The sequence below is a fragment of the Barbus barbus genome, assembly GCF_936440315.1.
Source record: "Barbus barbus genome assembly, chromosome: 7".
In the NCBI taxonomy this organism is placed as follows: domain Eukaryota; kingdom Metazoa; phylum Chordata; class Actinopteri; order Cypriniformes; family Cyprinidae; genus Barbus; species Barbus barbus.
Window position 1 is genome coordinate 32,553,879 of NC_136735.1, and position 144,179 is coordinate 32,698,057.

A 144,179-nucleotide genomic window follows, 5' to 3' on the forward strand; every position below is an offset into this window, starting at 1 on the left:
ATGTCAGAGGTCGCACGCCTCTGGAGCAACTAGGGAGTTAAGTGTCTTGCTCAGGGACACATTGGTGTCTCACAGTGGATTCGAACCCGGGTCTCTCACACCAAAGGCATGTGTCTTATCCACTGCGCCATCACCACCCCATATTTGCAATATGTTCCATCTAATATTCCAATGTAGGACTTTTTCTGTTAAGCTGTGCATTCATGAGCTTCTGCATTAAGCTTTGTCCTTTGTTGAGGACTGGTGATATAAAATGGTAGTATTCCTAATAGCTGATGGCAGCACATTCTTATCTCATCATTCATTGCTGAGCACCCCAAACAAACTCCCAAAATTCAAGCTGTGGAGACTGTAGAGTTTATTTCACTTTATTGATTTTTTGTGTCACGATGAGTATTGATTTTAAATTACATGCCCTGGCACATACAGTATATTAAGAGACAAACTGACACGATTTCATGATGCTACTGTATATATGCCCTGCTTCTGTGTTGCCAATGACATTTTCAACCAGAGTTAAAGAAGAAACAGGATATGTGACTGTACTAGTTAATATAATTTTGTTAGAATTCTCAACATCATCTGAGTATTTTTTTCATCTGTGGTTATTGGCTATGGCCCAAGGTAGTCATTGAATGAAAAGGAGGTGCAAATATGACTGATGACTAAACTCCAGGGATGAAGCAGGTGTATCCAGTGACATTTCTGAGAGTGAAAAGTTCGAGTGAATTCGATCAATCTTGCTATCAAAGCATGTTTGATAGCAAAGTATCTCTACCTTGATAAAAGGAGCCAAATGAACAGGAAAAAAAATCTATATCTTTTTTTTTTAACTTAAAGGAATATTGTCAGTCATGCACTCACTGTTTAGTCATTCCAAATCTGCGTGGTTTTTCTTCTTTGTAACATATAAGGAGATATATTTGAAGTATGTTCACACTGCTGTTTTCCTTACAGTGAAAATGAATAGGGATGTGCCGATTGAGTTTTGGAGTGAACTATACCTTTAAGACATAATTACAGTTTCCTTCATCAAGTTGACTTTTACATTCAATCTCTTGAGATTGAACCATCTTTGAACCGCTGACATCAGCGCACTTAAATTTAACCATATGTAAGCTGTTCTTCACTTGTGAAGTTATAATGCACTCCAGTTAGTGCATGGTTTCATCAATTATTACTATAATTTAAGAGACAGCTACACTAGCCATCTGGAATCATTCAGGCATCAAATTATGCCTAGAATCGTAATAAACTATTGAAGAGTCCTATTAATTAGACGGGCCATTTAAATGCAACCACGATGACATGTTGTAAGACAGTACATCAGAGTTAATTGCTAATAAGTGAACCACTGTTCCATTCAACTGTTTAGGCTAATTGAAAAGTATTGACTTGAAATGATTGAGTAGTTGAACAGAGTACCATATCAGCTTAACCTTTAATAGCTTGTCTTCCGGATTCACTTCCCAGTCCCCCTCCACTGAATCATTGCATGCAAAGTAACAGGCCGAATGTAATTTATGGATGTGCGTTATCTGATTTTGGTCTATTGAGATCTGGTAAGCCTGATTTGTGAGACTTGGCGTGTTTTGCATCTTTTTAAAACTTCTCATCTTAACAGGGGCTGAAGCCAGGAATGATGGGAGCTGTAGTCTGCTTGATGGTCTTATGGGCTTTGCTGGGTTGGTCGCAGGCCGCAGAGAAGCCTCCATCCCTGAGTGTAGCTGTGATACTGGGCCAAACCCCCACCGTATCTGAATCAGCCCTGCGTCCAGCTCGTGGGATAGGTGCGCCTCTGGATGTGACTGTTCTCAGCGTCCAGGTGAACCAGACGGACCCAGGAAGCATGCTTACACACCTGTGTGAGCTCATGTCTCGACAGAGACTGCATGGGCTGGTCTATGGAGACGGCACGGACCAGGAATCCGTGGCACAGATGCTGGACTTTGTTTCCTCTCAGACTTCCATGCCCATACTGGGAATCCATGGCGGCTCTGCCATGACAATGGCCGAAAAGGTAAGCATGCACTACTCCCTTGTTGGCTCTATGTGCTATATTTGTCCTCAACTTTGCATTTACAGCAACCCACCGCAGAATATTTCATCATATCTGGCATAAATCGGATGTTTTCCACCAAGGCCTAAACAGAAAGCTTGATCTCAAATATTCAATGCCATGTTTTGGATTGTCTAGCTGTGTGGCATTAAACAAGACACAATTCAGATACCTGACAGATTTTCTTTATCAGTAATGCCATCTGCATCAGATATAACCTGACGGATTGCCAGTCTTCCTGTCACTGTCCCTCTGTCTGTCTATTTGTTTCTGCAAAGTTGGCAATGAGCTGTGTTTATAGCAAAATTGGTTGCAGTTGTGTGGGTGTGACAGAAACCTGTGGCCGGGGTAGTGACAGAGCTGCCTCAAAGAGTTGAGCATCGAAGCAGAGAAAGTTTCTGATTGCAAATGGATTCATTGATGCTGTCAAACATCAGGGATTTTTTAAATTCTTAATTCCTTATCAAATGGATACATTTGACTATTAGGCTATTACTACACAGTGTTCATCCACATAAACTGTAGAAACTTCTTGTAGACGACCATGTCATCCCATTGCATCATCTGGCTGAGTTCACTTCAAACTACCCTTCCAAATAGTGATTTGATAATTTTTGATGAACGCACAATCCCTTTTAACAGTGATGAAATACAACCACAAAGTAAGTGGATTGTGCTACTTTGTCAAAGCTCATGGCTAGAAACGTTTCTCGTTTAAACCAGACAATGATTTTGATGTTTAAATTCTTATGTAATGTGCGTTTAGTTGTTATGTGATCAGTAGATTCTTTTTAAGTCCTGTTTTAGTTTTTTGTTTTACTATCTGCTTATTCTCTCATTGCATGTATGACAAGTTATTTGTGATGGCAAGTGTATATATTGAAAGTTGCTTAGAATTCATAAGGTTTTTCAGATTTTTCATTATCTAATTTCCTTCAAGCGACATCCTCCAACTTCGTTTGACACATGAGGCCCTGGTGCTGCCGTAGAGCTTGGAGGGTAATAATTGAAGAGACTCTTCAGGAGGGAAGTGCTGCTTAGGGAGTCAAATGCTGGGGCTGATGTGAATGAAACTCAAACATTAAGAGGCCCCCTGCTTGCTGTCTCCCATAACACTTCTCATCCCTTCTTTAAATCATCTCCCAGAGTTCCTTTTGATACCGAGGCTGATACAGCCTTGGCTGTATTGGCTGTGCAATAACATGTCAAGCACAATGCATTTCCAAGTCTGAAATAAACAGAAATAGAAAGGCAGAAAATATCACAATTACTCTCAGATCCTTTCACATTCAATAAGGAGTCAGTGAGATTTTTTTTAATGTGTCTGAAAAGTGTCATCCTCTCGCCAAGGCAGCATTTATTTGATTAAAATACAGTAAAAACAGTAATATTGTGAAAACACTATTCACAATTACAGTAACTGTTTTAATACAAGCATGGAAATGTTTTAATACATGTCATTTCTTATATAGAATTTATTCTTGTGATGGCAAAGCTGAATTTCTCAGTCTTCAGAATCACATTTGGTGCTCACAAAACATTTATTATCACAGTTGAGAATGTGTAGTATTTTATTCCAGTATTTTTGTAGATTTTTTTTCAATATTCCTTTATGAATAGAAAGTTCAAAAGAACAGCATTTCAGCATTGAGTTGTAATAGAAATCTTTTGTAAAATTACAAATGTTTTTACGGTCACTTTTGATGTGTTTAATGTGTCTTTGCTGAAAAAAAGGCGTGTATGAAGTCATGTATGAAGTTTCTTGCATTTAATAGTAACATTTCCTTACATAAAATAACAAAATATCAAGCCAAATGTATTTGCATACAAACGAAGGCTTTTCTCAGCGCTTTATTAATTATTTATATAAATAACCTCTGACCGTTAAATCAAGGTTGGCTTGTGATGTTTGTGGTCTCAGTTTTTCTGATTAGACTGAACAGAATAAAACCGCTTCAGTGTCAAATTAGGTAAATGTGTTAACTGTGTTAAATTGTATGAATTTAGTGTTAGACACATTTAGTTGATTTAGCACTATAGAACATTTGGCATCCTGAATTGTAAATTTTGCATACATGATACTATAAGCATAGGACTTATTTTGTGTGAACTATTGCTTTAGAATGTTTCAGAATGGCCTATATCTCTATAGTATTATACATTCTTTTTCTCTTGTACTGCTGTGTCTCTTGGCCTTCTTTGATCAAGTTCAACTGCATGTCTTTTTGCGGTGTACTCTGGGGGGAGTGTGAGTGTGTTTTGAGAGTGTGTATGTGAGGGTCCTGGAGGATGCTTCGCTTCACTGTAAACCCAGATTCTCCTTATGTTATTAAAAATGAAGGCGCCAGGATGCATCTTTTTATCTGTGTTTCCACCTCTGATATGGAAAAGAAAGGGCAGGGAGCACTAACGCACACTGAGGGGGCAGGACTGAATATTCGATGAGCTTCTTTATGTGGTTTGCATGTTCAGTTTCTGTATTGAAGTCAGGGCATATGTGTTTAGGGTCTATATGAGGGGACCGAGAGAGAAAGAAAACGAGGAAAAGAAGGAAAGAGAGCCAGGCCTGAAGAGTTAAACACTAAAGCTGTTTTCTGCCCCATTGAAGCTGCTTTTATCCCATCTGTATTAGAGAGGTGCATTATGGGAGAAAAGAACAAAATAGAGGGGCTGACATAAATTAAATATGTAACATACACTTACAGGCGGACGTGTACAGACACACACAGTCCTTTTCTTTTTCGCTTATCCATCTCCCACACATGCTCAAATTTTCTTGTTATTCATTTAACAATAGACTGAGGTTGCACTGGCACATTAGATCATATGATGTCATCAGCAGTGCCAAATAAGTGCCTGTAAAAAACACAGTATCGCACAGAAAACCCACTCGAAGGGTAAAAGCCAACTCGTCTCTAACAAGCTTATAAGACACTTTGCTGATGTCACCGTGACATTAGTTTGATGATGTCAGCCACAATAAAACTCCCTTCACTGGATCGGTTAATGTTACTTAGTTTTATATTGTAGCATGAAAAATAAATATTTGAAATAAAATATGTAATAAAGAAAAAAGAGAAAAAAAGCATCAAGTGTAGTTTTAGCACTAACATTATGCCGGTCTTATTAGGTAATTTTTCAGTTTATACTTTTTTAAATCATGATGTATACTACATTTCAAAGGTTTGGGGCCAGTAAGATTTTTTTAAAGTGCCCCTGTTACAATACTAGGAATTCTCAAACGATTCGTTCAATGCAGTTCTAAGATTCAGTCTCTCTAAAACCTTCCTTTCTGTGAGACTTCTCTGCTCTGATTGGTCAGGTGGCCCAGTTTGTTGTGATTGGTCTACTGCTTACAGCGCATGTCGGAAACTATAGCCCCATTGCCATAGTTCCATATTTTGAACACTCAATAGAAAATATAAACATCTATTATTGTCATGCTTACAGGTTGAGATTTAGTGGAGCCAGCTAGTCCAAATAAACTGGGTACTGAGCCATCTTTCAAGAGCAAGTGGTTTGTGAATACCGCGATCAACTCCCTGAGATTAGAGAAGCAGTCGTCAGTAAAATGACTTGTTCACGACTAGCCAATGTAGAACATAGATGGGCATTGTGAAAATGTGTTATCCTGCATAGCTGTCACGGGAGTGGGATTCAAAATGACTCTATTACGCTGTTCAGAGTTGATTCTTTCTTTTGGGAGACAATAACTTTATTTATTATGCACTTTCGGCTTTACACCTTGCAGATCGATTGCATTCACATACAGCTACACACTGCATGAAAGGCAATATTCAAAATAGGCGTTATGCATTTTTGCAAGTCTTTTTCTTTGAAAAAAGACACATTCTTCTTGGAAAAAAGTATCAAGTATCAATAAAAAAATATTACCTCAAACTTTTGAATGGTAGTGTATCTATTACTAAAGTATTTATAGCACGAAAATAGTTTGGATGTTTTTGCATAATTTAAGATATCAGTTTTTATTTAGCTTATAACAGCATTCTGTCATTTTGAAAAACAGTGCCAGCTCTTGTTTATACTTTACCTGTGTTCCTACATTCCCAAATGCCCCCAAGGAGGGATCACTACAGCTTAAGTGAAAGTCCTGTATAAGCCAAAATAAACTTGTCCTTACTTATTTTGTTTGAGGTATCGCTGTGCTTCAAGCAGACACCAAAATAAAGTTACAATGTTACAATGTGGACCAAAGCTGGAATGTAATTTAAGATGCTTTACAAGACTCTGGAATGGTACACAGTGGACAAACGATCTGCCATCACTCAATACTGTATGATAAATCCTTCTGTCTCCTAACAGTAGCGCCTTGATGGCCACCTACTTATTTTGGGCTGTGCCACAGTGACTCACTGCAGTTCTTAGATGCTGTTATAGATGGATTTGGCTTACAAAGATATGAAATTAGAAATGAATTTACATTTGGTTATTGCCATTAGGAGACTGGATAACAAATCTCTAGCCAAGTCAGTGTCACTTCAAGTCAGGTTACAGGGAAGATCCCATACTGTATGTGGCGCTTTGAACTATAGGATCAGATGGAGCTTTGCAGGTCTTTTTTTAGAAGATAAAGCTTTCAGACCTTTGTCAAGTTTCAGTCTGTCCCCTCTTCTTTTAATATCAGCAATCCCTCTATATGTGAACCTTCCTTCTCCCCATCTCTCTCTATTTCCCGTTCTTTTATTTTCTTTCTCTATCATTCTTCCTTCAGGGTTTATCAGAAGAGAGGGTCTACACAAAGGATCCCTCTCCCTGGCAGACCACCAATATGTTTCTCTCGTCCTCACTTATTTTCTTTCTTCCTATTCCTCTCGTCACTTCTTTCCCGCGGGTTGTAAAGGACAATCGGCTAACATGGAGATTGGTGGCTACATTCAGGACCGAATGAGGTCATTTTCCCTCTTAGCGCTGCCTTCACTGGAAATGACAGTCTATTTGGGAGAAGAACGGGCAGAACAACTCGAAAAACCTTTGAAAGCAGCTTTTACGGGCTAAGTTTAGATTCCCTGTTCTTCAGCCTTCTGCGTTTTGTGCGACACTAACTTTATGAATATTATATAGTGAAGTAGACACACAGGCTAATTCATTTAGAGTGAAATGTTAACCTCATAATTCCTACTGTTTTTCGGATTTGTCTTGGGCCAGAGGCTTTTCTTTGTGTGTGAGGGTGAGAGACTGAATTATAAAGACAGGCAATGTGAGTTCGAGAGATTATGTTAATATGTTGAATCTGATCTTTTTTTATATATACATCAGGCAGCTTGAGTTGCCTTTCAAAACAGTAAGTCGCTGGTATATAAACTACCTTTCAGAAGTTTGGGATCAATGTTTTTTATTTATTTATTTATTTTTTGGAAATAATTTATACTTTTATTCATCGAGAAAATTATTATATTAATTTATCAGATTTCATGATTTGACTTTTTACTGTATTTTTTAAACACCTTTTTATTACATTTTCTTCCTGAAACAAGCAAAAAGCAACTTCAAAAGTGCAAATTCAGAACCCACCCCAACCCACAATTAAACAATTTTCACACGGATCCCAGAAAAGATGACAAAACATCAAACACTGAATGCCACAAACTTACAGTTTCCACACTAGAATCATGCACACGAGAAGTTGAGAGTTCCATCGAGACAATGTCCAACAAACACACGGAGTCAAACATATATCAGTGCCCAACAAATATAACAGGTCCTGTGAGAGCTGAGACCAAAAATGTGAGAGAGAGAAGCCCCCCCCCCCCCCCCCCCCCCCCCACACACACACACACACAAAGAAAACAATGCGAAAACGTGCCTAAACATCATTGCTAACAGAGATTACACTTAGGAGAAGATGACAGATTCATATTCAGAAAAAAAAGAGCTTGAGAGTGTGGTCCAGATCTATCTAGATATGCGACATTACAGAATTCGTATCTGCACCCAATACAATTTCAAAATCTGAAAATTTCAAGAGATAGTTTGACAAAACAGAGAAAAAGTATAGTCAGGGGTACAAGGGGCATATACTGAGCGAAATACAATATTCCTATTCTCCACTATTGTTTTTATATGTGTTATTCTACCGTCTGTATCACAAACTTTATCTAAAATAATAATATTTAAAGTCTTCCGCACCAATATTAGGACACCCTTGGTTTTAGTATCCGATACTGTATTTTTTTAAACAAATGCAGCTTTGGTGGAAAGGTGGAAATTAACTTTGATGGATGGGTTGACTGGGTAGGTAGGTAGGTAGGTAGATAGATAGATAGATAGATAGATAGATAGATAGATAGATAGATAGATAGATAGATAGATAGATAGATAGATAGATAGATAGATAGATAGATAGATAGATAGATAGATAGATAGATAGATTTCACAGCTCAATATGTCAGCATGCACCAGGGCACAGCTAAATATGCTTCTTAATGTTTGATATTTCACATTGAAATTACATAAATACTAATCTAGAGATTGTGCCTTTATTTATTTCAGGTGCTGTTTCATAGAGAATGTCCATGTTTGGGCATAATGGTCTAGCAGTCATCGCATGATCAAAGACTGCCTGGCGTAGGATTAGATGCAGAAATGTGTAGCTGTTCAAAGCGCTGGGCCACGGTAGCTGTTGTGTGTGGGACTGATCACCCCTTATGATTCACTTCCATACTCTGTCTATTCAGGCAGGATTTCATTTCTCACTTTTCTATTACCAAACTGTATGTCAGTACATGTACATTTTCCAGATCTTTTTTAATTTTTAAATCAGGTTGAGAAACAAAGGAAATGGTGAGATCCTACACTATTAAAACGAAAGGTTCCAGTTAAATCCATTTGCTGTTTAATGTTTTTGAAACAAATCTCTTATGCGATTTCTCTTATATATTGTTATTTCTATGTATTTTAAAATGTAATTTATACCGAAAAGCTGAATTTTCTTTGTCATTACTCCAGTCTTCAGTGTAGAGCCCTGCACATGTCCGACAGCTTATCAGAGTTACCGGCCAGAGCCTCTCTTTTTTTCCCCCTTCTTCCAAAATAGCTTATACTACTGTTTCAGCTATTAAAATAGTTCAGTTTTGTATGTAATGGCAAAGGGGTTATATTTCGTTTAGTTTTTTTATTAAGTTAATTTCGAAAAACATTTGGAGCATTTTTTGTTCGTTAAGTTTTTGTTTTTAAAAGTAACGTACAGTAACATACAGTAAGATGATCATAGTCTATGTTTGATCATTTTAGCCTTCTCAAATCATCACGACTTGCCTAAAATAAAATCTATGGATATAAAACAGTTCAAGCATATAACAATGTTTAAACGTAAAACCTAGATAAATGTGCGCTGTACCCAATAATTTATGCGGAGAGTGGAAGCTAAAGCGCGCTTTGCAGGACATTGAGACGCCAGCACGATCACTTGCATTTTTTTCAGTTATACGCCGTCATTTTTGCTCATAAAGATAAGAGTAATACATCATTCGGAACTGTAAAGGGTCTACTTTTATTTGTGTGTACTCACAATATCAACAAAACGTTGTGCTTTTATAAAATATAGAAAACAAACATGAAGCATCTCGTCTTGAACAGGAGCGCTTCACAAAAATGAACCGAAATTCAGCGAATACATGCCTCACAGACATGATAAATATACACTCACCTAAAGGATGATTAGGAACACCTGTTCAATTTCTCATTAATGCAATTATCTAATCAACCAATCACATGGCAGGTGCTTCAATGCATTTTGGGGTGTGGTCCCGGTCAAGACAATCTCCTGAACTCCAAACTGAATGTCAGAATGGGAAAGAAAGGTGATTTAAGCAATTTTGAGCGTGGCATGGTTGTTGGTGCCAGACGGGCCGGTCTGAGTATTTCACAATCTGCTCAGTTACTGGGATTTTCACGCACAACCATTTCTAGGGTTTACAAAGAATGGTGTGAAAAGGGAAAAACATCCAGTATGCGGCAGTCCTGTGGGCGAAAATGCCTTGTTGATGCTAGAGGTCAGAGGAGAATGGGCCGACTGATTCAAGCTGATAGAAGAGCAACTTTGACTGAAATAACCACTCGTTACAACCGAGGTATGCAGCAAAGCATTTGTGAAGCCACAACACGCACAACCTTGAGGCGGATGGGCTACAACAGCAGAAGACCCCACCGGGTACCACTCATCTCCACTACAAATAGGAAAAAGAGGCTACAATTTGCACGAGCTCACCAAAATTGGACGGTTGAAGACTGGAAAAATGTTGCCTGGTCTGATGAGTCTCGATTTCTGTTGAGACATTCAGATGGTAGAGTCAGAATTTGGCGTAAACAGAATGAGAACATGGATCCATCATGCCTTGTTACCACTGTGCAGGCTGGTGGTGGTGGTGTAATGGTGTGGGGGATGTTTTCTTGGCACACTTTAGGCCCCTTAGTGCCAATTGGGCATCGTTTAAATGCCACGGCCTACCTGAGCATTGTGATGTGATGTGATGTGGTGGTGGTGGGGGTGGTGATGGCGCAGTGGATAAGACACATGCCTTTGGTGTGAGAGACCCGGGTTCAAATCCACTGTGAGACACCAATGTGTCCCTGAGCAAGACACTTAACCCCCTAGTTGCTCCAGAGGCGTGCGACCTCTGACATATATATAGCAATTGTAAGTCGCTTTGGATAAAAGCGTCAGCTAAATGAATAAATGTAAATGTACCCATCCTCTGATGGCTACTTCCAGCAGGATAATGCACCATGTTACAAAGCTCGAATCATTTCAAATTGGTTTCTTGAACATGACAATGAGTTCACTTTACTAAAATGGCCCCCACAGTCACCAGATCTCAACCCAATAGAGCATCTTTGGGATGTGGTGGAACGGGAGCTTCGTACCCTGGATGTGCATCCCACAAATCTCCATCAACTGCAAGATGCTATCCTATCAATATGGGCCAACATTTCTAAAGAATGCTTTCAGCACCTTGTTGAATCAATGCCACGTAGAATTAAGGCAGTTCTGAAGGCGAAAGGGGGTCAAACACAGTATTAGTATGGTGTTCCTAATAATCCTTTAGGTGAGTGTATATATTTTTAATTTAAATTACTACTGAATTAAATAAAATGAATCGAAAACAAAAACTCTTTCATTATAATCATTGTCATAATCCATAAAGATGCATTTCTCTCTAAAGGCGCGTCTAATGAGGAGACGGCGAGTCAGGATCGGCAACTTCATCCTTGCAAAACAGACTCAGAAAACACAATTTTATTAGTAAATAATTCAAATATCTCCTTACTATTTCCCCCCGACACATTAATGGTAATTACTTTTGCCAGTGCTTTGCAGCAAGCATTAGCCTATTGCAGCAAGCATTAGCCTATTGCGTGCATTTGAATGCAGAACTCTTCAGCTGCGCTGACGGCATTTATGCTGCTGCTGCTGGACACCAAACACCGTTGAGCCGCTCTTGACAGTCGTGGTAGCTAGGTCTTGTATTGTTTCCACCAGCACAACATTTTTTTTCATCACTAATTGATTGATGTCTAAAACATAAAAATGAGAAGCCTAAAACAGGACCGAGACCCGGTCTGCGTCTGAACTATGAAATGAAAATTGGCCCGAAGCCCGGCCTTAGAGGCGTAAAAAAGTTGGAGCACGGGCTGAAATGCAGGACTCTACTTCAGTGTCACATGATCCTTTAGAAATTATTCTAATATGCTGATTTGGTGCATAAGAAACATTTCTTATGATTAACACATTTGAAAATGTTTGCAATGCTTAATATTTTTGTGGAATCGCTGATATATTTTTTTCACAGTGTGTAGGACTTTTATTCTGACAGTGCTGAGAATGCCAGTGCTTGAGTGCGTAGTGCTCCCATTCTTTGTCTTCATTAGTTTACTCTGTTTAACAGTTCTGACTAATAAATTACTACACAGAACTTGTAAACTATGTACATGGTATATGAAAAAAGTATTATAGCATTTGCTTTTCTATTATTAGTATCAGAAAGGCCAACGCTGTAATACTTGATCTAACGGGTTGCTGTGAAGACCTTTAAGTTTCTGTTTACGATATGACAATAGTTTTCTCAGAGCAGTTCTAGAGATTATGTTCATGTACTCATATATTGAGGCGGCAGACACTGAAAACACCTCGAGCATCACGTGTGCTTCTGTATGTGTGTAATAAACGAAAACGTGCATTTGCACCATTCATTCACACAGAGAGACGCAGAACATGCAGGATTCATATTTAAATTATATTTTTGCTGTGTAATATTCGCAGCCACTAGTCCATATTTTGTTTTGATTTAAGTGTATTGACCTACTTTTGATGTATCCATCCAAATTTGGCAAATTCCATGACATTCTGCGTTGTACATTAAATTCCGTTTTTATGAAATTCCACATTGCGGAAATCATAGGGCCCTAAATATGTGCTGTCACTAGACATGCACGTTCAACAAATTTAAAATCTTGTTTGCTGCTTTTTTGTGTTAATGTCATATTCACTGTGTTATGTGTAAAATTAGTGCTGCTTTGTCTTTGAAAAAAAATATTCCCAGTGATCACAAACTTGAGTACACTGTTGGTTACAGTGTTTACTTCCCTTTAATTTGTATTTTTTAACAATTTAACAGCTTGTGAAAAACTCACAACTTGCCATCTAAATAAATGTCTTTATTTTACAGGTCTATTTTTGAAATCAAATTCAAAGTATTATTTAAAATGTAATTTCAGCAGTTTTTATACATGTGCTTTTGCTATCTTTAAATTAAATAGTGTGATTATCATATATAACATCTTTATTTCATCCATCAGCCACCCTACTCGCTAAGATGCTGGCACCAGCCATAAAAAAAAGCTATTAGTTGACCACTAGATCTCAGCGTATAAGACTGACTGAAGTGAAAATTCAAACATTTCTCATCCAAAACTGCAGTTACAAAATTTAGCTTTAATTTATGAAATGTCAACAACTGACTTGTATTTATCCCTTTGTATTCCCTAAGTAATGCCTTTGGAGAAACATCTGATACAGCGAAGAACATCTGAGAATTCCATTAAGTCTCTCGAGCTCTGAAAGAGGAACCTCTGAGCAATAAATGTTTTCATTGGCTCAAAACCAATAATAAAGAACCATCTCGCCTCAAGAACCCCCAACACACTGAAAAATGATTCTTGTTGATAAGGGGGTTCTTCACTTAATCTAAGAATCATTGAACAAACTTCATTTTGAAGAGTGTATCTGAAAGACCCTGCACCATACAACCTTCCTCCGTTGTGCCCTTGAGCAAGGCACTTGAGCCCCGTCTGCTCCGGGCATGCTGCAGTTTGGCTGACCCTGTGCCTCATCCCCTTCTTCAGTCTGTGTGTGCATGCATCTAGGAGTCTGCCAGAGATTGACAGAAATAGAACTTTTCGTGCACATTACGTTCATATGACGTGTCATTATCGCCCTTTGCCCGTCATCTTATCAAGTGTTAGCTCAGTTCATGTCCAACAGGAATCTTTCACTATTAATTAACCGACAGTGTGCCGCGCTGTGCTACTGTCAACTAGTTTTAATGGATGATTATGCAATCAGTATCAGCGCATCAAATATGTATTTATGCATATAAATACCTTGACAGCAGTATGTTTAGATATGTTAATTGCACAGTTGTTGCTCCACAGGTAGCAAATGTTATAGATGATTTTAGTGCATCATATGTTGTTAACAGATTAAATATTATAATTAAATTAATGACTTGATATGGCAATTAACTAATCAAATTTATCATGTATATCAGGATTTGCAGAGAAAAGCCCCCAAACAAAGATAATAAAAAGACCAGACATGACAAAAAGTTGCTTTAGAAGTCAATATAATTTTTTTTTATCGCCATTTAATGGAATAATAATTTACGTATGCTTATGGTGTAAGTGCATTAAATCACTGGTTCTCAATTCCAGGCCTGGGGAGCCCCAGCTCTGCACATTTTCATGTCTCACACCTGATTCAGATCATCAGCTTGTTAGGAAAGAGATCATATTAGAGAGACATACAAAATGGGCAGAGCAGGGGGTCCCCAGTAGTGTTAATTTTGTCAGCTATTTTAAATTTTAGCCTTAGGGTGATCACTTAGATGATCACTTCCATTTGCAATTTGCCCCGTGCACCGTTTCAGTACGCGTACCGCTACACCCCTAATATCAACTTATACACATGGTTTATTTGAACTCATCTAGTGTACTGATTTATTATAGGCTTTTTGTTATATAAATTAATATCAAAGACTTATGCACTCTCTGTCTACATTAGGAAAACTGGTAAAAAAATATATTATAACAATGAAATTTCTAATTCCAAATTGCAATAGCCTATGTTTCTCTATTAAAACAACAGTGGTTGAGTTGTGTTCAGCAATCAAAATTGCAAACAATATAGTTGAGATGTCATGACAGAACACAGACTAGCTGAATGACATTTTTATTTAGATCGCTAAACTCTAGCTGGATCATCGACGGCAGCACTTCCGCAATGAAGATCGAACATGTGCATGATTGCCAGATTGCAAAAAATAAGCAAAACTCCAGGCAGAAAACATATCCTTGTAAAAGAGAAGCTCTGAACTCTTGATATCTGGCAACCACACACATGAGAAAATTTTCTCTCATCTTTTATCGTCAACAAAATTGCATGTTGATATAGTCATAGTTATCGTTTATTGACCTTATTGTCATCTCATCATCGTCTCGTTTTGTTCATGGGAAAACAGCTCGTCAATTAACATTTTTCGCCATAGTTTTCGTTAAAGAATTAACACTAGTCTATAGAACTGGAATTGAAAACCACTGCATTAAATAATCATATATAATTTTTTAATTACTCAAACAAAATAAAATTAAAATGACAGTCTTATGTGACTAAACCGACTCTCTAGCTACATGAGTTTTTTTTTTTTTTGTCCACTGGAGTGCCCTCTAAATTCCTTCAGGAGTACAAGAGAAAGAGAGAGAGTAAGCGAGAGGAGTCTTCCCACAATGCCTCAGGCAGAAATCTGTTTTTTATTGACAAGTGGACATTTTACCAACTGGCTTCAAAAGGTAAAATGTTCTTTTGAATTTACGAAGAAGTCAGATGACTTTCTCAGTCCAGCTGCATTATGTTCTAGAGTCCTTCGAGAAGGGCAAAGAAAACATATTAGATTTACAGAGGGTATCCAGCATACATACAGATGACTTATTTGTTATTGAACAGTGAGAGTGTAGTGTGTCTATATTCACACAGCAGCAGAATATGGTAGTCAGTCCTGTTCAGATTGTTATGTTCATGCACAATTCAGCTACGAAGAGGAAAATCTACTGTGTAATGAAAGTGACTACCTTTTAAATTTCAGGACTCACAACAACATTTTACGAAAAAGTTCAGTTGTTGCTGCATAAATTGCAGTGAGCTAGTCATTGACATGCGTATGACATTAGAACGAACGTTCACTGATGTTAGGCCTGTCAGAATCTCTCCAGTTAATGAATAATGGCAGAGACTGGGGTATTGTGTCTGAGAGTGAGATAAAACCGTTACGTGCTGGGAATATGTGGTGGTAATAAAAAAATCTGAATTGCACAAAAACAGAACAGAATTTTATACACATATTAAGGGTTAGTTCAACCAAAAATGAAAATTCTGTCATTAATTACTCACCCTTATGTTGTTACAAATGCGTAAGACCTTTGTTCATCTTTGGACCCTCCATAGACAGCAAAGATATTACCACAATCAATGCACAGAAACGTAGCAAGGACATCTGTAAAATAGGCTCAACCGTAATTTTACGAAGCTACAAGAATACTTTTTGTGCGCAAAGAAAACAATAATAACATAATTTATTCAGCAATTCTTGTAACAGTCTTCTGCCATTTTGGAGTGTACCCCAGAACATAATCAATATAATGAGCATTGTTTACGTTCAGCATGCATGTGCTTTCGCTGAACGTAATCAACGTTGTTTACATTCAGTAGATAGTAGAGTCTAGTATTGTCGTAGTATTCTTTGTAAAATTACGGTTATAAAACGGATAGTTCCAGTCCTTGATTTTGATTGGTTGAGCCACATTCGAAGCCGTTGTAAATTACACTACAAACCTACTCCTTTGTTTACTTTGTGTGTTAAAGCCCCGTGAAGCTGTAGTTTGCAGTGAATTTATAACTCCGCTTCGCGTTGTGCCTAGCAATGCCCCTTAGCTGTTATAAATACATTTCTGTGCGTTGATCGTGGTGAGAGCTCTCAGATGCCATCAAAAATATCTTAATTTGTGTTCCGAAGATGAACGAAGGTCTTACGGGTTTGGATCGTCATGAGGGTGAGTAATTAATGACAGAATTTTCATTTTTGGGTGAATCTCTTTAAAGAATGGAAACAGCTGGAGTTTCCTGAAATGCCAAACTATTTAGAATACAAAATATTCTTATAGATGGCATAAAAGTTCTTAATGTTTACTTCTGTGTACTGTCACTGTGGTTACAGGTTTACGTAAGACTGTTGCCAGAAGGGGATTGAGAGCATCCAGAACTGACAGTATCTGATCCACTCCGGTTAGCCATTATATTTACAGGACAGTCTAAGAGTCACACTTCTTAAGGTGATTCCACACTTGTGTTCCATTTTTAGTTGTGTTTATCATATTTTTGAATCAAACTAAATATAATTAAAATGACAGTCTTATGTAACTAAACAGATTTAGTTAAGATACTCTAAATATCTTCAGGAGCACAAGGGGAAAAGAGAGAGGCAGCCAGAGAAACATAATATTCCCACAATATTTTTCTTGCTACCTGTCTCATTACAAATATACATCAAATAATCAACATTTGAAGTGGATCAAAAAAGTTCATGAAAGTTGTCCTAAGACAAGAACGCATTTTGGTTTTAGGTTTTAGGGCAACTTTGATGAAATGTTTTGATCCATTTCAAAAGTTGACTAGTGTATTTTTAATGAATAATATGATAATTTTCTGAATAATAATAGTTATAATAATAATACATTCAATATTAGAAAGTGCTTATGCAGTGTGATGTACTAATCAAAATGCAGTAAGAATGGTAATATTGTCAAATATTATTTCAATTGAAACTGTTTTCTATTATAATTAATTTATTCCTGTGATGGCAAATCTTTTCAGCATCATTACTACAGTATTCAGTGTCACACGATCCTTCAGAAATCTCTCGTTCATATGATGATTTACTGCTCAAGAAACATTTCTCATATTTTCTTCTGGATTATTAGATGAATGGAAGATGAAAAGAAGAGCATTTATTTGAAATGGCAATCTTTTGTAATATTTAGTAAGTCTATTATAAATAGAAGTACAAGTGCAAAATAAAAAAATTTATTGGCGCCAAACTTTGACGTAATTTCTATATAGTGATGTGCCATTTTTTAGATAATGTAATTGTGAAATGACCTGAAGTGCTTTGTGTTCACAGTGTGTGCTATTAGTGAACTGAACCGTGAACTTAAAGCTTATTGCTTATTATGGTTTGCTTATCATCCTGGTGGTTTGGTTTTGACATTGCTGTGTGATATTTAGCTCTCCAGCTTCCAACCTTTTGAAAAATGTCTTATTTGATTGGTTTTAAAGAAATATCAGTCTGGTTAGTATGAGTTGATTTGTGTTTTTGTGTGTATTTGTGTCTCTGTGTGTGAGAGAGAGAGAGAAGGAGAGAGTTAAAGAGGTGAGGTTCTCTTATGCAAGTCATAGGCTCACTGCGCGTGGGAAGTGTGCAGTATAAACACACTTGCACACTAACAAAATATCAGGGTTGGGAGAGAGGGAGATACAGTAGCTTTGTTCCATTTCAGAACAAGAAAATGTTTCATTTTATTAGTGTTAGAGCTGCCATTTTGCCAGCATTCCTGCTGAGTTTACTCTGTTGAAGGTAAACAGTTTAATAGCTCAGCTATTAAAGAAGCTTTGCCAAGAAACTTACGAGTAGTTGATTCATAACTTGTCCACAGAGTTTTTATAATCAACATCAAGATTCTAGGTTAAAATGTACAAGGTAATGTGCATATCTTAGCTTATTTTAACTTCCCCAAAGGATTTAATTCCAGCTACCCTCAAGATTAATATGGCACTGATGAACATTAGGAAGAACAAAGGCAGACTAATTGAGAGTTATTTGCATTATCTCAGGGTCTTTCAAAAAGTCACTAGTGACATTAAGGGTAGAATGCATTTGCTGAATGTGAAAATGTCTGGGAGAAAATTAGAGGGATAGTTCTAATATTTTAAGTCAAAACTGTTTGGTTACTAATATTCTTCAAAATATTTTCTTTGTGTTCCACAGAAAAAAGAAAGATATGAGGGTGAGTAAATGATGACAGAATGAGGGTTTTTGGGTGAACCATCTCTTCAAAATGAAATGTGAAAATTAACATTCTGTGGCTTAGATATTCCAGATCTTAATGTCTGCTAGGGTGTTTGGGATGATTGCCAGGACATCGCTGTGTGGTTGCTAATGTGTTCTGAGTTGTTTTTAGTGTGTTGCTATGCAGTTGCTATGGTCTTCTGGTGTTTGCTAATCTAAAAAGCTTGCCCCAAAGTCTCTGATGTTCTAGTATCTAGATAATGGCTCGAGTTCTTTCCCTCAATGAAAGTTTGTGGTACTTTTACACCAGTTTTAACATGCTCTAGGCGAAAATCATAAATCAGATCACTTAGAAATGTAATAGCAAACCTCTCCTCAGCAAGCAACATGATTTGTGGTTTCATCTGTGTCTGTAGCACCAACACATTACACAATGGATTTTAATGCTTAAAAAACCTTAACCCAACGTATGAAGAATACTAGTAGTGGGGCTTTTTTGTGTGTGCATGTGCATTTGCATTCCGTAGTTTGCAACATGAATGTAATGCATAATTATAAATAGATAAATATGTATAATATTATGAATCAGTATCCAGTTTATTTGTTGTATCTAAGAGTGCGTGACTCATGAAAAGACTTAGTCCTGCAGTCTTCACTCCTACAATCACACAGTTGGTTTGACATGATTGGTTTGACCTCTACCAAACAGATACAGAGAGCGAGAGATATAAAAAATAAATAAAAGAAAGCCTTTTAAACATTTTGAGCCCCCACACAAAGACAATTTGCAAAGACAAATAACATTGCATTGCAACTTTTCCATTTGGTTCAAATGTAAGTTTTCGGCTCGTCTTGAGGTCCAAACATCTATGTACCCTTACCAAAAAGTATTATACTTCAAGTTTATATTATTAAGTATACTTTATGTAGTAAGTATGCAAATATCAGTGTACTAGTAATATACTCTTTAAGTGTACTATTTCAATACTCCTTGGGACTAAATTGGCCCACTTTCTATTATACAAAAGTATACTTTTAAGTATACTTTAAGTATAAGTAGTAAACTTTGAGTACACAACTAGTTTACATCAAAGTTTTTAGCTTGTACTGCAACTATACTAAAACTGAACTTATAGGTATACTGATAGTTTACTAATTAAATACTTGTAGTAGCATTTTTAGCACACTTTGAAGTATAGTCTCAGTAAACTACTAGTTTAATAGTTTTATACTGCAAGTATACTCGTAAGTTTTCTTTAAGTGAACTTTACGTCATACTCTAAGTATACTACTATGATCCTATTAGGTATTAATTTGTATATATTTTGTTATATGAATATCTGAACATACAAAACATCAAAATAAAAATCAGGGTATCTGCTTGTAAACAAAAACATTTTATTCTAGCTTCATGCATTCTTTTTTAAAACACTTGAATGTGGGTAAGTTTCATAAATACAAAATAAAGAAATAAACAACATATTGAACAAAAAATTGAAAAAAGACTATGAATTTGACTCAGAATGATAATCAAAGCGTAGATGGAGTCCACCAACACCCCAAAGCTTGACAGTCATATTACCTCTTCATTGGCCGACAATTTATTCCATAATGTTACACAGTTTTGATGCTGTTTTATGTCTGATGATCTTGTTAGATTACACATGGAAGCATCTGTTGTTTTGGTTTCTTCTTCACTTGTGTTTTTTTGGAAATTCTGTACAGAAGATGTGTTCTAGCACCCCCTACCGTATAACAATGAAAACACATATTCTAGGAGCACAAGTATAGCTCAAATATATTTAGACTTTTTCTAAGTATAAGTCAAGTATACGTAAATGTCATTTTAAGTATATTCCTGAGAAGTACATAAAAGTAGACTAAAAGTATACTTTCCTATTTTATAGTTTAAAAGAAGTATACTAATAGCACACTTGAATAAACTTCTTTTTCGTAAGGTTAGCCAGTCAAAATGTATTCATGTCATTCCAAACCTGTAAGAACCATCTTTTTGTAAATGGATCATTTAGACCAGGAATGATTCTTAGACAGGAGTTCTTTGCTAAATCCAAGGTGAACTTTTGAATGTCAAATGGTTCTGTCAGATGTTTTTAGTAGCTAGCTGTGCCCCAAAAATAATCCATGTTCATTAAACTAATTAAACAACTCCTCCAGGCAATACAGAAAAAGTCCCATATTCAGACTGAATAACTGTAAGTAAAGTGTAGTTCCCTTTATGGATGAGTGACTCAACAATATTACACAGTTCATTAGTGACTGATCCTTGGTCCATTTACAAAACTTGTTGCAGATTTTTAGGCCAGAGACAGCAGCCATTTAATGATTTGTAATGGTTGACCACCGGCTTGCTCAATCGCTTGTCTCCTCATGCGTGGGATCTTGACACCCACCCAACATTTTATTGCTGTTAAATGCTTTTCAGTGCAGGCAGTTATAAGAACCCTATGTGCTTTTATTTTTTGTTGTTAGACACATTTTAACTGCAGGGACCCACAGGAATATACATTTATACTGCATGTGATTTTATACTATATTTATGTATTACACCTCTCCTGACTAGCCGTGTCAAGCGAAGGGGTAAGCTAGTTTCTATTTTGGGTAGGGGAGCCCATAGTAAAATCTTACTGATTCAAAATCACTGTCCACATAATTTTATATTAAACATGGAATATTTTCTGATTGGCTGTGATTTGTGTCATGTCATGTAGCATTTTCACTTTAAGCGAGGAGAGATATTACTTATTGCTGGAGACCTGTCATGTTGTGACTGGTTTAGACAGGATGTTCAAAATGGATGCTACAGTAGGTGTTACAAGACATCACATCTGCCATGTCTTTTCTGTTTAGTAAAAGAGTGGGGAACGTATTGAACAAAGCTTGTAAAAAAACAAGCTTGACTTTGATTTTAGCATTAGCAGCGATGAGCGTTTCTAAACTTTAGAAAACTTTATGAGCATTTTACCAAGAGAAAGCTTAAAACTCTTTACGTTCATGAGGATGTGAAGAGGATGTGACTAAATTGTGTTAAATGGTGCAGAAAAACAACCAGTAGGAAAGACAAATCACAAATGAGATTTAGTTAATATCTCAATTGTTTCTCCTAGACAGCAAAGGGATTGAGAACGATGGAGTTTTTTTTTTTTGGGGGGGGGGGGGGGCGGGGGGACTCTTTTAAAACTCCATAAAGTTTCCTGAGCTGCAAAATAATTTTATTATTATTATTAATGTTGTTATTATTGTTATCTGCCATGTCTTTTCTGTTTAGTAGTAGTAGTAGTAGTACAGTAATAAAAATGTTTTTCGCAGTTGTTTTAGTCACAAATCAGGTACATTGTTTTCCCTTTGCATTATTACTGGTATTACGCATGCAGGGTCAGACAGAACAAATGTCAGATGCATTAGCGATTGTCTGATTGCAGCACAGCATATAGCATTAGCGAGTTGACCGTCTCCCTAGAGTTCAACTTAAATTGCTGACTTTATTTCTTTGAGTGCCCTATATCTGCTGGAGATTGGCTTCGGTTACAGGAAGTGACAAAAACAGCAAACAGACATTAGGATCAGCAAAGAGAGGCCATGAGAGAGAGAGAGAGAAAGATCTGAACGAGAGTTTAGAGGAAAAGCACAACAAACATATGGACAGAAGGAGAGAGGAAGGGAATTACAGAACAAGACAACAGGGAGAGTGGGATGGGGGGAAAAAAGAAAGGAAACACGAAAGTTAAAGTCTTTGAGAAGAATAGCGAGAGGGAGCGAGGAGAATTCAGAGAGAAGTGAGGGAGCGTTCTGAGAATATGAAACACGGTTTTATTTCTCATCTGATATAAAGGATGTTACTCCTCCAAGCCACGCTTCAATAAGGAAAAAGACACCGCAAAGGATAAATAAACAAAAGAAGTGTCATCGAATCTGAAAACTAATTACAGCCTGACAGAATAAAGCTTGACTGTTCAACTCTCCTCCCCACCAGTGAGGGAGAGACACAGATGAAGACGTATAGATCGAGGGCCAGATGATAAATATTAGAGGATCTCCAAACACAGGCAGCATCATCATCTTTATTTCATCGCCCCCCAGGTTCCCATTGACTCTCAAAGGCCACGTTTACAGCTGATCATATTTTTCAACACTAAAATGAATTGAATTTAATTTATATAGAAGTAATGCACTGAGAGAGGGCAGATGCGAGACGAGAACGATGAATTTAAATGCTCTGTGTCCGCAGCATTAACCACCTCTCTTATCTCTGGCAAACGGCCTGGTGTCACCACGGTGTTGCCAAGGCTCCCGGAGCAGTAATAGGGTGTTGTCACAGTAACCCCAGCTGTTGCGGTGAAGATTGTGGAGGAATTTTCCCCAGGAATAGGATTACATGCAACATGTGCACCCACATCCTAACACGCGTGCGCTCGCAATCACACGCTTACTCTCGAAGGGCTCTCAGAGCAGTGGGAACGAGAGATCAAAATTGTTACAAAGTAAAGGATGTTCACTGCCGCTCGTGTGCTCCTGCTTTATTAGAGTTATTATACCAGAAAAGGATAAGAAATCACAGGGAGCTTCTCTGTTTCAAAGCTGTTAAACGCACGTACAGGGGAGAGACACGGTGAGAGATGTATAGCAGAAGAAGGGTTGAGTGAGGGAGAAATTTGTTGGTTTTGATAGTTTGATCTTTTAATGAAGCCTACATGGGGGGCGAGCCAAACACGCATGGCAGCATGGGAACTTTTTCAGCTGTATCATTCATCCCTCTGTAGAGCAGTGCACCATATACCCTTTACATGACATAATCGTCTTTTGAGGGATGTTTTAGACAATCCTCAGAGACAGTGAAACCTGTCTCTGATGTACATGCTGTAGATCTGCATGAAGAGCACTCACATTTTTTTTTTTTTTGGAGTAAATTGTCAAAGCAGTTTCATTTTTCATGATTCGACACTAGATTGCAGAGATTTGGTTGTGATTTGTTTTCCTCTTCTCCTGTGTTACGCTATGCTGTGTTGTTTTCTAATCTCGTTCAATTTCCTGTTAAATTCAGGGTAGAAAACTGACAGCTCTGGTTGCCAGAAATTCACGCTAAAAATACTGTGACAGTGTTTCCAGTGTTTACGGGATGGCATATTGGTTCCTGTATATTTTACAACTTTTAGCTGTGTATTTCTTAAAGTAATGTAAATGTGCCAAACTACTTACACTATTTACCCTGAAATGGGCTAAAAACCACCGTAATAATGCAGGTGATAAAACAGAAATTCACATGAGTGTTCCAGTGTGCTTTAAAACATAGCCAATATGTATAGTGTATAGATGAAGAGCAGGGATCTAAAAAGACAAAACATTATAAGGGTAACACACAACACTAAAATAATGCAATAAACCTTAATTGAATAAAAGATAATGTAACGCAAAACACCCTAATGTACATTACTGATAACAAAAATAAAATAATTTTAAAAAGTAAAATATAATCTCATGTTATGTGTTTTACAGGGATTTCTGGGAATGTCCTTTTAATGCTTTTCACCATATTCATTATACAGTTGTTCATAGTTTTTACTATGAAAAATAAAACATTTGAGACACTGCTAACAAAATCTTGAAGCTGTGAATAAAGCAAAGATTATTGAAGTTTGTTTTACAAGAAAATGCTGTCAGTCTTTCTACTTCAAAATGTCACGTGAAATTTACTTGAAATTTGTCAAAATTGCATCCTATTGTTTTTTTCAGTGCAACATTTTTACAGTAAAATAACATGTATGGTGTTAAGTCCATGTACATTTTTTCACCTTATATTTTAATAACTTAATACTGTTTTATAACTTACAGTTAACTAATTTTACAGCGTTTACTGTAGCATTCTCTTGCTGTAAAAATGACAAGAATTTTTACAGTACATTCTACTCTATTCTAAATGTTTACAGTGTAGACTGGTTTTTCTTGGCCTTTTTTGTCTTTTGTTCCCCCACAGCCCTATTAGTGAAAAAGAGACTCTTACACCCATTACACACTTTTTTCGTTTCTTTTCCTAAGGAACTGAATAAATCATGAGTAGTTATTTTAGTCTTTTCTTTTTTATAGATTTAACAAAGTAAAATTGAAATCTTTCCAAGGACCCCCTGGATCCTGCTTAAGTGCCCCCTGCTTGGGAATCACTGCTGTAGACCGTTATGTGATTTGGCTGCTCACATTCATTCAGATTCAGATTCCAAATCATCCAAATCACTGAAGAGTAACGAAACCATTTTTGATTGACGTTTGTCAGTTGTGCAGTCAGCAGCGATGTCTCTGCATCAAGCATTCAATGGTAATACTAGCTGACCTCTTTTTACTGCAGAGTAGCATGAATGTAAGAATGATATTACATATGCAGAGGTCTCACAAAAATGGTTATTAACCAAATAATTTTTGCACACAAATTAATATACCATAGCAAATGAACATGAAGGATTTTTCTTACATGCTAATAGTGTTTGCATAAGTCTTTGGATCACTGCTGGGTGTGTTTAGGCATAATACAGCAACCAGCAGTGCGGTAATGGCATGGCTTTATGTGTGTGTTTGTATGACAGAAAAGAAAAAGAAAAGAGGAGAAACAGACTGAGAGAAAGAGAATGGAGTGTGTGTTTTAGCAGCAGCAGGGCTTTGTTCTAATGGCTGGTCTCACATTGTGCTTATCAATGCCGTACAAATACATTGAAAGGCAGCAGCATGTGCCAGAGCGATATGCTTACTGTCACTGCAAAAATCCAATGAAATATTGATCACACACTAGCTCAGGTCACACACCCAGCTCTGTCAGTCTGACATTGTTCTGGTGGTCCAAATATATTTGATGGATAAATGTTTATTATACTGAGCAAACTGTTTTCTAATATATCAATATAATTTTACAGTGATTCAATATCATTGCTATTGAAGGAATCTACGAGGTTAACATAAAATCAATTGAGATTTTGATAACAAGGGACATTTTAAAGGTCAAGTGAAAGACACTGTCTGCACTTCATGTTGGTTTTAAGTAGAAAAAATTGTCTGAATTATGTTCAGATAAAATGATCTTATTTCCAGTTTATGCTAAATGTCAAAAAATACATTTTAATGAAATTACAATTTAACATCCAACAAAGGCATATCAAAATAGTGTGCTATGAACTAACAATTAACAATGCTTTTGTAGAATTTATTAGGTTAATTTGAATTTCTATAGACCAATTTCGTGTAGACGTCACAGTTACGTCACTCGCAGTGGCGCTCGCATTGTGGTGGCAGCAACACACAGTAACAAGTGGAGTGAAATGGGAAAAATCCACGGAATAAGAGATAAAATGTATTGTTGTGCCTTTGGATGTCAGAATTGGAATGCAAATCATTTTTATAGAATACTGTCGTCAAAAACGCCATTTGAAGCTAAATGCAGACGTTTAAACGGACAGGCTAATGAATGAAACCTGCTATAATAGGTCTACAACATATTCACATAAGCAGTTCATAGGGAACATATATTTGCCCTACATGCATACAGCATGAAATACTATTTAAATCTATAGCCTAATATTTTACATTTAACATTACCTATTTTGTCTCACAATTATTATTATTATTTTTTATTTTTAAAATTTTCTCGCAAATGCTACTTTATATCTCGTATTTCGGACTTTATAACTCGATTTAACTCAACAATAGCGAGTTTGTCCATTCTGAGGGGGGAAAAAAGGCCAGAAGTGAGGGATATAAAATCAAAAGAGAGAATGACGAGTTGATTTTTCTTATCAGAATTGTGAGATATAAAGTCGGAATTGCGAGAATAAAGTCAGTTCTGCGAGAATAAAGTCAGTTCTGTCAGGACCACTATCGTCAAAGATGATTGACAATTAGCATATAGTTTGGATTGGCGGAATGTTTCTGTTCTGGGCAAGAACTCCCTGCGCATCCATGCAGCCTAGCAGTGATAACCCCCCAGGGTAAACAGAACAAAACCAACAAAAGTATTGCAGATTTGTTAAAAAGTTCAGTAATTTTATGTACACATTTTTGAAATTGTCTGATTCAAAAGAGAATCAGAAGGATGGATCTTGACTGACAGAGGAGGAGTTGGGGATGGAGGAGGGTAATTTGCTATTGAGCAATGCGAAAACTGCTGATAATACTGAGGCCCTTATATATGGATGCTTAGGTAGGTGTCGTATTCCTATAGGTAGATGGGGATCAGCTGACTCTCAGCTGATGCGAGCTTGACTAACGTGACCTGCCAAAACTAATGCTACGCTCAATAATTTTGAAATATAAACTCAAATTTACCTTTTTTTATTCTTTTATTCCATGGTTTCCATAGACCGTCACTTGAAAACTGTCCTTTTCTGCCACCAGATAGGCTCCGCCCACAAAAACATCATCACTGTTTGCAAACACGAAATTTGTCTATTTAGCATAAACATCAGAACCACAGGGGTGTGAACCTACACTGGTCTCACGGTTCGGTTCGGTTCACGATTATCATGTCATCAATTCGGTTCAATTCGATATCACAATGCACTGACGATGCACTGCATCCTCAATTTTCAATTTTACTTCACATGTATACAATTTTGTCAATAAATATAAGCAGTCAAATATGAACTGAACCTTTAATTTTACCTGCTCAAAGAAAACACGCTTCTTGAATGTATCAAACATCAAACAAAACTCACAGAAGACAACAGGAGCATTTAGAACAAATACACAAAAGTAAATACTAAAAGTGCATAATGGACTTTAGTACTTATATAGTGCAGTGTACTTTCTTGGAAAACATTTAAATATTAAATAGTTTTATTAATTAGTGGTATTACCCCCTGCATATTTTATTTGTGCGGGACATGATTTACACACAGCGTGTGTCTTCTCCAGGTCGTGCTTACCAAGTTGTTCATAAAAGCTCATGTTCATGTGCCCAGATGTCGGCTTTTAAAGTAGTTGGAGCATTTTTAATTACTCGCACTTGCTTCTCGCCTCCCTCCGCCATTGTATGCTACCGCAACAAAGCACGTATGTGACAAATGATGTCAGAAAAGCATCAGTACGTTATAATCGGTTATGGTCCTCGTCTGCATTGCAATGCATCGTAGGAACGATTAATTTCGACACCTCTACAAAACACATACATGTATATTATAGTTAGTTCATAATACCTAATGCTAAAGTTAAAATATATATATAAAGTTTAGCAGGTTTATATTAGCCAATGCATTAGGTAAAGTTAACATTGGTTAAAGTTTTTGATTGAACATGAATAAATAATGAATTTATGAATGAACCTTTACCTAGATTCCTAAATGCTGTAAAATTCAATATTGTTATAAAATATGTTTACTGTTGTACACTGTAAGAAAAATAAATCCGTATTCAGTAGAAAAACAAAGTTACTGATCATTTCTACAGTATCTGTTAAGTTCACAGACATTTCCACAATGGAATATGTAATTCAAAAATAAGTATAACAACTGTGAAAACAATGCCTAAAACGCCTTCATATTAACAGCACATTGTGCCCTATTTTCACAGACATTTCTGAGATTATAAATGTGTTCTCCAGTACACTAAAAACTGTTTTTCAAACTTTATTCAAATTATCCAGATCAAGAGAGCCCTACTAAAAAAGTTTTTGAACATATAATCTCCCAGGAATAAAAATAATGATAAACTTCAAAATCCTCTGCACAATGGGGTACTTTTCAAGTTGGTCTAAAAGAAGTCAAAGGAAATCATAATTCCCAAGAAATTAGTCAGGTTCCTGCCTTTGCTTTCATCTTGTGCTGCTATTGGCTGGTCAGCTCTGAGCTAAGGTCTTTTGGCACAACCTTTGCGTGGATTGCGCACCAATCTCAATATGTCACAAGGTGGAAGATGAAAGCTTTAGAGCCATTAGTACCGCGGGATGAAAGCAAAGCCCGAAACTGACGGGTTACCTGACGTGTCTGTTAGATTCCGTTACAAATCTAGCTGCGAGGGGCTTGCAGCATGGGGCTTTTTATTTTCAGAATACCAATTTGTGCAGGCAATTTAAAGATATTATTATCTGCTTAATTCTGCTAACAAACGAACTCTGTAGATTAGTCCATAAGAAGTGTGAGTCATAATATTAAGTGAATAAGAAGTGCTGACAGAGGTAATTATTCCTTTTGAGGCTGATTTGTAGTGCATATATGATATTTCAAATCTAATTTGGACTTGAGTGCAAGGAGCTAAAAGTTAAAACTTTAGGGTATGCTCTAAATGGTGCAGAAATTAGATTTCAGGATTTGAGATATGGCACAGAAGACTGAACTTGTTCTTTAATGAGAGAAGTTTATCCCCATTTGCTGGTACATTTGGTCCAGACGGGAAACTAGAGTTGTCGGAAGCGGATTGTTCATTATTCATCAGGCCTGCTTCTAAATCTCACGTATAGTTCTAGTGTAGGCGTTCGCAGGGGTCAGAATGCATAAAATTAAAGTCATTATTCACAATGCAATAACTAAACTGGGTAACTGCTCACCAAATAAACATGTGACCTATTTGAGAAGCTTTTTATTTTATTTGCTCCATATGTGCATTTAGAATCCTACAGAATGTTTTATACGAGAGGTATTTGACAGTCTGTAATTTTATACTTGACACTGATTAAATTTTCCAATGCCGTATGATGTTACGGCAGGAAAATAATGGTTTTAATGTTTAATCCGTTTGGAGTTTACCCAGGGGGAGGGATTTCTGGAGCACCTTGAAGGGCTCTGGATAATCTGAATAAACCAAATTATTTGCAGTGCAGAGACCCATTTTGTTGGATCCTTCCAGTTGTTATGATTGTGTTGGTCAAAGGAAATGAGTGACTGCAAATCTTGGCCTCTGATGTTTCGGTCCACTTCGTTATGAAGTGTGTCAGTTTGTCTTTGAAGCTGCAGTGGCAACATTTGTCAAGTTGCAAAAACATTCCAACGCATCCCAGAGCCCAGTGAATTATTTAGTGAGTCTGAGGTCACTCAGTGAGGAACGACATCCAGACGTCATGATGTTGCACTACTAGAGAGCTAGAGTAAATTCAAAATGAATGGCCAGAGAAGTCATTCAAGAGCATACTTCATGATTGAACTAGACGTGCAAAACTGCTACAACAAAAAAAAAACCGCCACTTGTATGTACTAACTAGCAGTTTTCAGCTCATAGAAGTTTTTTTTTGTCAGTTTTATGTTAGTTTTGCACCCTCCGTGTGGGTGCATGTGTGTGAGAAGTGTGTAAACCATCAAGTCATGTAGCTCCCATTAGATTAGTATGTGTGCATGTGTGTGTGTGTGAATAGATATGCTCTTGAGTAACTTTGGTGTTTTATTCATGAGTACCCTGCAGCAGCTATTTCTCTCCATCAGCGGAGTCTTGATGCTCTAAGAATAACGCACTCATGTTCACACACACAAACCATAGATTTTGTACTTCACAAGAATGGAGAAACCCGCAGATTATATATGCGTCTTTCACAGACTGATTGATCATTACTGAGTTCCACTCCACTGATTGTCTTGCATTAAAGGGAGGATGAAAATATTATGAGATGTAATTATTAGGATGTATATTATACATGCCATTCGTCCACTGTAATAGTATGGGATGTATACTGTGTAAGCTCACTGTGTGACCATTTGCAAGTTTGAATGGGGATCAAATTATCATCTGTATCAGCATACTTGGTGAACATGAATTCAGAATTGACCCTGTTTATTTTTTAAAACATGTTTTGGTCAAATAATTGTCAGTGCACATTTAGACCAAATTTAGGTCCATTTTCTATTGTCAAAAGTGCAGCAATGTAAAAAAAATAATGTCCTTTGCCTCTAAAACTATTTTTATTTTATTTTTTGATGTCACCAAGTGTGCGCGAATGGGGAAACATATTTAACACTTAACCACTAACCAAATAGTTATTTAGGTATTGTTTTAGGCTAGTCTAGTTAAACCTTTATAAACAAGCTTCACATTATTAAAGAGCTAAATAATGGAATCAGTAATAGAAACATCAAATATGAGACAAATCCAAATTCTGCAGTAAAGCAGTTAAAACAAGAAAGTATCATTTTTCAGCTGTAGTCAATTCAGTGTTGATTCAGTTCAGTTTAATAAGTGCAAAGTTCATCAATTATGAAACAATGCTATTTTTTTTTTTACTTTTATTAGCCTTTCTAAAACCTTGCCAGTAGCTCAGAGTCATTTTAATAGAAATTAATAATTTTATTCAGCAAGAATACATCAGATTTATCAAAAGTAACAAAGACATTTATAATGTTGCCAAATTTTTATTTCAAATAAATGCTTTTTATTTGAAGTTTCTGTCCATCAAAGTGTTCTGTTTTCAACATTAATATTATTAATAATAAATGTTTTTTTAGCACCTAATCAGCATATTAGAATCATTTTATATTGTTTTAGACTTTTTGATTCAAGAAACCTTGATTGACATTATTAGTGGACTTCATGGAAAAATAAACACTACAAAAATGTCCAGTAGGTTAGTGATAGCACTGCCTTTTCTGTGAATCGGAAAACCCGGTATTTCTGAATTATGGCTCTGACCGTGTGTTCCTGTGTGAGAGGAAGAGAGATTCACAGAACAGAGCTCAACAATAATGATGGTCCGCTGGCCCGGGGGCAGTGTGAGAGTGTTTTAGGCCAGTTGACACAACTGTCACAACTGTCGCTGCTCTGTCACTACATCCCACGTCTGATGATCCTGCACATTTGTTTTAAACCTTGCTATATTTTTTTTGTGAATAAAACTTCACATTTTATAAGTCTAAACATATTGTTTGTAAAATATTATAATACATGCTAAATATGCAGAGTTTTTATGGTGGTCCTAGTAGAAATGTTGGCAGAGAGAGTACCAGGGCAGCTGAAAAAAATCATACTGTTTTGCCCTGTAGAAGGAATGAAATAGGCTGCATAAGCTGAGCGCCTTTCATAGATTTTGGCCAGCAGGACTCTAGACGACCCCTTGGTGAAAGCAAGGCACAAAGTAATGACAGGAGACGGAGAAAGAGAGAGAGACAGTGCTGCCAGTGAGGTCAAATAAAAAGGAGAGAAAGAGATAGAGAGAAAAAGGGGCTTAGTGCAGACTCCCTTCTTTGAGACTATGACATTGTTATCTCTCCTAACGTTTGCTTCTCCCCATGAAAGAAAAGAAAGATAGAACCACAGTGCATAATCAAATTCTGTTAATAAAGATGATTGGAAAATATTATTTCAGTCTTTCTACATTCAGAATTTGATATTTAATTCAGTGTTAGTTACTGTTTCTTTGTAATTATTTGTGTAATTTACAACAATTTCTGTATGAAAATGTTTCACAGCCATTCTTTTCAGTGTATTCTTTAAAAACTACTAGTATGAAATATGACTAAATATTAAATTTTTTAATATTGGTTGGACTGCCAAGCAAACATTTTGGGGCATGTTCACTCTCCACCATGTAAAGCCCATAATTATTTGCTGTGGCCCTGTATAGTGAGTTTTTAACTGATTTGGCAGGACGATTACAAGAGGGAGATGCTTAATCTGCAGAATTATGCAGGTGTTTCAACTATGCCAAATTAACTGGCTTCAGTGTGTGTGCTGCTTTTGATTCACATGTGGATATATGCTTACATACAATCAAAATAAAGTGTGAGAATATCCGATCCAAAAATCTACTGTCATCCACTCACCCTAATGTTGCTCAGCATGTATGATTTTATTTCTCAGAGGAACACAAAAGAGATTTAGATTTAGCAGAACGTCCATACTTGTGTTTTCCACACATGGTGGTGACTGCAGCTGTCAAACTCCAAAAAAAAAAAAAAAGACACTAGTCCATATGACTGTATATAGCCATATGATAAATGAAATGTGTTTTGATTGAGAGATTTCATGTAAGAAAATAATTATTTGGCACCTCGTAAACAGATCAACCGTGTAATTGAGTTTGATAATTTAATGATGCTTTTCTCCTTTTATTTATTTATTTTTGGTTTATTAATTCACCCATCTGTTTTTCTTTCAATTTATTTATTTGAATTTAACTACAGAATCAACACAACCTGGTAGAAGCCTTGTTTGGGAGAGAAGAAAATCTTGAGGCTGAATAGTCAGATTTGTCATTTGTTGGGTATCTATTCCTTTAAATGCAGTGCAAATGTATGTTTTAGTGTGAACAGTTGGATTCATTTATAAACTGTGTCCACTAGGGCCCATGTCTGCTTCTGATTACTCGCATAACCTTTGAATTTTTCAGTTCTCACCATATGCTCCAGAACCCAGGAAGGCCACACGCTTTTTTGGTCTTTATTTTATTGGTTGTGTTTTCAGAGGTTTTATTCTAAACTATAAAAAATGTAACTGTGCAGTTGTTGTTTAATTTACTTCTACCTGATCTAACCCTAAAAAATTACCTTACCCAATAGTCAGGTTATTTCAGTCATATTAAAAAAAATTCTTTGACTGGAGTAAAAGTAATTTCTTTGCATTTTGTATAGACAGGCAGTATAAATCAGATTTCAGATTAAAATCCAGACATAATTTGTGGTTCAGTAGGTGAGTCAGATTCTGTTACCACTCTAGATGATTCATAAGTGTATTTGATTCACTGAACACAACCAGTTAAGAGTCATTTGAAGTTGAAGTACACTGGTCACATTGTATATTTTGCACTGTAGATTTAGTTAGTGGCACTGCTAAATAGTAGCACAAGTATTTTAATGTAGAGTCTCATCCTAAATCTGATTCTCAGTCGTGAAAATTTCTCAATCTAATCTTGGGAACTAGACTATGACGGAATGTTTTTCAGCCTTGGCGCCATCCTCATTGTCTCCTTTTATTTTTCCAAACCATCACTGTGATCTATTTCATGCACCTGCTTCTCCAATGTGTTTATCCAGGCTTGAACTGAGCCAGCTGCTTCTCCATTGCTGTAATCGTCTGCACCCTTGCTCAATCTTTGTTACCGCCCTTTTATCCCACTTAGTCTGAAGCATTACTCGTAATAATCTCTATCATCAATTATCCCAATGCGCTGTTGAGTGAATCTTCTTGTATTGCTTGGATGATGCTTGCTGGCTGTAGCTCAAGAGACGACAACTTGACAATATTCTAGCAAGAAGATTAACTTGTTACAGCAGAGTCCGTCTTAATTTCCTTCACTTCTTTCAATATGACATTGACAGATTTTTTAACAAAGTAAACATCGAGGCTCATGATAATGGCTTTCATTTTTAAAACTTCAGGGAGTACAGCTTTAGCAGATACTGGGAAATGTAATCCTGCTCGGAATCTGCTCCGGCAGATTTGGCGGAAAATATCTACAGATTTCCGTAGAGCAGGCACAAGGCACATCCCCTGCTCCTTTAAATGTATGTAATAGGTTACATTTAACTTAAATGATTTAAATGCACTCACTTTCATTTTGTTACAAACCTGCATTCTTACTTCAGTGGAACATAAAAGTATGTATTGATAATTGTACACATTCCATGAAAATTTTAATGCAACCGTATGGAATCTAAAATTAATTTCTATGGCAATCAGTAGAATTCCACATATGCTATCGGGTAAGTGTTTCAAAATAGTTTCTTGTTATTTGTTAAATGTACAGATCACACATAATGTTAAAGAAACTATTGTGCCTTGACATTTATTTTTAGCCAGCTGTGGTAATTATTGTAAGTGTTCACATTCATTCATTTTTTTTTATCATTGTTCTGTTCACGTACACATTAATTCATATTTAGTCATGTACTATTAATGAAACTGTTGGTCTGATGTTTAAATTACAGATTTCTGTAAGGTTTGCAGTGTTAGGAAGCTAGTACATGGCTCTTTGAAATAGTCTATTCTGATTGGTCAAGTGTGGCATACTGAGGTCTAACTGTATATCTGACTGTTATCCCAGAAAACCAGTTTTCTTTCATCTCTCTTTTCTATAATGTGGTTTCATTCTTCTCAAATAATCAAATAATTTCAGCTCAAATTAATATTTTATGTCCATTTATTTATTTACTATTAAGTAGCCCAGTTACAAAGATTTGTTTAAATGTATTGGGATTGTTATTAAATATTTAATTGTGTACACTTATTTCCCCTATTTTTAAATTTAGATTAAGTGAGTTTTAGATGGCAAAAGTTTCAAAATAAATATAAATTTTTCGTACTTTAAATCAGTGATTCCCAACCTTTTTTTTTTTTACTCACGGCTCACACATCCAAACACATATGTTTCTGCGGCCCCCTAGAAAAAAAAATTGAATACACCCGCTATTTGTGCTGGGCAGGTAAATGCTGATTTTCACCAATTTGTTACAGAGCACACAACGGGGAGGCACGAGGAACACGGAGACGAGGATGTAACTCAAAATAACAGTCTTTAATGAAATCCAAACAAGGCAGGGCAAGACAAGGCAAGGCTGACACAGACAGGAACACCGGGGAGTAACGAGTAGACCAGACGACACGAAACTGAACAGGCAGGACTATAAATACACAGGATAATTAGACAAACACAGCTGGACAGTATTAACTAGTAATCACACTAAACAAGGACAGGAAACAAACCAAATATGGACACAAGAGGCGGGAATACATGACATACACTACAGAGGACTGACACAAATTGAGGTTTTACAGCCGTTTTCGATGAGATTTGCAACACGATAAGATGCCTCCGATCTTAAACCAAGTCCTAACCATATGCAACAAGATTCCAGCGACAAGCAATTTGGCTGTACACACCAGACGCGATGCAAGAACGCGACACGATAGAATCAATCAAATATCACAGCCATTCAGAAGAGCAGAAATTCATTGCACTTGAAATGGACAAGTTTATAATCTAATTTATAAATATTAAACCTTTTTAACATTATTAAAAGTACAAACCGTGTGACTGATATCATCTTTATGTGAACCAACAAGTGTATTGCATAGAGTTCACAGTTTTAACATGTTTGCTTTATTTTTAAGATCTGAGATAAACTATCTGTTGTTGTTTTCAGTATGGTTATAAATGTCACGCAAAATGACATTCAAACTTACATTAGATATGTTTATCATTGAATAAAGCACATAATCAGTACCTGAGATTATCACTGTTGTAGTTTGTATGTTGTTGTTCCAGCCACAATGTCGCCGAAATTTTCTAATGAAAACTTTGCGTGTCGCCATCACATCTGGTTAGGACAAAAACTCAGATTAACGTGGAAAATATACATTTTATCGTGTGTTGCGGCATCGTGTGTAGTTAGGACAACTCTGCTCCCACACATGTGAAACCTAGCGCTAGTCACTACTAGAATTTTTCTTTGTTTAGGTTTATTTCGAGTCTTTTCCGAGTCTGGCTTACTTTGATGAAGAAACGTCAGTATTTGTCCTTTTCAGCGATGCCGTTGACAATCAATTATCCATGTTTAAATCTGTTGTAGCATATGATGTATCCAGCAAAAATATGTTAGATAAATTGGCAGATTGTTATTAAACCAATCAGCAAGCTTGAATAGCGAACGCATAGTAACAGTTTATTTATTTCTCATTATATAATTATATATCAAATTGTGATATTTAATAATGACTAGACATTTTTACATATATTAACAATATCATTATTTCTGTTAATAACTGGCGCCCCCCTGCAATACCATTGAAAACCACTGCTCTAAATCATAATGTTGTGATTCCTAAATTTAAAATGACATTTTTATTGTATTTTTTTAACAAAATACTATCATTTTAATATTGTCCGTTTATCGTTTTTTGACTGTAGAATGAATATAATTTTCAGCTTAACTTGTTGGCCATAATTTTAATATCAGTACATCCCTGATAGTTTGCATTTGGAAAACTACTTGGAACTTTTTGAGCAAATACAGATACTGAACTCTTGTTGGACTGTAGTTTTATTTACCATACTGTAGCTTGATGTCTTTTGCCTCGTAGCTTAATAGCTTGGCATTGGACTATGCAAATTATTCGTAACAGTTCAATAATCATTTGCATAGACGTCAGATAGCTAAATTACAGGAAGTGTTCCTTGAAAAAGAAATGCTCCCTCATAAGTGCCTCAGATATTGGACTTGGATGTTTTGTGGAAGTGGTTCCTAATGGGCTTTTTTAATCAAGCTTATTATACATTTTGCTTACATTGCTGAAGCAATCTTGTCGCACAAACGATTTTGCCCTCAGCAATCTCACCAACAGCACTTATAAAGATTCAGTGAATGTGTTTTAGATTTCAGACGCTAGTAACATGTCATTACCGTACACAGACACACTTAATATGGCAGATGCTCTTTTAGGAAGACAGAAAGCAAGTCGTTGATTTCACCTCTTTTAACATAGCACGATTTTAATCATTGTTTGGCGGTCTAATTAATTAATTGCCCTGTCATGTGTTTGGTTTGTGTGTGATTGCGATGTGATGAAGGGTTTGGTAAGTGTCTCACAACTAAATGTGTGTGGGGGTGTGAATGATTTTGATTAGATAGGAGTGAAGTCTTTTCTTCAGTCTGCGAGCCACCTTGTAAACCTGTCTGTATTTGTCTGAACTGGATAGGAGTTTGTTATGATGTGCGTCTCTAGACAGAATGTTGACAGAAAATTACTCTGGGTAAGATTAAATAAACATGAAACTTTGATCTAACTAATGTGACTTGATTTTTACATACTTTCTGCATACAAAAACAGGAAATGTGCTTATCTTCATGTCTCTGTGTTAAGGTTATTATAGTTTTATTATACAGTACTGTATATACTATTTTCAGGTTTGCCAAATTAATTAGATTTTAGTTTGTTTCGGTGGATTTTTCATTTCATAGTCTCATTTATATCTTTTTTCTTTTATTTTCTTTCCTTTTTTTGGTATCTTAAGCCCTGTTTAGGACTGTTTTTCACAGACATGGTTTTAATTCCATCCGAAGCAAGCGCATTTGTGTTTTTCTCACATAACCTTGGCAAATTATCTAGTGTTTTTCAGCTAACTCTCGTCCTCTGAGAAATTTAATCCTGTTGGGATAGAAGTATATGTGATTGCGGTATATTTTTTTCACAATACTTCTCCTCATTTATTTTGACCTTTTATCGTAAGCGTATAGTGTAACTAGAGCTGAAAACTAAAGTTTTACACTGCCTCGTTCACCTTCATTATGAATTTGGACCTTTTTCACAACTTTTTGTGTAAGGTTGGTGGTTTTAGCTGGCATCCCATCTGATTAAAGATATAATTAAATTGATAAAGAGAGTCCAATTCCAGAAACTGCTTAGAATGGCCACTCCAGCAGCATTGGGTGTCATTCTCACCTTAATTCTGTCTTCTAATTCTGTTGAATTATGCGATTATAGGTTTAGTTTTTTTTACCCAGAGTAGCCTTTTTGCTTTCTTTTGTATGATGTTCTGGGTCTGCTGCATGAATTTAATGTAGGTGACCTACCAGGGAATACTGGAAAGGCTGCTTGGCATGCCAATGCTCTACTGACAGAAACAGGAGAAAGAGCAACAACACGGGTGCAGCCAGCCATAAATGGTGTTCCTGGCATGGATGAGGGTTAAGGGCATAACAGCAGTGGTTATAGGCTTGCATGAAACTAGCAGAAAGCTGGACAGATTTCCACAAAAGAAGCTCTGCTCATGCATCTGCTGCTTGCATGTTTTTTCATTAAATATTTTGGGCAATTTGGTAATACCTTCAGCTATCAATAAAGGTCTGTTCACACCAATAATGATTTGTAGCAGTAAAATAAAAATAAACTGTTCACTTTTAAAAATGACAAGCAATTATGGGTAATGCAACCTAATTTAGAGCAGCTTAACATCATGCAAGTCAGTAGCATCATAATATAGCCACTCTACCAATGGCCAGTGTGTTGAATCTAAGGAGGTAGGCTAGATCATGTGCGCTTTAAGTCAACATAAAAACAAAAAACTGACCCTGTTTACATCCTTAATTTGTGTTCCTGATCTTATTGTGCATCCTTGGTGTGTTATTCCAAAGAAAAAATTATTTAAAATATTTTAGCAAAATGTATTAACTTGCTTACCTCGTGAATTTGTCACATTTTGGTTTGTAACACCCAGTTTTCTCAGTCCATTTAATTCAGATGGATGAAACTGAGTGCTGTCCAACTTTTTGTTTATTCTGTAATATCCATCTTCAAATATATGTCACATTACTGAAGTAAAATGGGTTGTGAATGCGGTTTCATTTTAACTTTAAATCCATTCCGCAGATTTTCCATCACAATCAGATCAGAAAATGTGCAAAGACATGAAAATTCTGTGTGGACCCTGTCATAGCGGTTAATATGAGATTTGAATATGATTAAAAAAAAAAAATGTATTGAGCTCTGATTACTCCTGATCTAATAAGGCAAGGCATTGGAAGAAATGCTTACTTTGGTTGAATTGCATCATACGGTATGAACTCAGTCTTCCTTAAGTTGCATGATGCTTCTGCTCTTACGAGTTTATTGGACTTTGCGTTTTCCACAATAATGAAGTTCTAATGAATTCAGGGATTTTGAGTATTTGGGGGTTTGAATGACCTAAGGGGAGAATAATAGAGGCATTAAAAAGGCATTGTTTCTGCAAGCAGAAACAATAATGTGTTTCCGCTCAAAAAGAGAGACTCAGCATCGAATACTAATGTACAGGTGCACACACATACATGTATTTCTGTATGCATACTGAATACTAAATTATATAATATATTCTACTTTTTCCGAAAGAGAGAACATATAAGTGATAAGTGACACATGTGGCAAAATATAAACCCTGCCTATATCTCTCGTCTGTGTGTGTGTGTGTGTGTGTGCGTGCATCATAGTGGGATTTGATGGATGAGTGGTTGTTGTGATAAAGGGCTTTAGGAATGGTGAGATGTCAGGGTGGAGGTGTGTGTGAAGTGAGAAACGTTACGTTTTGATGGCTGAGATTATGGTTAGGTGGATGATGGATGGTTAGAATAAACAAGTACAGTGTTCTGATGAAAGGATTTTTTGGAAGAGCGGTGGAAGGGATGCAAGACCTGCTTCATGGTGGCATGTTCGGATGGAAAGATGTTAGAAATGAAAGAGCATTCTGATACCTAAATGAAAAAAGAGAATTGATTTGAGGACAGAGAAATAAAGTTCTCTCAAAAGTGACAGGAGAGACAGCGAACCTCTTTATTAAGACAACTTTCAGTGAACATTTTGACAAATACAGATTAATAAATGAAAAAGGAGGAATATAAGAAGCTCTTGTGACCCCTATAGTTAAAATAATGATAACTGGTATAATGCTCTTATGGCATGAGTAAAGACATTTATGCCTTTGAGATATAGGCCTATAGTGGGCTCAAGAAGAGGATTGTTGGATGGAACAATAGAAGGATGGATGGATTGATCTATGGATAGATGGATTGCTGGATAGTAAAAATGACAGACAGATAGGGTTGCTTGAACACTTATTTTCCCAGAATGTAGGATTTACCTGTTTCTCTTTCAGTTATGAAGACATTTAGATGCCTTTTGGATATATGCCTATAGTGGGCCCAAAAAGAGGTTGGATGGATGGATATGGATAAGATGGATGCATATGTATGACGTCATTGCATCAAGTTTGCATTCAGACAAGTTTAGGCACTTCAGATCTGCCTGCCTGGGTCTAAGTAACAAACTGTGAGCATATTAACAGGCGAATTATGTTCATTTAAAAGTCCAAACAGTAAGCTACAGGTGCTTGGAAATGCTGTTTTATACTCATTTATTGACGAGTCGGCTGTGGTACGGCTAAATGAATGCACTGCTTCTTTGCCGCTCACTGCACAGAACAGACGCAGAGAGAGGTGATACTGTGCCGGGAGAGTCAGACCTCGCGGTCGCGGGGCAGTGCTGTCGACATCTTCTAACTGAACAATAGCTAAGGTTTATCTAAAAAAAGTCGCTAAGTTTGTCAGTATGTAAGTTTTATGGAAAAAAAGCCATTAAAAGGGTCTGAAAGTTGCTAAATATAGTGCTAAAATCATGCTTGTGTGTGTGTGTGAGACGCTGGAGCTGATGGCAGGGGGCGGTGGATATTTGTGGCGGTCAATGTGGATATTGTGGCGGACCGCCACAAATAAAACAATGAATGGGAAACCCTGATGCATGGATGGATAAAACAATATGGATGGGTGGATACCTGGATAGACGAAAAGAGACAGACAGAACAGAATGTATTACCTGTGTTTAATTTCTTTGGTTATGTCACAGGAATTTACTGAATTGTAATTAAATTCAATTTTTTTGTTTTTTTTTTAATTGAAAGGGAGCTTATTCTTCAAAGTTGAATTTTGCACAACCCTGGGGAAAGTAGTAGTCTTACTCGGGGGCAGTTTCTCCATTAGGGCGATCGGGCGACGCGCCACCATAGCACGAAAGGGATTTTTTTTCTTTGACATTCAATCACAGTGTTATGCTAGCTTTCACTCTTCTATACTGTTTGTTCTACCTCTGGAAATATAGTCCAATCAGCGTCGAGTCACGTTCTTTGTAGTACCGCCCCTTTTTGGGCGATTTCTGTCAGACTGAGAATCGCCCCGAGTGTTCCCATAGACTTTCATACAAAGATTTTTTTTTTTTTTTCAAACTGCAGGCAGTGCAATGCAATCTCTATGGGTTCTGGGAGGGCTAGCACTAATGTGCTTTCGTCATCATGCGTAACCTTAACTTGTGCAGCGATTGGTCGGAACAAACATACCGCTAATGAGAAGAAATATGAAGTCAGGACTAGTCTGTATGGGCTGAATAAAGCAAACAGGTATCTTACCAGTGAAATTTTGATGGATGATGATTGTAATGGAGGTACAGAGGGTTACAGTCAGTGACATACACGAATCGTAACTTACATTATTAGACACACGTGAGTCAGTTATTATTAGTGTGCAAATAAACAAACCATGTATGTGCGCTCTCTGATAGCTTTATGAGCACATTTCAGTATGATCGCATGTCTGGCAAGTGTTTTATAATGGACACTCGCTAAAGAAGCGTGTTTTTTATAGAAGTTTGCTATGTACAGTGGTGTATTGGCATCAACATTCACTCTGACACAGGAACTGTTCACTGGTCATGTTGAGCTGCCTTCAGATCACCACACTCAACAAATTAATGTTTTTATTGATTTTTTTTTTTTTGCTCTGTTTAATAATTCTGAATACAGATCCATGTATATTTATATAACTTTAAGGCAACTGGGATAGTGGTCTGTTGGCGTCTTCGTGTAGTCCTGCTTGGTACTGCATCTTGACTTTTAGTTATTTATATATGTATAGAAAATGGTCTAAAAAAATGTACAGTTATTTATTTTTCTCACAGATTTTGCTGTAACACTGTATACATCAATTTGGAATTATTATTAAAATTAAAAACAATGTTTTGTGAGAATCATCCTCAATCTTTAATTTGGTAAAACTATTTTCTTTATTTAAAATGCTTCATGTCTTAATCCTTCTCTTTTTGTTATACTGGGATAAATCATATCGGGATGTATGCTGAAACTTTTGGATGTGGTGCCCCACCTAGAAAAGTTGCCACCAGCCTCCACTGGTCTTACTATAGTTTAGCAGTTATTCATTACCTGAAGCTAATAGCTCATACTGTAGCCATTGGACATGTTCCTTTGTGAAGCTCTGCCAGGCTTGTACTGTTGCCACCTTTGGTGCCTCCTTGTTTGCTGTCATTCTGATATCAAAAACACATGGTTGGATTCAGATTAAACAATTGTTTTAAACTTCTTTTTTTTTGTGCCTGAACGCTCAAAGGGTGCCTAAGCAGAGTTATAGTCCAGCTGCCAAATAGAGTCCCATCCAATGATTTTTAAGGCATTCGAGTGGATAAGAGCCAACAGTTTAATCACCAACAATGACAAATTGGAGAGAACCAGTAGTACCCATATACCATTGATCCTTGGGACATTATTCACAGATGAAATTGTGTGGTTTGGGTACTGTCAGGATCTTGCTTGCTGCACATTTTTCCTTTCTGTCAGTCTGTCCAGGTCTGCCGTTATCTAATTCATCTGTTTTGCTATCTTAACTGGCTCATTATCTCCTACTCCTGAGGTTTCATCATTTGTTATAGCCTCTCATAAGTGCAAGAGTAATTTTGAGATACAAAAATTTTCCATCGCTACCTTCAGCGAGTCTTCGAGGCAGGAATCAGAAAGAATCCCAAGACACAATATTATTATAGTGTAGTTGGTTCATGATACAATGCACATAGAAAAATTCTTTTGAAATCTTTTGTTTTTGTGCAGTGTAATCTAACTATTAGATACATTGTGATATTTTTTTTTTGTATTGAATGCAGCAAGACCTTTAAACAAGATCACCAAATTGCATGTGTTATATAGGACTTGTTTTTCCTCTGTACTGCCAAACTTAGTGTACACATGATTTCAGTGTAGATGGCCATTCTATTTTTTTCTTTGATATGTTATGTAATAGTGTAACATAATTATATAGCCTACATTACCAGACAAAAGTTTGGATACACCTTATTCAATGTTTTTTCTTTATTTTTCTTTATGCATTGTTTTCAATATTGTATACTAATGTCAAATACATTGAAATTATGAACAAATATGGATTTACTTAATCAACAAAAATGTGTTAACCCAGAATATGCTTTATATTTTCAATTCTTCAAAGAAGCCACCTTTTGCTTTGATGACAGCTTTGACTCTTGGCATTCTCTCATGTCAGTCTCATGATCTTGAAGGAGTTCCCAGAGATTTTGAGTGCTTTCCCTTCGGGTGATTGTGGAGGCCAGGTCATCTGATGCAGCACTCCATCACTCTCCTTCTTGGACATATAGCTCTCACATAACCTAGAGGTGAATTTGGGGTCATTGTCCTGTTGGAAAACAAATGATGGCCCCACTAAGTGCAAACTAAATGGGATGGCACTGCAAAATGCGTGGTAGCCATGCTTGTTAAGTCTCATGGACTATTTTATTGATGTCCTTACCTTTCATGGGCCTTGAACGTCGTAGTTGCATTGCTGTATATGCAGGGTCAGAAAGCTCTCGGATTTCATCAAAAATATCATAATCTGTGTTCGGAAGATGAATGAAAGGTCTTACGGGTTTGGCACGCCATGAGGGTGAGTAATTAATGAAAGAATTTTCGTTTTTGGGTAAAATATCCCTTTAAGAAGGCAATAAATGTCACAAAATAACTCTTGACAAGGCATGCCGTGAACTGGAAACTATTCCAGGTCTATTCCTATTCCCCTCTTGTGAATCTGTTGAGAGAATGCCAGGAATGTGCAATTAAATATAAATGCAGCTACTTTGGAAAGTCTAAAATATAAAACATATTCTGGGTTGTTTAACACTTTTTTTTTCTTTCTTCACTGTTAATGTACAATGTTAAAAATAATGAATATTTTTAGAAAGAAAGAAAAAACACTAAAGAAGGTGTGTCCAAACTTTTGACTGGTTGTGTATATGTAATGCCGAGTTCACACTGCACGATTTTCAAAGTCAACCAATCGCACACGAGAAGTGATAAGGAAATAACACAAGATCGTGCTGATATTGTGGTCTGCAACTCCTCCCCGAACTTCCCACTGCCCTGTATCTTGCTCTTTCATTGGCTGTAGATCATTGCCAATGTTTTTCAGTCAGAACTCATTTCACACAGCAATCGATTTTGAATCTCAGATAGCGTCTTTGGTAATTCACACTGCGTGATTGTCCCTCGCGTGAACAAGCACCGATTTGCCTCAGATTTCGGGCACTTGTTTGCAATTTTGTGAAACCTGTTGGCAAGTGTAAATCGGGGCTAAAATCGTGCAGTGCGAACTCGTCATAAGCCCCACCACATCTGCACAGACAAAATGGCAATGTAACTAATTCAGATACTCGAAAATCATGGCACTATTGTTTTCAGTGGGTTTCTTGAAGTGGTGGAGGTGAAGAGGAAATATATGTTGGCAAGCTTTCAGGTCGGTGGCTGTAGCACAAGTGGCAAGGTCAAGGGTTGTCAGTCGGCACCATGTACAAGAAATCATGTTCAGGTCTGGTTTTCTATTACTATCACAGATGTTATCCACAGAACAGTACACTTGATTCAAGCTTCATGTACCTCTTTGTACCTGGACTTTGCAAGGGTCAGTTTCTGACTGATGGATCCCTGGGCTCTAATATATCTTTATGAAGGTAAGTTCAAGCCTGGGGCTCACGGAACTGGCTGGATGGTGTTGGCTGTCAGCGTACAAAAGGTGATCCTTTCTGAGTGGGCTTTCTTGATCTGATCTAAGAGGTCAATGGTGGAACAACACCCAGTGGCGATGGCAGAGACAGGTCATCTAGCAGAATGCCTGAGGTACCACTTTCTTGCCAAGGAGGAAGTACTGTCCAAATCGCTCCTATCCTTCATGACTGTGCTCTTCAGTGGTCATCAGAGCAGGGGATGCTAAAGGGTTGAACATGCTCAACCAAAAAAAGGCAAGTTCTGTTGTTGGCTCTAACTTAGAGATAATTGGCTGAGAACTGTCTAAATGAATAAAAATCATGGACTGTCTTTTATTCTCTCCAAAATCATGCCAGCTGAAATGAATAGGTCATTCCTGACTACAGCTGTAATAGCTATGTTCTATTGTAAAATATTTTAGAATATGATGTTGTTACGGGGCTGACGAGACGTGAGACGTGCGGATCCATATGCAAAGCTTTATTGTGAAACATGGTCAGAAAACAGGCAGGGTCAGAGATCGGCAAACAGGTATGGCAAGGGCAAGACAGAGCAATCCGTGGAACAAGCGTGGGTCGACGATCAGCGAACAGTATCCAAAGGGGCAAGGCAGAGAGATAATCCAGAAACGAAAGCAATAATCCAAACGGGGAGCAAACAGAGTCCAGACGGCAAGGCGAAGGGTTAATCCAGGAAACACGGGCAGGGTCAGACACGGCAAGATAAACAAGACAAGGCAAGACTAAGGCTAAGGCTAAGGCTCCGTAAAGCAGCTATCCCTGGGAGAGTGATAAGTGCTAAACAATACTCGGCCATGAGCAAGAGCAAGTCCCAGGCTTATATGGTGTGTGGTGGTGATTGAAATCAGCTGTGTAATCAGTGACAGCTGTGTGTATGGTCAGTGCAATGTATTGTGGGAACTGTAGTCCAGTGTGCTGTGTGGTGTACGAGTCCATGTGGTGAGTAAGTGACATCTGGTGGCGAGTTAACGGAAGAGCATGGCCAGGATTCGTGACAGATGCAATGGCAAAACTTAATTTTCAGCAGCCAGAAACAAGTGGAAAAATGGCCTGTTTTTTTTAAGGATTCTTTTGTGAATAGAAACATAAAGGACAACATTTATTTGAAGTAGAAATCTTTTAGTAACGTCATTATTAAATGCCTTTTAATTGACAGTTATTCAGCAAATATGCATTTAATTAATCAGAAGTGTTAATTTATTTAAAAAAACAACAACAATAAAATACTAAATCCAAACTTTTGTAGAATGGTAGTGTAAGTGCCCCAAAATGGAGGATGACATTTGTATACATTAATATTAAAATTCTGGCAACTATTGATAAGTCTATAAATATTTTAATGCTGATACATCATATTTACTTTCCATACTATTTTTTTTTCTGAAAAATAAATAAAATCAATCATTCACTACAAATGAATTTGAGCATCATAACATTATAATGTAACGAATGAAAATGGAGATTTGCCCATTTTACATTTAACAGGGTTAATAAATTATCATTTCTTTCAAAGATTTGCTTGGCCTTTTGTCATCATAAAACACTCATTCTAAATGTAAAAATAATGAACATGTACAGTTAAATATCCAATAACAACCAATACCAATAATCTGAAACATTTCTAATATTGGCTGATTACTAACGTCCTGCTGATACAGTCTTACTAAAATATTGAGAAGCAAGTTAACCCTCAAATTGCAAGACATTCCAAAATTCTCCTGGTCCAGAAGTACTAGGGGTGGATGCTAGTCTCTTTTCCTGTCCTGAGGTCCTTTTTTTTGTTTTCTTTTTTTTAAATTTAGCTCTTTTTGTTTTTCCCCGGGAGTGTCAGTCACACAGTTGTTCAAACCCTGGCCAGTCTCTGCTGAGTAATAGCAGAAAAAGGGAGCTTTTTCTTTACTTCACCTGCTTTGATGAAGTGAGAACCGCAGGCATTTTCCACCAAAAAAATGGGATTGCTTTGGGTCATATAGAATACTTTCAGAAAGATTTATTCCAAATGTCTTTAGTGCCAGAGTAGCTCATTACTCTCTAATGTGTTTAAGCAGCTGTATTTAAAACAAAAATATGACCGTAGGACTCCCAAACTCCCAAGCGTTGTGTCTGAATCATAATGCTAACAACCATCATAAACAAATCAAATAATCTTTGATAAACTGTATTTTGGAAATACAAATATGAATGAGCATTTTAACTTTTTTTTTTAGGGCTAATCAGTATGTGTGGATGGTAAGCATCACTAAGTATGTGTGGATAATCAGGATAATCTCTGGAGTCTGTCCATATCATTTGAGATTACTTCAAAAGATCCATGCAGATGTTAAATAATTGATGTGAGTTTTCCTTCTATTTTTAAATTTGCTTGATATTCCAAAGCTGGAAAACAAAAAGTAAAACAAAAAGCATAAAAAATAAAAATTAGACAGCGTTGCAATGATTATACTGTACATCTTCATACTGGCAATCAAAAAAAAATTTCATTAAGCAACATTCATATGCAACATTATCAATAAAATGGCAGCTCCAAGGTCAGGATGTGTGGACAAATGGGTGACAAGATTGAAGAAGTGCTTTAATGGAAGGATATTTCTGCACTCCGACCCTCATACCCTCTCTGATTAAACCAATTTCCCGGCGCGCACATCTTTTGTGTGTTTGTTTGTGTGTGCATCTACCTGCAAACCTCCAGCTCTGCAGCTAAATCCTAACCCTCTTCACATGCTTATCAACCTCCTGCCAAACTGGAAAACCTCTCAGCACCTCAAGTACCAAAAAAAAAAATGATGTGTGAGTCCGTATGATTAATTTTCGAAACGTGGTCTAAGAGCGGGTGTTTTTGATTAGATGCACTGTATGTGTGTGCACATGTACATGGCTATATATGTACAGTACATGCACCTTGGCTTATATCCGTTTACACCTGAGATTTGTGTGGGCCTTCGTGTGTATGTGTGAGCGTGCCCGAGCTGTATGCATACCTCTAATCTAGTTTCATCCTAGAGCCTCTTAAACGCTGAAGTGCTGCATTCACAGTGCAAAAGGGACCATCCAAAACATTGAGTGCAGCCACTACATTTGCATTGATTTATTAACTCCTCAGTGTATCTGGGACACAGTTTTAATGTCTCCTGAATTGTTTGTGTGATATATTTTTAGAACATGACATAACTGGTTTATGTGAAGTTTGGTGCTCTCTCAGTTTTGGATCAGTGGAGATGTATTGCTTTGTGACTCAGTTACGAGCTGAAGATTCAATTTTCTCAGTAGGTTCGGTTACAGTGAAGTACAGTTTGAGGAGCATACATTTACCTCATGTAAATTCAATTGCCTTTGGCCTCTTTATTTTATTCTGCTCAAAGTATGGTGCTAATCCTTGGCGAATACCTCCTCCTTACCTGTTTATTTGCGCATCACTGTTTGCTTAAGCTCAGTATTTTAAATCTGTCACAGCACCGTGGTGGACAGATCAGCGTCTGTGTGTTTGCACAGTGCGTGAACCGTGATATTCATAAGCTCCATTGTTGCTCGTTTATGTGTTTGTGTATTCTGAGATATCAAGCTGTCACCGCACAAGGATGCAGTCATTATTCTTAACTCAGTCAGTGACTCCAGTGTGACAGTGTGCAGCAATTTCTGTCTTTCTCCCCTCTCCTGTATTCAACGGCTCACTGTCTGCTCCTGATGCCTGCCCTTCTCTCTTTTTCTCGTTCCTGTTCCCTCTATAGACCTTTTCACACTTTCACGTTCGCAAAGCTGAAGGCTTCAGTAGTAGGGTAAAGGAACTTCTGCTTTATCGGTGGCAGTGAGAAACAGCCTTTCCACCGTTTTCAAATATTTCTCAGGGGTGACGAAACAAAATGATTTCATGTTCTACGGCTGGATAAAAGCAGTTATTTTATGGTTTAAAGCAGGAGTACCTAAAGTAACACACTTAAAAATCTATGAATATCATTCAAAATATCAAAGTACACTAACTTATGTTCACCAAGGCTGGATTTCTTGATGAAAAATGCATTAAAAACTGTAATGTTATGAAATATTATTACAATTTAAACTGTTTTCTATTTTAATATATTTTAAAATGCAATTTATTCCGTTAATTGCAAAACTGTTATCAATGTTGAAAACAGTTGTGCTACTTAATATTTTTGTGGAATTCATTTTTGGATTGAATAGTAAAACAATAGCATTTATTTGCAATAGAGATGTTTTTTACTATTATAAATGTTCTGTCACATTTGATTAGTTTAATCATACTTGCAGAATTTGTTACTTTCAACAAAAAACAAAAATATCTTACTGACCCCATATATTGTTTTATTATTAAGGGTCTTCATAAATGCTTCAAAATGTGAGTGTGTTTTTTTGCAATGTTATTCATATATGTTAAATATGGCTTACAGTAAGTGTCCACATGCTTTTTGAGGCTACTGAGGCCATGTGTGAACAGCAATTCAAAAAGTAGTTTTTTATTAAAGAAATACAAAAATTGCAATATAAATAAGACTACATATAGCACATTCAACAACATTAGAGAAACAGGGGCATGCATCACAAAAAAGCATCCATTTATGAGTACAAATTGGACACAGGGAACAATAATATTGCATGGAGAGAACAATGATGTTTACATTCATCTCATACACTTTTTATTCCATATACTTTCAAAGGACATTTTAAAACACATCTTAAATTGTTTGGATAAAGGCATATTTCTATCCCCAGCCAAATGAGCTTGAATGCATAATGACCAAATGCATACAACAAGATAGACTGCAGATATGATTTTGGATTTGGATGCAGTGTACATAATAGCAAAGATGGAAATATTGCTGTGTCTGCAACTACATTTACGTTTGAAGTGCAAAGGAAAATAATGTGCTGCAACAGCATCAGTGAAATGTTAGAAGTAACATTAGTTTTTAAAATGTCTCTTTGGACTTGAGTTGGCTGCATGAAATCCTCTGAGAGTCGCCTGAATAATGTTCAACTCATCGTTTTTCTTCATGGACCGTAACGCTTTGTCTGAGACTCACCTTGCTATTTATTTCTTAAGATACTGTTGTACATTTAAAATGGAAGCAAACACTAGCAGAACGGTACCATGTCAAGCTAAGGAAACGGTTTAAAATGTTGAGATTTTATTGTTCCAGTTCATAGTTGATAGTTTAGTTGATTTATCAGAACTGAAGACTGTCCATTGGCAAGAATGCAGGTGGAAGTACAATTAACCAACTATCAGGATCAGATGTGACAACACACGGTTTGTATTTCCCCGCATTTCTTTAACTTTCCTTTTCTGTCTTCACTCCTACTCATGTTTCCCTTTCTCCTTTTCTCTTCCACCACCTGTTCTTTCTGGCTCTCCCTCCCTCTTGCTCTCTCTCTCTCTATCTCTCTTTTTATAGGATGCCAGTTCTTCGTTTTTCCAGTTTGGGGCCTCCCTCCAGCAGGAGGCGCTGTTGATGCTTGCTATAATGCAGGAGTACGACTGGCACGTCTTCTCGGTGGTCACCACCAAGTTCCCAGGTTTCCAGGAGTTCATAGCCACCGTCCGCGTCACGGTGGACCACAGCTTCATTCGTTGGGACCTTCAGAGCGTAGTGACGCTGGACGGCGTCGGCGAACCCGAGGACCGAGCCCACGTGCAGCTTAAACGCATCCAGTCACCCGTCATCCTCCTCTACTGCTCCAAAGACGAAGCAGCGTTGGTTATGGAGGAAGCCCGTTCGCTGGGGCTCACCGGGGCCGGCTTTGTGTGGATTGTTCCTAGTCTGACGACAGGAAATCTCGAACAAACCCCGGAAGCCTTTCCAGTGGGGATGATATCTGTGGCATACGATGAATGGGATTATCCCCTGGAGATGCGTGTGCAGGACGCTGTGGGAATTATCAGTTCTGCAGCCGCTACTATGTTCAGAGAGGAAGGTCGGATACCTGACGGAACGGCTAGCTGCTACGGCGAATCAGAGAAGCCGGAGGTGCCGCCAAGTGCTCTGCGCAGGTAAGCACAGATTGCTTACGGTTGCATGCATGAAAATCTGTTTGCATAATAAAATGGACAAACATACACAAATACAGGACTAACCCGAGGTAAATGCTTTCATATGTGAAGTGACATACTGCCAAGTATGGAGACCCATACTCGGAATTCGTGCTCTGCATTTAACCCATCCAACGTGCACACACACAGCAGTGAACACACACACACCGTGAACACACACCCGGAGCAGTGGGCAGCCATTTATGCTGCGGCGCCTGGGGAGCAGTTGGGGGTTCAGTGCCTTGCTCAAGGGCACCTCAGTCGTGGTATTGAGGGTGGAGAGAGCGCTGGACATTCACTCCCCTCACCTACAATCCCTGCCGGCCCGAGACTCGAACCCGCAACCTTTGGATTGGTTATACTTTGTAAAAGAGAGATTACTTCAATGTTAAAATGATAAAGCACAATCTTTTTCAAATTCTGTAATCTCAACATACTTATGTAGATGCTTCATGCCGTGTCTTTTGGCTTGCCTTTCTGTACTACAGCTTGTCCACCTACTTCTCTGGGCAAGCAGTTCCTTTTACAAGCCTCAAACCCACTGGCTAACAGTACTCTTTCTTGTAACTCAATCCAGTAAAGTGGCTAACATGAGTTTCCAGAGTACATTATTCCGCTCTGCAATAGGTGCACTTAGAAATGAGAATAGTACTTAAAGAAATGAGTAGTATTTTTGACAAATGTGTCAAAATGATCTTCACTACATGAGTGGACTAAAAAAAGCTGTTTTACTGTATGGAAGTGACCCTTTCATTGTAGCCGTCATGTTGAGATAACTTTGAATGAGTTACAAAGCCAAACTTCCAGAGAACAATTTTTCAATTTATGCACCAGTCAGTCTGTTATCTGGATGCTTTTTAGAGCTTTTGGGGCCAGAAGAGAGGCTAAAGCCATCATATTGGTTGTTTTTGAAGACAAATCAGGACAGGCAACACACCAAGGGGTCAAGGTTTGGCTGGTTAGCATGGTCCAGTTAGCCCCTGATTGACTTGTAAACAATTGTGTCCGAAACTGTGTGGCTGCGAGCGAAGATGGCAACATTCAAATTGTGTACTTCCAAGAAGACCGAGCAACTGGCATTGAAACGAATGCTAACAGACAGCTTTCTCCAGGCATTACAGACCTCCACACGCTACGAGACACAAACTCAGCACCCTTCGCAAGGCACAAATTCATGCACATGCTAACCCATAGTAAGTCCATTCTTAACAAGATGTCAGCAAACAATGTGGAAGAAGGTCTTGCGATTTGCAAAGAATGGGGAAAAAGAGCCAAACAATGTGGACGAGACAGTGGATGAGCAAACGTGGGCAGTAGCTACTTGCTACTTTGATGTTTTTTATGTTGTTTCTGGCTTCCCACTGCCTCAACCTCCTTTTGCGCTTTTCCCCTGGAAATCTCATTGGCGGTTTGACATTGCTGCTCAGAGACGCACAAATGCACATATTTTTTGACGGTTCAGCTAGATTTCAAACAAGTGTCACAAGTGTGCACACTATGCATGTAGTATATGTAGTATCCATGAAGATCTGGGGCTTAGAGCATAAAAGTGTGACAAGCAAGTCGTTTTAGTGTGCGCTGAACTTAAGAGCTAGCAAAACATAAAGGTCAATAAAAAACATGATAATTTTGTTTTGTATTTAAATGGAAAAATACTAATATATTAAAATAATCTATCTTTAACCTAAATGATCTAAATTAAATTGCTAAAACCTTTATATCAATAACTAAAATCTATTTGTTTTTATTGAAGAACAGAGTTCTTGTAACTTGTGGAATCACAAAAACAGTGATTACTGCAATACATCAGTTTCTGTTAATAAAAACAAGCAGCTTTGTCATAATTACAGCAGAAATTTTGGAAATATTTCAGCCTACTTTGGGGAATATGGGGGTCTTATGTTCAAAAAGGTTGAGAACCACTGCTCTAATCTACAGTAGATATTGTAAAACTGTGCAACTTACATTACATAAAAGTATAAAATGATAGCAATATTTACTTAATACATTCTGTGGGTATCTAAAATGTCTGAAATGAAGTTTTTTCAAGTCCTAAATATCTTAAATGGTATAACAAAAATTTCAGAGGTCTTAAATTTGGGGTATTGAAAAACAGAAATTGTGATCAATTTGAATGTGATTATGAAACTTCAAAAGACTTTGACTTAACTGAATGTGAATGCTACATGTACAAACGCAGCACTGCGGATGCAGATTCTACAAAATCAATGAATGCTGTACATTTATGCCATTTGATTGCTTCTAAGTTATAAGGTGTGACAATATGAGAGTGCATATTATATTTTTGAATGAGCAGCTGGCAGTAGTAAATCAGACATTTTAAAACAAAAGTCCTTGTTTATTTCAGGCTTGTTTGTAATTAAAAGAGAAGAAAAACACATTTGGTGGATATAGATTTTACTGGTGTCAGCACAGTAATCTGTTTATTTCTTTTCATTATTATCTTTATCAGCAAACTTCAATATCGGTTTACTAATTCATACAGTGTGTATTGATATACTGATACATCAATTTCAGTACATCAGTATATACTGATTATGTAAACTTGCTGAATGTGTTTAAGTAAAAATTAAGTAAGTAAAAGGAAAATTTATTTATTTATGTTGAAATTGTGTTGATTTGTTCTATTTGGACAAATTGTATTGATTTTGTTTGTTCAAAAGTCTTGAATTTATTTTTAAAAACTCTGCAGATACCCTTTATCTACTGTTGCTTAAATCATTTTCCTTGGCTTTTAGGTCTCTAAATATATATTTTTTTCTAGGTCTCAGATTACTAAGCAGTAACAAACGAGGAGTTTTTTCAGGCAACACATTTTCTTGCTCCATTTGAGAGGTGCTGGATATTTAAAGAAGCACAACGATTGCTATTTTTGATCCCATTTAATTCCTCCTGCCCAATTCCTTTTATATCTCAATGATTGGATTGGTTTTCAGTTCCGTTCTGAGCTGTGAGGGCAACCTTGTGATGTCTACATCGGCCAGGAAGACGTCCGTATCGCACACGGTAGTCGGAAGCAAAACCTACTGTTAGTTTAGATTGCGAAGGCACTTGCTGTGGCTGTTTTTTCAGAATGCACAGTTATCAGGAGTTGCCATGGGTTACCATCAGTAGCTGTTTGGAGCGTTGGTATCCGTCTGCTCCGAGTAGGTGTTCCTTTTGATCTCTCCCTCGTTGCTTAGGCTGTCTGTATCTGGGACACTGCAGACTCTTCAATGTGGGAACATTTTGTATGACGCCACCATCCACAGAGCTAGAATTAACCTTCGAAATGCCTCCAAGAAAGATGGATAAATGTGTGTTGTGATTCTTGCAATAGCACAGTACACAAATATAGTACAGTGTGAGCAGTCGGAATTTATGTAACACAGAATGATCATAAAAGAGAATGATGGTCTTTTAATCAGAAACGTTGGTGTGATGTTTGGTAAGATGTCAGTGGAGAATATCTTAAGGCTGTCATACATATGGGTCAAAATCGAGACGTCACCATTTTGGTGTATTTCAATATATTTACCATAAAAGGTATTTCAAATAACTTTTGTGACAATAAAATGTCAAAATATGGGGGAAATAATGTTCCAAAATGTAAAATTGTCATTCAGCGTAATGGTCCGGACTGTGATTTTACCAATACATCTTTAAATAAACATATAAAATACCAAGTTAAAAAATATATTTGTTGTCTTGGCATTTTCAAGTAAGTATTGGCTGTGTTATATTAAAAGGACTGTCTTATTGTTTTTTTTAAGTATTTAAATAGATAGGGGACATTTGTCCCGAAAATGCAGTTTGTCTGAGATCATTCAGTGTAAGAATAAGAAGTTATTCTGAAATCATATAAAAAACTGATAGTCATTTGCAAGTCTGTGACATCATTAAATGGCACCTGGAAGACCGTGTGGTGCTGTAGAAAAGTGAGTTTATTGCTCTTAAATACTTGATAATTTCACCTTTTCATGGTGTGGTAACAGGTTACAAAAACACACGTCATTCAGTGAAATGCCAAAAAACACCTTTAATGTTCGATTTTTTGAAAAACAAGTAGATGTTGTGAATAATTGTGATTAACTTTAATGGTCAAGTTCACTGTTTGAACAATATTAAAGAGATTCCAACAATATTATTTCGCTGTGCAGTTATCGTTGTGCTGTGGAATCTGCTATTCTTTTATACAGAAGGGTTTTTTTCCCCCACTTTTTTGATTGTTTTTTATTTATTTATTTATTTATTGATTTTTGTTATCTTTATCTTTATCCTTACCGTACTTGGTGTGAACGTGCCTTTAGCCAGGAAAAGAGACGGGTATTGAGGATTGTAATTGTTGAAATAACAGCTTGCCAATAATTCTGGGTAGAGAGACCCCCTCACTACAGTATGTCAGTAGTTCAAGAGAGATCACTGAGGGGATTCTCCACCCCAAATACTCATCCTGATAATGCCATTTATGTTTGCAAACAGAAAGTATTAATAAATGTGGCTGCAAGCAGGAATTTTTGAGGCAGAGCAAGTCAGAAAACAAAGTGACAAGCTAAGCAAGCATGGCAGGGGAGCATCAGGAAGATGCGTATTATATTTCAGCATCTGTTTCTGCAGTCATTTACTCAGGAGTATTATTAAAACTAATTTACTGACAGATTAATATAAAAATATTTCAGTTATGGGAACAATGGCAATATTATCTCTCTTTTTGGCAAATCGTCATTCAGAGTAACAATCCATGGCCATTCAGTGTAACACATATTTATGTAAAAATGAAACAATATACTTATTCTGACCTGTACTTATTAAAATACAAATAAGAATGTATGATCATACTACATTTTTATATATTTTAAATGATTTTCACTTCCTTACAAAAACCTCTTGCTGGCAAATTGGAAAATATAGTGGTTTGAAGGACATTAGCAAAGTATAAAGATTTAAAAATGAAAGTTAATTGATATTTGAGGGCTGCGCTGTGATGCTTAAATAGTCTTTTAATATGTCATCAAATGATTCAAATATTTTTTTGGTATATAAATATTGTTGCACTGAATGACATTTTAGTGCGTGTCTTCTGTCAAACATGGTAAAAAATGCATGATAATAATTTTTTATTCAGAAAAATATAAACTTAAACAGCACGCATTGTAATGTATGGATAAAAAACAAAACTTAAAGCTGTATTGCACTTTTATTTTTTTGATGCTTGAAACACCCTTTTCGTCTTTGACCCATATACATATAGACACAAACCAAAAATAGTGCATCTGAGTAGCAGGTGTAGTTCTGGCTTTTGTCCTTCTGTCTGCCCAGAGGCTAAACCCCGTTTCTGACAAATGTACTGTATGTGTTGTCTTAATTAAGTCTGTTACTCCCCTCCCGCAGACATGCATATGTATACATACAGCTGACCTCGAACGATAACTCCAGCAATTAGTCCCTATATTACAGACTGTCATATATTTTTAGAAGAAATATGCTGATATAGACGCTTTGGTCAATACAGATTTACTCTGAAATTACAGTGTATTTAATCAATATAACATAAGCAAGTAAGTGTTGTTGTTCTGAATATCTGATCATACTGTATATAATAAAAGTTTGTTTCAGTTTGATCGGTGAAGCAGCGTTTCAACTTTTTACTTTGTATCACTCACACGCTTATCTATATTTGCGCTTTCCAGACAGACTGCCTGTGCATTAGTAGTAACAGTAAAAAGTGATCTTTTTTTTCCAAAAACATTGATTCATTCTGGAATAAAACAAGCGACTGTCTTTACAAATGAATCATTGAATCATTCATTCAAGCAATTTGTTTCAAATCACTGATTCATCGAGCAAGTGGCAGTGAATTATTGAATCTTTCACTGAATCAATTTTAAAAAAAAGAATTCTCTCTAGTGAATCAAAAATGAAGCATCACTACTGTGTTGCTTGGACTAGGGTTGTCATGATACCAACATTTCAACATTGGAAGGAAAAAACTAATTTATTAATGCATTTTTATACTGCATGTACAAAATTATTAGTGAATGAGACCTAATGAGTTAGTATGATGGCGACTCTTAAGGTAACTTGTTTCATTAATGAGAAACCTTAACATTATAATGATCTGTAAAATATCATGTGAAGACACATATAAGATATACGGTGCCTTTTGAAAACGTTTTCTCTCTTCATGTACATTATATATTTCATATGACAATAAAATAAAAAGCTCTATTTTAATTTATTTTAATAATTTTTGTTATTTTTAAAACAAGTTATTTTATATATGCAGTATATTGTTAATATAGAATTTTTGGTTCATATTATTATTATTGGCCATATTTTCAGAATCTAATATCGCTCGACCTCTTCCCGTTATTATTACATGAGCTGAAGAGCCCCGTTTTTTTGTGAGGGTTATGCATTTTTGAATGGGATGAATTAATTACTTTTTAAAAAAATATTTGACAAGGCTTGCAAAGCCATATAAGTGTACAGACAGAAGTCGTTGCTTCACAACTCTTTTTGTTGTTGCCATTTGTTGTTCTTTAAATCAATCAGATATGGGCTCATATGTGTATTTTTATATAGTTTTGCACATCATTAATCAAAATGGCAGTCCCTTTTATTTTCTGCATTCCTAGTTGTTAAGATTAACTTTAGTTAGTTGGAGAGTTCTGTAAGTTCTGCCTGTGTTTGTGTTTATCTGACTGTTGTTGTGAGCCCAACACAGACCTGCTGTATCTGCTCAAGCGCAAACACAACAGCTCCTTTCATAAGCACTTCCTGCAACATTATCACCTTTACACAGAAGACGCTGCCACGAGGCTGACAAGTCTCATGTTTTAAGCGCTTGAGTGATTTCACAGCCTAAGGCAAAAGTGTCTGCCTTTTGTTTTGCTAGGGTTGTGGCAACACCTTTACTCCAAATTATTCACAGTCTGACACATTAACTGTTAATGGCATCGATTATCATCTGCTCGTCTAGAGTGCTGCTGTTTAGTTTAGTTTTTTTCCCCCTCTCTCAGTTTAATGCGGTCTCACGTACTGTATTTCTCACTGTACAGATTTAAAGTCGACTTCATCTGGGGGTATTTTCCACGCTTGATATACTTTTTAAACATTAAACACCTTAGCGGTGCGAGCCCTGTATTATGGGAACATGAATCTGTTTTCATCATGCATTTTCCTCTGCGCTTACTGTCCTTTGATTCTGGCCTTGTTTTCTTGCCTCGCTTGTAGGCAAGGCAGGATCTCTGAAAATCGATTCTGCAGCATTATCTTGTAGCTTTCCCTCCTTGTTGACCTCCTATTTATTGTTTTTCAGCGCACAAAACAACATAATAACTGCTGGGCCAGTTCTTATTGGTTGCATTGGATATGTCAGCCCGGGTATTATTACTGGCAAATCTATGTTTACTTACATAGGCTATCTTGGCAAAATGCCATTTAAAGGTCTCTGATATTCAGTTAATAATTCGGCATTTTTTGTGTTTATGATCTGACAAATTCGTAGTTTTACTTTTAATAAAAAAAATGTATTTTAATAATGTAAGAAATTTCTTAACTCTTATGTAAATGCTGTTCCATCTTGTGTCTATTGATGTTCAACGGTTCGACATTTTTGGCATTTACTTATAGACTGGACATGCTGGGGTGTTCTGAAAGAGTTTTAACACATGTGGTTGCTAGGGTATTCATAGTAGCAAATAGGTGGTTTATATTCCTAGTTTGTGATTGGCCTGTCATGATTATTACATAATCATGAAATATATACAGAAATGTAAAGGTCTTCTTTGATGTGAAATAAAGGTTCATGTTAATTGACCTGCCTTAAAATTATTTGTGAATGAAATTAGGACAGAATTTATTACTATTGCATAATAAAAATAAATATTACTTATAATTTGCCGGTTGGCTGGTTCCCACTTCCCCCCAAATAAGAAAACAGACTATTATTTGTTTTATACGTATATTGTGTTATGCATTTTATTTTGTTTTATTGTATTTTTTTATTTTATTCTATTTGTATTTTTTATTTTATTTTATTTTTAGGTGAGATATTTGTATTACAAAGCCTTATTTATTATTCAAGGATTCCAATTTCTATGTAAATATGAAGTGACTTATACTTCATCTGAACAAAATGATCTATTGCAATAATTTGTCACAATGAACCAGAATTTCACTATCATGACAGCACTGTTAGTGGTCCTACGCTTTAGCACAGCACTAACAAAGACCTGACCAGAGAAAGATTAATAGCATTCATGGCACCATGTGGAATTATCATCACCTAATATGCATTTAACTACATCTAATCTCCGACTAACGTTTCACTGTTAATTGAGATCATGCATAAATAGGCTCTGTGTAGAGAAAGCCATTTGAATTGACATTTTATAAACCGCAAACTCTCACTGACATAATTAGTTGTAAGGTTTCGATAATTTCAAGAAGACTATGGAAAATAAAGGTCACCCTGTGCAGTGTCTAGTATATTATATTCTCCCCCATCTCTCTGTTTCTTAATCAGTGAGATTAGATGCACAGAATAATGTGTTTGTTTAAGAGAAAACGTCTTAGGTTACTTGTGTAACCCTAGTTCCTCGAGGGAACGAGACGCTGCGTCAACGACGCTTTGGGGAACGCCAATAGCGTAACCGGCTCTGAATACCAATCAAATCTGTCCAGAAATGGGAAGGGATGTCACGGGCGAGGTGACGTAATGACCAGCTGGTACAAAAGCACGTGCGGTGAAACCGGCATCAGCTTATAGAATGAAGCAAGCGCTGGCAGGGATGCCGGAAGTGTGGCTCCGTGACGCAGCGTCTCGTTCCCTCGAGGAACTAGGGTTACACAAGTAACCTAAGACGTTCCTCTTCAGGAACTCGAGCTGCGTCAACGACGCTTTGGGGAACGAGATACCAACGGCTCCAGACTTCCGCACCCCTGCCCTGTGTGTCCAAAAGAGGCGCACAGCTAGGGCAAGAGAACGGAAGAGACTGGAGTGGCTCACATGTCCAGGCCAAGGATCTGACTAAGGTCAGAGGCGTGGACCAACCCGCAGCGTTGCAGATGTCCTGAATAGGAACAACTGCGAGAAAGGCCTTGGAGGCCGCCACACTCCTAGTGGAATGAGCCCTGACTCCCATCGGCGAGGGGAGGTCAGAAGACTCATAAGCCATGTGAATGGCATCCACAATCCACCGACTGAGGGTCTGCTTGGAAGCAGGCAGACCCCTCTTAGAAGGACCGTAGCACACTAGCAACTGGTCCGTCCTTCTCCACATGGCAGCTCTGTGGACGTGCTCGCACCTGGTCAGGCTCCCGAAAGGGAGGAGGACTAAGCCTCAGTGCACCACGGAGGAAACATGTAACTAGGGGTTGTGCGCCCACTGTCAATCCAGCAAGAGGGGTGTGGTAAGCAGAAATTGCCGCCACATAGACCTTCAAGGTGGAGTGGGCTAACCCTGCGGAGAGTCGAGCCTGCAGGAACTCCAGCACTGTACCTACTGGGCAGTTAACTGGGTCGAGCTGGCGATCTCCGCACCATGAAGTGAAGAGTCTCCACTTCAGGGCATACAGTTTCCTCGTAGAGGGAGCTCTGGATTGGAGAATGGTCTCAACAACCTCGGTTGAGAGACCAGAGGCTATCAGCTGTGCCCCCTCAGGGGCCACACCCACAGCTTCTATAACTCCAGGCAGGGGTGCACAAGGGTGCCTCCTGCCTGTGAGAGGAGATCCCTCCTGACTGGAATCTCCCAGGGAGAGCCGTCAAGGAGGAAAATCAGGTCCGAGAACCATACTCGGCCCGGCCAGAACGGGGCTACCAATAGCTGCCGGTGTCCGTCCCGGCGCACTCTCTCCAGAACTCCGGGGAGCAGAGCAATCGGGGGAAAGGCATAAAGACGAAGCCTCGGCCACGTCTGTACCACAGCATCCAGCCCCTCGGAGCTGGATGACGTAGAGAGTACCAGAGGGGACATTGCGCTGCCCGAGTAGCGAAGAGGTCCACCTGGGCCTGGCCAAACACTCTCTAGATCTGCTTCCCCACCTCGGTGTGAAGCATTCCCGGATAACGGCCCCTGCCTCGACAGGGTGTCGGCTCCCCATGAGGTACTAACTCAGATGCTCAGAAGGGAGCGGCATGCTCAAGGTGACCCTCTAAGTTGAGGGGAGCAATGCTAGCTCTACCAAGGCAGATCTCTGGAGAGCGGAGCACTTAACTCTCTGCATGAGAGGGAGCTCAAGACACTCAGAAGGGAGCGGCATGCTCAAAGGTGACCCTCAAAGTTGAGGGGAGCAATGCCAGCTCGACCAACCAGGAGAGCTAGGCCTCATAGCCCACACAAGGATCTGGTGTGCCAGCCTGTACAGGGGGCGCGAACCGCAGACCTCCTTGGTGGTTGCTATAAGAGACCACCGATGTGTTGTCGCTTGCGAACTAACACATGGCAACCTCTTAGGTCTAGGAGAAGTACTGAAATACGGCCAGCATCTCGAGCCTGTTGATGTGCCAGGCGAGATGATGACCCCTCCACCGACCGTGGGCAGGGTGGCCACTCATGACCGCTCCCCAACCGGTGAGGGATGCGTCCGTCGCTAGCATACGCGGCGACAAAGGAGCTTCCAACACCAGGCCCTGGGACAAGAACCAAGGTTGTCTCCACATGTCCAAGGCACGTAGGCACCGCCGCGTGACCTTGATCATGCGAAGCGGGTTTCCCCTCGGGGAGAACCCCTTGGTCTTGAGTCACCACTGTAGGGGTCTCATGTACAGCAGGCCAAAAGGTATCCCGTTGGACGCAGCTGCCACCAGACCCAGCAGTATCTAAACCGCTTGACAGTGAGTGACTGGCCTTCTTTCACCCTCCTGACTTTCGTGAGGATTGACTCGATCCGAGCAGGAGACATACGTGCCTGCACCGTGGTCAAATCCCCACCACCCCCAGATAAGTGGTTCTCTGTAATGGAGAACGCACACTTTCCTTGGGGTTCAGTCTTAACCCCAACACTTTTAAGTGAGCGAGAACAACACCTCAATGTTGAGCCGCCCTCCGCTCTGATAGAGCAAGAATCAACCAAAGGCCGATGTAATTGAGTATGCGGGCGCCCCGTAGCTAACGTGGCGCCCACACACTCGTAAAAGTGTGGGGTGAGAGTGCTAGGCCGAAGGGAAGTACCCGATATTGGTAAGCTTTTGCCCCCAAAAGCAAACCTCAGGAACTTCCTGTGAGTGGGAAGGACGGAGACATGGAAGTATGCGTCTTTTAGATCTACGTGTCAAACCAGTCCTCGGACTTGATCTGAGATACTTACCTGCTATCAGACCAGTCCTCGGACTTGATCTGAGTACTTACCTGAGCATCTTGAACTTCAGTCTTGCAGACTGAGCGGTTCAATTGATGCAGATCTAAAAAAGGGACGCAAACCTCCATCCTCCTTGGAACTATGAAGTACCGGCTGTAGTACCCGGACTCTCTTCGGAAGGAAGACCCACCTCGATGGTATCTTTCCTTAAGAGAGTATCTACCTCTTGTTCCATTACCAGAGCCTGCTCGGGGCCCACAACGTGGAATTCACCCCATTGAATTGAGGCGGACGAGAATCAAACTGGATTCTGTAGCCTCTCTCTACAGTGCGCAGGACCCATCGAGACACATTTGGCAGTAGTATCCACGCTGCAAAATAGTCTACTAAGGGAACCAGTCTCTCGAGACTGGCCTCTGGTGTAACCCGGAGCGGCTAGTTCGGTGCCCTGAAGCGGAACCCCGGCAGGGAACGGCCGAACTAGCTGCTCCAGAGACCCCCGAAGGGGTGGCGAGCATCTCAGCTCCGCTACGATACCGGGCGGAAGAGACTGAGATATGCGCTCGCTGGAGACCGCTGCGCCCTGAAGCACCATAGGTGGCAGGGTTGGCAGAACGATCTCCTGAGGGCGCTGGGGGGAGTGACGATCGCCGTGCGATCGTCGCTCTACCGCAGCGGGGGCTACCCTCATAAGCCCTGATCCCACTCACATCAGGGCTTCCTGGCCGAAGACGTCTTCGCCTGCTTGGCTGGGAGGTCTTTGACCGCGCACCCTTCTTACCGCCCCAATCCGCTCCTGCGGGGGCACGCTTGCCTATACGAGGAGCCAGCACGCGGCAGGGGCTGCTCTCGCCCAGCAGCCCCATGAGCTAGAGAGCGGCGAGGGAGAAACCGCTGGAACTCCGCCACCTGCCTCCTGAACCAAAAAAAGGCCAGGCGGCAAAGTGGGGCGTCCAGAAGGAAGGCCCTGTCACGATTGCTTACCATAAATCCGACAGGGTCCACCAAAGATGCCTCTCCGCCGCCACCAGGGCTGCCATAGATCGCCTTGACGGTCTCCCTGGCGGCGCGGAGAGACAAATCAACGGTTTTGCGGAGCACACAGATGTGCTCCGCATTAGTCCCCCGCCCTCATCCAACTCCTTGAGCAGGTCAGCCTGGCATGCCACCATGATGTGCAAACATAAGCCAGACCGACCTGCTGACGCGTACCCTTTGCCTTCAGAGACGACGCAGCGTCAGGGGACAGATAGCTCGCAAGCGTCTGTTCCACCCGCGGCATCGCTCTGTAACCGCGCTCACTCGTCCCCATGACACTACCGAAATAACAGAATGAGGGGACGAAGAGGCGGGCCGAAATATTTTCCCTACAACCTCGACACCTCAGTGTGGAGGTCGGGGAAAAAAAAAAAAAAAGGGCAGGCTCAGATGTGGAGGTGAGTCTGAAACCGCAGAGAACGCAGTATAACCCTCTCTGCGGTTCGACAAAACACTCCACAGGCTCCTCATATGGGACGACAGAGTGGGTGCAACATGCTCGACGCCTCCCATGTCAACCTCCTCGGAGGAAGACGCGAGAAGCGCCGATGCTGCTGCCCGAGGGGAAGAAACCGCCACGCGTGCTTCCGGACTCGGGGAGCGGTCGCGGGATCCGGCAGGTGCGGATGGAGAAAGAGCTCGCTCGTCTCCGATCCCTCTGCCAGATCCCGTTGCGAACCCCACGAACGCCGTCTCCGCTCCGCCTTAGCGGAAGCGGGTCAGTGCCGCGGGGAACGCTAGTGAAAGAGCCCTCTCCGGAGAAAAGAGCCTTTCGGGAGCGAAGCACACGCAGAGGAAAACCCTCGCAGTGCGGACAATCAGCCCCCTCGAGGGCTGCCTCCGCATGCCTCGCTCCCAAGCAAAGCACACACAGACTGTGTGTATCCTCCGTACACAAACAGCGTTTTGCACGGAGGAACACACAGCCCGTATTGCGCCTCACTCCTCTCCCCACTTCGCTTTGACATGTTTTACAAACAGACAGACAACGGTAAATAGGACTCACCAGTCACAGAGCGCTTCGCTGAATGACAAAAAGCTGATGCCGGTTTCACCGCACGTGCTTTTGTACCAGCTGGTCATTACGTCACCTCGCCCGTGACATCCCTTCCCATTTCTGGACAGATTTGATTGGTATTCAGAGCCGGTTACGCTATTGGCGTTCCCCAAAGCGTCGTTGACGCAGCGTCTCGTTCCTGAAGAGGAACTCTGTGACGGCTATGACAAAAATCAATTTGAATTTTTACGCTGTGGAAGTCTCTAATATATGAATAAGACACACTTACAAACAAACACACACAACAGAAGCTGTGTTTGAGTAGCAGGTGTAGCTCTGACCCTGTTCTTTTCATTTCTGCCTGAAGCTAAACCCCATTTCCTAGTTATGTTCCTTTTTCTTAATTAAATTCCAAAGAGAGTTTGTGTGTGTTTGTGCCATCTGAGTAGTGCACAGCTGAGCTAATCTTCAATATGTATTACACGGAGAAGGTATACAGTATTGAGCTTCTGTTATTCAGAGGAGTCTGTGTGATTGAGCGAAAGTATTCAGGCCCTTTAAGGATTAGTTCACCCAAAAATGTAAATTCTGGCTTTATTTACTCACCCCTCATGTCGAGCCAAACTCGTGTCACCATCTTCCATGTGATTCAGATCGAGATATTTTGAATAACGGGACTGGTCGCTCATTTAAAAATTATTTTCAGTAATTCAAATGGTTGTAGTTTACAATAAAAACCTTGGTTTCATTTGGGGGCTTTTCTCAGCAAATATGCAATTAATTCAGTTTATTTGATTACTTAAACAGCACAAACTTTACAACATTTTTAATCGGTTTACAACTTTCACAAAATAAATCAAACAAAATATGCTGGTGGAGGATCTGAACAGGTACAACTGGATTATACCTGTGAGTCATTATAACCTTTCCTAGATAAACAAAAATGTCACGGTTACAGGATAATTATTCAGGTTGTTAATCTAAAGGACAGCTGTGAAAATGAAGACTAAAGAGCATTCTAAATATGTCAGCAATAATGTTAGACAAATGCTGTAGGAAAAGGTTACAAAACAATGTCCAAATCTTTGGATGTCCCAGCGGTGTTGGTTCAATTATGAGGACGTGGAAACTACTACAAACCCCCCAGACGCCATCGAGAAAAGGTCATCCCTCAAAAGTCTCCGCACAAACAAGCAGATTTGTAAGAGAGGCCAGAGATCACTTTGAAAGAGTTACAGAGTTCAACAGTTGAGAAGAAAGTAAAAGATTGAATGAGCAGTCAAGCATTATCATAGCACCATATGAGAGGCTGATGTAGCAAAAGAAACTAAGGTGAAAAATAAGGTGTTTTTAGATAATGTTGCCCATTGCATCTGGGAACATTTGAAGAAAAAAATATTTAAAGGAAAAGTTCAACCAAACATGAAAATTCTAGCATTATTTACTCGAATTAAATATTAAGGGTTTGAAAGGGTATGGAGTCTGTCAAGCTCCTAACAAGAACCACCATGAAAAGTGTCCATGCAGAGGAGAAGATTTATGAGTGAATAACAATTTGGTGTAAATTGGTGTATGGCTACAGAAAAGATACGAATACGCTGAAAAAAAAAACAAGAGAGCCTGTTTCTGAAACAAACAAAAAAGCCAGTCATTGATAACAAAAAAGCATCATATTTAATAACATAAAAGGGTGAATTTCCATACAACATCAGTATGTGAAACTAAATTTGCAAACAGCATAAGTGTCATCCTATGAACAACCTGGAGCAAATCTGCCAGAATTCAGTTAAAGGGCAAATTAACACATGTAGAGTGTGTGAAGCTCTTACATATGGTGGATCTACCAAATATTAAAATGTGGGGATACAATTCTTTAAACTGTTTTTGCTGTTGTTCAGAATACTTCTAACATCAAAATAATTTTAAGTTTTAATGCATTGAAAGATGAAAAAAACTATGCATAATTTGTCAATTTAAAATGAATGTCTAAATGCATTTGCAAGACTTTGCGTTTGTGTTTGCTGGCTCATTGAATTTGGGTTTTGGCTACAAAAACACAGAACTGGAATGGATGGATTTGTTTACCTCATTTAAGATTAGAAAGGCAATTTAATGTCTTGCGAAAATAGATAAGACACCTAATGGCGTTCAATCAGACGTTATTTATATTGTTTACCTTGGAGCTTTTCACTTATATTTCATTAAATGACTTGCATTCTACCCCCAAACAGTTTGAAAGAACATTTAGTCGATGTTAGATAGACAGACAGATAGACAGACAGACCAATAAGTACACCTTAAATCATGTTGTAACTTTGCTGATATTTTTGCATTTGTGTGTTTGTTGCAGATATATGATGGGAGTCAGTCTAGGGGGTAGAGATCATTCGTTCATGGACGATGGCTACCAAGTCAATCCCAAGCTGGTAGTCATTGTTCTGAACACACAGAGGGAATGGGAGAAGGTAAGAGCCTTTTATCTTTATATCCTTCCCGAATCTTCATTTTCTTCTATTAGCTCTGCCTGTAAGGGATTCTGGAACCATAAGCAATCAATATTCTGTTTACTAGCTCAGAGCCTTTTTGTGACTGTGACTGCACTGGACTTTGCTATTAGAGAAGAAGAACATTTAATTTGTGCTTTCCTTTTCCCAGCCTGGGTTTTTTTTCATGCACATGACTTAAACTATTGTTTACTTAGTCATAAAGAGTCAAAATAGCCCTTATTAAGGCATCGGTTTCACAACGGATTTATTGCGAGCTTTAAATTGGAGAAGAGTGCACATGTGTCTCCATCCAATTCGATTGTGCTGGTTAATGCCCTTTTTATTTCTCTCTCTATTTTGGCTATTAGCAATAATAATTTGCTTGTTTTTTTGTACAGTAATCTATTCTCTGTCTTTGCTCCCTTTCTCTAATTAGCTTTACATGTTCTCCTATTCTATCTCGGTGCTTCACACACTCATTTTCGTAATCGTTTGCTCACTCGTGCGTTCTTTTAATGAGTCGTTTTTTTCTCTGAGGTGTGTTGGATGCTGTGTGTTTTGACAGTGCCCTGCAGTGTGTGTGAAGTCACACACATTCACATTAAAACCCTGCAGTGATTGTGTGAAAAGTGTGACACTAATCATTTCTCACTGCAGCGGGGCTAGAACAGAGTGAGAGCTTATAGACAAACACACGCACTTGACGGAACACATAACTACTGCATGAAGAGTGCAGTGCACATACATGGGGTAAACTTGACACATTATGTTGTTACACTGGTAGCTGACATGGCATTTCAAGCAGCAACAGAAAAGCACACACACCTGACGGAATGCATAACTATTGCATAGAGTGCTGTGCATATACATGGGGTAAATTTGACATGGCAGTAGTCGTCATGGCATTTCAAGCAGCAACAGCAGTATCTTGCAGTGTGCCGTGCAATCTGAAACTACTTTAAACAGCTTTTTCTTTTGTAATTATTACACATGCAGTTCTAAGGCATTTTTGTACTTCTTAAATTTTGTTTGTACACCACAGAACTATATTTAAAAATGTGATTCCTAACTGGTTTTGTATTAGGACCCCAATATTATCTTGGACATCGAGTTGTGGGTAAAATTGTTTAATGTACAAAAGTAACATTAACATTGATTAATATTAGCATGAATTACACAGGCCAAACATTGTGCGAAATGATTAACATGACATAGGCTGAATGGGAAAACTGAGAATTTTGCTAATGCAAAAACAGCAGCACAAGTGTGATTTATCAGCCTAACACATGGAACAAATACCAGGCCAAATATAATACTGGTATTAGTCATATTATTATAAGTGACAGATGAATTGGCACCAAAATACCATAAAGTTTGTTTGGACAGCCTTTAACGTAAACAACAAAAGATATGGGAAGCATTTTCTCCTCCGTTTTAAAACTAGATAAACACATTTATTTTTCTGCCGTGGCTCTGCACATTTGTAGGTTAGTGTTTTTTATTTGCATTTTGCTTTTTTCCCTTTCTTTGCTAGTAAAACCTCAGGTCTCATCAAAACAGGTCTGCAAACAATTTCTAGGCTAAAAACCACCAGTTGAGAATTTTCTGCATACATTTCAAAAGATTTAAAATATTAATATTAAACAAAATATTAAAATGAACATAAAATATATATTTAATACAGTATACATGTAATCTAGACGTTCAAAACATTCTAAAAGAGGGCGAATGAGAATAAGGAAATAAGGAAGACTGAAGGAAAAATAGACCTGGGTCCCAGTCTTTGAATGTGACTTATTTGTTTGCTGGAAAAAAATATACAATGTTTCGTTAATAACATTTCTTAGCTTTGCTTTGAAGAGCGGAAAATCACATTTTTGTCCCCAAACTTATAATAATAATGGAGGCCACTTCAGAAGAACCTTCAAACGTTTATTTGTGAGCCAATATTTGTTTGTGTATGTCTACAGATGGGACGATGGGAAAACCACACGCTGAAGTTGAAGTTTCCAGTTTGGCCACGTTATAACTCATTTGGGGACGTGGACGCTGATGAGAACCACTTGAGCATTGTGACTCTAGAGGAAAAACCGTTTGTTATAGTGGATGATGTGGACATTCTTACTGGCACATGCATGCGCAACTCTGTACCTTGCAGGAAACACATTAAAGAGTGAGTTTTGTTCTGTTCTGTTTATTCAACTTTAAAGAAAAACTATAGCTGCTTATACCAGTTTTAAATAAATCAGCAGGTTCTGTAGGCTTTATACGTCCTATCTTAACCTTTAGCATGAGAGCTTTCTTTTCCTGGGGAATACAGAAATAATTGTGCAGTCTCTAATGTGGTTATGAACTTTTGTGTTTGATAAATTTAGAACATATTAGATTGTTATCTTCAGTCTTTCTCAGAATCAGCTGTTTTCTATATTGCTGTGCCCTGTATATGCTGCAGTAATACCACGGATGGCTCCTATATCAAGCAGTGCTGCAAGGGCTTTTGTATAGACATCCTGAAGAAGATTGCCAGAAATGTAAAGTTCACCTATGATCTTTACCTGGTCACAAATGGCAAACATGGCAAGAAGATCAATAATGTCTGGAACGGCATGGTGGGGGAGGTTAGTCACTTTCAATAACCTAATGAATGAATCATCAGTTCTAATTGCAGTCACATAGATGTCAGTTCTCCCTGGCTGTCTGGCTGTCAATCTATTGTTCTGTCTGTGTGTCTATATTAATCTATCATGCTTTCGTCTCCCACACTTTTTTGGGGAAAATATGTTCACATAGCGGTTTGCAAGGGGCAGTGTGAATAAATCTAGATTTAAATTTAAAGAGACAAGATAGTCTATGCATGAAGATATTTTATTGTATCCAAAATAAGATGATGTGAAACACACTCATACTTGAAGCTGGAGGGCTCTCTTGCAGTGAAAGTCCAAAACGAACTCATAGAAGTAACAATGACTTATGACGTGCCAGGAAATCCCTAATATGGACAAATGCATCAAGCTAATGCTGTAGCTAAGCTTAAAGGGGACACAGTTTTGCAAAATCTCATGTTAATCTTGAGTACCTATAGAGTAGTATTGTATCCTTCATATCTCCATAGTCTTAAGTTTTATCATATTTATAAAAGAAAGGGTAACACATTATTTTAAGGTGTCCTTGTTACACATTACATTTACTTATTATTATAATAACAATAAATTATGCATGATTACATGCAAGTAACCCTAAAACAAACCCTAATCCTAACCCTAACCATATAGTAAGTACATGTAGTTAATTAATATTACTCGGTACTTAAATGCATAATTACACTGTAACAAGGACACTTTAAAATAAAGTGTAAACAAAGAAAGATACAGCTTTACGATTCTCTCCAAAAACAGCAGAGCTCCCGGAGGCGCGCCGTGAGTGTAGCTAAAGAGTCACGAGAACTTGCGTGGCGATTGCCAACAATACACAGAAATTTGATGCAGTTTCACTTACGATCTCCGGTTCCGAATCATGGCCAGGACCTTTTATCCACTCCATCTTTTAGTATCAAACCATGTGCAAATCCACCACCGAACTGGGCCTTGTTTATAAAACATTCGTCACCAAAATGACGGTAACAAATAAACACTTGCGAAACTCTGTTGCTGCCTCAGAAAAACAAACTGCATCCACTGTTCACATAATACTGGGTTCTTTGGGAATCTAAACAAGGTTATTGTTCCCTCACATCCAAAAACACACTCCTTTTAGAGACATTTTTCTTGATCGAGTCCTGTGCAGTGCTGCCAATGAAGTTGACGGGCATGCGTGCTCTTCCGGGAGAAATGCCCATACAAGCATTTCCTCCCTTCATGACGTCATTACTCCATCATACGCTCAAATCATTTTATGAAACTTTGGCCATGTTTAGCATGAGAATTCAACTCTTTAACAGTGTAGATATAGTCTACATTCTAATTCATTATGCATGAAACGGCACTAGACCTCCCGCCTTAATAAAAAGCAGAAATTGTTGACTTATAAAACGTGACCATAGACAATAAACACACAAATGCAAAATATATTGTTCATGAGTTTTTCCAAGTCATCTCCAGGTAATAAATAGATTATAGAAATAATGTAGTGCTAATTGACATACCATTTGTTACAGTACTTTCAGCCTTATTCTGTGATATAAATGTAAAAAATTGTTGGTACATATAAAACAATAAAATTATAATTAGGAAAATATAGGAAAAATATTATAGAATATAAATGATTGTTTATTGTCCAGAAATGTATTTGATTTCTTAGCCAATTAAAAGAGATGAGGACAAAAAGGTATTACATTTGACATGTCTGTTCCCTTCGCTCCTGAAGTGATGGCTACGCTGTATCTATATATCGTTCAGTCAGTCTGTCTGTTCTGTAAGGTGGCCGAGAGAGCACAACTTGCTGCAACTTCAGAAAACTCATGCAAATAGAAAAAGCACCAGCAAATCAAGAAAACATCTTCATCAATTTGACAACACATGCGCTGCAAATGCTCACAACACAAACAAATAAGGAGACAAGTGGACAAGGAGATCCCCCCTGACAATGTTGAGTGCTTTGAGTGCCTGGGAAAGCAGAAAAGCGCTATATAAATGTAATTAATTATTATTATTATTATTATTATTATTATTATTATTATTAAATAAAGAAACGGACTGCAAATGCTCACAACATTTTATTTGCAGCACCTTTCTTTCATTTGCAGCGCGTTTGTTGTAAAATTGACGAAGTTGTTTTGTTCATTTGCAGATGTTTTTTCTTTTTGCAGCACATTGAGCTCTCTCGGTCACCATCTATCTATCTATCTATCTATCTATCTATCTATCTATCTATCTATCTATCTATCTATCTATCTATCTATCTATCTATCTATCTATCTATCTATCTATCTATCTATCTATCTATCGCTTTGTTTGTCTATCTACCTATCTGTCATTCGTCATGTCTGTATATCAGTCGTTTGTCAATCTTTTCTGTCTGTCTATCAGTCGTTCTTTTGTCTTTCTACTGTTCTGTCATTCTATCTGCCTCTCTGTCATTCTTTTGATCATTCTATCAATCTGTTGTTCTGTTTGTCTGTATGGCTGTTTATCTATCATTCTGTCTGGTGTTCTGTTTGTCTGTTAGTCTATCAGTCTTTTGTTCTGTGTGTCTGTCTGTTCTATCTATGTATCTGTCTATTGTTCAGCCTCTGTCTGTCTGCCTGCTTGCCTGTGTATCTGTCTGCCTGTCTGTTTGTCTACCAATCTATCCATACATCCATACTTGTCTTCCATTATATATACACTATCTACAGTCATGGACAAAAATATCGGCACCCTTGGTAAATATGATCAAAGAAGGCTGTGAAAATTTATCTGCATTGTAAATCCTTTTGATCTTTTATTTAAAAATTCACAAAAATCTAACCTTTCGTTGTATAATAAGAATTTAAAATAGGTGGAAATATCATTATGAAATTAATGTTTTTCTCAAATACACGTTGGACACAATTATTGGCACCCCTAGAAATTCTTATTAACAAAAGATCTCTGAAGTATATTCCCATTCACAATTTTGAGCACTCCAGGGTGATTATGAACATGAAATTATCCAACCATGGCTTCCTGTTTCACAGAAATATAAATAGGAGGGAAAACAAAGCCCAAATTCCCTTAATCATCCATCACAATGAGAAAAACCAAAGAATATATTTCTGATGTGCAGCAAAAGATAATTGAGCTTCACAAATATGTGAAGGGACTTTAAGAAAAGAGCTAGAGCAGTGAAAATTCCCATTTCCACCATCAGGGCAATAATTAAGAATTTCCAATCAACATAAAATGCTCCAAGGACCACAGCTGGAGAAAAAAAAAAGAAAGTCAAACAGCACCTACATCACCACATGTCGTTTGGAAGAGTTTCAAGAAAAATTCTCCAGCATATTCAGTTATCAGACACGACTGGAACTTCAAATGGGAGTGGCTTCTACGGTCAGATGAAACTAAAAAATTAGCTTTTTAGCAGCAAACACTCAAGATGGGTTTGGTGAACATGGAGATATAAAGTACCCCATGTGTACAATGAAATATACTGCTGTATTTTTGACCTGACCTGAACCCTATAGAAAATGAGTGGGGTGAACTGAAGGGAAGAAGCACCAACATGCAGCTGGGAATCTAAAGGGTCTGGAGTGATTCTGGATGAAGGAATGGTGTCTGATCTCTTGTCAGCTGTTCTCTAACCTCATCAGGCATTATAGAAGAAAATTTAGAGCTGTTAAACTGACAAATGGAGGTTTCAAGAAGTATTGAATAAAAGGGTGCTGTTCATTGTAACCAATGTGTATTAGAGAAAAACATTTATTTCATAATGATATTTCCCCCCATTTTAAATTCTTATTATCCAATGAAAGGTTAGATTTTTTGTGATTTTTTTTAAAAATAAAAGATCGAAAGGATTAACAATGCAGATTAATTTTCACAGCCTTCTTTGATCATATTTACCAAGGGTGCCGATATTTTTGGCCATGACTGTATTTCTGTTTCAATCGGTGTATTTTCTGTTTCTTGAGGTGTCTTTTTCTTCCCTGCTGTATAGGTAGTCTATAAAAAAGCTATAATGGCTGTGGGATCATTGACCATAAATGAAGAGCGGTCAGAGGCCATAGACTTCTCTGTCCCATTTGTTGAGACAGGCATCAGTGTGATGGTGTCACGTAGCAATGGAACGGTGTCGCCCTCTGCGTTTCTAGGTAATAGATGAAATAATATCTTTGAAATCCCTCTGGAACCAGTTTTTTTTTTTTTTATCTCTGCCTTCCCCCATGCATTTTCTCTATTCTCTCTCCTCACTCAGAACCCTTCAGTGCTTCAGTGTGGGTTATGATGTTCGTCATGTTACTCATCGTCACAGCAATCGCTGTTTTCCTCTTTGAATTCATCAGTCCGCTTGGTTTCAATAGAAACCTGGCACAGGGCAAAGGTATGATCTCAACCACACAGTCAACCAGCTAGAATATGTAGTTAAAATTTTTAAATCCCAACATTAAAAATTTAAACAATAATCACCTTGAGTAACCACTAACTTTCACTTTTTCTTGTCTTGCATTTCTATAGACCCTCATGGACCCTCCTTCACTATTGGTAAGGCTGTCTGGTTGCTGTGGGGTCTGGTGTTCAACAACTCTGTCCCAGTACAGAACCCCAGGGGTACTACCAGTAAATTTATCGTGTCCGTATGGGCCTTTTTCGCTGTGATCTTCCTGGCCAGCTACACTGCCAACTTGGCTGCCTTTATGATCCAAGAGGAGTTTGTGGACCAAGTAACAGGCCTTAGTGACAGAAAGGTAATTTTTTTGTGTATCATGAAATATAGTGAGCTGTCTCCTGCCTCACGAACCTGTATGTATATCTGTACCTGTAACTGTATGTTAGGATGGAACCAAAATATGTGACAAGATTAGGTCCCACTTTATATTAGGTGGCCTTAACTACTATGTACTTACTTTTTAAATTAATCATTTGATACAATGCACTTATTGTGTACATACATGTTCTTACATTGTACTTTTTAAAAAATTTAAATAATTTTAAAAATACCTATATGTAGTGACATCTATAATTAATTTCTGTAATTACATTTATAATTACACTGTTGACCCATCCCTTACATGTAAACTCACCCTTAAACCTACCCATACCACCAAACCTGTCCCTAACCTTACCCGTATCCCACCTTAATGGCAGCAAAAGTGTGTTGCAATACAATATGACCACAATAAGTACATTGTATTTATTTTTTGATGAAAGTACATAGTAGTTAAGGCCACCTAATATAAAGTGTGACCCAAGATTATACTGTTTGATAATTGAGCTACCATTTAAAAGTTTGAAGTGATTAAGATTTTATGTTTTTGAAAGAGGTCTCTTATGCTTACCAAGGCTGCATTTATTTGATCAAAAACAGTAATAATGTGAAATATTGTTATTGTTTTCTATTATAATATATTTTAAAATGTGATACATTTCTGTGATGGCAGTTAATGTTAATGAGTTCTTTTTTTTTTTACTTTAAAGGGGACCTATTATATATTATAAGATGTAAAATAAGTCCCCAGAGCGTATATTTGAAGTTTTAGCTCAATATACCCCACTGAAATTTTTTATAGCTTGTTAAAACTGCCACTTTTAGGGTATGAGCCAAAACGCGCTGAATTTGAGTATGTTACTTTAAATGTAACTGAGCTATTGCTCCCGGAGAAAAGGGCGGAGCTTCAAGAACTCAAGCTCCGGCATTAGCAGTACTAGGCTTTGCAAATAAACGTTCCACTATTAATACAAGCCTGTTCTCTTTACAGAAAACATGCTCAGTTTCAAAGTCAGTCTTCTGATTATATTGTGCATAATAAATTCACGTTTATGAATTACACAGATGGGGAGCACGGCGGGATAAAAATAACAACATAGCTGGTCTCATGCTATCACAAACTTTATAAGTCCCACTTCTGATCATGAGCTCTAAAAACTTCAAGCGATCGACTCCCATTGCTTTCATATGCAACTTTTAACTACCACATTCCTATTCACGATCATTCTGATAGCACTTGAAGGCAGCATCAGTGAAAACAGGCAGAGACAATGATAGCTTTAGCAATTAGCCTTACAGAGTGCCAAGAAGCTCTTTCAGAAAGGCAATTCAAAAAACAAACGTGTGATACTTACTTTGTCTGGAGCTAACGTTCGAGCACGAAGCATTGGTATTGATTCCTAAACATTTATGGGATGTTACAGATTTTTTCTGGGATATTTCCTTCGAAAATTTTATTTAACCACACAGTCTCCTCGGCTCAGATGAGGGGAGATTATGGCGACTCCTATGTTCATTACTGCATCCCAAAACACAACACTTGTAAAGCCTCTTTGGTGTTGACATTGTATATAACCCCAGTAATGGCGAACCGCAGCTTCTCACTCAGGGCTGTGTTTATGCTAATAGGGCAGAGAGCGTCACAAATGGGCAGGACTTTTTTCCCTCTGTGACGTGAACAGAGGGAGAATCTGAGACAACTCATTTGGAGAGACTGTTCATGATTTATTGGTTTTATAAAAAAAATAGTTGGTGGATTTTTAACATTTATAGACTGTTTGTGGCCACACAACTGTGTTCAAACATAATAGGTCCCCTTTAATCATGTGTCTAATCTTGCCTAGGGCACTGGCACCCCCTGAGAAAATATATGCATACACCCCTGACAGCAGTTGTCTTGTTGACACTGAAGTTCGAACTTAATATAAATATATACTTACGTTTATAGACATCATCTTACTCTGGCTCTGTCAGCCATCTTAGCGGTTATTTGTTGCTGAGATCAGCAAAAATCCATTGTGAGATTACCTTATCTATGGATGACACACACTGTAAAAAGTAAAAATATGCAGTTGGTGCTATAGGAAGCTATTTCTATCTTTTTTTTTTTTTGCTAGTGTATTCTAATGTATTCTGGTTCATTCATAATAAATAATTTCTCTGACTTTAATAAAACCAGTTAATTTAGATGTTACCACATGAAGCACATTTCTCAGGCTACCTGACAAAACATATTTTACAGTGTGCTGTCTAGTTGGTAGCTCACTAGGTTTTGAGAAAGCATCCGTATGTCATTATAAATTTACAAGATGGAGCGTCTGAACTACACCAGTTACTTGGTTTATCTCCCCGGATATGTTTCTGTATTTGAGCTTGTATTGATTCTCTCCATGTATCTCTTAAAGCTGCCCTCACTGTTCTTCAGGTAATTGATGTATTTTTCTATCTTTTCTAGTTTCAGAGTCCCTATTCCTATTCACCACCGTTTCGCTTCGGGACCGTGCCTAATGGGAGCACAGAGCGAAACATCAGGAAAAACTACCCAGACATGCACCAGTACATGGTGAAATACCATCAGACTGGAGTTCAGGACGCACTGGTCAGCCTCAAGACGGGGTACGGCTGGGATATGCACATTATTTGCAGTGCATGGTCAACGAGAATACTTCTGGTAAACATAATGTTGATATTTCTCTATATATAAGCCACTAAGAGTGCTTTTTTGGTTTGTACAGTAAACTGGATGCTTTCATATATGACGCTGCTGTGCTCAACTATATGGCGGGGCGTGATGATGGCTGTAAGCTAGTAACTATTGGCAGTGGCTACATCTTTGCCACAACAGGATATGGCATTGCCCTGCAGAAAGGATCTTACTGGAAACGGCTGGTTGACCTTGCTATCCTTGGGATCATTGGAGATGGTATAAGTGTTTTCCTGCATTTCTTTCCTATTTTTTTTATTTATTTCATGCTCTGTATTAAACACTAGCTCTGTTCCTAACCATAGTGAGATTCCTTGCTCTCTACAGTATGCAGCATCCTAAATGAAATGTAACTTCATAAATGACTGATTTGAAACACACTACATAGGGATAAAATGCGCACCCAGATGTGCAGCATAAAAATCATGAAGTGCATTCAGTTGATTAGAATAGATTTGACCTTGAACATGAAATACTGATTCTCATTTTAAAATATATTAAAATAGGAAACTGTTATTTTAAATTGTAATTATATTTTACAATACTAAAAAAAATTTCCTGTATTTTTGATGAAGTAAATACAACCTTGGTGAACATAAAAAACTAAAAGTTTGAATGGCAGAAGAAAGTTTAGGAGACTGAAAGCCAGGGACAGAGGTCATATGCAATTTGGCTGTCATTATTTAAAAAACAATTGACTGCAGAATGCTGCAAGCAACCAATCACAATGAGGTATTCCAGAGAGTGAAATAATGGGAAAATGCAAATAAATAAAACAAAGTTGCAAATATAGATTATAAGAGTGTTTTTACAATAAAATACAATTTCAGTATTTCTACATTTCACAATTAATCAAAAAGAAAATTCAGAGTATAAATGTTTTGATCAGTGTAGTTCTTTTAGATTAAACTGTTCTGCTATTTTGGATGAATAAAAAACTGTAACTGTATTTTTTTATTCAGTTTAATTGTATTTCACAAGACAAAATTATGTTGCTGCCTATTTAACAGGCTTTGCATCAGGAGCTTGCCTGAACTGCTTAAAAATGCAGACCAGGTAAACAGCTCGCTAGTGTTTGGAACAGAGCCAGAACGTGAGCCTGTTTTTTTTCTGTGAGTCTGTTCATAAGCATTAACTGTGTGATGTTGTGTTGTGTATTAGGTGAGATGGAGGAGATGGAGGCCCAGTGGCTGACTGGTATCTGTCATAATGAGAAGAATGAAGTGATGAGCAGTCAGCTGGATGTGGATAATATGGCTGGTGTGTTCTATATGCTCGCGGCTGCCATGGCTCTGTCGCTAATTACTTTTATCTGGGAGCACCTCTTCTACTGGAGGCTACGTTACTGTTTCACTGGTCTCTGTTCTGGTCGGCCAGGAATTCTCTTCACTATCAGCAGGGTATGTCGCAGAAAGACTATGGTAAATTAACTAGAGAGGTTCCGTTGCTGAAGGCAACCATTATCTGCTCAATCTTGACATATTAACTTGCCATGGTGGCTGTTTACCACAGTCATCTTAAAGCTTCATCAATGTAGGGATTTCTGCTTATGTGCTGACAAACACATTTTTTGCTGCGAAATAAGAAAGAGCTTATATAACAGAATATAATAGCACAAGCCACCATCTCTAGAATAAAGTTGCAGGGAGCAGTTGTTTGTCACAGCGGGATATATTACTTTATTTCATCGGTTTATAGAGTTTCAGACCCCAGAAAAAATACAGCAGACTATTGAGAAATATTGTGCTAATATATACTTTTTGGTGTTAGCCTCCACTTATGAACTTCTTTCGTTAACCTTTCCGTATCTGTTTCACCTATAGGGGATTTGGAGTTGTATTCACGGTGTCCATATTGAGATGAAGAAAGCCCCAGAGTTGGACTTTAGCCCTCAGGCCAACATGATACACCTTCTGAAATCGGCTAAAGAGATCACGACCCTTGGAGTTACCTCGCCCAAACAGCCCATGGGTAACATTCTCCGTCCTACCACGGGCTTGCTGGAGATTATGGACAGTGCAAAAGGCAACAACCTTGCCCAGAAAAACGCTCCCTATAGCAATGCCAGCACCATACTCAGCAACCGTCACAAAGAGCCACTTAACAATACTCTGTTGCCAGGGCAACATACCGTGAGCTTGACGGATGCTCAGCCAGGCGTTGCTGGAAATGGTGGCTCAGGAGGCGGAGGTGAGACTGCTCGACCTCCAGCCTCCAAGCCACGTGCTCTGTGGAAGAAGTCTGTGGAGACTCTGCGGCAGAACCAAGGGCCTGGGGGTAATTCCCCACCATCTTCCCCGCAGCCCACCGAGACCCTACCTATGAAGAGCCAGCGCTACCTGCCTGAAGACGCACCCGCCCGCTCGGATATGTCAGATTGCTCCGGTCGGGTGGATTTGCAAAAGCAGCACAAGTTAAAAGAAACACTTCGGAAACGAAACCGTCTACCAAGGGATCTGAGCGACATGGAGCTTTCAACTCTGCGAAGCCAGCCCAGCCAGCAGAGTAACCACAGCGCTCAGATCTACTCTCAGAGCAGCCAGGGGAGTCAGATTTATACCATTGACTCCATTGATCAGGAGCATGGCCTGCATTACCCAGATATCTTCAGCGATCACCGCGATAACAAGCACCGGCCGTCCTCTTCCTCCGAGCAGCAGCCAATTCTGCAGCTCAACAGCAGTCTGCTCTCCCAGGCCCACGAACCAGACGTGATGCAAACCGCCGTCGCAAAGGATAAGAAATACAACACGTACGGAAAGCCTGGTGGTGCAGGGACCATCGCTGGCGGGCCTGGTTCTACTCAGGATCCACGACAGACACACTGTCGTAGCTGCCTGTCGAAAGTGTCCAGTTACTCTGGGCTTTACACTGTACGGTCCCCTCAGTATCGCTGCGATGCCTGTCTGCACTCCGCAAACCTGTACGACATCAGCGAGGATCAGTTCCTCCATCCAGATGGACGGGGCACTGGCGGCGGAAGTGTTGACAGGGCCTTCTCTCCTTTTCTCCCTCAGCCTGATGCTTCCTTCACAGCCTATCTTCCCCAGAGTGACCAAGAGGGCGACGGTCTTGTTAGTCACTACCAGAACGAGGGTGTAATCATCCGCCAGCACTCGTATGAGAACCTGCCCCAGAAGAGTTCCTCACGGCGGGTCAGTCTGCAGGACAACACGCCATATGCCAATGTTCCCTCGGCGACTCTGATCCCGGACAAGCCCCCGAAAAATCTGGTGGCCCACCTAAACCACACACTCGCAGGGGTGGGCGTCAGTGGACTCGGGATCGGTCGTCGCAGCAAGTCGATGTATCCGGCACGCCCAACGGAAAACCCGTTTCTCCAGACGCTCCGCGATGACCAGCGTCTAGCTCACGGCCGCAGCTCCACAGACATTTATAAGCAGCTCGTGCCACTCACATTAGGCCAGGCCGATGGCAATGTGCTCGGCGTGGGGATGCCGACCCCTGACCTCTATTACTCCGAGCATGTCATGCCTTATGTAGCCCCTCCCCCTGTCGGCACATACACCGCTCCCAGGGCAATGAGCGCTGGGGGAGCTCGGCGTGTCTACAAGAGGATGCCGAGCATCGAGTCTGATGTCTGATGGAGAGAGAGCAACGTGGTCTGGAAGACTATGAAAAGACATGCATGGATATTTCCACCAGGATATGGCTTAACTGTGGAACTCTTGGCGGGATTGTAAAGCTTTTTGACTATAAGGCAAGCAAGTCTGGAATATATTTTGTTTCCCTTCTTGGACTTATCTGTCTGAACAGAAGTCAGAGTTCAACTTTACATCAGGTCCTCCCCTCTAGTCGAGCGGCAGCTCTGTGTCTTCCAGAAAACATCAAAAATGGTGGGCAGGACGCTCTCGCGCCTTCGAGCAAAGGAAGAGCAGCAAAAGCTGCTTGGAAGTACAGGGGCAGCTCCAAAGAGTTTCCTTTTACACGCAACACAAGCAACCAAAAAATTGAGTAAATAAAAACCTGAGTGAATACCCACATTCAGCACTTTTACACACAAAAAAATACACATGCACATGCAAGAGGCACAAATGATCTCAAACTACTGAAAGGACAGTGTTAGGTATAAACTAGAATCTCTCTTGACCAAAAAACCGAGTCCCACACACAATGTAATAGCATAAGTGACAGGCGTGCTCTTGCACACAATCACATGCTCTGAAATAATTAATCGCTTAGCATATCCAAACCTGATTGAGTTTTTGGAAAGGCGGCAGAACATCTGTTACACTGTTTGAACGGCTTATAAATGTATGTACGAATGCATTTTGATGTAAAAGCTGCGCTGAAGCACGGCCCACAAAGCCTGCTCAGAGTTCAAAGATTAGAATTCCATACCAGTCTGAACTGTGACAAAATGCACTACCTGTATGATTAGTCTCGGGTGTAATCTCTGAAATCAAGTACGTTAGAAAATTTCAGAGAAGGAAAACTCGATGCACACAAGGCCTGTGACTCGTTCGTGTCTCTGAGGACACCAAGTGGAAAAGTCTTTGACCTTCCCCACCCTTGAATCCATCCGTACCTTGCCTGCATGCAGAGCGCAAATGCAGGAAGACACTCCTCTGCTCACAGCACAAGTGTAGTAAGTGTCAATGTTCAATCTAAATTTTATCATCTTGAGCATATTTCTATAGTTGTCTAGAATATTGAAAAAAGTGATAGTCAATTTTTACAGTTTTCTACACTGCCAAATATTTGAAAAAGGTGTGCCAAGTGTATTTATTGTGTTATATAGAGGAGGAAGACTGCAGGAAAAGAAATGCAGGGAAGTGACAGAAAAAGAGGTATACCGTCTTTTTTGTGGTCGTAAGGGATTCCGAGAAGGCGTAGAAAATGTAAAAGCCCACACCAACTAATGATGTCAATACAGAACCACCGAGATATAAAAAGTTCCTGTTTGCCTCGAACACACAAACACATCACTTCCTGTAGAATCCAACCACACACTCGTACTTCACAAATATTTTTGGTTGTTTTGAATTATAATGGTCGTTCCAGCGATATGCACAATATCAGGTTGCAATATTATATTTATGTATGAAATTTCCTAGTTTTAATATGTTTTATTATTAGTTCCTTTCATTTTATGAATTGTTATACATGTGGAATTCATTTATTAATGTGATTTAATTGCGTATATATATTTAAAAGAAAAAAGATAACAGCATGTTAATCTTCTCTATGGTCAAACTTTTAGAATTGTTCTTTTTGATTTTGATGTGAATGGGAGTATATGTTTACAGTGAATGTGAAAATATGGATTCATCTCAGATGTGATTTTGATTCTCATTTGAATACAAACATAAAACTGTCGTATGACCAAACGGTAACTGGATCACCTTTCTTTGCTGTGTTTTCAGTAAACGCGAAGTGAGGTTAACCTTTCAGGGCACATACTGGGTTTCAGACTCACCACACGTACATGGTTTGAAAATAATAAAGAATATATTGTGGCTTTAGAAAAGAGAAGCATTTTTTCATAAGGTCAGTCTATCACATGCTACACGTCTGCCTTTAACCATTTCCATTCTGTATCTGGACAGGCGTTCTTGTGTTTACACTCTCAAGAAATATTCAAATTAGCTGTTTGTTTTTAACCTCATTAATGTCTATGAAATACTAGCATATTCAAATTTCGTATTTCATATCAGCCTCCATGGAAAAGGCCATGGCTGTGTGCATCAACATCTCAATTGAATGTAAACAACAACCAGACCCAAGACACGGTAGGATATTTTAATATTTTCAGAGTAGATGGGTTGTGATTAGATTGTAGTGGTTTACACAACCGGTATGCGTTTGTATTTACAGGTAGAGTTTGAATAAATCTATTTGTACATTGATCTGTTTTACATCATTTACATCCCTTCCATTATGCAAATTTAGACCAATTTACACTTGCATGATCCCATGCTAGAATTCAAAATAGTGTAACAATGTCAAATTTAGCTAATGTTGAGTCTCATTCCTCACAAACATTGTGCAGTATTTCTACAATTGGTATCCATTTAGGATCTGAATTTGCCATAAAATGAAAGAGCTCACATGATAAAAATGTGAAATTAGTGTTTACTAAAACCACATGTAAGCAGTTACTTATAGGCTGAAAACAGACACGATAGCCAAATTTAATTATTATTTGTCTTGCTATTTTGTAATGTATTCATTTCCATGGAAAAGTCCAATTAAAAGTTGTTCATTTATTTTCATTAGGTTGTTTAGCAGACAGCAAGTCATTCATGTTCTGCTGAAGAAAATGTTTAGGAAATTCAAAAGGAAATGGTGAGATGTAACTGCTCTATTTTTCTAAGTTTCCCTTGGAATGTACTTTTAGTATCACTTGGACTATTTAGGTTATTTTGATGTGACCAGTAACAGTATGTTTCATTCTTTTAGGTGAAATCTAACTATGCGAGTAAATCAAAAACCAAAGTGACAGCTTTGCTGACGAGTAGTCCTCTGGTAGTGAAACTTTAATCAGGTAGTTTTTCACACATTTTGGCCAAATTTTTTGCTTTATAATATTAAGCTGCATATGAAATTGCTCCTGTTGTGTAAAGCTGATTTGTTTTTCTCTGACCTAACTGTAGAAAACAGCTGCTTTTTAAGTTAATAAGCTAACTTATAATCAGTGGAAAATTGCTGATTGCCACTTGTAGAGTAACAACTGAACATGTCTTCTAGTTTTCTAGCAAACACATGAAATCTTGTGTGGTGCATATCCATGCAAACAGCAGCACCACAATGTTGCACTATTGTAAAATGGTTGCTAGCCTATTAAAGGCCTGACCATTTTGAAAAATTATTTTCAGCTCTCCAAAGAGTCAAATGATCTGAGGTATATAATTAATGTCCATAGCACAAATAGGGAAACTCTGACAATGATTCTATATATTACAAAGGCTAATGTATAGGTAGTATCAGTAAGGTATATAGCTTATATTTAATGCTGACAACCTGCAGCATTTTTTCTGTATCAACAGTGTTTGTCTCTGTCATAAGCCTGGTCATGTTGCTACAGAGAAACACATGAAATAGCCCGTTCCATTTAAATGACATAATCGTGTTGATAACAGCTACATGGTGGGCTTCTGGCAGATCTTTCAAAACAACTTTGCATTGGATTTTATTCTTTTTTCCTGTAATTTGTAGTTGCCAAAAGACCCTGACAAATGTGGCATCTCGTGGCACTGCAATTGGCTCAGAGAAGGAAGAAATGCTCTGTTTTCAGCACAACTAGTATTCATGTCCTTAAAGGGATAGTTCACCCACAAATGGAAATTTTATTATCATTAACTCACCTTCATGTTGCTCCAAACCTGGATCTATTTCTTTGTGTTGAACACAAAAAGAAGATATTTAGAAGAATGTTAGTAACCAAACAGTCCATAGTTTTTATTTCTTCTTCTCCTTCTCTATATACTATGGAAGTCAATGGCTACCAGCAACTGTTTGTTTACCAAACTTTACCATAATATATTTTGTGTGTGTGTGTGTGTGTTGGTGTGTGTGTGTGTGTGTGTGTGTGTGTGTGTGTGTGTGTGTGTGCGCGCACAACAGAAGAAAGAAAATCATACTAGTTTGGAACAATGATGTCCAAATTGTCATTTTTGGGTGAACTGCCCCTTTAATATTCACTTTATCTGCACTCTTGAGAGAGTCTTATAAAGAATAGATGCATATTCTACACCGATTTCTGCACAAAAAAGTCCACAGATATCATTTATCTGTATACACCCACACACATTTGGTTTTTATAATGTTTTGTAAGAACATCAAAGCTGCATTTATTTAATTAAAAAGAGTAATATTGTGAAATATAATTTTAACGTTCTCTACTTTGAAATGTAATTTAGCCCTATGAGGGCAAAGCTGAATATTCAGCAGTCATTTCTTCTTCAGTCTTCAGAATCACATGATCTTTCAGAAATCATTCTAATGTATTCTAATAAATGCAGCCTTGGTGAGCATGAGAGACTTATTTCAAAAACATTAAAAACGTTGAATTAGTCCAAACTTGTGACTGACTGACTGGTAGCTACTGTATATATAGATATCAGTCCTTGCCATAGCACACACAGTAACAGTCAGAGTATTTGTAAGGTAGACTATATAGTACAAGTAGGCTGATGTACTGTGAATAGACTAGTGTGTGTGTGTGTGTGTGTGTGTGTGTGTGGGTGTGTATTGGAATAGACAAATGCTGTTTATCGTCACTGTTCACAGATGTATTTGTGACTACTATGGGTAGGTGTGTTTTAGTAGGCAATGTATCTGATTATTTATTCGGATTAATATCACTAAACAGTCCAATTGTCCTGGTTAAAGGTGAAGTTTGTAATTTCATTAGACATTAAAACTGCTGTCAAAACTTTGCTCTGTTTGTTTGGGCATCACAACCAGCCCAACACCACAACACTAGCCCAACCAAAGGCTGTTTGTCCAACCAATAGATGGTAGGAGTGTTCGGAAAACCTGTTTGACAACGATCATTTTTATAATAATCATTTAGTGGCGCAGAAATTACACACTTTAGCTTTAAATTTTCTGAGATTTTTTTTTCAACCATTTTAATGCACAGTGATATCTTCTGCAATATCATACAGAACTGAACTGATTTTAAAAATATTTTATTTTGTTTTAAAACAATATTTAATATAATGCATAACGTAATAAAATCCAATTATAAAAAAAATTTCTCAATGTCTAGTAAAATTCAGAAAAAGGCAATTAGACTTTGTTTAACAAGCATTTACTTGCTGAAATGTTTAATATAAAGACATATAATAAATTTTCAGATGTTTCTTAATAGTGGTATTTCATAATGTTCATGCATGTTTTATGATGGATTTCTGTATCCATTGAGACACTGTGGTCTGAAATAAAGGATAGCGATAATTTCTAGTTTTATTTCACTTGGTACTTTTTTTTTTATAGAGGCTTAAAAGACCGCTTTGCATGCTTTACAGATTTCCACCAGATGTGACCTACTATTTCTTGAGAGCACTTTAATGGCAGTGAATGCACTTCATGAGAGAACCTCAATGGGAGAATGTAAGTGTACTACAGAACTGTTTGATTTTCAATGCTATAATTTAGATGATTTTATAAAGACTTGGGTTGTCATTTAACACACTTTAGGCCATACCACAGCATTATATGGTTCCAGCTCATATTACTAATGATACGAAGCACGTTACAGTGCTAATGAAATGGGCAAAAAGTACATGTCCATTAATATGCCTGAGCATGACTTATATTCATTTAAAGCTATATTATGTTTTATTTGATCTATTTTTGTTTTAATTCACTTTAGCAATTCTATTCATACTATTAGTTATTTTCATATGTGATAATGACAGATGGATTTTTTAATATTATTCAAAGCAATGCAGTGCTATGTAGTATTTCTATACTATTATAGTATTTATTGATATTTCAAATTTGCTTTTATTTTTTTCCTTCAGTTTTCATTTTAGCTTAGCTTTTTGTCATTTTTTCATTAGTTTTTTATTTTAAATATTTCTGTTAGCTTAAACTTATTAATTTTAATTATTTTATATTATTAATTTTAGTTCTTAATTTTAAACTCATTTCATGTAGCTGCCAAGGCTATGTATGTATGCATGTATGTATGTGTGTATATATACTGTAAAATATATTTAGATATTTTTATTTAGATATTTAATCTAATATTAGATTTATCTAACATTTATAAATGAATTTTAGTTTACGATAAGACCAATGTAGCAATTTTTGCTGGATATTTAAACCCCTTTTATAAAATTATTTTTAAAATATTTTTTTATTTTAATTTACTCTCTGTTGCTCTCTTGCCTGTTCTGTAATTTTCATGTTTTCATTCTTCCTCTCTCTTTATTCTTTATTTATTAATTACTTTTGACAGTTATATTTATAATATCTGTTATGTTTTAATGCATATCAAGGACCAAACGCCTCCATACATTCCCACTCCGGAAATCTGGAGTCTGTCTCTCTCAGTGTGTATGCATGTGTCATAGTGTGTTTAGTGATGCACACGGGTGAAAGCATTACTTTTACTCATCACTGGGCACTAAAAGGTCCAGATGTATTGTGGTGAGGCTGAGAGGAGTCAGTGTGAAGGGCAGATGAGTCTATCAAACGAGTTTCCATCATTTATTCTGCTTCAAACAAACAGCCTCAAATACACAGGCGTTAATCTGCAGTCAGATCGTCCTAATCTAATTAATCGTGACATGATCCATATGCACAGCTATACAGCCTGCAGTAAAATGGCACACAGGCTCTGACATGTTTACATAGATGCCTATCAGAGAAAGAGAGAGGAGTTGGAGATAATTACTCACACATATACAAGCACTTGTCAAAAAAAATAAAAGAATGCCATTAAATGAATCAAATTTGAAGAATTAACATAATTAAGGCGCTAATGTGGACATATGCGCCGTTCCCTCCAGCAAAAGCAGGGCTATAATATGCTCACTCATTAGCATATACACTCACACATGACTTTCATACGCTGGATTGCTGTCAGTAAGTACTGCAGAAGTTCAGTCTGCGTGTAATCATGTGTGTGCGTTTCGCCGCACGACTGCGAGCTTGTGAGCGCACATACGTGTGATCTTAAACGGAGAGGTCAGCGACTCCAAATAAATCTGCCGTAAAACCCGATTAACATTGTATACATGTCACTAACATGGAGCTCGTGAAGAAGTCCATGGATTTTTGCCTCTGTGTTGGGGCTCGCAAGGAAAGCAAGAGACCCAGATCTATCCATTTTTAGATGTAAATCATTTCTCATTGGCTTAATCTACTGTGAGACACTGAATGTTCATGTAGTGTTAGGTGTGTACTGTATCTCGCTCGTGTGGGTGTATACGTGTGTGTTTGTGCCAAACGGGAGGAACGGAGATGATGCTGATGAGTTTTCTTCTAGGTTGCAGTTTCGAAAGAATGAGTGTATGTTTGTGTGCATGCGTTTGTGAGCGAGTATTTCTGAGCTTTTGCCAGAAGAGCGCGCTCTGCCTACACATAGAAGAACCCATGAAAATTCATAAGGGCGCGACGCCTACTCTGTAATACTAAAAATACAGAGGAAGATAGTTGGAGGCAAGAGAGGGAGGGAGGAAGAGAGAGAGAGAAGGAGGAAGAGGATGACGTTCAGCGAGCAGGGGGGCGTTGCACACGTGGTGCACCATGCAAGGGTTTCTCCTTTCAAATTCCACTCTCAGAGTCGCAACCTTTTATGATCGGCTACGTGTGTGTGTGCATGCGTGTGTGTTTCAGATAGATGTGTGACACTTTCCTTCCAGGCCTCCATATGTGGTGTGACCAAAACGCCACATGTCACACATTATGTGGCGAATCAAAGTACAGGATATTGGAGCCGATGCACGTTTGGTGGTGACATGAATTAAAATGGACCCTGCTTGTGCTTTGGGGCTTATTGTGAGCGCTTTGTCAGTGCATGTTAATCCAAATTGTTATTTTGTCTTTTTAATCTGTAATCAGATTTCCAGAGAATTTTCGTAACATTTGTTTTGCGCAATTTCCGATATGTATCGCCCATTTTTTATGATCCAATTAATTACAGATGGATATAATTATGTCCAGGTCTATGTTTTATGTTTATATATTTATTTATTTATATATAATGTTTTTTTTTGTTGTTTTTTTTAATAACATTATATATATATATATATATATATATATATATATATATATATATATATATATATATATATATATATTTATTTATTTATTTATTTTATTTTTTAATGAGGAATGCACAATATATCAAATGCCTGATGGATAAAATTAATTCCCAATCTACATTTTACACATAATAATTTTACATAATAACAGTATTTGTTTATTATTAATTAGGTGTGCTAATTTTATCGATACCATATCAGCTGATATTAGAGAAATTGGATATTTTAATGTGCATTTCCCCTATAGTTACATTTAATTGAACACTTTAAAAAGTGCTAATCCTCTAATTATACATTCTACCAAATAATAATTGAATACATTTTATTAAATAAAAATTTCATGTATATAATTTTTAAGCAAATCTTAAAACGTAATCAATATTTATATTTAAATTCTATACTATTTAGTCAAAATAAAAATATAACACTAAAATAAGCCATTTTATATACTACAAATGAATTTAGGAATCACAACATTATAATTTACCATGAAAAATGGATATCATACAATACATTATAATATTGTTATTTCATGAATTCATTTGTAGTTTATATTTTTTTTATTTAGATAAAGTCACATAATTTTAGTATAGAAATAACATGACAGCTATTATAGGTTCATCTGTATCAGCCATATTCTTAAAATGAACAACGCACTTTAAAACATATATATGCTGGATATGGATTGGTCGATATATTCCAGTTGTGCTAAAAAATACAAATACTATAATGCAAAACAGCTGTTCACTTAGCTACTGTATTTATCAGTGCATAGCATGTTGTGCCCAACAGTGCCCTTCAGCCATGACTATATTAAAAATCATGTCAGTTATAAAGGCCTTTTGTATTAATTTAAAATATTTTCATTATGCCTTATAATACACATTGTAATACATATATGATATCTTATATGATATCTTAATTATTAATTACAAATACATACTTAATGTCTTATTAATGGTTTATAACACAGCTTATAATGGTTTGTAGGTGAATAATTGTTGAACATTTAATACATTTAAAGGGATACTCCACCTAAAATAAAAAAAATTGCTTTTCATACTTTCATGGACCTTGACAGTGCAATTTACTATGCAGTCAATGGGACAGTCACGAGCCTCCCGGTTTTCATCCAAAATATCTTAAATTGTGTTCCGAGGACGAACAAAGCTTTTACGGGTTTGGAATGACATGGGGGTAAGTGAATATTGACAAAATTTTCATTTTGGGGTGGAGTATACCTTTAAGGTGTATAACCATGTATAGGCATTTATCATAACATATGACTGTGATCTCAGTGATTCAAAAGATGATTATAATATACATACAAATCAAAGTAAGGTATAATGAGTAAATTATAGTGCATTAAGAATCCCATCATAATGCGTTATGCAGTGCAAGTTATTAGTTAACAATATTAAGTAAACAATATTAAACCCAATATATTGCATGTGAACTCAATAATGTATGAATGCGTACTTCTCTGTGTGTGTGTGAGAGAGAGAGAGAGAGAGAGAGAGTGTGTGTGTGTGTAGTCTTACAAATATTCTTATGTGCCCAGAGAGTGTCAGTCTATGAGAATACGTTCATTCATAAAGTCACTTGGGAAAGAGACTGCACATATAAAGCAAAGTTATGACTCTAATTATGCGTTCAAAAACACCAAATGGGAACTGTTTATGCAAATGTTCATGCAAATTAGTTATTTTAGGTGAGCTCCCAGTTGGAGCCAGAAGTCAAAATGTTTGGATTAAATATAGCGCCATTAGACATGCCATCAAGCAGAACGTGATGAAATTCCATTTTGATACAATAAAAGACTAATACTCCGTGGAATGGAATTGCCACAAATGGATGCATATTTGAACGGTAAGCCTGAAGTGTATCTAATAAACACGCTGCATGGCCAAAAGTATGTGAACACCGTGGTTTAACAGGTTTAGATATTTCAGCTGCAAATGTTATTAGCAGGTGCATAAAATCAAGTGTGCAGCCAAGGAATCTCCTTTTCAATGGAATGGAGCCCTTTTCTGTTCCAACATGATGGTGCACAAAGCGTTTTACTGAGTCTGGTGCGGAAGAACTCGCACAAAGTCCACAACTGAATTCTTTTGGGATAAATTTGGATATGTGCCAGACCTCATCACCCAACATCAGTATCTGACCTCACTGATGCTCATGTATGAATGGGAGCAAATCCCTGCAGCCATGTTCCAACATCTTGTGGAAAATCTTCCCAGAAGAATAGAAGCTGTTAAATGTTCAGCAAGCACATATGGGTGAGATGTTCTGCTGTTCACAGATTTTTGGCCATGAAGTGCCTACACTTTAAAAAATAATTCAATGGCTTTGTAAATATCACAAAAATAAATCACTATCATAATAAAATCCCTGAAAATGATGTAAATTAATGGTGGAGTTGGGCCAAAATGTTGTCTAAAATAAGTATTCCACTAAATTGACAATTAAATTTCAATCAAAAGATTTGAGAATGGAGAAATATTACAAGAACTACAATTATTACTCATTCCATATCAATATTCTTTAACAACAACTTAAGAAACTGAGTAAGCTGGACACAGTTAACAGTCGTGCACAAAAGGGACATCTGATTTTCCCAGCATGCTTTCATATAGAGTGTATAAAGAGAGTAAATGTTGAAACTAATTTAATTTTAAACCATCGCTTCTGGCCAAAATGCAAGTCCAAAATTATCTATAATAACATTTGCTTAAGTTGAAAGGTCAAGTTTGAAGTCCAAATCCTATGGTCCTCTTACATCAAATCAAAATGACATTTGTTTAGAACTGTTTGGACTATTTGATCGGTGCATATTTCTCTCAGACAATACAGTTTCATTAGAGAAAGCAATTATTATGGATAGAGGACTCGGTCTGAAATGAAAAATATCATAATGGAGTCGTGTGGATTACTTGTGGATTATTATGATGTTTATATCAGCTATTTAGACTCTCATTCTGACGGCACCCATTCACTGCAGAGAATCCAATGGTGAGCAAGTGATGTAATGCTACATTTCTCCAAATCTGTCAAGAAACAAACTCATCTACATCTTGGATGGCTGGAGGGTGAGTACATTTTTCATTTTTGCATTTACTATTTCTTTGTGTTAAAACGGTTTAAAAAAAAGTATGCAAGCACATTAATTTTAGAGTGTATTGGATAAGGAAGGAAATTAAAAAGCTATTATTATTTGTAGAGTTGTTCAAATTGAAAGAATTTTTACACTTCATTACTCTTGCTTGTCCAAGCTTCTCTTTCTTGCCTTTTGGGGATAAAGCAGCAACATTTCCTGTTTTGCTGGGCATTTCATGTAGCTGTCAGTAGAGGGAAAGACCTAGTTTCCCCTCACAAATGTGTGTGTGTGTGTGTGTGTGTGCATGTTTATGTGGTTTATGAAGACACAAATTTGTATAATGACATGGGTATGACAGAGGTATTACAATATGAAGGTGGTTTATGAGGACACTGCCTATGTCCCCGTAATTCAAAAGGCTTAAAAAACATACTAAATGGTGTTTTTTGGAAAATCTAAAAATTCACAAAGTTTCCTGTGAGGGCTAAGTTTAGGTGTAGGGTTGGTGTAGGGCAATAGCACACACAGTTTGTTCAGTATAAAAACCATTACGCCTATGGAGAGTCCCCATAAACCACAAAAACCAACATGTGTGTGTGTGTGTGTGTGAGAGAGAGAGGGAGAGAGAGAGGAATGTGTATGGGGATGACAAGACAGTGGAAAGTCTGGAACATTACACAGGTGGCCCCCTACATGTTTAATTCATGACGAGTGTTATATATTTATTTTTTAATGCGATATCTTAACATTTAATATGTATCTCTTGAGTGTTGACTTGTCAGAGTGTGGGCTGCAGCGATGATGTCATCCTGACATCCTGACTCCCCATGGAGCAAACTTCAGAAACAACACACACACAAAGAACATCTCAATTAAAAAAATATTGGGTCATTGGGACAAAAGCTGCTGTTTGATGGCTGACAACGTTTGTTTGATTGTTTCCAAGCCTCCAGGTTTCGTATCTAACGATACATGGCATCCTGACAGCTTCACGCATCGTACCTATCAGTCACAAGACTGCAAAATGGGTCGTTCTCAGGAAACTGTACCATTTGTGCCTGAAGTTCAGTTTCATTTGAAAAGGTTACTGCTGAATTTGCAAGAAATCATATTTTTACAACTTGAGCCTGAAATATCAGGGCCAGAATTGAAACATAGACACTGGGGCATCATCATACACCATCTGAAATTCAGATATGGGAATTTCAATTATTAAATTTTTCAGTCATTACAGGGGACAGTTCAACCATATATTAAAACTCAGTCATCTCATGTTGTTCCAAACCTCAAAATAGCTTCTTTTATGTTCCACAGAAGAAAGTCAGTCATAAAGGTTTAAAAATAAAGGATTACAATTTATTTTTTTGATGAATTATCCTTTCAATCCTAAAAAAGTGATTACAGAAAACTACCCATAGTTGTTTATGGTTACTGCGTTATTTCAGCCCTGTCACATTCTTGTCACAAGTCTGAAATTCTTACAATTCCAATATCCTTCATTTGAATAGCTACACTACTTTTCAAACGTTTAGGGTTGTTAAGATTGAAAGAAGTGTCTTATGCTCACCCAATGATCAAAAAAGAAAGTGTGCAAACCACAAAACAGTGTTTTTTTTTCTCTCCCACAATTCTTTGATTAACAAAGTGTGAAGAACAGCATTTATTTAAAATAGAACTCTTTTGTATGTGAGTAAATACTGGTAGTATCAGTTTTGGTGTGCTTTATTATAATCAAACATTAATACTATTTTAAAAAGGTTTTTTTTTAAGATCATAAAACAATTAATAATACATTTCTCTTTTAAAACAGGTTTTGTGCCATCACTGTTACATTCAAAATGTTTGGGGGTCAAATGTTACAAGTTTGAAGGTCAGCGAAGGCACCACACCACATTTTTTTCTTAAAATAAATCAATAAAAACAAATCTCAAATTTTTTAAATAAGAAAATTGATAAAAATTGATTTGTTCAACAACGTCGTTACTTGATCTTTTTTTTTTTTTTTTTTTTTTTGCTGCGTTAATCTAAGTCAAGTCACTTTGTGCAAGAAATTATGATCCGCACTCAGTCTTCTTTTTCCGTTTAATTCAACAATCATCACCGATTGGGAAAGACAAACGTTTCTGCTACCAAGCCTTCCTCTGTGTGTAAAGCAATTACATCCCTCCACCCCCTTTTCAAATCACCAATTGTGTTGATGTCATCAGTCATTAATCAATGTTGAATCACCACAATCATTAAAACATTTTCCTTTTAACTTCTAAACAAATTTCACAACATAAAACATCCTATTCACTAGTACATCACACTACACATCCGTGACTATAAGAATTATCTAGGATTATTCATTTATCACTATTATACAAGCCTACAGTTTAAATAAACAATCAACAATATATACTCCACCAATTAACTTCAAATAGTATAACAGTGGAAAATTCAATAATTAGAAACATCAGAAATACATCGTCATAAGCAATTATGGTTTTTACTCTGTAAATACTCCAGATTTATTATATAACATCTTAAAGATGAGTTAGACCAATTCTAGTACATTAAAGAAAAACAACAAACAATGCGGATTTCAAAACAGATAAAACACCATCATAAACACACATATGCTACAACCAGTGGAGTCACCTACTCTCACACCCTAAACATCAAGCTGATACTCACACACCCCCGTAGAGATTGAAAGCTGTACCTATTCCATACATTAGGAATGTGAAGCACTTTATGATGTAGCAATAGACTGTAACAATGACTCATTCACCTCTGTGACTAAGCTTATCTATTCTTTCTGGCTCATTGAGCTATAGGTATAATATTAAGATTACACTGTTGAGTTCACTGTGGGAACCGGTACATGGATAGTCAAAACTCAATATTAATACCGTTGCATGCCTGAACGTCGCAGGATTGTCTACAAGTACACTTGTACAATATCATACAAGTGTTCAATTGAAATACTGAATTATTAATAGTCAAGTCAAGTCACTATTATAGCGCTTTTAACAATGCAAATTGTGTCAAAGCAGCTTTGCATCAGCTTGATATAAAGCTGGGTGGCTTTATATTAGCTTTACAGTATTTAGATGGGAAATAGTGTGTTGAAATAGTGTCATTCTCCTCTGGTTAAATTAGCAGTTTAAATCTACATTAAAGCAGAGTCAGATTGTGCAAAGGAATCTGGTTCCTGTGGTCTTGTCCCGATGGCCGTCTTGGAGACAGGGTCTTCACTGGGGATCAGTCTCTGGGGCTCATCTAGGTGTCCTGGCTGTAGAGGTCATCTCCACTGGATACGGACTGGATTGCAGTGACCATCTGATCTTGATACAGTCTGGATCTGGGTGGCTACGGTGACCTCAGAATAAGAAAGAAACAGACTAATATTAGCGTAGATGCCATTCTTCTAACGATGTAACAAGTACATCGGGTGTTTTGGGAAGTGTTCCCGTGTCCGGTTGACCTAATTAATGCAGCCTAACAATCCTTTAACGGATTTGAATTATAGAAATGCAATAGTTTATTATGTGTAAACCAAGTTAAAGAGATGGGTCTTTAATCTAGATTTAAATTAAACAGAGTGTGTCTGCTTCCCGAACAGTGTTAGGTAGATTGTTCCAGAGTTTGGGCACTAAATAGGAAAAGGATCTGCCGTCCGCAGATATTCTAGGTATTCTAGGCATTATCAAATGGCCAGAGTTTTGAGATTAATACTCTGATGCGAGACTTTGTTTACAGTTCTTCTTACTAATGGGGCTATGGGGAGTTTTTAAGACAAAGTTTAAGAAACAACAAATGCTGTGCAAACTATAAGCAGGAACGTTTGATAAAAGGGCAAATCTAACACCGACCTACCACTGCAAATGTCTTCTTTCTGTCTTCTCTGTTTCTGAATGAATACCTCTCCACAAACAAGACTGGGTTGACTGGGTTCTTTAGGTCTTGTCAGCTAAAACAAATAATAATAATAATAATAATAATAATAATAAAAGAAAGGGGAGAGAAAAGAAAATAGCATTATATTGAAAATGTAAAAAATATATATGTGTGCAAAATATTTAATATATAAAATGGTATGAATGAACTGCAAGATGGAAAAAATACTGATCTAAATTATGGTTTTTGGATTTTACATTAAATGTATTAAAAGCATGGTAAGTGTTGTGATTACTGTGGTAATAGCATGGTGTCCTGTTTGATGTGTTTTAACTTCAAATATCAGAGTAAAACAAACAGTTACTGTGGTAAATAGCATGGTAATGTTTTCTGTTTGTGTTTTAACTTCCAATATCACAGTAAAATCACTGTTACTGTGGTAAATAGCATGGTAGGTGTCCTGTTTAATGTGCTTTAACTTCAAATAATCACAGTAAAACTACAGTTACTGTGGTTACCATGATTTTAGTACAAATAAAACTTACGTCTTTGAACCTGATATGAATAATTAACTGATCAAAGTTCACTTCACGTGACAGATAGCGTTTAATCACTCTAGTTAGCAGGTGTTCCTTTAGTTAAACGCAATGAAACGCACAAATATATAATGACAGATATAATGCAGCGAATAATAAGGTCTAATAAGGAATAAAAACAAACATTTAGGACTACTCACCCAACGCGTTGTACACGTAAACTGATGCCAAATATCACGGTGTGTGTTGAATGAAACTTCTTGAACGTGATTTCATAGCGATAAACATCTCATGCCCTTCGTGTCTGTGTATTGACCCTAAAAGTTTCCAATTGAAAGCAATAAAACTATAACTGCATAAAATTCTTTATTTGCTTGTGTTGTGAGCATTTGCAGCACCTGCTGTCAAATTGATGAAGATGTTTTCTTGATTTGCTGGTGCTTTTTCTATTTGCTTATGTTTTCTGAAGTTGCAGCGCGTTGAGCTCTCTCGGCCACCGTAATTTAAACCCATTAAAATCATACAATCAATACAATACAGATTGGAAGATATTCCCGTGAAAAACAGGCCAAACTTAAACATGCATCCCTGCTAAAGCACTAAGGCTCCTTTGTGTGGGAAGCGAAAAAGTAACTTTCTAACTTTCTAACTCAAATGTCACTGTAAATTGGAAATATCCAGTCAAGTAATTCACTTTTGATCCAGATTATATCCTTCTCAAATACCCACCCTGTGATTTCTTCTTAAAATACCCTATAAGTCTCACTAATTGCTCTCCAGGGGGGTGGATATCTAACCCTCGAATAATTTTTACTTTTAGTTCGCTTAGTAAACGTACCTACTGTGAGTGGATCCATTCCTCCGGCACAGGATGGAATAAAGGTCTATCAGTAATTTGAAGAGTGTGAAGCACTGGTCACAGTTAATGACCTCTGTTGGTGTGTGTCGTGTGTGTGTGTGTGTTATAGCAGACTTTAATTGGCTGGGGATGAGGTCGGCACTTAGAACTTCTCTACAAGGGAGTCTCCATTAGACCTAATTGTGGAGAGAACACATTTTAGTAACAGATGGACCAAAGTTTCCAGTCGGCCTGTAATGTTAGCCCATAAACACACGCATACACACACACACACACACACACACACACTTAAGTAGGGCAACCTGACGACAGACCCAAAATGAGAACACACACGCTAGTAATTTAAGCTGCCAAACTCCGGTAGTTTCGCAGCACATGTTTTGCTGGTTTAGCAGGTGTTGACCTTACAGTGAATGTGTGTTTATGTGTATTTGAACAGGCACATGTCTGTAATTTCAAGAAATTGCTTTCCCAAGCAGTTTCATGAAGGCTTTGTCTTCTAAGAACTGCATTTGGTACTTTAGTGCAGTAATTTATGGCAAGCCTTTAATCCAGTTAATCCTTAAGACATACTAGTATCTATTTTGATACTAGTAGTTATATTTAGCTACTAGCTTATTCTTTAGGTAATAGTTCCTTTTTAAAGGATACTAGATTTTATTCAGTAGACATTAGTTATTATTATTAGATACTGGTACTTATTCATTTGGTACTCATTTATTAGATACTAGTAGGCTACTTATTAAATAAATACTTAGATATTAGTTACTATTGGAATAGCTGAATACTAGTCACTATTGAAAAAAGTGCTAGTATCTAATATCTAAGTGTCTAATGCAGAGGTCTCAAACTCAATTCGTGGAGGGCCACAGCTCTGAAGAGTTTAGCTCCAACCAGCTCCAACTCGCATCTTCTTAGAAGTTTCTAGTAATCCTGAAGACCTTGATTAGCTGAATCAGGTGTGTTTGATTAGGGTTAGAGCTAAACTGTGCAGAACTGTGGCCCTCCAGGAACCGAGTTTAGACCACTGGTCTAAGTACTAGTATCTTTAAAAAGTTACTAGTACATAAAAATAGTAGTACCTAATGGAAGAGATACTAGTAGCAAAAAAAAGTTCTCATAGCAAAAAAAAAAAAAAAAAAAAAGTAGCATGAAAATAGATACTAGTCTGTTTTAAGGATTAAGGGTTAAAGTGGCTTGCCATAGTAATTAACATGTATAACGGGCAATGTTGGCAAGGCTAAGCTTTACAAACTTATAAAATATAGTAAATACATATTCCTTTCAAAACTTTGGGGTCAGTAAGATTTTGTTTATGTATTTATTTATTTAGAAAGTTCTTGTGAAGTTTTATCGATGAGCAGAAGAGAGTGTACTGACATATTGCATCATATCCTGGTGCAGTTGTACAAGAGAGGAACAGAGCGCTCTGCAACAAGTTATCAAAATGGCACAAAATATCATTGGTATACATTAATTTGTTCCGATGTTGGAGCAGAACCTCTAAAATTATAGAGATCCCACTCACACTGCACTGTACCTCTTTGATCTCCTTCCCTCTGGTAGGAGATACAGGACAATTTACACTCGTTCTTCAAGACTGAGAAATATATTTTTTGGCAGAGCTGTATAACTTTGAACACCTCCCGATTGATTTCCATTTATAAATGATATTTGTAATTGCACTGCACACTCTAAACAGTCTGTTGCTTTTTTACTGTGCTGTTTAATTTTATGTCAAGCCAAGTCACCTTTATTTATAAAGCGCTTTTAACAATATAGATTGTGTCAAAGCACTTAACAGTATTGGAGGATAGAGTGTCAGTAATGTATAATATTTTCAGTTAAAGGCATTTCATTATTGAATTCAGTGATGTCATTGTCTAGCTAAGTTTAGTTTAAATAGTATCTGTGAAATCAAACTGACGATAATCGCTAAATGTCTTTTAAAACTTTTAATCTATGTTGACATTTTTATATATTTATTGTTACGTTTTTGTTTTATGTGAATGTTTGAGAATGCGGGATACCAACAACATTTTATTGTTGGTCTCTTTACTCCTTACTCTTATTTATTTATTAATTTGTAAAAATTTATATTCAATACTTTATTTAATGTATTTATTAAATTGATCAAAATTGACAACTAAGACATTTATAATGTTACAAAATTTCAAATAAATGCTGTTTTTAAAACTTTCTATTCATAAAAGAATCTTGAAATAAATCTTGGTTTCCACAAAACAAAACAAAAAAATTAAGTAGCACAACTGGTTTCACCACAGTAAAACACTTAAATCCACGATAAGGACACTTTTGCTGTATCATAGCTATAGACCCGCACTCTTCAATATGCAGAAAGAACACAGGTTAAGGTGTTTGCTGGGCAAAATTGATGTAATAGGCAAAAATCTAGCTACATCATTCAGGTTATGCTTAAGTTGTTTATGACCCTGATGGACATTATTCACCCGCATGTAAACACCTTAGCCTGCATTTTTTGGTTTACTGAAGTAATCATGCGTGATATGTAACAGGAAAACATCCTTATTACGTATTTAAGCAGATCCAGCAAGAGCAAGTGTTTCGTTGTAGGAGAGGATGAAATATATCCTACTTCAACTCTTTCTTGACCCAAGAAATTATAAACATGTGTTCTCATCTTGTACAGCTTACGCAGCAGTTGTACAGTCATAGGAACTGCAAACATGAGAGCAGAATATTAGCACAAGTTTCCCGCTGACATTTTGGAATACTCTGGGGTTTTTAATGCTTTATTTCACATCACAACCCAAATAATAAGTAGAATACTTTGAGTGGAATACAAGGATGCTTATGCTTTGACATCGCCACTGGGAAATAACCAGAATTTGTATTTATTTATTTTTTTGAGTGAGAACACTGAAGACTGGAGTAATAGCAGCTAGAATATTTTCTTTTAATATATTAAAAGAGAAAACTAAATTTAAATAGAAAAATTATTCTAAATTGCCATACTATTTCACAATATTAATATTTTTACTATATTTTTAATCAAATAAATGCAGCCTTGGTGAGCATAACAGACTTCTTCTATAACAGACTTCTTCCATACTTCTTCTTCCATCTTGTAGCCAGACGCCAGACCTTCAGACTGATGGCAGAAGGTCTGGGAACTTTGGCCGCTTTTAATGGCCGAGGCCCGCCCTGACAGGTAAAGCAACCAATCATGTTTCATTTTGCGCCACATCATGTTAATAGGCGTGGAAATGTCACCACAATAACAGACCGGTGTGTAAAATTCTTGGACTTATTTTAAATATTCTATGCCGCAAACTTTACATTTTTCACATATGTTTGAAAATCCAGCATTTACTTAATCCTGATAAGCGCTCGTCATCACAGTTGTAAACATGACAGCTTTCTTCTTCCATGAGGGGGTTTGGCATAATTGGCATCTTTGTTTCCAGGCGGAACGATAAAGAACGTGACACACACGTCAAATCATGTATAATTTAGCCAATCTGATGACTTCAAAACTCCTGAAGTGTTTCCAGCTAAGTGTGCCGTTTACATCAGACGTTCAGCCGGTGGTCTGTGGGCGTGACGTCAGTGGTTGAGACTAACATCTTACTGACCCCAATTCGTAATATAGGTTTATATACAAATCCCATTATGATTATAAAAGAATTTAATAAGATGACTATTTATTTGGCATTAAAACAGTATGGATCTCAGTTCACATCACAAAGAACAGCAAACATAATGATTGTTTTCCAAAAGGTTTCCTGAACACTCTCCCTGTCTGCCATTGGTCAGAAAACAGATTGCCCCGCCCCAAATTCACATCATTGGTTGAGCCACGGTTGCTATGCTGAGTCGATGTTAGTGTCATGCTGTGATCTCATTTAAGCCATTTCTTCAATAAACACAAAGTCATTATCCACAGAGTGCTTTTCTGGGATATTTCCTACTTTAAATGACTAATAAAATTGAAAAAGTCGAGGCAGAGCAGTCTGTTTATTAAATGTAAACTGTCTTCTCACTGAAGCTGCGCACAAACATTTAACAGCCCTGAAGGGACAAACACATAATCACACACATTCACAGTCACTCCATGAATTACAGTTGTTTATGCTCACGCCATGCTCCCGTTCACATTTTGGAAATGGACAGAAATGTCAGAGGCAGTCGTTTAGTTACCTCCGACAGAACAGGGAGAGATTTCAGCGAAAACATTTTGGATGTCTGACATCCCCTAGCATAAGTGGAGTTGTTTCGAGACAGCCGGCTGGACGCCGCCTTTAGTTAGCGCTGTTATGCGAGATGAGCAGCTTTCCATCTCCATCATAGGTCTTTCACCTTCTCAGCCGGATGTCTAGTCCTATACAGCAGCTTACACTGATGGTTTCCAACAATTCAACAGCATGCATTATTAAATTTCTTCCTACTGCGATGCATCTTCAAATGGATCTTGTCAGAGAGAAACTTCACAGAATGCTGGGTCTGAAACCCTCAGAGAATGCTGTAGGGTACCTTTAAGTGACCTGTGGGAGGAATGATTCCCATAGAGAAGTGCAACGAGAAGAAACCTAGTGAGGAATCAGACCCGAGGGGAGCCTGTCCTCCTTTAATTGGCAGTGGGCAATTACTGTACTATAGTTAGAGGTTGTTCAGTCTTGCTAACTCATTAAACATATATTAAGGGGTTTGGGATTACTTTGGGGTTTTGGAGACATTCGGATGGAAAAAACAAAGAGCCTGAGAATGCGTGGGAGTAGTATTTCTGTAGCAGAAATCATGCATTTGTCAAAATGTGTTGTGTCCAGAATCCAGTGTTGTTATTGTTAACTAAAAACTAAAAATTGTTTTTGGTATTTGTAGTACAGCTGAAATAAAATATAGATTTTTAGATGAAAAGCTTAAATTAGTAATGTTGCCATGACCATGACATAAAATACATTAAAGCTAGAAGGACACATTAAATATGCCAAAAGCTTATAAATAATAACTAAACTAAACCATGGATATTGTAGTTCACAAAAAATAAAATCATAAAAACACTCTTAACACTCTTGTTACTAGAAATAAAATGAAAATTAACTGAAATAAAATGCATTTAACGCCATTTACTACCCGCCGGGCCACGTCTCCAACAAGCTAACAGAATTTAATGGGAATAATGGCTGATTTAATTTGATTAATATTTTTTTTGTCTGTTCTCTCTCTGTAATGAGTGCCAGCTCATGTCATTTTCGGTCTCATGCTAGCTGCCAAATGTTCACACACATTTACTTAACGGGCTACAATAAAACATCTTGTGAGATTCTGGGTTGACTTCTTGAAGTCTGATCTAACATCCCATTAACAAACACACACACACATACACATACACACATACAAATAGAGACGAAGAGGTCATGAACGGTTAACAGAGTGATATTTATTCATTTTGACACCCACTATGTACATAATTCATCATGCCATGCACACTCATTTTAGTCGTATATTCATATATTTATGATGAACCCTCTGCTCCCCGTGCACATGATGAACACACACACTTTGACATGTAATTATATATTTATGTAAGACACACACAAATTCCCACACCTACATGCTTCCATCTAAGGCTTCATGAATGTATTTATGAAAGGTACACACATAAGTTCTCATACACTTATTTGAGACACATATGCAGCGTCATGAACATATATGTGTCTTGTCTATTAGCCTTCATACTAACTCTGGTTCATGCACTGGCCATTAGTTTAGTCCTTTACAGTGGGTTTAGCAAAGTACTTTCTGTCCATCCATTCATCCATCTATCATTTACAGTGAATGAGATTTTGAGGGTTAAAAGAAAGCACGTGCAAATCCTGCGGTGACACGCAGAATATCATTTCAAAAGTTGTCTTCCTTCCTAGAAGGTTCATGCTGAGTATCACCAGCACCTCCCCAGAAGCAGCTGTTTGGCTGAATTTCACAATCGCGTTTCAAAAAAATTCAGATCTCTCCCATTCATACCAAATGAGAAGCAAAAATGCCCAAAAAGATATGCAAATCACTCATGCAGCTCCCCGTCTACATCTAAGGAGGGAAATCTTCCCAATGCAGCAGAGTGTTTCCTGTTTCCTCCAGATTGCAGGCTTTGTCAGGAGCCTGGTGATCATTATAACTAGAGGAGACATGTCCCCCCTCACGTTTGGAAACTGAGTATGTTCATTGTCAGTGCTTTTTGGGAGATAATCATTACTTTTCAAAGATCCGTGCGTTGATGTGTCCCCCCTCTGCGTTTCGAATCCTTCCTCAGCCCCTGATGTCAGACGTTTTGATTCTGTCCATCAGGTAGTTTTAATAGGCAAATGGGAATAGACAATGACTAATTCCAGCCATTTGGATTTGAATTTGATTAAAACAGATCAAACATCATGAGGGTTGGCACAGCCTTATATGTGCGCCTTTGGTGATTACTTCTAATCTCGGAATTTCTGCTCTAATAAGGACACCTGAATTTGCACAAGAGCCTTTGTTTGATAATACATCACATAGGCAATTAACGAGCCTATTTAGGGAGGCTTCAGCCCTCTTGTCTTTCATCTAATCAGCAATGAATTTAGCTGTCAGCACCCTAAAAGTCAGTGATTATATGATCGTTCGTGTTTACTGAAAATCTTATTTCACAGGTCATTTCACACTGAATCTTCCCCTTACTAGTCATTAAACTTAAAAACATCAAACCTCATTAGACTGAAGAGAGAGGTCGCTCAAAAATAAATGTTATCTCATGTTATTCCAAACCTATGAGTTTTTCCCTTAAAAAAAAAAAAAGCTAAAAAAGACAGACAGAATCTTCATGTCACTCTCTTAGAAGAACCATTTGGATTCCCCAGAGAACCTTTCACTGAACAGTTCTAAAGAACCTTTTTTTTCTTCTTAAAGGAATAGTTAACCCAAAAGTAGAAATTTGCTGAAAGTCTACTCCCCTTCGGGCCATCCAAGATGTAAAATGAGTTTGTTTCCTCATCGGAACAGATATGGATAAATTTAGAATTACGTCACTTGCTCAGTGGATCCTTTGCCGTGAATGGGTGCCGTCAGAATGAGTTCAAACAGCATATAAAAACATCACAATCTACAAGTAATCCACACAACTCCAGTCCATCAGTTAATGACTTGTGAAGCAAAAAGCTGTATGCTTATAAGAAACAAATCCATTAAGACGTTTTAACTTCATATGTTTTAAAGTCTATAATCCATTATATTCCTTTCTTCAGTGAAAAGTCATCCCATCTGAATCAGAAGAGAAATATGCACATAGCAAGCACCATTTACAACCTGAAAAAGTCTTAAACGGTTCTAAACAAATATGGGTGTGCTCTTTGATGTACGATGACAACTGGGGATGGTCATTTTCACTGGCGGAAGCATTATATGGATTATGGACTTGAGTTTTGGCCAGAAGCAACAGTTTAAATCTAAAACACCTTAATGGTGGATTTATTTCTTACAAACATGCAGCTTTTCACTTCACAAGATGCTAACTGAAGAACTGGACTCCTGTGGATTACTCGTGATGTTGTGATCAGTTATTTATCATTTGACGGCACCCATTCACTGCTGCTAGATGCTAATAAAGAACCTTTATTTTTAAAATATAATAAAAGTGAATAGGGACTACCAAACACCACAAATGTAGTTTACATGACCATATGATCCTTTTATAGTGTTTTTTTTGGCATCATTAGGTGCTAAACAGGTCACAACAAACTGTTGTTTTATGGAAAATATTTGTATGAATATTCAAATTAACGTCCAACAACATGAGGGAGAGTAAAATGAAAATACAGATTTTCAGTGTGAACGGTTACTGTAAAGTAATATAAGTCACAGTGTCTTAGAATCACCCCTTATAAATCACCAGCAGCCTTCAGCCTGTGCCATATATACACTGTTTTTATGACTCAAACATAACTTTTTCCTTGAGATATTTTGCTATTCCACTCCACATACACCTACGGCCTTTCCTGAATCAGAAAGCTTTTTATCAAGACTATAAATGCTCTCAAGATTAATCTCTATTCTCTATAAGTGTGTGTGTGTGTGTGTGTGTGTGAGAGAGAGAGAGAGAGAGAGAGAGAGAGAGAGAGAGAGAGAGAGAGAGAGAGAGAAAATGTTCTTGCTGTGAAAGCTCTCATCCCAGACAGCACACCCTGCGGGAGATGAAGGGAGAGAGATAAGAGATAGAGGGTAAAAGAGAGAGAGAAAGGGAGAGGAAGAGGGAAAGGGAGTGATTGAGAGTAAAAGAGTGAGAGTGTCTAGGGAATGCAAAACTTGAACTAAAGTTAGCATTTTCTGTCCGTTCTGATAAGTGCTCACTGTTGTGTGTGTGTGTGTGTGTTGTGTGTGTGTGTGTGAGTGTGTGTCTGCGTTGTGTGTGTGCGTTGTGTGTGTGTGTGTGTGTTGTGTGTGTGTGTGTGTGAGTGTGTGTCTGCGTTGTGTGTGTGCATTGTGTGTGTGTGTGTGTGTGTGTGTGCGTGTGTGTGAGTGTGTGTGTGTTGTGTGTGTGTGTGTGTGTGTGTGTGTGTGTGCGTGTGTGTGTGTGTGTGTGTGTTTGTCTCGGCCAGCTGGTCTAACCCAGATTGAAGAGGAAAAGTTTGTGTCAGATGGAACATTGCAGAGTGGCTTGAAACTAACAAAACAGTAAATGTAGATTTTACATTTTAAAAAATAAAAAGATGTTCGATCGATAAAGGGCCGCTCCACTTTATGGGACGCGGCGTAATTGAAGTCTGTGCATGAAAGAGCAAAGCTCGTCTTTGCTCTCCACAAGAGACAAATCTGACTTTCTCATCATCTGCTGGTGTATACGGAAAGCCATCTCTGTGGTCTTTGTGACTATAAAACTAGTCAAATCAGAGAAGAATGTAAGATAAGCATAAGAAATTAGAATAAAACTGGAATATGCCCCAAATATACTACAGAGCAGATGGTATTTTCAAAAATATGATGATAGTACAATGGAGAAAATGTATTTGCAAAATATCACGAATACTAAATCAGTTTAAAGTCATGACTTTCAAAACCCATTTTACATTTATACAGAGTAAAACGAGATATTTCCAGAAAAATAAATAAAAAATTACAAGTGGGAGTCAATTGGATAACAGTGGTTCTCAACCGGCCCCCATTTGTTCACAGCATTTGACAGCCTAATTTTTTTTTTCTACTAGATAAGGATAAGTGTTAAAATATTTTTACTCACAATCTCTACCCAATTTAATATTCAGATTACATTATTTTAAATGTTTTTCCATGTCTAAAATCACATTTTAAAGGCATAAAATAAGAAATAAAAATATCTTGATAAAAATATCTTGGTTTTTTAGTTGTTTTGGCTTATTTTACTTCTTGATTTGATTATTTAAAAATGATCTAAAAATAAGTAAAAACAAGTCATGGTGAGGCTCCCTTGGAAGTTTTCTGAGGCCCTTCTGGTTGAGAACCAGTGTTATAGTTTAAATAAAATAAAAAATAAGTGAATATAAAATAAACAAACTAAAAAATAAAATAAAAATAACTAATTAGTATCTAAAATAACTCAAATAAAAATTAAAAACTATATAAGCATTTACAAAAACAAACAAAAAAACACTTACAAAACATTACCCGAATTAGTGAAAATAAAGATATTCAAAATATTAATAAAAAGATTAATAATATCTTTCACTAATGCTAGAATAGCAAATTTGAGAATCACTGGTGTGATGCAGTGACTAAATAGAAATTGGTTCCCATTACTGGCCCTGCCCCCTACAGGGCCTAGATGACATCAGCTATAAAGGAAAGTCATTTCAAAGGCAAAAAAAATTATAACATGGACTTGTTATGAATCATGCACAATATGACCAAGAACATGCATTTGGAAAGTAAATTTTCCATTTTGATTTCATGTACCTTATATATGTGCAAGTTATATATCAAATACAGAAACATGATGCTGTCTGAGAAGGTATCTTTTGTATAGATACGGACATTCGCGCACAAAGATTCTGGCGATAAAAATAGGCTTTTGTTCACTCTGAGGTGTTTCTGAGATGCAAGTAATTTCACAGAACCAGCCTCGGGGTCTCGCTTTGTGTGTGTGGCAGAGATAGAGGCACAGGCAGAGTTGCCCTTAGACAGAAGTAATAATATTTCGAAAGTGCTCTGGGGCTGGGTCTCACAGACCATTCAATACATGAGAGGAACCAAAGTGTTTGTGTGTTTTCAAGTGGAACACGGCCAAGGTGGACGAGAAAACTCTGGGTGGGAGAGAGAAAGAGGAAGAGAGATACATTTAAGTCACCTAAAATATCCAAATCCAAAAATAGACATAAAATCTCGCTGATATTACATCTTCTGAACACACACTGCTCCGGGTGTGTGCTCACGGTGTGTGTGTGTTCACTGCTGTGTGTGTGCACGTTGGATAGGTTAAATGCAGAGCACGAATTCCGAGTATGGGTCACCACACTTGGCCGTATGTCACTTCACTTCACTTCTATACAATGAAAGTAAATGGAGCTGCCAAGTTCCAAAAAAATGGCAAAACTGCACAATGAAAGTAATTCATAAGGCTTATATGGTATATTTGAATGATAAATTTGCGATTAACGGACCAAAACAGACCTGGCCTTCATAGCTCATTTAAAGGAATAGTTCGCCCAAAAATGAAAGTTTGCTGTAAATTTACTCACTCTGAGGCCATCCAAGATTTTCTTCATCACTTGTTACTTACGTATAAGTAAGTAATCCACAAGTAACTCCAGTCCACCAATTAATGACTTTTGAAGCAAAAAGCTGCTTGTTTGTAATAAACAAAATAATCACGTTTTTACATTTTTAATTGATGGTTTAAGTAAAGTAAAGTAAAGTAAAGTCGTGACGTATTGTCAAGTATGGTGACACATACTCGAAATTGGTGCTCTGCGTTTAACCCATCCAAGTGCACACACACACAGCAGTGAGTAGTGAACAAATGCACACACGCTCACACCATTCACTCCCCCCACCTACAATCCCTGCCGGTCGGGGACTCGAACCCGCAACCTTTCGATTACGAGTCCGACTCTCTAACCATTAGGCACTTCACAAGACATTAATTGATGGACTAGAGTGGATTAGTTATTGATTATTGTGATGTTTTTATCAGCTGTTTGGACTCTCATTCTGACGGCACCCATTCACTGCAGAGGATCCGTTGATCCAAGTTAAGTAACAAACTATGTAACAAGAAACAAACTACTATGTACATCTTGGATGGCCTGACGCTAAGGACATTTCCAGCATAATATATATTATAAATATTATTTATTCCTGTAACTATTCCTACTGAGCTTGACAGTCTCATTCATGCTGTAGAAAATAATAGGAAATCATTTTATTTTCATTATATTCTCCTCTTTTGGGTTTAGAATGACATGAGGGTGAGTAGAAGATGACACAAGTATCTTTTATTTTTTTTGGTGTGCATTATGAAGTGTTTGATGTGTCTTACAGACAGGCTTCTACACATTTATTTCTCTCTCATTCCTTCCCTCAACCCACTCATGAAGCTTTGTTGTGATTTTTCTCATTCAGCACAGCACTAGCGAGCTCATCATCTTTACAGAAATGTCCCACTCCCTCTCTCATTTCTCTCCAAAGAGACAGAAAACCACCTTGTATTGACCTTTATCACACCAAAACTACTTTTGATTTGATTGTCCATGCTCTCGTCGTCAAGCTTCTTTGTGTTGTTAACTGCTGCCCCCTAGCGGTGACTGCTCGACACTACGCCGCAGAAGATAAAAACAGCCTCGGTTTCTCTTCGCTAGGGAGGATAAATATTACGTCTAGATATGTAACGTGTTGCTATGGTGACGGTCCTCTGTACTGAGAAGCGAAGATGATTCGGAGGACAGCAGCGTAAAGGAATGCGGAGCCGATGACAGTGTATGGTGAGCGGCGGACTGTTGCCATAGAAATAGTGGATCGTCCTGAAGCGCGCGCGCGCTTTATTTAATTCCATATATTAAATTCTATTTAATGTATTTAGAAAAATGTATATAGTGCACGAGTCAGTTTGATGGTTATTTAGAAAAAAGTTTGAAATCTTCAGTCATTGTCACTGTATGGACAACAAATCTTACATTGTAAAATATGGTTTTGCACTGGTGGCAAATTATATGGTAACCAAATAATATAATATTTTCATTTTTACGACCGTATAGTCATATGTGACACAAAACCAGTCTTAAGTCGCTGGGGTATATTTGTAGCAGTAGGCAAAAATTATATTGCATGGGTCAAAATTATCAATTTTTCTTGTATGCCAAAAATCATTCGGATATTAAGTAAAGATCAGATCATGTTCCATGAAGATATTTTGAAAACTTCTTACCGTAAATATATAAAAACTTCATTTTTGATTATTAATATGCATTGCTAAGACCTTCATTTGGACAACTTTAAAGGCGATTTTCTCAATATTTAGATTTTTTTGCATCCTCAGATTCCAGATTTTCAAATAGATGTATCTCAGCCAAATATTGCCCTATCCTAACAAACCATACATCAATGGAAAGCAATTTAAAAAAAAATTGACAAGATTTTGTGGTTCAGGGTCACATATTACATTAATATGGGATCTTTTTCTGTTAAGTTTATGAAGCAGCTTTCTGAAACTCATTCTGTGAATTAATTGTCATTGTAGAGATATAATTATAGAATTTCAATAAAGGTAGAACATTTAAATAAGTATAAAAAATGAATTTTTTTACGCACCATAATGTTCTAAAACTGTGTGATCTTTCTTGTGTGAAAGAAAAAATTAGAAATATCCTTTTTTTTTTTACCATTGGTCACCAAAACAGTTAGGCAATGAACACAAGATTAGTGTGCTGCAAGAGAAGAAAAGCAATGTTTGAAAACAAAACTGTAAATGATGACAATTCTCATTTTGGGGTGAACTATCCCTTTCAGTCTATTTAAATTACTTGATTGTATAAGGCAGTGTTTTTAACTTGGGTGACTTGTCACCATTTTAAGTTGTTACTATTTTAATGGTGCTGTGGTTCTGTATGTCACGATTATTAAAGTATTCTTTTAAGTTTTCTTAGGAAAAAAAAAATGCTGTTTAAAATGGTTTAGGATGGAGCATAGCACGTCACACTGTTGACACCACTTGACACCTGCCAAACACATTTCAACAGCTCTTTAGAGAAAAAGGTGTTGAATTGTCAGGGATTTGGCATTCGATTCTTACAGTTCTGTCCACACAACTCATTTATTTGCACTTTCTGTTCAGTGAAACCCTATTAACGGCCCTTTAATTTTCCAAGATGCTGGACACGAAACATAAAAACAAAAATTGTTGGATTGTAGCTAGTGTGGCCATATAGCATCTCCAGAATATGGAAGCACATTCACTGAGTGTTCAAACACAGCTGAACACATGGGCACAGGCAATCATTTTGAAAGCATTGTTATTGGCAGCTGTTGTTCACAGATTGTCAAAGGAACAGTAACAGATTGCACTTTTGATACAACAATGTGCATTCAATATATTAGCATTTTAATCTAGTTTAAGGATAAAATCCTATTTGGTCTCAAATGTCACTCAGATAACAAAGGCAGCAAAAAAAAAAGGTAGTTAAAAGCTTGATTTCTTTAATGCAAGAATCATTATTGTACATTAACAATTCAATGGTCTCTGCACAGCTTTTTTTACAATATGTACCACAAGTCTATGTCAGCACCTACAGGTATTTACATTACATAATGTTACACTGGAGACAAAGGTGCTGGGGAAAAGAGTGACGAAAGCGGATGAGTGAAAAAAGGTCGATGCTTAGGAAGAATGAAGGGAAATTATTGAAGAAAAACGAGTGATTGAGAGATGTGCATGACAGCGGATGTATGGCTATCACAGCACTTGTGCCTGCTGCTAGAGCAGAATTAAGAGAAGGCAAAAAAAGAAAGAAAAAATCATGAATAACATTGTCAATAATATTAAAATAAAACTTTTGTTGCTTTTCAAAGCCGCAGCGTGGTAACAGAGCTGGGGCAGTGACAGGTGCTGGAGGAAGAGGCAGGTACCACACACTCTAACACAAAACTCATCAGTCGTTCACTCACACACATCAAGTACTTGTATACACACGCAATCATACAGACATTGCTCATTATGTTGTGAACATGCACACAAAAATGTTTTCTTGTTCCTGCGGTCGATCACATCTCCATTCAGCCATAACACAACCTTACACACACACACACACACACACACAATCAACTCACGCAGCAATATAGTGAATGAGGGTTGTGTGTTTGTTGACAGGATCCTATGGAAGGGCACTTAAGCCTCTGCACTGAACACTGTCTCCCACCGATCACCTCAACTGGGCTCTGTAGACCAATCAGAGAATGTGCTGGGCTGTGGTGAGCACTGTTATTGGCTGCTTTTATTTCCTGGTCTGAATAAAGATGGGAGGATGACTGAGGAGTGGCATTTTATTCACGTATTTCGCTGTTGTTGTAGTTGTTTTCTTTTTCATAAGAGCTCAGATCATCCTATTGCGTTTGTGAGTGGGCGAGTCTGTTATGACATCATTGCACTGGGAGGAGCTTCGTTTCCGAGTTCCGTTGTCGAGGTGGAGCGCCATCTCCTCGGCAATGAAAGTGTTGAGGTCCACGTCGTGCAGACCATTTCGGCGGCGACTGGGGGCGGAGCTGGCACTCAGGTGTGTAGGTGAACCTGGGGCTCCGGAGCGCATACTGATACTTGCCATGGCTCCACTTAGACCTTCAACACACACGGGTAGGAAAACAAATATGAAATACAAATGACTTAAACATGCATTTCACAAACACTAACTCAGCAACATGCTACCACTATGTGTTCAAATTTGCAACATCTAAATCAAAAATTGTTGTTGAAAATAGTCAGAATAAACAGAATCCTTCACATCACATACATAAATTAATTCCCAGCAATCTGAATTAAGTCATGGGATCAAATTCTTCATTTGTGGCCCCAACTGAATCAAAATGGAGTAAATTAATAAAATGAGGGAACAAATTCTTAATTTGTGGCATACATTCAGGCATATTTTTGCCTGAATGTCATGTGCAGGGCTCTGTAAAAAGAATTAGTGAGTCTAGTTTGTGGGCTTGGAAAACCTTTGTCAGTGACATTTTTCAGTACTAGTTCTATGAAAAAAAAACAAAAAAAAAAACACATTTGAACAATACTAGAGGGCCATACGAGATGCAGTGAAAAAGTGTACAATGCATATTGCCCAAAGCAAAGAAGCACTTTATAGTATACGCTTCAAAGAATGTCTTAAGACATGTTTCTTTTCTGTTCAATATGAATGAGAGGTTTGAGATGTATACATACACACACATATATACAGCAATTCGGGCCATCTTACAGCAATAAAGCAATTAAATGGCAGTGCAGACAAGCACACTCACCATGCAGAGCAATGGCCTCCCTGAAAGGCTGCAGGTCTGTTTCTACAGATGAACTTGTCTCCGAGGACGTGGGTCGGCTTGGCGACACCATTGCAAGTCTTGGCGGAGCTCTGGAGCTACGTGGGGGTGGGGCTTTACCACAGAGGAAGCTGATAAGATCCTCGCGCCGAATAGTCCGCCTCCTTTTCTTCACCCATGCCAGGACATCTTTGTTTCGTCTCTGATGACCAATCTGAATACCCAGCTCATAACTCCGCTGATGGGCATCAACACTCTCTGGAAAATGGGGGGAAAAAAAACTTGGCATGAGTATTTCTGTATGCATGTCAGGAATCAGCCCAGCTGCATCATTGTCTCCCAGTGTTTTATGCCCAATGAAGTCAGTCATTTAAAAATTCTAATAAGGGCTTTTGATTTCAGAAATTGTTATACGGCATCAAGCAGAGAGCAAGGATTTTATATGAAGAAGAAACAGAACAGCGGGTAAATTATTGCTGATAATTAAAATAAGAAGCTTTTAATAACAATTATGTAAATGTTACATCAACTTCCAAAGCAATTGCGCAAGACCATACATTTTCATTCTGTCAGAAACAGCAGCATCATCTCCCCAGGAACAGCAGCCACTGTTCTTCAATATATTATTTTCAATCCATAATAGGCAACAAATAAACTGGCTCAACCATAACTGGCAGGCATGAAGATTTGTTTCAATTGACAGGGTTTCCATTGCCAGGCTGGAACCAGGTTGAAATGAATTATACGCTTACAAAATCTTGAGATGGGGTGCATGAAATGATTCAAGAGGAGATAAAATCTCACCCAAGGTGTTTATAAGAAAAATGATGGGGTTTAGAAAATACAGACTTGAACCAAACAATTGCTGGTTCAGTCAAAGTTCAAACTGTGAACGTCAACACTAAACTTTGGATTGATAAATACACAACACAGTGAGCAAGCAATCAAACTTGAACTAACCACATCCTATATACTTCGAAATCTTCTCACAATGGATAACATGCTAAATCAGTCACATGTAGGCAGTGATCTCCAGTAAACTGAACAAACAAACACTCCCTGTTCCTGACAGCTCCTAAAGTCAAATCATCCACGACATCTGACAACCTCCCCACCACATCATCTCTCATTACCCCAACCAAACAGACAAACATATGAATGACGACTCAAGTTTTGCTAGCAGACAACGCCGTACACATGTTTAAGGTCTCGTAACTGCAATCTAATAAAACACAACTACTCTAAGCTGTGAATAAGACTGTCTCTGTTACAATCAGAGAGATTCTGTCTGAAGAGAGGAATAAATCAATAGGATTTTAAGAACCGTTGCCGGCCATGTTGTTGCTAGTCTCAAATGTATGAACGACCTACTAAACACTGTTCAACAGCTATTTTTTTCAATAAGCAAACAGGTGTTCTCCATTATAAAGTAGATTCCAGAAGAAAAAAAACCTTTGCTCTGTTGTTCTTTCTGCATGTTACGAAATGTCTTATTTGTGAAATGAGTGGTTGAATTGCTCACTTAACTGATTTATTAGAAAACACAGTTTCGCAGCCAAACCCTTTCACACTTATTCTATTTTGTTTTAACCAAGATTGACTCACATGACGAGCAAACACCACATTGTTCAGTAGCTACTCGTTCATGAAAAAGCTGCCTTGCCACTCCAAATTTTGTTCAGACTCAAAACACTGACTCTAAATGGAACATATTAATACCTTAAAGATACATTTTAGTACCGTTTGAAAGGGTACCTCCCTAGTAACAGTTTTGTACTTATTTTTCTCCGAGTGTAGGTTCAACCAATGACATTGCTCCTTACAGCCTGCACTCTAAAGGTATTGGTTTGTGCAACAGTTAAGGCTCATTCACACCAATGATGAGACCTGTAACAATAACTACAAAGTTATACTTTAATGAGAATAGAGAAGACCACAAATAGAACAATAACATGAGGAATTATGTCATTGGAATCACTTTCAGAACAATTTAATTTTTTTTTCCAGATGATGAATGATAAAAACATTAACCAATCACAATCTACCTGACTTTAACGAGCTCAAGCATTTAAAGCTACAGGCCACAACTGAAAAGTGTGCTTATAATAAACAGAATATCACTGCTGGTACTGACACTGGCATGGTATGTATTGGTGTGGACACTAATATAGTTATTTTTCTTAATGTGAATAGGTGAATAATGGGAATACGAAAGACGTGTGATTAAAAAAAAAAAGACTCTTTTGAAAACAGCAATATGTTCACAAACAAAACACCAAATTAATGCAGTAATCTGCAGTCCAAAAATGCAACAGTTTGTTTAAAAATGTCTCAACTTACCTTTGTATAGGTTAGTGACGGCAGTTGCAGCGTTTTGAAAGGGAACCCATAAGGAAAGCCCCTGTTGTTGACATACTCTATCTGAAGGAGTGAACAGACAGGAAGTGTTTACGTTGCAAGTGGAGATGCATCATTTCCAGTCTTAATGTGATGCATACATTTAGCCACTGTGTTTAAAGAAAGCCAAGACAACTAAACCAACATCAGCTTTATACTTAGTACCTTAACAGCCTCTCACACTGGCTGTGTGTCACGAGATAGCGAGCTGCCTACTTAAACAGCACTTTTGGGCAGCATAAGCGCGCTTGGAATGTTCTAAAAGCGTCTATGATGACCATAAGTGCGGTCTACATAAGCAGTTCTCTATGTTTTGAGACACAGCCATTAATTACACGACGTCTAAATTTGATATGTAGCAAGAGGACTCTACGCCATTTTGTTGAGTAGCTTTAGTGTATCTGATTGTACCGGGTTGTCCAAACCACAACTTTGTGAAAACGTGTACTCACAAATTAAACCAGCTGTATAGCGTTTTATCTATTTAATAACAATATGAACAAAACAAGCTCTAACACAATAACTCACAATCTTTAAACTTAGCCTGCAAATCCTGCCTTCGCCATTTTGTTTCGCATGCTCTTATTATTGTTAAAGAATATTCACACGTTTTCATAAACTCATATCGTAGTTTGTATTGCTAGATCTTTTTGTCAACACACACGACGTTTGAGTTCATAACAGAGGAGTTTTCGATCACAAATCGAGTTATTTTCATCAGATGAACTCCTCCCTGCACTTCGCCATTTTGTTTTGCTGATAGACAACCAGCTGGGTGACGCTTTAAATGTCTTTAAAATATCGCGAAAAACGTTTAACTAGTGTTATCAATAAACTGAGACGGATAACCGGTGACATTTCTGGATTGTGTCCTCACAGAAACTGATTTGTGTGTCAGTTTACGTTGCTCGTCTGACACTTAGCATCAATGCTAATCTGTAAACGCCACCGACCTTCAAAACAGCCAAATAAGGGGCCCAAATATTCGTAATTCAGCCCTAAATATGTACTTTATTGTAAAACAACTCCTTGGCATCTTAATTAGGTCGCATTATATTTAGTTTGGTGGCTATCCGTTGAGCTTATGAGCTAGTGTCCTTTGTTTGGCAGCGTCAGCTAACTTAGTCAGCTAAGGCTAGCTCTCAGTGACTTTTTATTACATATTTCGCACCTTTATACAGTTGTGCGACGGCGGTGGCGGAGTTCTGGAAGAGATGCCAGAGTGTTTGTTGGCTCTGCTCGGTCTCCTCCTCGCTCGGTTCCTCTTGCTCGGCCTCGGCTAGGCACTGCCGCTCCCATTTGGAGAACCAGTGCTCGGGTCCGTGTTCCTGGATCTCCGCTTCCCCCTCCTCCTTCTTCTTCTCCTCCATGGCCACAAAAGCACTTAAACCGCTGCAGTAATGCTCTAAAGTTCGCTTAAAAAGTTCTCCGCGGTGATTAAACCCGGCCGTGCTCGATTGTCGGCGGCGGCCTCATCGACAGCTGTTAGTTTACGTCTGCATCGCGAACGGTGCTTGCACTTCTCCGCCACACAGTCGATGAAAACAACTTAACGTTGCCGAGACGCAAACCCCGCCCCTTGTATTATGCTCGACGCCGATTGGCTACAGAAACGCGGGGGGCGTGGTTGGGCGTTAACGGCTCAACTGTTCATTAGATGCGTCAACTGTCTGTCATCTGAGCGACAATGAATTAAGACACCGCCCCTGTTTATGTGAACTGCCACACACCAAATACTTGAGCCTCAAGTACACTGAATAGCAACGCAAGATTGCGCAAGCCCATAATGAGTCCCTATTCATGCAGCGATGGTCCTTTACAAAGTCTTTTCCTGTTGCTCTACTGTTCATTACAGTAGGCGTCTGTTCAACAAAGAACGGATTTTGATGATACAGCCTGTTGTGATGACCTTCTTTGGCCTACAGAGGGCGTCATTGCACTAATACACTAATGCATCTATAGTCATTTAAAGTCAGACGTCTTTATAGGTAGGATACGAATTCAGAGAAAATACAACAAATAAAACACTTCTCTTTTTATGTATAAACACAAGACTGTAGATAATTCCCTCTTTTAAAAAAACCACTATAGGGTCATTCTAAGCTTTAACTGAAGAAGTTACTGATAATGCGATGCAATACAATGATGACTGAGAGATATAAACAGATCTGGACAGAAGTGAAGTAGTTTTACTTTACTCAAGTAAATTAAAAAGTATCTGTACTACAGTGTTTTTCTTTGGAAAACGTTTACTTCACTACGTTCCAAAGCATGATGTCATACTTTTTACTGCACTACATTTCATAAATAAAAGTAGTTTTTGTTGTTGTTTACCTTAAATAAGGCTACTTAACATTTAAATATGTAGTACTTTCTTGTACTCAAGTAAAACTTTTTACTTGAGTAAAAGTAAGAAAGTACTACATTTCTAATGTAATTAAGTATAAATGATATTTACTATGAAACATAATGCAGTAAAAAGTACAATATTATGCTTTGGGATGTTGTGAAGTAAAAGCTTTCTAAAGATAAACACAAACACTTGAAAAATGCACTTTTAAAGCAGAGTAAAAATACTTCAGTACTGTCCACCTCTGAATATAAACGTTAAAAGGGAAATAAATATTCATAAAAAAAAAAAAATCATTTAAAAATGTATTGATAATCAAGTAAACCTAAGTTGCTTCAATCCAGTTAATGTTTATTGTTAAAAATAAGTAACTATTTCACATCAAATAGACATGTGTGCCACAAACTATCAATCACATGATAGAAGGCATGTAGGAGATTATTGGATCATTTAGAAATTTGCATATTAAATATGATATAGTAGTCTTGTCAATGAGCTATACTGAATTTATATTATTTCCACTGGCATTTAAAAAAGGATATTTAAGGAGCTTTTGATTGCATTTCACTAAAAGCTGATAGTCAAAATGTTGCTAGAAAGCCAGTCATTTTTCCTATTACGTATAAACATTTAACATATTTTGATGTTATATGTTGTTTCATAAGTGCAGGAGTTGCATAGCAGCAAGTGTTATGTAGAACCGGGGCGTGTGAGGACTTTGACAGGAGACACGCAGTGACCCGTGGTTGTATGGGTAATTCACATCTGGAGGATAAGGTCCTGAAAGGGTGGAGCATCAATAGACACTTAAATGTTCATTCCACCTGGAAGCTTGTCACTTTTTCTCTTCTCTTCCCTGCTTCAGTCTCTCTGGCTCCATGGATGTGGGTGAGCTAAAAATGTTGCCTGCCGGGGAAAGCGATGGCACCAAGGTGTGTGTAAAAGTGCCGGGCCCAACTCTGACATACCAGAATATTCTCTACTGCATTAGAGAAAGCCGTGGACCGTGCCGCAAGAGAGGCCCTGAGCGGGAAATCCTAAAAAGCGTCAGGTTAGTGTCTGTGTGTGTGTTTATGTGCTGTAGAAACAGTTAGAGCAGATGCTTCATAAGAACTGACTTCTCACACAGACCATGTTCATCAAAACACATTGCTGTGCAGTTAAATTTGATTTCACATCATTTTCTTTCTTTCTTTCTTTGTGTGTGTGTGTGTGTGTGTTCTATGCATTTGCTTATTTTGGATGAGAAACTGTGATGATAATTGGTTTTCTATTATTTTTATAATATAAATGTTAAACAATACTTTGTATTCCTTTCCATAACAATGATACGTAGTTAATGAGTATGTCATTATATGTTCATAGACTGCTCTTTTGTTGCATGCATCATAATGAAATCAGATCAAAATCAAAAATGTACCCTATGTAATAGTATTTGATTCAACTGTTAAATAAAAAGTGACTTTTCGTGAGTTTCGGATCTGTAAAATTTTCAAAAGTTTTTGAAAAAAATATCTTATTCTCATCAAGGTGGCAATTATTTAATCAAAATACTGTAAGAACAGTAATATTTTAAATATACTCTTTTGTATTTCAATATATAATATATTCATGTGATGGTAAAGCTGTCTTCAGCGTCACATGATCCTTCAGAAATCATTCTAATATGCTGATTTACTGCTCAAGAAACATTTCTGATTATTATGAATGTTACAAACAGTTGCTCTGCCTAATATTTGTGTGAAACTTTTTTTCAGGATTTTTTGATGAATAGAAAGTTTAAAAAAAACACAAATAGAAAACTTTTGTAACATTATGAATGTCTTTACTGTAATGTCCTTTTATTCTTTTGATCAATTTATTGCATCCTTATCCTTAGAATTAATAAAAGTATTAATTTTCTTGAATGCTAGTGTATATAATGTATAAAGTATAATGTTTAACAAAGTACTTTCATTGATGAACGGTTCAGGCGTATTAAAAATATAATTGGTTTAATTTAGATGTTGCCATATAGAGCACATTTTTATGTTATTTGATAAACATTTTTATAGTGTACTGTTTTGCTGTTTTGACTGTTTTGCTGTCTCATGTTGTAGTGGAATCATGAAAACCGGCCTGAATGCAATCATGGGAGCAACAGGAAGTGGTAAAACATCGTAAGACGCTCACAGAATCAACAGACTATAGAAAGGTTAAAACTGATGAAGAGCTGGCAACTACACTCAATTTCTAACCTTTATTTTTGTTGTGTGAAGGCTGTTAGATGTGATCGCTGGAAGGAAGGATCCTCATGGTTTGCGTTCAGGTCAAGTTCTGGTTGACAACAAGGTCGTGACCTCTGACCTCCGTCTCATGTCTGCCTATGTCGTACAGGTGAGAATGCAGAATTTTACAGAGTCAGTAGTATGTCTTCTTGTGAGGATAAAGGAATAGTCTGCTCTGTGGGGCACATGTACGTGTTAATGCAGGGAAGATAATTGTAGAATAGAATTATTTTTGTTTCCTGTTCAAGAGTCTTGTATAGCTCAGAATCAAACACATTCATTTAGTTGGTTGAATTCTCAACATTTTCTTTGATCCGTGTCTGTCTGTCTGTAGGATGATATCCTGATGGGCACTCTGACTGTGCGGGAGAATCTTTTATTCTCTGGAAATTTGCGGTTGCCAAGGAAACAGTATTCCACTGCTGATAAGAAAAAAAAAGTGGAGAGCATCATTCAGGAGCTGGGATTAGATGACTGCGCAGACACCAAGGTTAGTCACAAATGCTACTGATGCTTTTTAGGTCCAGCTCTTTTTATGCAGTTAAAAAAAAGCAATTTATATAAACATAGTCTTGAATAAACCACTCATTCATTTTGATCGTTTTTGTGGGGCATATACTCAAAAATATACTCAAAAAACTGTCCTGAAATTGTAGGAGAGAAGGGAGGAAAATTCTTAAAATAAATTATTGAAAATGTATTTATTAATTTGGAGTTTTTATTTGTTTTAAATAATGTAATATATTTTTTGTTTTAAAATCATTAATTATTAAAATTATTAATATTTGAAAAATGTTTGAAAAATACGTCACAAGGTTACAAATAACTTTTTATTATGACAAAGTATTCTTGGTATTAATAATTAAAAAATCTTTTGACCTAAAAAATTAAATATGGCATTTAAATAAAGGCTGTCAAAAATAACGTTAATGTATTAATATTTTCTGTTTAACACAAAATATAATGACAAAATATTTAAGCAATTAATGTTTTTCACTTTTCACAAACGTTTCTTATTTATTATGAAAATGAATGTGCAAAATGAACTTATAATTATATTGATAGAGACAGAAACATCACTATATTTCTATATAGACAACATGTTATATATAAAAGGCACAGCTAAATGTGACATTTATTATAATGGCTTTATGTGGAGATTGTTTTATGTTCACTTAAATTAAACGTTTTATTGTAATGTTGAATGGCCATATTTACTCATTGTATCCTCAGACATTGGTACATAATTCCATGCCATAATTCATAGTACTTGTATAAAGATGTTATTAAACAAAAATGTAAACTGTACTTTCTTTATATAGTTTCTACATTAATTTGGAGATTCAGTGTAAAACTATATTTGTGATTACAAATTTGAATGTTGTGCAAAACATTAAATTTAAATGTGTTAAATAGATATATCTTTCTTCAAGATTGGTACAGAGTTTATAAGAGGTGTATCAGGAGGAGAACGAAAGCGCTGTAGCATTGGTATGGAGCTCATTACGTCTCCTAATCTTCTGTTCCTGGATGAGCCGACCACAGGCCTCGACTCCAATACAGCTAACAGCATCATTTCTCTCTTGCACAGGTACAAACTTATTTTAATAACCCTCCATCGCCCAGCTTATAATGTACCTCATGTAGTGCCTACATTACTTGCTTGTTTGGTAACCACTTGAAATTTTTATGTTCACATCATTTTATATTATCACTTCAACTGTCCTCTTTCTCTCTTCTGGTCATTCAGGTTATCACGGGGTGGTAGAACTATCATTTTCTCTATCCACCAGCCACGCTACTCAATCTTCAGGCTCTTTGACCACCTGACACTGCTCCATAAGGGAGAAACCGTTTATGCTGGCCCTACTGTCAAAGCCATGGACTACTTCCAGAGTCTGGGTAAAACATATCCATATATTTGATAGGCTGGTAATATGAATATGAATGAAGGGAAAACTTTATATCTGAGTAATCTCATCCAACTTACAAAAATATAGCTGTTTTTGGACACCAGAAAGATGGTATTCTTTAAAATACCTTGGAGTTCCATATAAACTCTTTGATATGCAAATGTAGTAATACAGCATATATAGTATTTATTTATTTATTTTACTCTTTTTTTAATTTTTTTAATTTTTTGATCAACAACAAAGAGAAATGTTCTATTATTTGCTACACTAAACAACATTTAACATAGTTTATATAATGCATTAAAAAAAAAAGAAAAAAAAGAAGGTGCCAGGGTTGCCAGAGTTTAATAAAATCAAAGTAAAAAACGAGTAGTCTTCTGCTAACACAAAATACTGCAGTATTCCATAAAATATTCAGTCAGTGGCTAGTATCTTCACTACATTTTCTTGCCATATAATAGAAAAATAATATTTATCTGTCTTGTTTATAGACATTATTAAATTCATTATTCATATTCATTATTATTTTCTCCTCTGTTCATTAGGTTATACGTGTGAGGCTTTCAACAACCCTGCAGATTTCTTTCTGGACATAACAAATGGGGAGGCCCTTTCTTCAGTGCAAACAGGTGATACGCATACACAGGCATGATAAATGAAACTAAAGCATCGACTTACATAAAGTAATAAATGTTTTGTGGTATTGTTCAGTCACATGGTACAGTGGATCAAAAGTTTCTCTCTGTTCCTCAGAGAAGTCATTGGCTGAGCTTTACAGGGAGTCTCACTACTGTGCCGCTGTCAAAGAGGAGTTGAAATGTATCACTGGACCATCAGATCCCTCAGCCGAGGCCAGGAGCAAGGCAGCATCCTATACCACATCATTTTTCTACCAGGTTTGTTTCATAAGACACATATATATTTTTGCATGTGTGTTCAGTAAATGATTAACCAGTACATTATCTTGACCTGCTGTTGAACTTTAGCTCATATCTGTTATCAGGTCAGTTATGGGTGAAATGAACAGTGAGCCATAAACCCATAAACCTTGTCTTTCAGATTCGTTTTTTTGTGTGAATGTATTTATGTGTGCTTACATGAAATCATGTATGTGTGTTTGTATGTAGTTAAAGGTGGTATGCTGGAGGACAATGCTGAACGTTGTCAGGAATCCTCAGACTTCATATGCTCAGATGGCAATGAACATTATCTGTGCTCTGCTGATTGGACTCATCTACTATCAGATGCCTTTAACTCTTCCTGAAGCCTTGCAGAACAGGTACTGATAGATCCATGCATACATGCATCCATCCATCAATCCATCCATTCTTCATGCAGTGTGTGTGTGTGTGTGTGTGTAGGATTGGAGCATTCTTCTTTCTCATCATCAACATGGTGTTTGGCAATCTATCAGCAGTTGAACTCTTCATTAATGAAAGAGCAATCTTTGTGTGAGTATAATATTAGCAATTATGTCAAGACAAGTCACCCTTGTTTTTATAGCACTTCATACAATACAGATGGTTTCAAAGCAACTTTACAATTCATCCAGTTATGCTTTTAAGTGTCTTTATCGCTGTTATTTTAGTATTATTTCTGTAACATTATAGTATTTATTAATATTTTTGAGTTTTTAGCTTTTATTTTTATATTTATATATATTTTTTTTTATTTAGTTTTTATTAACTTTATGTGCTTATTTTTATTGATTTTTAAAATTTAGCTTTAACAACATTTCTAATTTTCATTTCTAGTACAGTTTTTTTATAAGGTTATATATTAAAATATTTGTATTTTATTTTATTTTCAGATTTATTTAAACTAACAAAAAGGATTTTTAATATATTTATTTTTGCTTAACAGTAACAACATTGCAATGTATGTGTCCAGATTATCTATGTATGAAATTAAACTTCCTTTCATTAATTTTTCTTTTCCAAAACCAAGTAAGTCTGTTTATATGTGTGTGTTTTAGGCACGAGAACTCTGGGGGATATTACCGTACATCTGTGTATTTCCTGTCCAAGGTGTTTGTGGATCTGTTACCAAATCGCATTGTCCCGATTTTCATCTTCTCCAGCATTTGTTACTATATGATGGGTTAGCACGCATAATACATTATTAGGATGCTAAACATGTGGCACATCATTAAAACTATCAGTAGCATGTATTCTATACTAAATAAAACATGAATATGCATAAGTGTACATATATATTTGTGAACAGGGTTGAATCCATCATTCACGGCCTTCCTGTGCTTTGCATTGACCATGTCCATGGTCAGTCTGGCAGGAGTCAGTTTGGCCTTCCTGGTCAGTGCCAGCGTGAGCACATTCGCCATGGCCAACGTCCTCATTGCCTTGCCTTTTGTCTTCATGATGGTCAGAATTCAAACATACACACTAGTGTTACTAGTATGTTCTTGTTCCATTCTTGTACCATTCTCTCTTTCTTATTCACTCTCTCGCTCTCTGTCTCTTTGTTGCAGGTATTTGGAGGGTTCCTGGTGAATCTCAACTCCATGCTCAACTGGCTGTCCTGGCTCAAGTGGGCCAGTATCTTCAAATATGGACTGGATGTAAGGAGGATGCAAAAAAAATGCAAAAAGTGTTAATAAATTAAAAGTGTGCATCATATGTTTTTTTAAATGCATCTTTACTCATTATCAGATTGTTTAAAAAGTGCTAATTATTGTGTTTTGTTCTTTTGTAGGCTGTGACTATAAATGAAATGAAAGGGCAGGTCTTCTACAGTGGCAATATGACGTAAGTTGCTCAACTGTAGATAAAGTGTAATGACAGTTCAGTTAAGATCACAAATTTTATAACTCGACCTCTTGCATCATGACAGACACATACACTACCGTTCAAAAGCTTGGGGTCTGTTAGATTCGATTTTTTTTCTTTAATACTTTTATTCAGCAAGCATGCATTAAATTGATTAATACAGACCCCTCACACAAAATATATTCTTTGAGTCATTCATCAATTAATTTTTGACTTACCAGTATTTGATTTCTTTCTCATGGTCAGACTAACAGGAGAGATGTATCTACAGTCTCAGGGGATCGACTACAGTGTGTGGGGCTTCTGGCAGAACCAGGTGGCTCTTCTGGGCATTGTACTGGTGTGCATGACGTTTGCATACATACAGTTGCGCAGGATCAACCGCTGGAAATAATGCACATCTTCTTTATAAAAGATTCACTCACACATTATGTAATTTCATAAAATTCTTATTTTGTTACACCATGTCCATTTCTGTATGTTTAATTCACGTTTGTCTATGTAAATAATTTTATTTAAATGTCATTTTTAATCTAGGCTTTCTGAGATTGACACTGATACATTTTGGAAATATGAAATGCTCCGTAAAGTTTAAAAAGGCCATGTTGTATTTAACATGGCCATCTGTATTTAAAATTCCTCATCAGCTATTTAAATGCTTTTCTGCTAAATTTAGTCAAATTATTAGATAAAATGATTCATGAAAGGTAAAGTCACTAAATGTTTCTCTTGTAGAATCACTGTTTGTGCAATTGGACTATTAACTCAACCTTATAGTTACTGACATTTAACCTTTGTGACATGTAAATATAAATATATTAAATGAAACTTAAAGGGATAGTTCACCCAAAAATGCAAATTCTGTCATCATTTACTCACCCTCAAGTAGTTCCAAACCTGTATGAATGTCTTTGTTCTGCTGAACAATATTTTGAAGAATGTGGGAAACAGAGCAGTTCTGGGGCATCATTGACTTCCATAGTATTTTTTATTTTATTTTTTCCTACTATGGTAGTCAATGGTGCCCCAAATCAGCCTGATTACAAACTTTCTTCAAAATATCTTCCTTTGTGTTCAGCAGAACAAATACATTCATACAGGTTTGGAACTACGTGGGGGTGAGTAAATGATGACAGAATTTTCATTTTTGGGTGAACTATCCCTTTAAGTTCTCAATTCTTTGTGCACATAGAAGGCATGTACTTCAAAAATGTATGGCCATAGATTTTGCTCTATTTAACCAAATTTCAATATACCCTAAAATTCATTTTTTTTCATATATTTTGATCTATATTTGTTTATCACATTAATTAAATTTAAATGTGTAGCCTAGAATGCATGTTGTTTTCCTTACATAGAACATAAGTAATGTAACCACTAGGCGGCAGCAGCGTTCTGAGTCATGGCCTGCTGTCACCAATTACACACACAACTGTAGTTTTAGAAGTAGCTTGATTATCTATTAACATAGTAGCTATTAGCTGAAATGTGTCATTCTGACTTTTATCTATACATGCATACAGCTCACACAGACCATCATAACCCATGCATTTGTTTACTGGATATTTTCATCATGCGAAAAATGAATTCTGAGCTCATCTCTCTTTGTTTATCTATAGCACAATTTAAAGTGAAATCTCTCCATCATATAATTTGTCCTCCAGTTGTTTCTGTAGTCTCTAAAACCCACAGAAAGCAGCTGCAGACATTTCTTTGTTATTGCCACATAGAATATTCACATCTGTTAGATATTAGTAAATCCTGTGTGTGTGTGTGTGTGTGTGTAGTGCAGTCTTCTTGAGTTTCATTCAGAGCTACACTGTCAGCGCAAAAAATCTTGGAAAGCCTCCAAAGTTGAGGTGGAGAGAATTCAGAGGAAAACAGTTAAGGAACAGAGGTGCATACGATGGAGAAAGACAAAGAAAGAGAAAGAAGAAACAAAATCTACTCACATTTGCTTAGAAAATGTGTTAAAATAAAATATTAGCATTGGTTAAATTATAGGCTACTATATGAGATGAACCTGCTTCTCTAGAAAAACTGGGGGAAAAAACAAAGCACACTTTTTAAGTACTTACTTTCCGACAGTTTCTGTTTATTTCATAGTCATGTCCAGTTGCGAATGGCACATAATGAGAATAAAATAAAAATGAAGTTCAAAAAACTACATTTTCACACCTTAGGAGATCTTATCCCACTAAGGAAGGCACAAACACTTTATCTTTTTCTTTCAACACATTCACATGAAAAAGCTTTAGCCGAAAAAGTGCAAATCAACATGTTATCATCAATAAGCTGGAGTTACATAAAAAACACTGTTGTTCCAGTAGTCAGAATAATGCTGAATACAAGTCATGTAACCCAAAATGGCCACAAACACCACAAGTAACAATTTGACAAACAAATGATTTGCTTCTGACTGATTTTGTGTGCCTGTATATGTGAGTGTAAGGAAATCTGAATCTCTCTGATGTGAACAAGCATATTTCTCCAGTTTTTCTGAGCAGCGGTGCAGCTATTTAAAACCTGGCCTCATTACAGAAGCCAGTTCACTCTAAAAATGTTTTTGGGAGCAGGAACAAAGCCTATGGCCGAAGGCTCGGCTTATACGACACGGCTGTATGCCCATTTTGCATAAGCAAATTATTGACCATTATGTAATAGCACATTTAGATTCTAAATTTCCTTAACATATTATAAGGAGCAAAATAAGGCCATGAAAGTATTTGAGAGGCAATGACAGTGACTTGAATGAGCCTACATGATGTGCATTTAATTGCTTAATGTATTTTGCAAGATTTCATCACAGAATTTCACCCCATTAATCAGTTATCTTGGTAACACTTTACACAAGGTCACATTTATTAACATTAGTTGATGTATTAAATAACATGAAATAATATTTATTTAACATTTATAAATCAATGTTATTAAAAATACAGTTGCTATTCGTTTGTAAATTCAAAGTGCATTAACTAATGTTAATACATACAAATTATGATTTAAAAAAATGTATTAGTAAATGTTGAAACTAACATTAACTAAGAGTAATACTGTAGAAGTGTTGTAGTTCATGTTAACTAATGTTAACAAATGAAAGCCTATTGTATTTGAAAGCCTATTGTAAGTGTTATCTTGAGACTGAGCAAAGAACATTAACAGTTTGTGCAACAATAATCCAGTTTTTTTATATATTTTGTCAGTACACCATCAATTTGTGCTTCTCTTAAAGGGACAGTTCACCCAAAAACAAAAATTCCGTCATCAATATTCTCCCTTATGTTGTTCCAAACCTGTATCAAGTTCTTTCTTCTGCTGAACACAAAAGAAGATATTTTGAAGAAGACTGATAACCAAACAGTTTTGGCTCCCATTGACTTCAATTGTATTTTTGGTTCATACAATTAAAATAAAAAAGGGTCCAATGCATTTTTGGGGTTTGCACCCCAGTGTTCTTCAAATTCTTCAAATATTGTCTTTTATGCTGCACAGAAAAAAAAGTCGTACAGGTTTCAATAATATGAGGATGAGTAAATCATGTCACAATTCATAAATTTGTCTGAACTAAATCTATTTAATTTAATGAGTTTTAAAGTTTAAGCTAATTTGTGCATTGTGATCATTTGTGCATTTGTTTATACATTCAAATGTGTTTTTGTGTCTTGATCCATTAGTTTATGTTGAGATATATTTGTATGTTGTGTGATATGGACTGTATGTTATCATGTGCTTAATGCTGTAGAGAATGAGTTATGTTTAAGTATAGGTTTAGAGAACACACGTTTGTGTGTGTGTGTGTGTGTGTGTGTGTGTGTGTGTGTGTAGATTGATGAATGCTTCTCAGTATTCCCACAGTGTTGCACCAGCAATCTCCTGACCGCTGGCTTTGAGCACCCCAGCATGGTCTCCCTTAAGATACTTGCCCTCCTTAATCTTAATGGCCACTTTATTATAATCACAGAACTCAAAGTGGAAATAGACAGGTGTGTCACTACTGCTGATCACAGAGCCGTCTGCCTCCACCGTCCAGTACTTCCCCACCGAGTCTGACCAGAGAAATTAGAGAAATAGTAAGTAACAGACAACACAGAATTTCTGAAAAAATTAAAATATTTTATAGGGCCGTATTATTGAATACATGTTAAGAAATCATTAAATTGTTACATTTTTATAAATTCAAGTGATTATGCATGCTTTTGATTATTAACATTTAAATTAGCCATTAAAATGGACAGAAGAAGAAAAAAAAAAAAAAAGATTTCAAAAAATTATGTCTGTGTGTGTGTGTGTGTGTGTGTGTGTGTGTGTGTGTGTGTGTGTGTGTAATAAATAAACAAACAAATTCATTCATTCATTCATTAACTTTTGGGGTCGGCTCCAATATTTTTCAAAATTATTATTTTTTATGTTCCACAGAAGAAAGTCATATAAGTTTCAAGCGATTACCAAAATGTAATTTATACATTAAAATAAAATCCAGAAAAATTTTAAAAGAAAAATGGAATTTAGGGAAAAAAATTAATGGAAAAAAGGGAAAAAATTAAACAGATTTCATAGGGCCCTAAGTAATTATTCACATCCTATCAACTGTTAGTAAATCTTCATGAATTGTAGTAGCACTATCACTCACCTCTAAGGCTGTAAGCATTGTTGTTGTACTCTAACTGGAAGACATCATAGGATGAGCGGTTGGAATCAAGTGTTCCAGTTCCTTGTTTGCGGCAACCAATAAAGCCGTGTTCCCCACGCAGCACTATCAATGGCCTGTTGATGAGCTTCAACACAAACTCCTCTTGCTCACCTGTTAAACAGAACAACACCGGATACAACATACTGTACATGTGAAAGATAGGTGTGGTGCTATTCATTTACACATGCACGACAAAAACTGTAATTAGCCTTTCAGACACAAACCTGCAGAGTCCACAGCAGCCGCCAGTTGCCCATTCTTTTTGGCTGCCAAATATTTACCATTACTGGCCTTCAGTGCGACTTTTGACCCTTTCCATTCAAGGTCAAAGAAACAACTGGGGGATCTGGGATAAACAGTCAGTTTCTTAAAAATCAACATAACAAATGATAAAATTTAATTTAGTAATGTACATTTCTGGTCTTGTTGATCACAATTGAGCTTGTGTACTTTTTCTTTATGTATTGCCTAACAGCTTAAAAAGATGACCATGAAAACAAACATATACCCAAGGCAAGCTGTTATATTTGTATTCCCTACTGCCTTTATTAATTCCTCTTGCCATATGGTTCACTCCACAAATATCTTTCAATCTGGCTGATCTGCCCTGAGTCTATTATATGTGACATTTTCCTAACTTAGTTACAGTTAATTGTTCTTACTTGGAGGAGGCAGAGCATTGGATCGCTCCATTTGGGGTGAGACTCCAATACTTCCCATTGCAGGATCGGAGGGCACAGCGCTTTGTCTCCTTGTCCATCTCCATCTGAAACACCTCCTGATCGGACTCCTCATCCTGATTGGCTGATAAATCAACTCCTAAAAAACAGTAATTCAATCAGCATGTGTTTTCAGCCAACAGACTCAGAGAGTGAAGTCAATCAAAATTGTGAACACATACTGTTTATCTTCATAAAGCTGTTCTACAAAAGTGAAATGTGCATCTCAGGAGCTCTTAATTTACATTGTCCTAGAATACACATTACCCTTCATAAATTTGGGATTAGAAAAACTTTTGATGCTTTTAAAGGTCTATTTTGCTAACCAAGGCTGCATTTATTTGATCAAAAATACAGTAAAAACTGTAATATTGTGAAATCTTATTACAAATTAAAATAATGGTTTTCAATTTTAATATATTTTGAAATATAATTTATTCCAGTGGTGGCAAAACTGAATTTTCATCAGCCATTACTCCAGAAATCATTATGCTGATTTATTATGAAAACTAAAAACAGTTGTGCTGCTTAATATTAGAACAGCATTTATTCAAAACAGATATCATTTGTAGCAATATACTATCACTCAAAAGTTTGGGGTAAAGGTTTTTTTTTTTTTTTGGAAAGAAATTAATACTTTTATTCTGCACTATGTTAAACTGATTTAAAAAAAAACTTATATTGTTACAAATGATATCTATTAAATAATATTATTAAAAATAATAATAATTAACATTTAAAATCTCCTCTGCATTAAAATTCAAGTCCTAATGATGCTTTTCTGCATGCGCATGCAGAGCCAACTCAGAGCTCACATGTAACTGTTTACAGTTTCCCAAGAAGGGCAGGACATCATTTTACAAACACTGAAAAACTGTAACCTAAAAATGGTTACATCCAAGTTAACTTGTTTTAGGTCATATAATGTAGCTAAATCCTAATTATATAATGTATAAAAGCAAATTCCATGGCTTAAATCAGGCAATTTGCAGGTAACAATCAGTTGCAGGTCATCATTTTTTACAGCGAAGGCTGAATCTTAAAATCTTAAATTGAGCTCCATATGCTTGCAGTGTTTCACAATGAGCACAAAGAGAGCAGGCTAGAAAATGTGCAGACACATTTAGTAGCTCTACTAAACTCTAAATGATTTACCAAAACCAAAAGTGGCCCATTTCACTTAAACTCACCCTACATTCGCCCAAATGTGCATGGTGCGTAACCGTTATTAACTGCATTATTTATTAATCAGCATGCTGCAGTCACATATCTCACCCTGGCGCATGGAGATGTTTCTCTCGTTGCTGGCGGTAAGCACCACTTGCCCGTGACTTTGCTCGAGGACAAACAGCTCATCTTTGCCGACGCGCGCGCTCTTGCCAGACTTCATGGTCCCGGTGGGGCCCGTGGGCGCGATGTATTTGCCCGTCGAGTCCCGGAAAGCCACCTTCCCCGCGCGAAATTCCAGCGTGAACCCGGTGCTCGTGCCCGGTTTGGCCGTCAGGGCACCGCTGCACGTGAGGAAGCGGTTGTCGGCGGTCTGCAGGTGATACCGGTGATCCAGGTAGACGAGCGTGAGCAACGAGTCCACGCCCCACGGCACATCGCGGTTCACGGCGAGCTCGCTCCTCTCGGCGCACAGGTGCGCGTACCGCTTGCGCGCGATGCTGTACACGTTCACCTGAGGATGGACGGCCAGGTGCACGTTCCATTTCTCCGCAGGCGAGATGCTTTGCGCAAAGCACGCGATTCGGTCCTCGGTCCCGCCCAGGTAGCGCGAGTGGGGCTCGGACTGCAGGGACCACCTGCCGTCGTCGTGGGCGATCACGAGGAACCGACAGTCCGGGCCGGGCTGCTCGCTGTCCGCCGTCACGTTGCCGTCCTTGTCAGTGGCGAGGTAGCGACCCAGGTGGCTTTTGATGAAGACGGCATTGGAGTCTCCGGGGTCACCGGACTGCTCCAGGGTCCACACCTGCTTTTTCTTCATGGAGCTCGCCGAGGCGTTGATTTTAAAACCGAACGCCTCCGCTGTCAGATATTTGTTGTCGGCGTTTATCAGCCCGAACCGAATCACTAAAGTCTCGCCTAATCCTTCCGAAGACATGCTGGAGCTGTTTGGATGTCACGGTTCGGTGAGAATCGGTGAGCAGCGGTTCCGAGGAGCGGGTGTGACTAGTGTGATGCCGCGAGAGAGAGAGAGAGAGAGAGAGAGAGAGAGAGGATGGTGTGGGAGAGAGAGAGAGGATGGTGTGTGTGATGCTGATATGTAGGTTGTAGGCTTTTTAGGCGTGTTGCTGTTTTATTTCACTCTCAGAAGCATCACAGATCTTGACAGCTGTTTGCAGCTCTTGATTTCTAGTAAAATGCAGAGAGTTTGAACCTCTACCTTCCCACGTCATCACGCTGCTGTTGCTATGGGAAGAGTAGGGTGATGTCCTAAATTAAAGTGCCTTCCCTTGTGAAAAGAAGTACACATTTATGTTATTAAAGTGTGAACAATGGAATATTTCAGGACACTTGTAATGTGCATTAGAATGGAAAACTGGGTTCAAGGTGACCTTGTTACACTTTACATGTACTTGGGCTATTATTACTCAGTACTTAAATGTAACAAGGACACCTTAAAATAATGTGTAATCGAAATCTGTTATAGTTTCAGTTTATATTAAATACAATTTGAACTTAAGAGTGTTTTTGAGCAACTAACTAACTAAGTAGCCTATGCAATTGGTATTGGGGAGTAGTTACATAGAATTAGGTTTAAGTAATTTAATTAGCCTACAAAATAAATTTGACTGTAATCTGTTACAGTTACTAATAAAAATGTGTAATTACAGTTACTTATGAAAATATTAAATATTACAAAGGGTCTGAATCTGAATATTTTCAAGAACATTTACAGATTTGATTGATTTCTCCTAAATTGGCATTGATAGTTTCAGGAGTTAAGGACACAGAATAAAACAGGTTTATTCGATAACTTTTTTATTTCCTATAGTGTTTATGCTTTCATTTTTAAATGAACTGGGGGGTTTTCCCAAGGCATCGTGTTTTCTGTCATAGCAAACATTTGATTTTAAAAACAGTATATTTTATTAAACTATATTTTGTTATGATTTTAAATCTGTATTTAACCTCAGAATGATCTCAAAGTAAAAAGAGTAAAAAGTTTGTGGTGGCTGTGCTTTAAAATTAAATTATTATAATCATAATTCAAGTGATGAAGGATTTTGACAGTAATAAGTGTTGAGTAGGCTACTGTAAGGTCAACCCTGATTAAAAATTAAGAAAAATTGAGAGAAAATGAGAAATTTAAATTTAGAAAAGTAATCAAATACATTACTTTAATAAAGTAATTGAAATAGTTACAGTTTATTACATTATAATTAGGGTAATTTGTTATCTGCAATTTATTACATATCCAAAGTAACCTTCCAACACTGTAACTGAATACTTATATTGTCTTTGAAAAAAGGTTAAAGTGTACTGCAGTGAGGACAAGCATTTATGGTAAACTAAAATTTACATATTTGCAATTATGCATTTAAAGCATGACAGAAGGTTATAAAAACAAAAGATTTAACATTAAAGTGCATTTTTAAAAAGTGTTCATAAGTGTACTCATTAAGTACAATGTTTTTTATTTCACTAATATTTTCTGCAAATACAGTTTTTTAATAGTTCTAAGAATTGAAGTACACTACAAGTAGCCTATACATTCGATTCAATTAATGGCCGTTCTTTTTCCACAAGGATTCACTGAACTTATCCTCTCATGACCATGCTCATCAAATTTCGGTGAACTTAATTTAACAGAGTTCGGTGAAATAACAGGTTTTGCCAGCTTTTCTCGATAACTTTACTTGTTTGTTCAGTGTGCATGAGTGAAATTCCCAAAAGACCATGTAGAATGTCCCTTTGTCCACACCATAGCTAAGATGAGCAATATTTAAGACAGCAGTAATGAGTACCAGTCTGCATGTAAGGTGTGGTCTTTAAAAGTGTAAAACTATAGATCGGGGTGAAAGAGATACTGAAGCGACCTTCTGCAACAGCTATCAACCTCTAGCTGAGGGCTAGAGCATGGTTAGTATCTGGATGATGATTCTGGGAAAGCTAAGGTTGCTGCAGGATGAAGGCCAGAAGGGGGCCCCATGTGATGATAATATTAAGCTATATATGTAAAAGGCACCATTGTTCAAATATTTTAAGCCAAGATTCTAACTCTCTGTGGTCAGTAAACCCTATCGGTCTTCTTCAGAAATACTAGGGGTGTGACTCTAATAACCACATATGAACTTACATCATTTATGTTCCATCCGTCTAATAAACAGTTTAGTTGTAGTTACGGAGATCCCTCTACTTTTTACAAATTGCTTTGAGTGGACTACCAGATAACCACCAGGTACCAGGTAATTTGTGAATGACTCATTCAGATTGAACACATTTTTATGTGACTAACTGGAATAACAAGTTGTTTCAGTGAGTGAATTTTAGAGATTTAGGCCCCATAAACTCCCATGTAAAGCATGCTGAGAACTACAAATCCAGTTTTACATCAACTGAACAAGCAGAAAAATCATTTTTGATTACTGATTTTTCACATTCACCCCAAACATAATTTAATCCACTGCACATTTTAGAGAATTACAATAATCGAAATCAAAGAAACATAGTAGCCTATTCTGTGCATTTAACATTTTTAAATGACTTGTGTTCCTCAAAAATCTTATTTAGGAGTCTCACCCGTGTCATTCAAGTCTATTTATTTTATTACAATAAGAATATAAAAAATACAAGTATTATACCTACACCCAGGAAATCTATCTATCAGCAGTTACTTTTAAATCATGGATCTAACTGTGTATTTTTGCCTGCTCATGGTGTGGATTTATACCATAATAATGCATATGTTCCCCAAACATATCCTCTGCTCAGCTGAAATAAGGAAATGATGAAGGAAGCAGGAACTTGCTCAGGTTATTTCAGGGTAAACAGCAGCTTTCCTCTTCCTCTTGTAAAAGACAGGATATTGATTGAGTCCTTTATGCTCTGTTGACTGTTTTATGGAAATTAAATCTTTCCACTCATACGCTCTCCTTTTCATTTCTGCGTATACACACACACACATATAGTGGGTAATCAAGAGATATAATTATTGATTGCATTAATTAAATAATGTATTATTCACATCAACTAGGCTATTTTTTATACAGACAGATACTTGATTTCAGAGTTAAAACTTGAAATGTAAAAATACACTGATAAATAACTCTATGTTTAGCATAGGTTGCATTGATATAAGGGATTAATCAAGCTTCATTTACTGTCTTAATGAGCTAAACTCCTGTGTGGCCCAGAGCTACACATTGTCAACCTGCTTCCAGGCTTCCAGACTGCTCTGTCAGTTGAAAATCAGAATTGAAGGAGATACACCCATAATTACTGTGTGCTAATGAAGTAGCGTAAATGATGCACAATGTGCAAATCTCTAGATTTAATGAGGTTCATCTGTCAAACCCAACTAATGAAACCATTAAGTGAAAATAACATCCTAAAATATATAATGCTGCAAGCTAGATTTAGTTTTTTTCTCCCCAATTAACTAAAAAAAAGTAGCAGAAGATATCAGTTGATGTACAATGTGGCATATTTCCTGATATTTCTCACTTTGAGGTTAAGACTGCTGTTGTCGGCTTAACATTTATCAGCTCACGTGACATGTTGCTTCTCCTTCTTTGTCCAAAGACCTGAAAGACTGAAAGCCGAAAACATGGTCAAATCTGGACTGCTCCATCCTGTTGTCTGTTGGGGATTTGTGCCCATGATAAGGCAGGTATTCCAAAACATCAAGGCATCTTGAACACTTGAAACTGAACCCATCTGTGTGTCATGGAAATATTACATATCCTTGCATAAAATTGTGCATGATCTATGAGTGTTGATCAGACTCAACAGCTCTGATTTTGTAGTTGTTGAAACTCTTTTTGCAGTTTGTCCCTTTAGAAAATATTATTATTATTCTAATTTGTACATGAAAAGCATACTTTTTATTAATTTATAAGGTTTGGTTTGGTGAAATTTTAGGTGAAGTCTGCATTTTTTTAATAAAAAAAACTGAAATATTATTATAATTTAAAATACCCATAAACTCTTATTATTTGTGCTGGTTAATATTTTTGTGGAAACAATTATGCAATTTTTTTTTATCGAGATTCTTTGATAAACAGAAAGTTCAAAAGAACAAAAAGAAAGAGAAAAATATTTTAACATAATGTCCTTACGGTCACATTTCACTAATTTAATGTCCTTGCTGAATAAAACAATTAATTTATTTTTAAAAAATTACTCACCTCAAACTTTGGAAAAGTATTTTTATTTTAAATATATATTAAATATTAATTAAAATATTTTATAATTAAATTAATGAATCATTTTTAATAATATAAATAACATTATGTTCTGTGAAAAAAAGGTATATACATAACATACTTTTTTGAATGGAGAATCTCTGTGACATGACTGCATTCATATTTGCAGCCATGTGAAAAGAGAAACTGAATCTTTTTTTTTAAATGTGCCTGAGTTTGTGCATGTTCTAACACATATAAATTCCTGAAATGACAGCCACTTGAGCGACCACCCTCTTTCCCTTATTTAGTATGTACAATCAGAGAACTTATTCTGAGTATAAATTGTGTTACATTTTATGAGAGTTCTGTATGAGACTTCCTTGCTATTTTGTTACACTCTCCAATAGTATCCTAATTAGGCAACATAAAGTTTGCTTCTACCACGTATCTCAACTAAATGCAAAGCACTGAACTCTGAACTGCTCTGAGAAGGATTAAGCAGGACTGACCTATTGCCTTACACGGAAAACACCTGGGAAAGGTTTGTACCTGTGGAAAACAAACATTGGGGTTACATCATATGTCATGTAGTTTACTCACACAACCAATCATGCTTAGATCCTTTCTGTAAACCTTAGTCATTTTGGTTATATTTCCATATTAGGAGTCTACCTGTCTCCATTTCTTAGAGAGTGCAGCATCCACCAGTCCATCCCATCAGATCTTAGCGTGAGTGTGTGTTACCTGTCAGTGTTTCCATATAGGGTACTTTAGGTCTGATGGGTGGAGACAGTCAGTAGGCCACTTATAGTGTTTTCTATTTAATCTTATTGTGTATTTCCATTCTCCATTTGTTAAATACAGTAAAGAGGCACAATAATGCTTTAAAAAGAAAAACAATCTTTCTGAATAAATGCAATGACAGGAGAAGAGAAGCAGAGAGTCCCAATCACTCTAAGTTCTAATTTCCGCTTTAAGGAGTCATGTGACTTCGCCTTGGGTTCCAAAGTACTATACCATGTGACTCATCCAGAGATTGCCTTATAAGGAGATTGGCTGAATATCTCTTAAAGGGGCCCTGAACATAGTGCCTCTGTAAACAATACACAACACAAAGGTTATTTCATTTCCTTTACATCGGGCAGTGTGACATGTTTGAACTCTGTATATGGCTATATTGGAAGAAAACATTCCATTTCTGGTTGCTATGTGTGTGTTGGTGCACTCCATCACAATAAACATGGCCATATGTCCAAACAGCTGCTTAAACTAATAAATGAATGAACAATCGGCCTTTACAAGCTTACCACACAGTTTATACGCTACACTTATTTCCAATAGTAGCCTAAATTATGCTTGGCTTACTTTATATTTCCTTTCTGATATAGGCTCCTGCGACTTCCTCTCAGAATTGTCACAATGTGCTGTGGGTGTAAGACTTTAAGTCGTCTATCTCTCTTCCTCTTCCTCTTTCTGGTTGAAACATCCTTATAAGGGCTACAGTATTCTGCTGATGAGAGAAACAATGTGGATTTCAAAACAGATAAAACACCATCATAAACACACACATATACTACAACCAGTGGAGTCACCTACTCTCACACCCTAAACATCAAGCTGATACTCACACACCCCCGTAGAGATTGAAAGCTGTACCTATTCCATACATTAGGAATGTGAAGCACTTTGTGATGTAGCAATAGACTGTAACAATGACTCATTCACCTCTGTGACTAAGCTTATCTATTCTTTCTGGCTCATTGAGCTATAGGTATAATATTAAGATTACACTGTTGAGTTCATTGTGGGAACCGGTACATGGATAGTCAAAACTCAATACTAATACCGTTGCATGCCTAGGAACATGTTTGGTTTGGGGGGCGGGTGTATGGGTGTCACTACTGTTAGAAAAATCATTCCAAAATCTCGATGACAAGCCACTTTCATCACTAGATAAATCACACACTAGACGGTTGACCAAACACTATACTGCGGTGACACACGGATGCTTCAATATAGCTCCTGAATAGTTCATTAACATAAAACACATTTTTGTTGTCTTTTCAATTCCACACTGATAATCTAAGAAATGCAGAGCACCCCAGCCAAGACATGTTACCACGCGTCTCAGATTGCCCATGCACACATATAATACTGATTATCACTTAACAAAATATGGCCTATAAACTCATAGAGGATTAGTTTCCACTGTAACATCATAATATGGGGTTTCATTTAAGTAGTATAAGAAGATTTTAGAATGGCATTTAATTTCTATTCTTATGACATTTGGGGCTAATACCACATTATCAGTTTTACTTTAAATGCCAAATGTTAACTATAGTTACCGAGGGAAATTTGGGCTTCAAAGCAGCCGCATTTAACATTTAGGAAACACTTAAGATGCATACTGCTATTTGAAATATGAATAGCCTATTTTTTTTTTAATGCAAAGTAACAAAGCATGTAACATGTGAGCACTCCCATTCCCAAGATTTTTCTAATGCATGGCAATGCAGCAGCGTGAAACAACGTAGTCGGTTATGACGTATTACGCAAAAGCCGGGTTGACAGGAAGTGTCCTGTTCAGGCGAGCAGCATACTATTGTTTTGTATCCCCTGCTTTGCAGACAACCCGATTAGCTCAAATATTTCAAAATGACTTGATCTTATACACTTCCGAGCCACGATGTATACAGGACACATAGGTCTGAATAAGAAATCGTCTACATTTAATTAATTTCTGAATGACTGCTGACGCTGCAGCCTGCAAGCTTTTACATTCACAGCATTGCAAAAGACAAACTGATGCAAAGCATTGTGCACAAAAGCGACCTGTAATTACCCGAAACAGTGCAACAGATGACAGATTAATACGGTTTAATACTGATTTACAATGATCATGAGATATATCTGTACTTTAAATGGGAGCCACGCCCACGTCATCCAATACAAACTAATAAAATTAGTTACTTGCATAGACGAACAATAAATGTCCTTTTATGAACTAATGCTGAACGAATCGCTTTGAACTAGATTATGTAAAAAAAGGCTATGTGGTCAAATAATGCTCCTCTGTTACCAATAATGAATGTGACACCCATATATAGACTACTACACTATTGTCATTAATAGTGACATGCATTAAAATACTAATCATGTATAATGATTAAAAAATGTATTAAAACAAGAACAGTATGTCGCAGTAGGCTGCAGTGTTGTCTGTCGTCTCTGCAACCTGATTAAAGGCTTATTTAAATGTATTTGATGCATTGCTGGAGGTTCAGTGAACTAGTAAGTGATTTATTCAGTCGCTGTATAAAATGTATTACAATCTAAGCAGTCCAGCTCTCTACACTGCGTCCCATGCCAAATTAAAATATTTTACTCAGTATAATACATATATGTGGCTATGTGGAATTAAATGACTTTTCCTGTCTTTGTTTGTCAAATAAATTTGCCTGCTTGATTAGCTCGCCATACATTATTTCAATTCAGAACTTGAATCTCAAGCAACTAGCTTGAAACTCGCCAAGTGGACGACGGCTGGCCAATCAGATCGCTCGATCCCAAAAGTTTACCTTATATGGAAGGAGCCGGCCGCAGCGCCGGGTATAAAAGCTGCGACCCACCTCAGGCACAGTATTGTGAGTTTTCAGTGCACGCTGAGAAGATCTTCACTTCCCTTGTTAACAATAACCTACTAATACACAGGTGAGACTGGCCTTTATATCATTAATAAATGCTGTTCGGTATTATAGTAAGCTTTGTAATGACGCTGGTTTAACGTTAGTTTATTATTGCTGAAGTTACGCAGAGTATAATATATTGGTATGTGACTTCAGTTTTAATTCTGGATGAAATGACGATAAACGGTGTAATTTACTGCGGGTTTTACAGCTCTAACTTTGAAGGCTAACGTTAAATTACACTTCTTTTTTTTTTTTTCATCTCTCGGTGGTATCAACCGATAGCTTTTTAGCAGGACGGATTTAACGTTTAAGCTTTTATCTGTAACCGAAGGGGCTTATTCTATTCTTTTGGGTCTAAAGTGTTTTAATTGACTGATAATGCAGTTAAATGTGGGTTTAGTGGTGTTCGCAGTGTAAATGGTGGGTGTGGCTACTATAACGCAGTAACCGGCATCTCCTGCATCTGATCCGTTCAAGAGGTCTAAACGATTAAAGTTTATTCAGGACTGTTAAAGCTTAAGCTATAATGCTATTTCATAAGCTTGTCGTCCACAGTTAATAAATAGGATTGCAGCAGTCATGTGCTGAAACCTCTGCGCTTCACATCCTCTTTATAAAGGGTAATTTAGCAAGCATCAGGATTATAATGGAGTTCGTCTGGTAAAGCGCTTATCTCGGCCTTTGAAACTGGGAGTGGTCGCGTCCGTTGGTCTGACTCCACTGAATCTGCAGCATTGAGCTGCTCGATTATTGCCATATAAGGCAATAGTGAGTCTCCCTGACCACTTCCTTTGTCTCCAAGCGCTTGGTTTCATCCCTGCGCCGCCTGCTGGCCGTCGTCAAAAGCGTTACACACCACCGCCTTCAAGAGATACTGGCGATTGCTTTAACAATTTCGCTATTTGTTTTTTTTTACAGCCATGGATGAGGAAATCGCTGCCCTGGTCGTTGACAACGGCTCCGGTATGTGCAAAGCCGGTTTTGCTGGAGATGATGCCCCTCGTGCTGTCTTCCCCTCCATTGTTGGCCGACCCAGGCATCAGGTATATAACCTTAATTCCCTGACGACAGATTTAAGTGTTAAGATGTGTCATCAAAAGCCTAGAAGAGATTTTATGACTTAATATTACGGTTTATTCTTTTGAATGAAGTTGTTTTTTTTTTTTTATACAATACAAATTTTCAAAATGGCATCACTATAATACAGCTGAGTGTTCATTTTGAAAGACTTAAAAACCACAGCTTCTGCTGTACAGCAACTCTACAGCTAAATGTAGTTCAATGTTGTAATTCGGTTCAATAAGTGTCAGTTCTGCAAGTTCAATTATAAAATTGCTTTAAAGAAGCCTCTACAGAAGGCTGTAGCATCACTATTCAGTTCAAGTTTGTTTTCATCGAATACTGTTAATGCAGTGCTAATTGAAGTTTTACTAATCTTTAAACTCCTCTTTCCTCCAGGGAGTGATGGTTGGCATGGGACAGAAGGACTCCTATGTAGGAGATGAGGCTCAGAGCAAGAGAGGTATCCTGACCCTTAAATATCCTATTGAGCACGGTATTGTGACCAACTGGGATGATATGGAGAAGATCTGGCATCACACTTTCTACAATGAGCTGCGTGTTGCCCCTGAGGAGCACCCTGTCCTGCTGACAGAGGCTCCCCTCAATCCCAAAGCCAATAGGGAGAAGATGACACAGGTGCGTCTTTATGAAATTATCGTATGACTCCTGCTCTTGTCTCTTTCCTTTTGTTCACTTCCTTTCTGTCAATTTCCTCTCAGGCTCTCTGTCCTCTGCCATGATCTCCTGATAGGAGGATCAAAAGGTTTATCCCTTTTTGAGATGCATTTCCTGCATGGTAGCTTCTCTAACACTTTACTTTTCTAACACCATCTTGAGTGAGAAGTTATAGCATGGTGTGCCAAGGAGGCTTTGCTCCCTTAACCATGCAGTGCCTTTTGGTTTAGATGTGTATTCACTGGAAATGTCAAGAGAGATCTGACTCTATACACCCGTTTCTACAGATCATGTTTGAGACCTTCAACACCCCTGCCATGTATGTGGCCATCCAAGCTGTGCTCTCCCTGTATGCTTCTGGTCGTACTACTGGTATCGTGATGGACTCCGGTGATGGTGTGACCCACACTGTGCCCATCTACGAGGGTTATGCTCTTCCCCACGCCATCCTGCGTTTGGATCTGGCTGGTCGTGACCTGACAGACTACCTGATGAAGATCCTGACCGAGCGTGGCTACAGCTTCACCACCACGGCCGAGAGAGAAATTGTCCGTGACATCAAGGAGAAGCTGTGCTATGTGGCCCTGGACTTCGAGCAGGAGATGGGAACCGCTGCTTCCTCCTCCTCCCTGGAGAAGAGCTATGAGCTGCCTGACGGGCAGGTCATCACCATTGGCAATGAGCGTTTCCGTTGCCCTGAGGCTCTGTTCCAGCCTTCCTTCCTGGGTGGGTTTTATGCTGTGTATTAAAATGCAAAGGTTTTGTGCTCCTTATTGCTGCTTTTACTGAGACTAACTTTGTTTCTTTCATACAGGTATGGAATCTTGCGGTATCCATGAGACTACCTTCAACTCCATCATGAAGTGTGACGTGGACATTCGTAAGGACCTGTATGCCAACACCGTGCTGTCTGGAGGTACCACCATGTACCCTGGCATTGCTGACCGTATGCAGAAGGAGATCACCTCCCTTGCTCCTTCCACCATGAAGATCAAGGTGATGCACCATGGCTTTTTTTGTGGGTCTCATATTAGCTTGCGGTTAGTAAGGTGAGCTAACATGTCTCTTCTCTTCTAGATCATTGCTCCCCCTGAGCGCAAATACTCTGTCTGGATCGGTGGCTCCATCCTGGCCTCCCTGTCCACCTTCCAGCAGATGTGGATCAGTAAGCAGGAGTACGATGAGTCTGGCCCTTCCATCGTCCACAGGAAGTGCTTCTAAACAGAACTGTTGCCACCATAAATGGCCATGCAGTAGGATTCAATCGAACGACCAACCTAAACCTCTCAAACAAGATGACATCAGCATGGCTTCTGCTCTGTATGGCGCATTGACTCAGGATGCGGAAACTGGAAAGGGAGGTAGTTGTCTTACAGGGGGAGAAGCTTTCCCCGAGAGGACTTCAATGTACATTTCTTCTTTTTAGTCATTCCAGAAGCGTCTACCACTTCGCCCTCATCACTGTGGGCATACATGACCTTTGTTATAGTGTTTATGTAAATTATGTACTCTGCTCTTTTCTGTTTTTTTTTTTTTTTTCTTTTTTGTACTTCAGCCTTAAACCTGGCCCAGTTTATTGTTGCAATGATGGGGAAAGCTTTACCTTTTAAAGTGAAGATCTTGCAGGACTCCCCTAGGGTATGTGAATGAGGGACGTCCCTTGCGTATGTAAGCCAGGGTGTCTCTGTACACTGACAAGTAAACCCAAATAAAACGTGCACATGTAAAACCACACTGTGTCTGTCTTCAGTTGCCTAAACACTTTCTCAGGTTTTGAACTTGTAAAATTCCATCACTTTTTAATAGGATGATATGCAATAATCTTAGCCTCATTACCAGCTGGTGTCTGTGGGACTAAATTGACAAGATTGCCTTTGTTCAAACCTGGATCCAGCAGATGCGAAGTCTATTTATTGGCATGTTAATGCCACATTACAATTCCTCTTATAACAAGACTCTTAGAAAACTGAGGCATGACCTGGGTTGCTACAAATAAGCATTCAAGTCCCAAATTTAGGTTTCATAGAATGAAGTCAAATGACTTTACAAATCTATCTTGTATAGTCAAGTTAAACATTTACAAATTCTTTGCACTTTAAGTGGTCCTGGTTTTGTTTCGGAGTTAAATGCCTTTTATCTAGTTTAATGTTTTGCATTAAGTTACTCCATGTAAGTAAAGTCTGTTTTGTCAATTCTGCCACATGTACAGCACATACATGCAGAGAATTGAAATTGCATTACTAGTCTCTACTCTCATAGAGACGCTGCTGTGCTTTCTTAGCCAGAGCTACAGTGTTATTCCAGGAGCGGTCCTCTGTGATGTGCACACCCAGGAACATCGTTAACATTAAACACTGACAGTAGACGTTCAAATACAGTTTAAACCTGTACATACAACTCTACAGATATACAAATGAGGACATTGTAGAAAAATAAAGTGGCACGAGGCACATGGCAGAATAGTGCAAACCAGTTAAATAAAACAAAACTGCAGATGTGTAGTGCAAGAAGAGCTTATCAGCCTGTTAAAGTGACAAGAACAGTCTTTTATCAGACTATCCGAAGAGGTAGTTTGCAGTCAATGCTGGATGAGGTAGTGATCAGCCCAAAGCTGCACATGTGACAGGTGCTTGTCACAGTTTTTAAGTGGGTGGGGTGGGGGGGTCGTAGTAGTATCAGTGTTGGATGGGGTAAAAGAGGGGAGGGGGCAAGGATGAGAGGGAGTTCAGCTTCCTGACAGCCTGATGTATGAAGCTGTCCTTCAGTCTGCTGGTCCTCGCCTCCTCCCTGATGGCAGCAGACTGAAGAAGCTGTGTGTCGGGTGGGTGGGATCACCTGAAATGCAGAGAGCTTTGGGGGTGAGACGGGTGCTGTAAATGTCCTGGAGGGAGGGGAGAGAGACACCAATGATCTTCTCAGCTGCTCTCACTATGCGTTGAAGTGACTTGCGGCAGGATGCGTTGCAAGTGCCATACCACACAGTGATGCAGCTAGTTAGGACGCTCTCGAT

The 144,179-nt window shown here is 37.6% G+C and overlaps 5 protein-coding genes across 5 annotated transcripts; 3 read left to right on the plus strand and 2 right to left on the minus strand.

Moving 5' to 3' along the window:
• Positions 1-1,639: 1,639 nt before the first annotated feature.
• On the plus strand, positions 1,640-80,254 carry grin2ab (glutamate receptor, ionotropic, N-methyl D-aspartate 2A, b; the record flags this gene model as incomplete). Its single annotated transcript, XM_079420699.1, has 12 exons — positions 1,640-2,020; positions 50,100-50,695; positions 66,427-66,541; positions 68,533-68,735; positions 69,015-69,180; positions 73,178-73,331; positions 73,436-73,561; positions 73,696-73,925; positions 76,401-76,561; positions 76,681-76,868; positions 77,811-78,049; positions 78,473-80,254. 12 exons carry the CDS (start codon positions 1,640-1,642, stop codon positions 80,252-80,254), a joined length of 4,341 nt encoding a protein of 1,446 aa, XP_079276825.1.
• A 30,167-nt stretch (positions 80,255-110,421) lies between these two features.
• On the minus strand, positions 110,422-116,568 carry LOC306873190 (HUWE1-associated protein modifying stress responses). Its single transcript, XM_079422298.1, has 4 exons — positions 115,834-116,568; positions 114,606-114,686; positions 112,248-112,523; positions 110,422-111,573 (listed from the first exon to the last, which is right to left on the minus strand). Exons 1-4 carry the CDS (start codon positions 116,030-116,032, stop codon positions 111,332-111,334), a joined length of 798 nt encoding a protein of 265 aa, XP_079278424.1. The 5' UTR covers positions 116,033-116,568; the 3' UTR covers positions 110,422-111,331.
• A 1,322-nt stretch (positions 116,569-117,890) lies between these two features.
• On the plus strand, positions 117,891-124,372 carry abcg2b (ATP-binding cassette, sub-family G (WHITE), member 2b; the record flags this gene model as incomplete). Its single annotated transcript, XM_079420562.1, has 15 exons — positions 117,891-118,063; positions 119,112-119,171; positions 119,271-119,388; positions 119,614-119,769; positions 120,713-120,870; positions 121,030-121,181; positions 121,738-121,821; positions 121,946-122,088; positions 122,320-122,471; positions 122,554-122,643; positions 123,168-123,292; positions 123,419-123,573; positions 123,681-123,770; positions 123,905-123,957; positions 124,225-124,372. 15 exons carry the CDS (start codon positions 117,891-117,893, stop codon positions 124,370-124,372), a joined length of 1,857 nt encoding a protein of 618 aa, XP_079276688.1.
• Positions 124,373-126,046: 1,674 nt separating this feature from the next.
• Positions 126,047-131,491, minus strand: LOC306872558 (fascin-like; the record flags this gene model as incomplete). The annotated part of the gene is made up of 5 exons (XM_079421166.1): positions 126,047-128,024; positions 128,609-128,779; positions 128,893-129,014; positions 129,331-129,487; positions 130,663-131,491. The coding sequence occupies 5 exons, from the start codon at positions 131,489-131,491 to the stop codon at positions 127,819-127,821; spliced, it is 1,485 nt and encodes a 494-aa protein (XP_079277292.1). The 3' UTR covers positions 126,047-127,818.
• A 7,860-nt stretch (positions 131,492-139,351) lies between these two features.
• On the plus strand, positions 139,352-142,898 carry actb1 (actin, beta 1). The gene is made up of 6 exons (XM_079420521.1): positions 139,352-139,454; positions 140,351-140,475; positions 140,891-141,130; positions 141,457-141,895; positions 141,984-142,165; positions 142,247-142,898. Exons 2-6 carry the CDS (start codon positions 140,353-140,355, stop codon positions 142,388-142,390), a joined length of 1,128 nt encoding a protein of 375 aa, XP_079276647.1. The 5' UTR covers positions 139,352-139,454; positions 140,351-140,352; the 3' UTR covers positions 142,391-142,898.
• Positions 142,899-144,179: the final 1,281 nt, after the last annotated feature.

Coding starts and splice junctions, on each gene's coding strand:
- actb1 (XM_079420521.1), top strand. CDS start 140,353: ATGGATGAGGAAATCGCTGCCCTGGTCGTTGACAACGGCTCCGGTATG. Junction 140,476..140,890: donor TTGGCCGACCCAGGCATCAG/GTATATAACCTT, acceptor TCTTTCCTCCAG/GGAGTGATGGTTGGCATGGG. Junction 141,131..141,456: donor ATAGGGAGAAGATGACACAG/GTGCGTCTTTAT, acceptor CCGTTTCTACAG/ATCATGTTTGAGACCTTCAA.
- LOC306873190 (XM_079422298.1), bottom strand. CDS start 116,032: ATGGAGGAGAAGAAGAAGGAGGAGGGGGAAGCGGAGATCCAGGAACAC. Junction 114,687..115,833: donor CGTCGCACAACTGTATAAAG/GTGCGAAATATG, acceptor TCACTCCTTCAG/ATAGAGTATGTCAACAACAG. Junction 111,574..112,247: donor GGAGGCCATTGCTCTGCATG/GTGAGTGTGCTT, acceptor TGTGTGTTGAAG/GTCTAAGTGGAGCCATGGCA.